Raw genomic sequence first — 114,150 nt, forward strand, 5'->3', positions numbered from 1 at the left:
TTATATTTTATATGCTTTGCAGTATACAGTGGTTCCTGGTTCGCTACAAAACCAGACAGTGTACTGTCAACAGCTGTGTTTAATGCTTTTCATATGTTTATTACCAAAACTTTACATCTCTAATTCATTCAAAGGCCAGAGATAAATGTCCATAAATCCATAAAAGTGTAACCAGTGAGGTCAGCTGAAACCTTTTGCAGAACGAGGAAGTCAATTATAGGTGACTATAATAGGATTATAGTGAATTATAGGTGACCGGTGAGATGGAGAGTCAAGTCCTTTGAGTATCAATCAAAGTAGCAAAAGTAACAAACATTTCTCAAAAACTTAAGACAGACTGCCCGTCCGCATGGTTCAGTTGTGCTAATCACACAACTCACATGCATTTAAAAGCAGCAGTTAATCAGTGTGCTTCACTTTCTTTTGCCTTCTGCAGTTTTGCATTATTGGCTTGTTGGCAGAGCTCTGTTTAGTCTCAGGTAACTTAGTGGAACAGGCAGAACCACTGATGACACTGAAGTCCTATCCTCTGTATTTTCCTTGAAATGCATAGGGTTTTGCTAAATGCAAATAGGGAGGGAGTACTTTACAGGTTCTTATCAATGCTTTTCGACTCATTGTGCAAGTTTTTCTGTGTATTATGATTCAGATTTAAGCTTGTACTGAGACACAAAGTCTTCATTTTGTGCTAATTCATTATCCAGAGGAAAATATTGCAGTTTTATTCCACTACATTTTTTATAACAGTTATTTACAATTTGTTTTGCAGAGATTTTTATACAAATCCAACACATACATTGTGATCAATATTCAACACGGTAAATATTATTATCATATTAGGTATTGCATTTGAGTATTAATATTATTGTTATATATCTTTAGAATAATATAAATTGATTATGATAGATGTTAAATAAGCTGTCATGATTAATTAAAAATGAATCTGTGAATGTACACTCCCTAAAAAGAATACACAATTGAAGGAAATAAATGTCAGTAGATATTGTGAATTTTCAGGATTTATCCATGCATTCATCTATTTCTGTTTATTTCCATATTCATCTCTCCCTCGTCACTTGTTGGATATCGAGGTCACCACTTATCTGCCCTTAAACCTCTAATTTAAGAAGAAGTGCTTTCAGACATCAGAAATATAATTTGAGATTTTTATTGTCCAAATTTAAAGAGTGTGGGAGGAAACCGGAGCACCCGGAGAAAACCCACGCCGACACAGGTGGTGACCATGGCTCTGATGTTGAGGCCAACGGTCACACTGAGCCCCTGTGCGGCCCTTAATGACAGGGGATGAGTTTTTTTGTTTTTTTGTTTTTTTTTCCCCTTTCTAGAAGTTCATATAACCAGTTCATAAAACTTCCTTGGCCTTGGAAATCTGCTTGGTGTCCTTCTCGTTGGGGCAGAAGTCCTCAGGGACAGTGAGTCCCTCCATTGTCCAAATTTAGAGTGTGGGAGGAAACCGGAGCACCCGGAGAAAACCCACGCCGACACAGGTGGTGACCATGGCTCTGATGTTGAGGCCAACGGTCACACTGAGCCACTGTGCGGCCCTTTATGACAGATTTTTTTTGTTTTGTTTTGTTTTCCTTGCCAAAAGTTCATGTAACCAGTTCATAAAACCTCCTTCGCCAGCCAGGTGTCAGTAGCTGCAAGTGCTGATGAGTTCTTGTTTTTAGATTAAAAGGAGGAGAAACACGGAGGCGATTATAGCTGCACCAATACCCAGGAGCTTGAGAGTGTCCTTCAAATTTGGGGATGACTTTGTCTTGTTTGTATGCTTCTTGATATGATCTTGCAAACACCCCACAATGGCAGCGTCCACAGCTGGATGCTGTAATATTATCAAGTCCTTCAGGGGCCTCCCGTCAAACTTCTTCTTGAGGTCTTTCACCACGGCCTTGGAGATTCGCTTGGTGTCCTTCAAGTTGGGGCAGACGGCTTCAGGGACAGTGAGTCCCTCCATTGTCTGGTTCACCAAAGATTTGACGTGGGCGATGCGCTCCTGGCTGGGGACCTTCAGGCTGTCCTTCATCACTTTCACCGTCAGCACGATGACAAATTGTCTGAGCTTGTAGTTGCTGTTGTTTGCAGCTGTACCTTCACAACCAGAGGTGGAAGGATCAGTAGACTCAGTGTTTTTCTGTGATGGTTCCATAATAGCTGTAGACTTGTTATCTGCAGAGATATTTCTTGTTCTTTGCTGTGGTTCTTTGTATTCCGTGAATGGTGGAAGATAGAATAGAATAGAACAGTCTCTGGTGCAGAATTTATTACCGAACTTTGAAAGGTGTTCCTTTGATGCATCATACTCTGGCGTCACGAGACGTTACACTAAAAGCTCCACATGTATGTGTGTATGTATGTACGTATGTGCGTCTGTGCGTCTGTGTGTGTGATTAGCATAACTCAATCGCGTAGACGCACGCGCATGCGCACACTTGACTCTTCAGGGTCGGGCTTCATCTAAACTCTCCAACCAAGAAAACCAGCTGTTTATCTAAACGTGATTTTCCATCAGGGAGTACTATAATAAGTATTTGGTGAAAGCGTTTATATGACCGACGCTATTTTAGCAGTAAATCCAATGTATCACACTCCCTTCGCAATTTAGTGATTAATGTTACACCGCAGCGTTTGCGCTGCAGTATGTATCAAGGAGAAAACAGGAGAAGTTACTTTCGCTAAAAAAGACAGTTGGACAGAGCCAACGATGAATCCTGGGCACCGGACACCTCCCCCATAAAAAGCAGAAAATCGTGCACATCTGAACATAAGCCTGCGAAAGATACACAAAACATGGATTATAGATTATGCTGTTGCCTCCACACTTTGCACAGCCTAACCTCGCCACTTCATAGAGAGGCATACTGGATTCACACTCTGAAAACAGTGGATCCCTTTTGGCATAAATTAATAATTGCATGTGTCATGTTTCCTCTGATCCGGCACATACTTTAATATTATTATCATATTAGGTATTAAAATTAATTAGTATTATTTACTATATTTATGATAATATAAATATATTCTGATAGGTGTGAAATAAACTGTCATGAATAACTAAAAATGAATATGTAAAAGAGCCTCAATTCTTTGTGGCATTGATTCCACTAGATTCTGCACCATGTTGACACAATTGCATCACATCATTTCTGCAGGTTTATCAGCTGCACACTCCTCCTGTCCTGCCACATCCCAAAGGTGTTCTACAGGATTCAGGTCTGGAGACTGCAGAGGCCACAGACGTTCAGCCTCTGGTCAGCAGCAACACTCAGATGGAAAGTGGAATTCAGACCATGATTGATTGGTGGTAAGGGGACCAAGGTGAAAAAACATCCCACACACCATTACGTCACAATCACCAGCCTGGATTGGTGGCACAAGGCAGATCGGGTCTATGGATTCATGTTGCTGATGCCAGATTCTAACCCTACCGTCTGCAGCCTCAACAGAAATCCAGATTCACTGCACCAGGCCACATTTTTCCAGTTTTCAACCAGCTAAGTTTGGTGAATCTGGGATTCCACTACAGCCTCAGTGGCCCTTAGCTGGTGCCCCGGGCTTTGGTCTGCTTTGTATGAATTTCGCTTTTTAGGTTTCATTTTTTGAGATGTCCTGCAAAACCCCAAAACAAAGGAAGGGATTGTGCGGGGGTGGAGTTTAGCTGTATCATTAAATGTTTTTAGCTGTGGACCATTTTCACTCAAACAAAACAGGCCATGAACCAGACTGCATGTTCAACAGACAAGGGTGGAATAGTGAAATACTTCACTTAATGAGCAGTCACTGGCATGCTGCAGTCATTTTGTGCTAGGTAGGAAAATATTATTGATTTAATCAACATAGGAGAAACCAGAGGACTTATCAACATTAAAAAAACAGCTGTTTTATATATTGGACTATCATAGGATGTGGGATTACATTGTTATTATTTATAAATACACACTTTACACATTATAAGGGCAACTGTAAAAAAAAAAAAAGAAAGTGTTTTATTTCCTAATGGCAGTTAACTTATTTACAATGTATGCAGATGTTTATAGCATTTATTAAAATGAAAATATAGTCCAAGTCCTGTGTGATATTTATGTAAATCACATTATTTATTATGTAGTGTTAGGTGTCTATGTACTGGGAAGAACAAAGTAGTCAAAGACCATTCAAAATGCTGTGTTCTTCAGAGTCCCTGGTTGGTCAAACAGTAATGATTCATTCAGATTCATAGTCATTCTATAACATATACTATAGCATAGTTTCTGTTATAAATAATGTACATAGGTTTACGACTGCAATGTTGTGCAGAGAGATGGGAAAGTCCAGGGTCAAGATCTGCATCAAACCCTCTTCATGCAGAAGCAGAAAACAGAAAACGTGTGTGGCAGCTGAGCAATGACGCCCTCACGTATATGCATGTGAGAACAACAGATTACATACATACAGACCTCTCTGACTTGTCATGAACCCAGAAGTCCAGATCACGAAAAGGTTTCTATGTTTTTATTGGATCAATAAAGCTTCTGCTGTCTGCTGATAAGAGTTTCAGCATCTAGACTTTGATCTCCTCCTCTTCCTCAGAAAAGGTGTGTTGTGTTTTGCAGCTGCTGGACAAAGCAGGAGAGGTGGTGCTGCTGCTCGTCCTCTGTCCCTTCGTGAAGGACCCTCCACCATAATGGCGAGAGAGCACGTCAGCTGCCCTCTGGAACCTTTCTGCCTCCATTACAGGCTCTGCTCTCTGTGAAGACCCAGTGGGTGTATCTGGTGTCCTCAGAGACCTCCTCTCCTCCTCTTGCCCTGTCCAGTTGGAGCTACAGGAGCGCCCTCTGCTGTTCATATTCCTGCTGAACGACCCGCTGCTCATGGAAGGATTGGGTGAAGTTACCCCAGGGCTCTGCACAGGCGTCTCTGTTAGAGAGCTGTCATCCTCATCTCCTCCTTCATCTTCCTCCCCTGCTGCCTGCCTGTGATTGGATATCTGATGGCAGCTGGGGTTGTCAATCAAGCTCAGTACCTCAGTCATAAGAGAAGGACCGAGGTCTACAGTGAACGAGGTGAGTGAATCTGAGCGTGTCAGCGCGATGCCACCGCTGTCTGGTAGAGACTCTTTCTGGACATCTCTGTCTTGAAACTGTCTGTCAAGGTGAGAGAGGCGGGGCAGAGTGACAAATCCAGAATGCAGACCTACAAACAGACAAGAGGTAGAAATCTGAACTAATGACACAACATGAAGAAAACACCTTAAAAGCATTCTTGCACTTGAACTTGACATACATGACAACATAAAACTCTACAAGAAATATGTCAAAGTGGTCATGGTGCAAGGAATGTTTACTGGGAATGTGTACTAGTTGGATTTTGTAGAGTTTCTTTTTGATACGTCAGCAATTAGCAAAACAATTTCATTTGAATGAATCAGAAACATTTCCCATATCCCTGTAAACTTCAGTCCATCCATTATTCAGTATTTATGGAGCAGCTCCAGAATAGAAAATATCATTAAACCTGTATTACATAGAATCTTTGAAAGTACATATGGTGGTTGACGTCACTTAATGCTCACCAAAATGCAAAGTCAGAAAGAAACTGATTGAGAGAAAACAATAAGGGACCTTTAAGACTGAAGTTTGAGCTGTGAAACAGGGCTCTTTTAATGTCAGCAATTCTACTGCTTCACCAGAGAGTGGCAGTATGTGACAACCCAGCAGTATTTTTAGGTGTTTTCCCAGAGTGTCATCCTAACCCACAGCAACTCCACAGCTCCACAACTTCCCTGCAGGGACAGGCTGAATTTTGTTTCCTGGACACTTAATGTTACAACTGTCAGACAGTAGGGAAAAAAAAGGGAGATGTGAGAGTGGTATGATGCCACTCAAAGAGTGAAGAAAGACAGAGAAAGAAATACAAATAAGAAGTGAGTGAACTGACTGGATCCTAGAAATTGCCACGATGAGAATCCAGTAATGAGTTGGTGATGTTCAGTTGATAAAGGACTGAATCACTGATAAAATTGTGGAGAAAAATACCTTTACAGAACACTGTGAGAAAAACTACTAAAACTATATACAAGAACATCTGTACAGAAGTAAAGGCATGTGAGGAGGACATGAAAAGGTGGGTGGGAATGAAAAAAAATGACACAGAGGGCAAACCCACTGATGTCAGAAAGCGCCTATCATCCCTCGGTTCACTGACTCTCTATGCCAGCTCCACATCACTCAGTTTGGGTAAATTCCTTATGACTTGGGTAAGAAATCTGGAGATGGAAAGGGGATTTCCAGTCCAGTCCCTGCACTGCTGCCTGATAGGCTCTGATTGGATGGCAGACATAATGAGTGGTGTGTTTATGCTGTGCATTCAGGCAGTCACACATGCACACAGAGATGACAGGAAATGCCCGCCATGTATCTTTCTTTCTCCCAAACCAGCTGTGTGTGTTTGTGTTTATAGGCCTAATTATGTACAGGTGTTGCCTAGGTGATTCCAGATGACTCAGAAGAAGCCCGCTTGTTTGCTGGTTGTCTTGGAGGAATGTGGGAACGATGTTGAAAGGAGGGCAACCTCACCCTCTCTATTTATGTGTTTGCTGACATTTATAGTTCTCTTTTCACCACATCAGCTCAGCAGCTCTTTGTGCTGTTTGGTCTGTTGGGGAGTGAATAGTAAGAATAAAGACTATGATGATGTATCCTTTTTTATGGTGACTAATACATTGCTGTGATACCAGTGGGCTGCGGCCCATAAGTTGGTCACTGGCCATTCTGTTTGGGTCACACATCCACTGTAAGCGGTGCTCCATGCAATATAAGAACCTCTCAGCTCTGTAGGACCTTTTTGTCTATAGTTTTGTGCATTGCCTCAGAGTTTAGTGTTACCTGAAGAGAAAGTGTTCTACCTGTACAGTATGCCTCTTCAAAGATCTTGATATTTCACATCAGACACATATTCCCTGTGTCTTTAATTTATTTAAATTTGAAAAAAATTGAGCTAATGAAGATGGCCTTGCTGCTAAGATGCTTTACAAAAACCCCGTCCCATGCTGGAGGTGATTATCTATATTATCTCACCATATGTGCAGAAGGAGTCATCCGTTGAGCTGACAGAGCTGGGGAACAGCACCCTCTGTAGGCACCCATTGGGAGAGTCCATGTTCAGCTGGGGTAGGGAGATGGCATTCTTGATGATGGGTGAGATGTCTGGTGGTGGGGATGACAGGTCCCGGGAGCCCCCTCGTGGCCGTGGCCCAGAGTTTTTCTGTACGTGCCGAAAGGTGCGTGTGAAGAAGCCGGTTGTCTTGGAACTGTTTGTTGAGTCCGGACTTCCTGGCTCCCTGATGCCCCCGTAGTTGCTAAGGAAGGAAGTGTCACCAAACACATCCCCGCCGCGACCAACATGCATAGTATGTCGGAAGTCGCCCAGCGGCGGGCTGATCATGTCTACGGAGAGGTCGCTCTTGAAACGGCGTTTCCCTTGAGAGCCAGACACAAGGCCCTTAATCCCTGGCAGTTTTCCCAGACTCATGGTGGCAGAAAAGATGTGTAATTTTCCTTTAATCCGAATGTGAGCGTCTGATTACATGTCAGTCAAAATTTGAATTCCAGTAAAGGGCCCACTGTAAAACCAGAGAGAAAAAAAAACAATTAAAATGCCGGGACAGTGAGGACAGAAAACACAAATATGTGGTTGATCAGTCGGCAGAGAATGTGTGCATAATCCATTCTCCACACAGCCAGAGCCGACTATTCATCCACTCTTAGCCAACGGTTTCCCTTTTGGATCTACGCTCCAAGATGCCAGTATGGATGTGGAGTTAGTCAAGTATCCGTCTACATCCCCTTTTCATTCTCCTCTTTCCCTCTCCCCTTCTTGTGCACAGCTACTTGTACATGTCTGTCCAAAACACTCATCTCACTTCTGACTTCTGTGTTGCAAGAGCCTTCAGTCATGACAAAACAAAGAAGATGAGTTACAAGGTCATACTTCGTTTCCTCTGGCTACCACAGATTATGTGGTCGGAGAGTTTGGGGCTGACTGGGCATCCGTTCAGATTCGGTTCAGCAAATGACAGTTTAGAAATACAACATCCAGCCACAGCTGCAAATACACTGAGATGTGATTTCAGCCAAACAACTCAGCTGGCTTGCGTGACAAAAGCAATGAAAAAGACTCATGTTTGTCCTGTGTTTACTTAATTCTATATCTTTTTAGGCTTGAGGAACTGTCTTGCTGTCAGTGGCATTTTGCTTGCAGCAGTAAAAGGGTCATCCCACCAGGAAGCCTTGTGAAACCACAGTACGTTTAATTTGCTTTTTACCCAAACCTAGTAAAAGCATCTTTTAAGTAGCAGATAGGAAGAATTTTAAAGACAAAGTGGTCAGTGTGTTACACCCAGCACACTTGTGGAAGTTTATAAATAACTCTCTTAAGGAACTATAATTGGATTGAGTCACTTTATAGCCCCATTCCCACCAGTCTGTCTTTTCTCCTCTCACTGTTATTTAGGTTTCAGGTTAGATTACAAGGATTAATACCTGAGTTCATGTTTGAGGTGTCACCCAGCCCTCTGTGGTTTTTAACCTTAATTTAGCATCCCACCTAAACGGTATGTACTGTTGTCACGCAGTGATGAATTACATGCATGACGAATCATCAGTTAGAAATTTTTCATCCTTTTTCGAATAACAACCTTTTGTATTCGAAGACCTTCAGTAATTTTACCGTGAGCCTGCGCTTTTAAAGAAAGTGCTTCATTCATTCCCATTCACAGCTGAATGTCAAAGAAGCAGTGTCTCCACTCTGTTGCTCACTGAAGGTGCGTCCTTTTCATGTGTGTTCAATGGATCTCAACTTCTGAGAGAATCTAGCGTGTCTCATCCGATAAGTTGTCTTCATCAAAGTTCATGCAGAGAGAGAGAAAGAGAGCTGGGGGGGAGTCCACCACCATGCACCGTCTCCCACTAAAGAGGTTTATCCATGTGTGCACCACGCTGTCCACAAGACACCACGTCTCTTGCCCCGCTTCTTTGTCCTGTGTTCCCTGGTTCCTCCGTACCCAAGACGACAGACCTTTGAGAGGCAATGATAACAATCAGAGCAAAGGAAAAGAGAGGGTAATGCTTTCTTGATAAGGCCAATAGAGTAAAGTGCCGTAATCCAGCAACTGTTTTGTCTGCATCGTCCTGGAAGAAAGATAAGGCTCCTTCAGGATTGTCCGTGCACTGGATTATCTGATAATCCCTTCTGTCTTCCCTCCCTCTCTGACTCCCTCACTTGCTCTCTGCCTTCTTCAATCCACTTAGTTCTCCAAAGGTTTCCAGGTAAGGGGGGGCTTCTCTGTTTTCTTTCAGTTCACCTAAGGCCAGCTAAGAGAGCAGACAGGGGGAAAACGAGAGAGATGTGTGTTAGTTACACACTGGACCAAAGACTAAAGCAGGAGCGTTCAGGCGCATGTAAATGTGTCAGGCGACTAAAACTTTCGGGTTGACTGATGCTGGGAATGTTTCTCTCTCTCTCTCTGTTGCCTGAGCAAGTTCTCTTTTGTGTACTTTCTAAGTCTGAGCTGTATGATTAATATTTATTACAGTACAGTACCTCTCCATTATCCTCACTTGAGTCAACAGCACCATTCTGCTGTTACACAGATGATAACTAAATTTATTTTTGCAGTGGATAAATTAGATTATTAATCAATTCATCCCGACAAAAAAATACATCTAAAACTATTTGATAACCGATTAATCATTTCCATTTCCACTTTTTTAAAATTGTGAGTGACATTTCATAGACTAAAGCGTTTACCCGATCATTAACCCAGTTTTTAATGTAATAGAATGGTTCCTATTATGAATTCATGCTATATTTTACTTTAGGAGCCAGACATACAATTTTATACATTAAATTTTTCAATGAATTGTATATAAAGAACATTTTAATGATGTGACACACTGGAGACCTACAACCTCCAAAGCCTCTGTGTATCTGCTTTTCCTGGATACACCTTCTTCCAGCCTGCTGAAGAAAAGCACTGGTAAGCTCTAAAACACGTGACCTCTCCAAACCACGCAGCCAGTGTTGGATTAATGTCGCAGGCTGCTGGAGATACTAGCTGAGGCTGCTGCCAGGCCAATCTGCACCTGTGATATAACATCTTGAGCAAGGTGATGGTGCCACTCTTACTGGGCACTGGCCCTGGCTCAGATTACGTTCCCTAAATCTTTATCTCATCCCAGTTTTTCGACAGTCCCGGTTTGGGGGTGGCCAACATTCACCCACTAACCTGAAGGAGGGAGAGAAAATATGAAGTGAAGGAAGAGAAAGATATCATGAAGGTATGGGTGTGACAGCTTGAGCAAACAACTTGAGATGGCCATTCATAGAGAAGAGGGGGAGGCGGGGGTGGTGAGCTGTTGCCTGACTGATCCCTGAACTGGTAACACTTAGCTTAAGAGAGCGATTAGGTTCTGTGGGGCACGAGACGCTGAGAGGCAGATAAACATCAACAGCAAGTTTATTGTCAGTTCCCAGATTAATGAACAACTTTAGATTGAATTTCCTTCCCTACATCTCTAACTACCACTTCTTTCCCCCTTTCATCTATCCTTCTTGGTGTTGTATTTCAGTATTCTGACGTCACAGCTTATCATGGTGTAATTGACATGTTTTCTCTGGCTTTTATAGCTGGCAGCACCCCCTACCCCCCAAACATAACTGTCTGTCTTTGCTTTGTGAGCAGTAAATGTAGCTCGGCTCAGATCTCTTAATGCACACTAAAGTTTAATACCAGCCCAGAAATTCACTTTGGAAACTTTATTCAGAAAATTGGCCTTGTTAGAAACAAACAGAAAGGCATTTAAATCTGCTAAACATGTTATTTATCTGTAAATTGTACCTGCAGACATCCATAAACAAGACTGTTTCGTGTGAGCTGCCCGGCTGATTGCAGAGACAGAGACAGACAGGTTGGAAAGTGTAATGGGAACAGCATGCGATGGGGAGAGCAGACCGGACGCCATCTATTATGGCCATCAAATAAAGGATCTGAGGACACTGATGAGAAACACATTTTTACCTCCTGTCTTTATGTCTCTCCCCCCCCCCCCCAGATTTCTATTTTAGGCTCTACCTTCAATCAATCTTGCCGTCTTTTATCTCTCTGTTCTTCCCTCTGTCACAAAAACACACACTGTCAAACATGCTCCCTTTCTCTGTCACTCTCCCTGCTGCAAGCAGATTTAGTATGTTGGTCAAACATCTGGTCCCACAGAGCCACAAATTGCCGAATCAGGCTCTGGTGACATTTCAGGGGCCGTTCAATCCCAGTGGCTCAGAAAGAGTTTCACGTCTAAGTCCATGTGCTCACACACACACACACACAAGGCTGTGTGTCGCAGTGGGTCAACTCTGAGGTTGCTTCCTCCACTGGTCTGGAGGGCCACGGTCCTTTTACAGCACGGAACCAGCAAACTGTGGTTGAGGTCGGAACACCCTGACCATTACGCATGGCTCCAAAATACAACATGCTCTCAGATTAAAAGGATCTACTTCTGCAACGTGGCAATACTCTCCAAGGCCTGCCGGGTCCTTATGTTGGGGAACGTTTCGTACGTGACTGTGATAGTTTATGAATGTGATGGTATCTGATTGGGAAGTCTGATACATTACACATATCTGTGAACACAGATATGTGTAATGTGACATATGTGTCACATCTGAGCACTGTCATGTTCCATGTTCTGTTCTGTCAAGTCCACAAAAGAAACTCACTGCATGTTAGACCTTTTCAGCTTATTCAATAACTTCTGTTACAATGCACAGACTTTAAAGCAACTATCTCACAGCAGGCTAAGCAACCGTTTAACCTCTGGCATCATTCATTAGCTTCATAAATGTTTGGGGGTTTTTTTGTTTCTTTTTTAACGTATTGGACCTATGTCAACAGAACGCAGGGGAAATGAGGCCAAGCAACAGTGAAGTGCAAATATGTCTCATTTCATTCAAAAGCTCTGCCTAACAAAGAGGATAAGGAAATGTTACCTTTCCAAACTTCCACTTAGCAAACACAAACAGGGAGGTGCAGTTAATGAAACATAAAAGTGGCAATTCAAAGGAACGCTGCCAAGTCTGTGTCAATAATCTACAGCAGGGTAGACTCCATGGACGTAGCCTCTGTAGCCTTTAACGACACAATGAAGTGCAATGATTTCCACCTCGAGTGCTCACTCTGTCACTTTAGATTGTTACGATTTTCCATTTTCTTTTATTCCATGTATCACAGTCAGATCTTCAGCTCTTTGAAAACATAATGGTTTCGAGCCTTTTGTCCATATTTGAAATCATCCAGGCTGGACAGAAGTCAAGTGTCCACTAAAGTGCAGCACTGCTGCAGGGAGTGTCTCAGCAGGCCAGATACTGGGATGGTTAAAGGCTAGTCCCCGTAACCATGACGCCACCTCCAGGACTGGCTGCCAACCCACTGACGTGATATCTGGCACAACTTTTGGACAGTTGCTCTGCGGCTTGACCAGAGGAGCACAGTGACCAATTGATTTTGACTGTTTCCACCAAACATGGTCTCACCACCTCAGTTAGATCCAAGCTACAGTTCATGGAACTCAGTGAAATGTAACACTGTGTGAAATCACTTGATATATAATACAGTCCATAGTTCAAGTTCTATTTAAACATAACAAAAAAAGACTAATGGGAAGTAATGTTGCAGAAGAGGATGTACAGAGGGTAACATGTAGCGTGCATGAGAAAGGACTTACATAGGGAATAACTGCCTCACTCTTGCAAACACAGATTTACAGGTGGATTATACTGGAGCATTTGTAAAGCGACGATGCAGCTTGTTTTCAACTTGCTGACAGTTTTTTTGATTTTTTTTTTATTGAATAATGATGCTGTCTTCTGACTGATGGCCCTGCAACGTGAGCACAGATTGTTTGGTGTCTTTAAAGCACTTTTTTTTGTCTCAAGTTTGCATGCATGCCCAGATGTATTGCTAATTTCCACTGAGTCGATTCACACCTACATCATATAACTTTATCTAAACCATTTAGATGTCCTTAGAGAAACAGTGACTCACTTTTAACTCTGCACAGTGATGTGGCAAACACTTTGTTAGACAAGTGCAGCAGGTACTGTGAAGGTGTATGTCGATTCATACGCAGCACAGAGACAGAGTTTGTCCGGGACATGTGGGTATAGGCATGCAAAAGTCGGTTATAGCCTACTGATCTTGCGAGAGACCCGATGGCTGATCCCACAGTTCGCTTCTTTTAGGCAATGAGATGCACCCGAACCTTATTTTATAGAAAGTTAATGAGACTGGCAGTAACTTACTGTACATAACTCTTGCTGTTGATTTTAACACCCCCGTTATCAATTTCCAGAATACAAACATACATCGAACACGGTGGTTTACAAACTCTTGCTTTTCTAAATGATCTTACCTTAAAATTAACTCAGTGCGCTGTCGTTTCGCAGAGAGACAACTTCACCAGCCCTCGTCTCTGTCATCCTCTCCGGTGAACACCGCATGTTTCCGCTTAGACATGTAGCGGCTCTGAGCTGCAGCTGACAAGTGGACTGGAAGGAGATGGAGAGGAGGAGGAAGAGGAGGAGGCGGAGGAGAGGGAGGTGGGTGGACTCCAGAAAAGTGAACGTCTAAATAATAATGGATGATGTTGAACATCAACTTGCTGTTAATCTATGATAAGTTTAAGCAAACGGTCTGCAAAGAAACAACCACCTGTCTCAGAAAGAGAATGAGTGGCTGCCTGACAAGTTGGTGGATCATCACATGACTCTCAACAAGTATGTAGCTGATCATATAAACTTTCAATATGAGCAAAAGTGAAAACGCATGCAAATGATACTCATCAAAACTGCACATGAAAAAGAAAAAGAAAAAAAAAACAACAGAACAATTGTAGCTCAGCCTTCAAACTCTAAGTGTGAGGTAGACTGAGCACATTCTCATGTGGGGCTGAAGGCTGCAATAATAAACTGCTGTGACTCTTCCCACACTGTCTTGTCACTGTGTGCTTGTGCTTCTGGCTAAATATGGGTATATGTGCATGTTTATGGTTTGGCTTTTTTTTCCCCTCCTTGTTTGGTTGTGAACTGGTCTTAAAATTTTCGGGTATTCAGCAGTGACTTGGATATTTAAACATGAGCTGAGATATGCAGTGAACAATTAAACACACACAAAACACACGTACACATACACATCTTTGCTTTACTACATTCCTGAGAACCTGTCATTGACATAATGCATTTCCTAGCCTCTTACACTGACCTTAACCATCATGACTACATGCCTGAACCCAGCCCAACCCTAACCTGAACCTAATTCTAAACTAAAACCAAATCTTAACCTTCAAACAGCCCTTTAAAGTGGTGAGGCTTGACCAAAATGTCCTCACTGTAAGGTCTATGCTTTATACACACACACACACACACACACACACACACACACACACACACACACACACACACACACACATCCCTGACCTTTACTCAGCTCTGTAAACATAATCTCTTAGGAGCTCCCATGGGTGTCATCTACCTTTCTTCTCTCTTTGACCCCTTTTCACCTCACTCTTAACAAAAATACACTCATCACCAGCTTTCAATTGAGCGTGCAACAATAGTGTGCGCCTGTGTGAGAGTGTGTGTGTATGCATGTGTGTGCAACAGGAAAAGACATTTGCCAGGAGTTTTGAGCAGTAAGTTATGTTTTAAACAATTGAAAAGCAATGACCTTGCACTTCTTTGTGGAAAGCTCACACCAGGCCATGAACCAGCCCACTGTCACAGAATTATAAATGACATTTGTTGTTTGGTTTGATTGATTGTACAGATATTTGAATGTTACAATTTAACATGTATGGTATCAATACAGGCAACCCATCAGACCTTCTTTGCGGCAAGAAGAAAGGTAAGATGCTTTTATGACTTTTCCAAAGTGTAATAAAATGTCAGTGCATATGAAATGATTCTTTTTTAATCTTAAACCTGACTGCAATTCATTTTCACCAAGGCCCTTGTGAAATGAAAAACTACAGCACTTCTCAGCACGTTCTCATGACTTCATCTGCCTGTGCTGCGAGATCCAGTGATCAAGGTACGTCTGCAGATTCACTTCTACCTGATGGAGGAACGATTACTGCTGGAACCAGCTGCTGCGTCCTGATAGTGGAAAAAACATAGCAAAGATATTCTTCAGGGTGAAAACAGTGGCCAGCGATCCTTCAGACTGAAGCCCAAAAGATCAAGCTGAAGGTCTGTGATGCAGCTTTGGCAAACAGAAAACTTTTGTTGCCCAAGCCAGAAGTGAATTTCCTGTGACAGATGGGAAATGAGTGAAAAAGAAAAGAAAGAGAGGCTGAAATGACTGAGGGATGAGATAAAAGAGAAGAGGGTGCAAGGTGGACACAGGAGAGGAGGCTGAAGAGAAAAGTATGTCAAGTCTGAGCAAGGGCGAAGGGGAGGCGAGGGGAGAGAAGGAGATGTGAAGAGAGGAGGAGGAGCGGACGCTGAAAACAGACATGAGAAATGGAGGAACCATTCGCTGGGAATCTGGGAGGACGAGCAGCTCCTGTTGACAACAGCTGCAAAGCATCAGAAGCTCGCTGACAAGCAGAGAATGTGAGGGCAAGGAAAACAAAACCAGAGGACAGTGATTAAAAAAGAGACAGAGAACGGTAACAGGAAATCAGACACCATAAACTATCGTATCATTATTGTGCATTTAATATACGGTAGGAATGCAGAGAAGTGATATAGATATAACAGAGAAACAACAATGAGATTTAACGTGGATAAGAGAAGGCATGCAGACCAAAACATTCAAGCCCCTGGGTATGAAAAGAGGAAAGAGGGGGAGGTAGAGAGGAAGGTGAACTAATCAAACAGGATGAGGAGTCTCTGAGACAGAAAAAGGTTTCTCAGAAATCAGAGGTCACAAATCAGCAGCCAAGAAGCTGAAACTCATTTAGTATTCAACAGCTTTCTATGACTGCTATCACTCAGACCATCCAGTATAAACGTATTTTAAAAACTCAGGTATGAATCTAACCTGAAGGTGATTTACCCAGAGCGTCACTCTTTATGGTGTGACGCTCACGGTTTGGATGTGTTCTCTTATTGTTCTGTGAGTCTTGACCCTTGTTCTAGGGCACAGATCCAGGTTAGACTCCTGTTCACATGAGACCCAGATGTGCATTTGGAGAACATTTTTCAGGAAGTGGGACGGATCAGTCGAAGTGTTGGGGTCCTGGGGGGGTGTGGGGGGGTGTGTGATGAGGTTGATATTTGCAGGGTCTAGTTAAGGGGCTGTGTCTTTGTCTGGACTGCACTCCTGTTTTTGTGGACTCTGAGCTGCCAGGATGCAGCACAGCACAGGAGTGTTGGCCCAGAGACAATGGAGCATTGTCATGTCAGTCCTCAGTGCTTTCTAGGCTGCAATAAAAACCAAAACACAAGCGTGAACACACAGACACACACACTGAAACATTTATTTCTGACAGTCACTGAACAGTGACTGTTCACCTTTGTGTTTAAAAGTCTGGTCTAAATCTAAGAGTCAGATGTTTTTCAGAAGGTAACTGATGGTCCAGAACGGAACATGGTTTGCCATCAGCTCTACATGTTGTTTACTTCTTCTTGAATATTTCTCTGGAAACTTAAGTCTTAAAGGAATACTTCACCAAACATCTACCTATTAATTATCAGTTACACCCGTATATATCCCATCAACATCCATAAGAATATATCAACGTATTCCTGAGGTGATTTCACTGAAACATCATGTTACTGCAACATAAAGACTGTTTGCTGAACAATCTACTCTACATTAAGGATGTCACTTCTGTGAATCCAAGGTTACATGTCTAACCGCTACATGTCTAAGCTGCATGGTGGGGAGACAGATGATGTCTGTGAGAGACAGTGAGCACAGAAACCAGTCATTGTACTTCCAGACATACTGTATACATGGTGAGAGCAGATGCTGATGCTTCCTGTAATCTTAATAAAAAACGACAACTCACATCTCCAAATTCCTGTAATACTTTTGTTAAAATGTGTGACTGTTGGATGACCTTGGAATTTATTCTGATTACAGACACACACATTGTTGTGCAAAGCTTGAAATAGAACATGAGTGTCTTACCACACTGATGCTCTCTTATTTTATTGTTATCATTCCCCAGAGGACTGGTTTTCCTGCTGGTGTTGGTTCGTTGATGCCAGTTAAAAAGGGAATTCCTAAAACCCAGGCAATGTGTAGCCAGCAGCAGGTGAGACATCAGACCAATTCAAACTGAAAATGTGGATGTGCTCACAAACACAGTACATGTGCTGAAATGCGAGCTTAAATGTACACACAGAAATACACAGGAATACACAGGAGTGTGGACTGTTCCTGTTCTCGGGCAACTTTTAGTATGTGGTTAGCAATAGATGCATTTTTAAAACTGTTTGTGTATCTGGAAATTGATGTGCAGTGGTTGGTAAAGCTGTCTATGTCTGCAGTTCAAGTGTGTGGTGGAGCTCAGATTTAGACAGCTCTGCTACACCCTGTAATTCAAACATCAACTCAAACCTCACTCTTCTGGAAAGAGAGTGACAGGAAGGGGGAGCAGGCTGGGGCGTCACTTTTCACTGGCACCACAAAGTCGTGTGTGTGCACATTTGTCTGTGTAGGTGTATCTAAATGCAAAAAAAAAACTGACTCTGACCAGTATAATAAGCCAATCAACAGGTCCTACTTAGGGTGTCAAAGTGTGAGGGAAAGGGCACCAATCACTGTGAAACCTTGTCTGGACTTGTGTCTGGACTGAAATGCTTTTTTTGTACTTCAACAATGTATGTTTATGGTTCATGCTTGGGAAATTTAAAACTGAAAAAGTGATTGTAAAATATTGAGTCCCGGCTCTAAAACAAAGACATCTCCCCACCGCACTTGGGAAGCCTGGACCGAGAGATGATATACAGTGTAGTGATTTTAAATCGACTTTTTGTCCCTTTGGCTCGGTGAGATCTGCATGGCTACATGACGTTTTTCAAACTCATTCAGTGAAAAATAAATACTCCCTAAAGTGGCCTCTGGTCTAAATTGTTTTTCCAAGCTTCTTGTTTTCTTCTTCAAGAACTTTTTTTCACTCTGACCCACTAGTGTTATTGATGTTGATTCCATGTTAAACAGGAAATTGCATGGTATTACTGTGGGATAGTTACAAGATCTCATTAAGCTACACTGGTGCTGCCATATGTGACACAGTTGCAGAGCTGGGAATGAGAGGACATACCGCATTAACTGCACAGACCACAAGTGGCTTTCTTGGTCGAGGTAAATGTATCGGCACTGCACAGAACGCCTTGGAAAGATTTCTTCTTTTTTTACAAATGGAATGGTTAACACACACTGTATATCTCATTAGTGCCTGTTATTGTTTCCTCACTTATAATCTCAATTTTGTTATAAAGAGTCGAGGGTATCTTGAGTACCACCAGCCTGATCAATGCTGAGAGATGCTGTCACAGTATCCCGCCTACAAAGGAAGCATAAATCACAAGTCAAGATTTAAATCTGTCTCAATTACTGATACCCCCCATCCCTCTCTTTCTCTGCCTCTGTTTTTCAGAAAAAAAGTCAGAAAAGACACATTCTTCACGGACACAAAGAGGCGATTCTTTGCAGCCGCCAGGCTTGAGTCATAGATGGAGCCATGGGGGGTCAGCTGCTGGGTGAAGAGCCAGGCCTGTTGTGTGCTGGGCAGGAGTGGAGCGCAACAGACAAAGAACTGAAACTCACAGACACTGGTGCTGTTTAAGCAGTGCATTGCTGAACAGTCATACATGAAGGTGCAGTCAAATTAATTCAGCCATCTCATTTCAGCTTGTGCTGAAGCTTTCACACATTTTCTCCAGCGCTCTGTGTTACTGTCACTTATAACCGAGTTCCTGTTACCTTAAAGCTGCAGGTTAAACAAAACAGCTGCAAAACTGCCCTCTGCTAAGTGTTGTTCAAGACAAATCTTTGAGCTACATCTCCATGGCCCATGGTAGTCAGGAGATTTGAGTATCTACCCCATACAGCAGTAGAAGTGCTCATCAACAGTGTTGTCTTGTTTTTTCAAAAAGATGCTGAAACCATCACGTGCTCATACAAATATCAACTTACAGAGCAAAAAAATTTAAAAATGAGAGCAAGATTTAAAAATGGTGCACGGTGCACAGGGAATTCTGCACGGTCTATTTCTGTCGGCCTGAGCTGTCACGATATCACACATTCCAGTATGAGCAAACTGTGGGGTCCAGTGCTGCCGTCAATGGCTCCTCTGTGTCGCTGTCACCTCAGAAACAAAAGGAATGCTCATCCACAGACATCCCCCCCGCCCCAAGACCAAGGCCTGGACAGACTGTCGGAGGAAGGATTGCTCTGTCTGAAGAAGAAGCAGAAAGTAAACAACAGACACTGAAGCACAGAGCAGAAGAAAAAAAAACTGAGGCAGAACAGAGTGAAGAAAAATGTGAGCAAGATGAAGACAAGAAGGCAAGACGTGGGCTGATGAGTTCATAACTAAACACAAAACACAAGATAAGATGAAAATACAAGGAGGGAATATAATTATTTATTTGACCTACTCTATTTCCTGTTTGTAAAGTTTCACTTTTAAAATAAATAACCAGATCTACAGATAAAAGTAATCATCTCCCCACACGCGGGTTCTTAACAAATCACACAAGCTGCTCAACTAATTTTGCAGGACTTTTGTGACATGTATACAACTACACATCCTTCGGTGAGCACGTAAAACAAAATGATGTCACTAATACTATCTGTGTACACCTTACCACATACTGGGTGTAGCCATGGCCTTCTACAAAGTCTGTATATTTGTCTGTACACTAGAAACTAGCAGGTTTACTCAGAGAACGTCCGCTCTAGAGTATTTGCTTAACTATGTTTCCTGTGGTGTAACGGCTAGATGAGTGTATAATATGGTATCTTCTCTATCTACAATAACCCACGCTGCCTCTCAGCAGCAACACAGAAACTCTGAGCAGGAGGCCTGTTCAGTTCAGAGGAGGCCCAGAGACAGAGAGCAGCCTGACACTTCCTGTCCACATGCCAAGAAAAATAAATTCTTCTGCCGCGCACCCTATATTTCCTGTCTGCCTTCCTGCTGCGCCACACTCCAAACTGGAGGATGAGAAGTTACTTATATATCTATCCACTTGGTTGATCACTTAAAATCTTTGATATATATATTTATGCTATATTTATTATATAGATGTTTTATAAGCATAGATTGGTTACAGTGTCTGCTATAATGTACGTAATGTACAATATGTGCTAATGAACTATAATGTACAGGCTGAGTCAGCTGTTCCACATATCTACCCTAAATACTCCATCAGTTAAATGCTCTAATGTGGGAAGTGCAAGAGACAGCACAATCATCGGACTACCAAAATAAAATTAGAAAAAAAAAGTGGCGATGAAACTCTGTATCATTGTGTTTACATAGACCTGATCAGTCAGGTTTCCCTTCGGTGACTAACCTGCTCAGTCTCACGGCTTTTTAATTTGAGCAGTAATTTTTCGCTTGGTCGCAGTGAAGCACCTGGAAAGTGAGTCACAGAGTAAATGAGTCATATTTTCTTACGGGGCCTTTCTGTGACGAACCTTCATTACAAAACTCACAATTTAACGACTCTCTGTCCTGTATGAGGTGAGGATACCTTTTTAATAGTTCAACAGACGTTCAGCAATGTTAACTGTATTATGGCTATAATGCTGAGACCACGGGCGACAGCTTGATGAGTGGACAATCACTGGCTCAAAGCGCCATCTAGTGCTTAGGGACTCTGCTACACCGACATTAAAATCGGTCACAGCTTTCTGTCGACCGTTTGTGGAGGAAATCCTCTTGTGTCTCTTGGTGATATGTGGGTATTTGATTGTGCTCCTTGGTTCTTGGCTTCCGATTGGCTGCACGGGAGCTGAGTGAGCCCAGGTGTGCGTAAAAGTAGGACCTGTGCGCTCCGCGGGATCTCAGTCAGGTGGCGCCCACGCACACTCTGACTTCACTCCACAGTTTCGCTCGTGACTCTTCTTTGGACTCGGGTGGGATGTGGAAGACGTGATTACACTGTCATTTTACTTTATCTCGTCCTCAAAGCAGATTCACGCAGGCTGAAGACATGAGTGGTAAGTCAACATTTTAAGATTTCAGTAGCCTAGTTAGGGCGCGGTCATTGTCATTGGGTAGGAACTGACAGACTCGCAGCTGTTATAATAATCAGTCACCGTGTTACAGCGCATTATATGGCAGTAGGTTTGTGCTGTGGACTACTGCTGGTGTTGTTATCAGAACTGGGTCCTGGTTCCGGTCTGTCAACAAATGAAGTCTACCAGCTCCGAAACTCGATTTAAAATTCACATTTCATACAGTAAATAGTAAGGCTATGTACAATCCTCAGACACTTGTAGTATTGTAATATGATGTCCACTGTAATGCATGTATTGTTATTAGTAATATTATCTCATATTTATCAAAGCCACACGCATAAACTTTCCAAACTCTAACATGAAATTTAAACATGGCCTTTTAGACAGAAAATCTGACACACATCACATACATCTGTGGGAAAAGACATGTGATTGTGTTGTATTTCCAGAACGTGTGAGGATGAGAATATTAACAAACGATGGATGTCATTTAATAAAACCTATCTATTGAAATGGACTTGGAAGCTTCTGATGAACAGGCTTTGTCATTTGTGTTCTTGTTGGAAAATATTGGAATATATTATCAGCAGATAGCAGTGTAGTTTTGTATCATTATTTGTTTTTTTTTTAATTTAATGATCTCCTCTAAATGGAAAGCAGGTTTTCATTTTGCAGTGCGCATTAACTTGCAGAAGTGGGGAAGTGTTTTCTAATACTTTGAGTGTAAGGTGGAAGAGTTAAGTGGCAGTCACATCAGAACAATGTTTCAATAGACTGTTTATGGGTGATGACCGAGATTCCAGAGCATCAGGACCTGCCTCGACCTGCCCTTTCAGCTCAGAGAGCTCTGAGCAGCTGCACAGAGCCGCCGCCAGCCGCTCTCAATAGTGGTGAATAATCTGCATGGGTAACAACAATGAGACACTTGAGGGTGAATTCTTACAGGGCCATTTTCATGATTGAGTAATTTGTTGCCTTTTTCTAGAATTTTGTTTTATCCAGAAAAATGTCATAAAGACAAATGCTGAACACTAGCTATAAGAGACCAGAGTGATGTCTTTATATATATACTTTACATACAGAAAACGAACATGATAAAATGAGACAAAACACATAGTGCTCTGAATTTCAGATGCAGTGAATTTTGCAAAACACTGGTGACCTGAATCCTTTGACCTGAGATTATAGCAAACTCACTACACTGTTAAACCAACGAAAGTGAGACATGGGATTCTGCCTGGAGTTCAGCAGTTGTTGTTATAATGTGCTTTATTCAGCAGTCAGGCATGCCTGATAAGGGAGTCATCAATTCTGTGTCTATTATTACAATTAAATGTACATGAAAATAACTTATTGTTAGCCTGAGTATGTATGTGGCTGGTTTTTAACCAGCTCCCATAGTGGCAGCTTTATTCACTTTCTCTCCGTGCCTCCTCCAGTGTGAAGTGAATGGGGCTGAGAAAGCCTTTGTCTGCGGTCCCTTGCTGTGTTTTTAGGAGTGCGATATGAGTCATGCCAATATTTTCATTCCTGTGCTCTGACACGCTGCCCCGCAAAGGGTCTTTCCCACTAGTTTACGACCCTCATAACAACTGACCCTTTGCCCTACAACAATTAAACAGTCTAAAACAATTTCTGCTGTTATATTAATAGAACAAAATATACATTCTTGTTCATTCGTGCAAATATCTAATGGCTTTTACCTACTTAAGGTGTCCTTGTATGTGAGATTTAGCACCATATCTGCTGTCTGTAAGGCAAATGGCTTCAAGGTAAATGTTCACCTGTCAGACTTAGATTTTGTATGGGGCAAACCATCCGCAGGAGGCTGTGGAAGATTTCCTGTAAGGAGGGCCATCTCTCTCCTTTGTCATGCAGCGAATCAGCTTAGTAATATGGCCATTCGGTTCAACAAAACAAGCAAACAAAGTTTCCTTAATGATGAAATAGGGGAGCCTCACGTGTGCCTCTGATGTCTCATCTTTTCATTAAAAAGTGGACAGACTGTGATGAGGTAACATGCTGAAATTACCAGCGTTTGATGGCTGACAATTTCAGAGAGACAGATAAGCATAGTCAGACAAAAACAAATTCCAATGGAAGTCTCCATGGGGGAGAAAATATTTAGTCTAGGTCTGGATATAAGATATTTCTGGAAATCTGGCCCATAGGGTTGAAAAGTGAAAGATGGTCCACAGTAACAAATGTGAGCCAAGTCATCTTAATTAATGTAAAGAAAAAAGCATCCACAACCATGTCCTTTCATCTTTTTTAATGTACGATTATTTTTTTTTCAGGACATTCCATCACTTTCCTATGATCTCCTGACTCTATTGTCTTGAACTGAAAAGTTTCCGGTCTCTTACAGGTGTCACAGTTTGGGCAGAGGATGGGGACATTTCCCCAGAGGAGACTCAGGCTTCTCCTGCCTGGACAGAGGAGCGTTGTGAGGAGCTGTGGGATCGCGTGGAAGGAGTGCGACACAAGCTCACGCGCATCCTGAACCCGGCTAAACTCACACCGTATCTGCGGCAGTGCAAAGTCATCGACGAACAGGATGAAGATGAGGTGCTCAACTCCACGCAATACCCCCTGCGCATCAGCAAGGCTGGTGAGAGAAAGGACTGAAAACATCAGCAACGTAACATAGTATCATCAGTCATTCGGCAAAGTTGAACACCTCGTGTAAAATCATCAGGCTGAATGAGGCAAAGAAAGGAACAAGTTTTGCCACTGTTCTAAAAACAATGTCATGTCGGTTACTGTAGTTTGTCTGACATGGTCAGTAGTTGCAGCAGCAGTGGCTGTGACACATGAACGCCATCAAGGTACCTAAGTTACTTCCCTGAACCATAACTCAGTTCATATCTGAACACACAGGTATAATGCACATAATGTCATTATCTGTGATGCTAGTTATAAATAAACATCCATAAAGCTGTTTAGAAATCATAGAAAAAGAACTTGCCTTTGAATGATCACATTTTTAGGTTTTCTTCAGTACCACAGTAATCCACTGACAGTTGTCTGTACGTCCATGTGCATGTATCAATCAGGAATAGCTAGTAGCTAATTTGGCGGACTCCTTTATGATGTAAGTGATAGGAAACACAGGAAGAAAGAGAGACTGACAACAGGTCCCGAGGGCCAGATTTACAGACGTTGTATATTCAGTCGGAAACTAAATATTTTTTCCCATGGAGAATTCTGTTGTAATTTGTTTTTGTCTGTATCTCTGCAACTATCAGCCCACTAAATGGGTCATTTCAGCAGTTCAGTTATTTCCATGATGGTCTTTGCTAAGATACTGTTATAGTTTCCCAGAAGAAAGAAAACTAATCGATAATCGTGCAAGATTAAGAACAGTATACGTGGTGTGGTACCTCCCAGAGAAGGCACATGATGTGTGAATGATTGTGCAGTAGGTTGTCAGAGAGGAACATGTGGTAAAGGTAAATGCTGCGGTAAGAGAAACAGGCAGGAACCAAGGAGGGAGTAAGATGAAAGACGTCGCTAAGTAAAGGGGAGTGTAAACGCAGACAGAGAAGGAAGAATGAGAAGTGAAAGAAGATAAAGATGAAGGGGAGATGTCGCAAGAAGAGACAGGATGAGAAATGAGCACCTGGTCCAACACCAAGTAAATATCGCTGTTGTTTCATGGCCAGTGAGTTAGCTCATGTTCATGTTTGAAATACCTACATCACTACAGGGGTAATTGGCACTCACATGAAAGAGGTAGCATTTTTGTGGTTAGTTTCAGCTGGGATAGTTTACAGTACCAAAACGTTGACATGAGCTTGCATCAGTCAATTGCTTTTCTCTATAACATAGTCACTTTTGAAGACAGTGTGTCTGGGATAGCAAGAGTACAGTTTTTTTTTTCTTTTCTGAGCACGTTTTTGTCTTCTGTTGGAACAGGACGTTTGCTGGACATTCTGCATGGTCAGGGCCAGCGAGGTCTTCAGGCCTTCATGGAATCGCTAGAGTTTTACCACCCGGAGCAGTACACACAGCTGACTGGACAGCAGCCCACACAGCGATGCTCCCTCATACTCGGTGAGTGGTGACCTGAGAGGATGGCAAAGGTGCAGACTCAAGTCACACAATACAGACATATCAAAATCAATTGTGGTTCAACAAAAAGAAAAGAGAATTGCACGACATGACAACACAATTTTGATTTAGTTTGAAAAAGACAGTCCCACTTCTGTTTGTTGGACACTTGCATGGAAAATTGTGTGAATGGTTCTTTGCTGGCACATAGTGAATACACTAAGTGTTACACAGCTAGCAAACAGAGCTGAGATACAGACACTTAACCAGTGCCTTAGAGCTGACTTTAAGAGCCAGAAAATCACTGTTCAGTGTGATATAGTCGCAAAGTGCATTCTATAAAACTGAGCACACAATTCTTTGACCGTAGGATATCTTAAACAAACACAATGTAACGAAAGGCTGTCTGAAATTTGGTCTCTGAGCTACTGTGGGAACTGGAGAGACACAAGTAAACTGACTGAAACTGTTTTCCTGCTGGTAGATTTTGACCCGTGCAGCATCTCTGCTTCCACAAAGGAGGCATAAAATATTATTATCAGTTTGCCCAAAGTGCATGAAGTGCATGCTAGTCAGTAGTCACTTAGGAGTCAGATATATAATCGTACTCATAATCACATATAATCATACACCAACTTTGTCTGCTCTCACATTAAAAGTGTCTCTTGCTTGTGAATTTACGATCTCCACATGGTAACCAGTAGCCCATGACCTTTTAACCTTGTACTGTCTTTCTCCCCAGATGAGGAAGGTCCAGAGGGTTTGACCCAGTTTCTGCTTCTGGAAGTGCGTAAACTGAGGGAGCAGCTTCGAAATAGCCGCCTGTGCGAGCGGCGCCTGTCTCAGCGCTGCCGGATGGCTGAGGAGGATCGCAGCCGTGCTGAGCGTAAAGCGCAGGAGTTACGTCACGACAGACTGCAGCTTGAGAGGTTTGTCTGACTCTTCTTGGTAGTTTTCTTTGTTCCTCTAAGTTCGAATTTTGCTATTTCCACTTGGAGAAGGATGTGAAAAGAAAACCTTGTCTCAGAGAGTGCATGAAAAATGACAATTAAGAGACTGTGTGAATTTACAGATTTACAATAATGTTCTTTCATTAGCTTCAGTACAGTTAATCCATCTATTATTTCTTCTGTCTTTTTAACCTATGTTTACTCTGTGTTACACCAAAATGAATCAATGAGAAATAGTAAGAATGTGTCCCCTGGATTATTGTTGATCTCTAGGCTGCGTCAGGACTGGGAGTCGGCCAGCCGAGAGCTGGGAAAGCTGAAGGACAGACACCTGGAGCAGGCTGTAAAGTACTCCAGGGCCTTGGAGGAGCAAAGCAAAGCCTCCGCCCGAGAGAGGGAACTACTGAGGCAGGTGGGTCGGTTTGGAGCAGCATGGGTAAAAACAGAAACTGAACAGAAGATTCCATTATGTTTTTTATCTTATGTTTAAACTTCATTAGCTCAGAAGAGTAACAGGGAGTGTATGTTTTTGTTTTTTTTATCTCATTTCAAACTCAATAAACTTTAGACAGATATTGATACCTAGGAACTGTCTAACACAACCACAGTCTTTTCGTGGGAATCTTCCCTGAAGCAGTTGGAGGCCCCTCAGTGTAAATAGGGAAGTGAGAAGATGAGTCCTTCCCTTTCTACCACCGCATTTCTCAGATGATGCGCAGAGACTAAAAGCAGCTGTATACTTGCTGCAGAAATGGCGAGTTTGCAAGTGTGAGTGATTAAATAGTGATCTCCTTATTATAAGTCCCCCAGCTTGTTTCTGCCTGTTGCACTAAACGTTATGGTGCTGTTTTAGCTGCTCTGTGGGGACCAGAACTTTCTGTTTCACACATGGGTGTATTTGTTGCAAAATAATTTCACATGGAGAGACGGTGGGAGCTATTTTTATAATATTTTTTATGTTTTGGTAGACTGAGGGTGAGAAGAAAAGAAATGTTTGGTTTCATGGCATGATAAGGTATGGTAAATAATGGTGCCAGAGGCAGGTGAAGTGAAACTGCTCCTGTTGGCACGCAGCTGCAACATCAAAACTCCACTAAGCTTTTCCAACCAAATGTGTAGATGGTATCAGCCTTTTTTTTTTCTTTTTTTTTTTAAGTTTATCGTCTGTCACAACATGTCGAACCACTTGGTTGCAAAGACCTGGAAATAATTCTGGTTAGCTTCATCCATAAAGATGCTATCCTCTTGTTTGCTTATCTGCTGTCTACCTGCTAATATTGTGATGCAATATGTTTTGATATAGTGTAAACTGAATATTTTGTTTTCCTTGGAATATAAATAAGCAAAGAAGATATGTGACTGGTGACTGACTGGTTATTGTTAGTCAAAGAGATTAATGTAATTAATTCTGTAAAAAACAGATTTAATTACATGGCCTATTAGCCATGCCACTTCATTTTGAACATGCTTTACAGCAGCACAGAAAATGCCTGGTGTAAAAAAGAAAAAAAAAGTAAAAGCCTACATTGTAAAATGTCAGGGTATGTCTTTATGGCTGCTTTTATCTGTGTCTGTACAGGTAGAGGAGCTAAAGTCCAGGTTGACAGAGGCAGAGCAACAAACAGTTGGTGCTGCAGAGAATACTACGCCAGCCAAAAGAAACAGTTTGCTCTCTAATGGAATAAATGGCTCTCCGCCTTCTTCACCAGAGACGCCACTGCAACATACTGAGGTTCAGAAAGCTGAGAGTACAGAAACTCAGATGAGGGACTCAGTTCCTGCCACTGGAGTCATAGTACGTTTTTAATTCTACAACATATATCATCTGAAAGCACCATTGTGACTCTCTTCTTCTGTTTGGATGAGCTACAGTGTTTTTACATTGTGATTTGTCCCTTAAGATTTTAATTTTTTTCTGGTGCGTTCTATGTTGTAAAAATGTTGTTTCTATTCTTAACCTCAGGCTCTAATGGATATCCTGCAACAGGACCGCAGAGAGGCCTCAGAGCAGAGGCAGGAGCTCTGCGATATCATCACCAAACTACAGGGAGAGCTGCAGAGCACTGAGGAGCACAGGGACAAGGTGAACAGTTATCACTCATCGTCTTAAACACTGTACTTTTTCTTTATCTTTAATCAGTCAATAAAATTTGCTGCGGGTTTTAATTTGTTCATTGTTCCACCTGTGAAGATGATTTTATTGTAATGGCAAACTATTTTTGTAGCTGGAGTTGCAGTGTGAGCAGCTACAGCTGAGGGTGAGGACTCTCCAGCTGGACTGGGAGACTGAGCAGAAGAGGAGTGTGTCCTATTTCAACCAGATCATGGAAATGGAAAAGGAGAGAGACCAGGTCAGTTGTTCTCACTTGCTGCAGATTTAATGTCCCCCATGTTAGCATCCTAGACTAGTCCAAGCTGTTTTTACACCATGCAAACTTCCTTTGTCTGTTTTTTAATCAGGCTCTGCGGAGTCGAGACAGCCTGCAGCTGGAGTACACCGACTGTCTGCTGGATAAGAACCGTCTGCGTAAACGCATTGCAGAGCTGCAGGCCAACCTGGAGCAGCTGCAGAGGGAGCTGGAGAGAGAGAGGGCGAGGAGCCAGGAGCAAATGGAGCAGAGCAGCCCCTGTCTGCACTGTGTGAGTGAACACTGGAGTACAGTGTTAGGAGTGCCGCATTGTCTTTCCACTGCAGCCACAAAACTTTTCGCACATACATTATTCCCTGTGTCTTTTCCCCAGTCCCACCTGTCTCTGTGCTGTGAGGAACAGTGCTACGGCCCCTGCTGTTCCCTCGGCCTGGACCTGAGCCCCCGGGCCAATAGCAGCCACCAGCTTCTAAGAAAGGTCAGGGCTTGCTTTCATCTTACCACAATTATTATAACAGTAGAATCACCAACACCCTAGTCATAATTTAAATCTGAATCCAGGGTGCTTAGTGTTAGAATGTGTTACTGCTGTCAATCATAGGAGTTATAGCTGCTGTTTATGAAGAGTAATACCTTCTTTGATTGCTGTAAGGTATCATTTCCATGGTACACAACCTTTGAGGAGGCCACAGATGTGTTTTCACATTGTTATTATGCTATATGATAAGATCCAAGTAGACTTGGATCTTATCATTGTTTTTATCATTTATGAGATGTTGTAATACATACCTATGCAGCTCTTAACGCGTCAGTACTTGCACAATACCTCTCACTAGCAATGAGGTCATACTATATTTACTTGTCTTTTTGGTGCCACAGATACCATCTAGAGGCCAAGCCAATGAAAACTCTGGGGGTAAGTCATGTTCACTGACAGCTGAAAGATGATTTATATATACATATATACACACACACACACACACACGGTCTGGTTGTATATGTAAAGACAGAGAGTGAGTTTTTTTTTCTTTCTGCTCCTTCACAGATTCCTGTTTTAATTCAGAGGAGAATCTCTTGTCCTCTGTGAGTAATACAGCTCTCTTTGTTAATGAACACAGGAATAAGAGAAAAATGAGATGGAATGAAAGAAAGAGAGTCAGAATCACTGTCTTTTTATTTTCCTCTCGACCCTCAGACAGAAGACAATGAAAAAGAAATAAATCGGCTCTCCACATTCCCCTTCCCTCCTTGTATGAACTCCATCAACCGACGATTCAACACAGAGTGAGGACCACGTAAACTCGCCATTACATATTTTCAGCCTGTTCTGACTAATTTCTTCATCTGTGTTTCATTCGATTAACATTCCTTTTTTTCTGCTCTGCAAAGGTTTGACCTGGACTCCTGGGGCAGCGATGAGAATGATAACATAACAGGTACATTTGATTCTGTCATGCTTTGCATAAACAACCATCACTTTCTTCTTTACAAACAAAATGAGGTCAAGGGCACGTCAGGCTAAGTAACTTTCATCAGTTATCAGTCTTGCAGAAATAAATGATAACTTGTCTAATTTTCTTTTTTCATTCATTGGCATTGAAGTACAATATAACAAACCTGAGGCGACGCTGACTCTCGGTCAGGTTTTGCTTTCTTTGAATGCAACATACTGTGAGCAGAAGTTGTGAGGCTCTGTGGTATTTTTAGGTGAGCAGAGGGAACCTTCTATGTGGGATTCCTGGAACTCCCTACACTCACATCTCTTCCCCCCTGACCTGGTCAACCTGTCTGCAGTCTCTTCACACGAACCCAATCCAAGTGTTCCCAGGTGCAACCTTAAAACATTTACTTGTATCTGTGTTCTGCTTAATAACTAATAAGGTCACCAGTAAAATGCTCACAGCAACATTAAACACCTTCATAAAAGGGAATGACATTGACACAAGATTAGTTTAACAAGGATGGACTAAAATGACTGTTACATGATTGCATAATTGCAATCTGGATTTATATTTTTCAGCCTCAAAATTCAACCAAATATTAATTTGCAGCACATATAGAATAATTGAGTTCGGTGACTTACATCTCATTAAATATAAATAATCTCATTTGTAAGATTTGTCTGATGTGTGGGTGACATTTCTGGCCATTTTTACCATCTTGCAGGATACCCCCCCGCTCCCCATCTTCAAGTCCACCCATCTCACCGAAGCACAGAAAAGCCAGTCTAGCTGATGATATCACGATAGTTGGAGGAAACCGAACGGGGATCTTTGTGAGCCATGTGAGAGCTGGTTCCCCAGCTGAACAGTGTGGACTGAAGGAGGGCAGTGAGCTGCTGGAGGTGTGTATCTGTATGGTGAATAAATCATGTGTGAGGATTGTATGTGTCAATTTATTTCATGCTACATAAAGGGCATGTGTACTTCAGCTCATGCTTATATTTTTGGGGCAAATGCACATTACAGTTCAGAGAAAAAGATGAACATACTATACATAAGAGCATAAAGCCGTAACATAATAATCAGTTTTCTCTTCATGTGCAGCTGGAGCGGGTTCTGTTTGGTGGGGGCAATATCCTGCTGGGTCAGTGCACTGCTGAGGTAGCCCACTTTTCTCTGCAGTGGTGGACAGAGCCTTTAACACTCAAACACCAGAGCAACCCAGAGGGTGAGTCTGCCATATTAAAGAATTGAAAAATTCATACAAAACACTAATACTGTATTTGTGAAAACCCTGGTCATGACGTACATAAAGTTATATTTCTTCAGGTCTCAAAAAGGTTAAACTAATTTGTCCCATCCTCTGCTTCCTGTCACCAGCATACTCAAAGCTATGCTCCGAGCTGTTGTCGCCTAATTTTATGGGGGCTGACTCTTTCTATGTGCGTGTCAACCTCAAGATGGAGCCTCATGGTGACCCTCCGTCTCTGGGTGTGTCCTGTGATGACATTATACATGTCACCGACACAAGGTACAATGGAAAATACCACTGGCGCTGTTCCCTTGTGGACCCATGCACAGCCAAGCCCCTGCAGGCAGGGACTATGCCCAACTATAACAGGTATGCCAATTAGACCTTGATTTGACTGCTGTGTTATTTTAGGCTGTATTCTAATTTTGGCCATTGAGGACTTTTCACTGTAGCTCTGAAAGACAAATATTAGCCTGGTTTGAATCATAGTGAGTAGTATGTACTTATGTTAAATGTAAGCCCTGAACACCATATTTTAATTATACAGTTAGCAGTGCAAATAATCTGGAATGCAACATTTTCCATCTCAGGGCACAACAGTTGTTACTTGTAAGGCTACGAAAAATGGCCCTGGAGCAAAAGGACTTGAAGAAGAAGGTGGTAAGTCTGCACATATTCACATCACACGAACGGCAAGTGTTTAACCAAACTGGTAACCACAGTTAATACAACTATTAGATGTTCATGTTTCTCCATTTTCTTACATGTAGTTCTCAAAGAAAGCACCTGGCCGTGTACGATTGGTCAAGGCAGTGGACCCCAGCTGCCGTGGGATTGGTTCTGCACAGCAGGTCCTTTACACACTCAGCAAACGTAAGATCCAGCTATAGTGCTCTCGGAATATGACACCAAATCTGTGTGAAAATCATACCTTTTTTGGGATGAGATTATCAGTTTTCCATGACAGTCAGTGCATGTGTGCACTTTGTATTAATGTGTGTGTACCTGTCCCCTCAGGCCACGAGGAGCACTTGATCCCTTACAGTTTAGTGCAGCCGGTGCAGGTTCAGACTAAGCGGCCGGTCATCTTCTCCCCCTCTCTTCTCTCCCGTGGTCTCATAGAGAGGCTGCTGCAACCAGCAGAGTCTGGTTTGAACTTCAACACCTGCCCACCAGGTCTGCACACTTAATCACACACACAAAGCCCCAGACATTCATTTGACCATCACATGATACACTGCTTTCTCCTTTTTGTCTGTTTCCTGTGGTTTTTAGAGCCAATCCAGGCTTCAGAGAGACAAGACAAGAGCGTGTTCTTGTTGGATTCCTGCAGTCCAGAGCAGGCTCTGGGCATACGGTTACAGTCAATACAGGATGTCATTAGCCAGGTAACAAAAAGACACATCACTGTTGTCTTTCTTTCCCGAAGGTTAAACTTGTTGAACAAACAATCATAGTAATGAATGAACATTGTCATAAATTATCCAAATTTCCTTCTTTACTCTGTCTTAGGACAAGCACTGTCTGCTGGAGTTGGGGCTGTCCAGTGTTGAGGGCTTATTGAGACAGGGTATTTACCCTATTGTCATCCATATCCGCCCTAAGAACAAAAAACACAAGAAGCTACGGTGAGTCCATATCCATTTGCTCAACAAGTACAGTAAATTCAGTGCTACATCAAGTATATATCAGATCATAGCTGCATAATGGTGTTTCATTCAGGTTTGTACAGGTTCACCATACACTTCACGGCATTCATGTTGTATGGTAAAGGAGAATTATATTTCACGTGCAGACAGTGTGGTATTTTATTACCTTACAAATAAAAAAAAAAAAAAACATATTTTGGAAGAACCCAACAGTTTTTCCCTCCAACACTTGAAACAGGAAGTTTTTTCCACGGTGTGGGGAGGACAGCGTAATGGAGGAAGTGTGCCAGGCCGAGGAGTTGCAGCTGGAGACACTGCCCCTTCTCTTCTACACCCTGGAGCCCAGCACATGGAGCTGCACTGATGAGCTGCTGGCAGCTATACGCAATGCCATCCACAGCCAGCAGAGGGCAGTGGCATGGGTCGAACTGGACAGGCTGCAGTAGAAGAGAGATAAAGAACGTGTACTGTATATTCAAAGTGAAAACTAGATTCTCTAGAGTCTATGAATAAAGAATCTGACAGTCAAGTCTCTATACAGGATTAACATTTAGTGTTAGATCATGCTACTGTTCTGAGTGAGTGGACCAACATCATCTTTGGATCTGCTTGCAATCTCAAAGGAGGCCACATTAGGCCTATTTGCATGCATGCAAACAGAAATTTCATAATTATCTTCTATATAGCTAAGCTGGACTGGCTACAATGGGAGAATAGTGAAACAAACAACAAAACAGGAGGGTCACAAGGAGGGTACGTCAGTACAGATCTACCTGTAATTAGCAGGGGTTTTTTTCATTAAAACAGCCTACTACGTGTATAGTTTTCTTATTTAAAGTGCACTTTCAAAATTGGGGTCAAGATCACCCAAGGCACTCACTTTTAAGGCATTTGGGTAACTGGTCAGAGGGTTTTTTGTGAGTGGAAAGTGAAGCTGTGAGGACACAAAGAGGGTTGAAAGTTATAGATGAAGAACATTGTACTATGTTGCAGGGAGAGATGGTGCAAATCTGCTCATCCACATTCTGTATTTGCAGTATTGACTGTGTCCTTTTTGGGCTGACATAATCTGTGGGATATAAACCAATGATATAGATCAAAACTTAAAAGTATCAAACTGATATAACTTTGGTTACATGAACACTTTCTGGATATTCTTTAGGTGGGCTATGTATGACTAAAGGTCAACTAGTGCTGCTCTTGTTACTCCCAAACCTTTTCTTTTATCAGTTAATAAATACTAAATACAAAAAGAATTGAGCTTTCTTCACTTGTGCGCTAAAAATACACAAAATACTCAATCTAACTGCTTTTTATTGAAATGTAACAGCATACATTTCGACAGTGCATTTGCTAGATTCAAAGAGGAATCTGTAATGCTAATCTGAAACACAAATATAGACAAAATAATGGAAAACACATTAATTTTCTGTTTCCATTATATTGTCAATAATTCCCACGATTAAAAAAAACAACTTTTAATTAAAAGTGACAAAAATGCAGTGTTTTACTGTGACAAATTTGCAGAACTACCTGAAGTGTTAACATTTCTCCTGTCAACGGGAAGATTCACCATCCTGTTTGAAATAAAATCTTGAAAAAACTTAATTCAAATGTTTGTAATTAAAATTGCAGAAACACTACAGTATTCCTCACAGATCAAAATTAGTTTTGCTTTACGGCCACTTACAGTCTTGCGCAGGTGATAATTGATTTTTGACCCATTTGTTTACTTATTCCTGCCTTGCGTGTATGGCGTCATGTTTCCTGTGACTGGACGCCCCCTGGTGGACGGTGTCGGGAAGCGCTCTGTTCCTCCTCCCCTCTCTGATCAACAACCAGCCCTGGTGATATCATATGCTGGCTAAACCTCCACACAAGCAAAATGGCCGATAGTAAACTAACTGATCATACAGCGTCTGACAGTCATCAAGGGGTTATGCATGTTTTGTTTACAGCTTGAGAACTACAGTCGCGCAAAAAGAATAGTCGCCTTTCCTCATTTTCTACGATTTACATTTCGCCTTTCGGTGATGTCATTTCTTACTCAGTTTAGCCTTGAAAGCCTCGAAGAACTCGCTCGCTAGGCTAGCTACCTTGCTAGCCTGCTAGCGGTAGGTCTGCAAGAATTTTTGCACAGAAGCACTTTATGTCCTATGTGATTCCCGAGGTAAGTATTGAACGTTAACATTATGCGCTTCGGCGGATTTCGTAATATATGTGCTGGTTTATAACGTTAATCATTTCCACCGTTATACAGCCAACAACACTTGGGTTTGTCAGCTTTAGAAGAGCTTCGCTTTTTTTGAGCGTGCAATCCTGAAGAAACGTCACTGAAGTTCGTCGTTTAGTTTGGCCCTGTCGACCGTTAGTACTGATGAACCAGCTTGCTAGTCTGTTCACTGACTTGTTCGTATTTTTGTGGCCACTGTAAAGTTATCTATCACAGCGCCGAGTTGTGTAAATGAAACGCAGTGTTTGAAAATAAGGGGCATATCTTTAGCTAACATGACGTGCCTGCTGTCCGCAGTCAGCTGCGTACAGGTTATTCGTCGCGCGGAGCGACAGAGGCACCTTGCTCTGGGACAGCCTACCCTCGCGAGCCCCCGGCTCTTCGGGTCACGGCGCAGCGCTCGGTCGCAGCTTCAAAGTCGCACTAGCATTAGCTAATTGCTCACCCGAATGAAGCTCCTGTGTTGGTCGCAAGTAGCTTCACAGCTATTCCTGACTGGCCTGTTATTTATATGAAAACCAGGTGTCGTTTGCTCCTAATTCGGCTGCAGACATCTGCGTTGTAAGGGTTCTCACACATTACGTAGACTGACTTCGGAAGGTAATGCCAGCTGGTATGTTACAACAGAGAGTTAAAGCTTTAAGTTGTCCAGTTAGCTTACATTAGCGTTGTGTGACAAGATGCTAATTATGTGCAGCTTAGCTAACAGAAACACTGGGCCCAGTCGTATTTACAACTCTCTGGCATTGGAGATCCTTTTATTTTCCCACATACAACGCTGTCCCTATTTGTCCGCATACTGTCGCATGTTTTGTTTTCCACAAAAACGGCCTCACGTGGCTTAAGTATGAGTTGTACATTTGCATATTGCAAATGCACAACTCATATGTTTACTTGTGGCAGGGTGGTGGGCAGGTGTGACGTCAGCGAGAGCGTGTCCTTGATAACACTGGACAGATCCTGTCATGTATTCACATTAAAGCTAGTATTCTCTGGATCATGTTGCCTTTACAGTCTCTCCTGTAGTGCAAGAGGACCTGACATTGCCAGAAATGTAGAGTTTTAAGTCACTTGTTTGTTTGGCTGCTGCCCATGTTGTTTGTTGGTTGGAATTGCAATCGTTTGCTGGTTAATGAATTATGCAGTGAGAAGCTAGGCTACCATGGGCAGTCGTCAAGCTGTCTGCCCCTGGTTAACGTTACAGCCCTAACAACATTGACTGTGTAGGAGTATACTTGGCAGTTGATCTGATGAAATACATAATATTAATTTTGAATCAAAGTGTACATGTGTTTGTGAAAAAGTTATGCTTTCAGCACGGCTTTTCAATGTGGCTTGTGGTGTAACATAAATAATTGAATGTGCACACTTATCTTGACAGACAGGAGAATCAGGAAAGGGAACAGTAGTTCATGGAAGACAAGAAAAAGAAGAAAGAAGATAAAAAGAAAAGGGAAACCTCTCAGAAGGTAACCAGGCTGTATATTTTGCAGATAATAGGTGTGATATTTCTGCTTCCATGTCATCATCACTTATTTGTTTTTTGCTGGAGCTCATGCTTCTCAATATTAATTTACTATTTTTAATATTTTTCTCAAGTAACTTTAAGATTTAATGCGGAAGGTTTTGGAGATTGTTAAAATTTACTGAAAAAGTACAATGCTATTATTTCTCAGTCTCAGTGGCGAGATTAAAGCCTAGCAAGATAACACTTGTAGGTCTACATGGATTCATGTAGGTAGTGATCTGAAAACAACATTTTTTTGTTGCTTCATCAGTTTGTCACCAGCAGATTGTCTTCTGCCCTCTGACTCAATTATTCTCTCTCTATTTCAGGTGCCAGAACAGAAAATCAAAGGTGTGTTTTTTTGTGTTTGTCATCACCACACTCTTCAGTAATATGAACTCTTATTGTTAAATAAGATTTAATTAGCAGTACCAAGTTCTTATAAAAGCTTTTATCTATTGTGATGACCAAAGGAATTATAGCATCAAGTTATGCTCACATTTCACTTTACAAATTTTCTCAAACTTTTCTTAAACTGTTAACTATAGAGCGGTTTAAGCTACCTTGTGTAATATACCCATATTTTCTTTCTCTTTATACTGTACTCACCTACCAGTGATTCACACCCTTTATTATTTGTGTATTTCAGTGCCAGAATCAGCCAAGCCCTCCTGCTCCCAGCCGCTTGCCACCCCAGGCTCAGTGTCCCCCAGCCCTGGCCCTGTTGCCCCCTCATCCCCCAGTTCTGGTGCAGCTGGGGTTTCTGCACAAGTTCCTCCTGGTGGCGGGAACAATGCAAAGCAGCGGACTGCTGTGGCCAACGGACAGCCCTCCTCCTCCCCCTCCGGAAGCCAGACCTCCCAGCAGCAGCGATACATGTCCAGAGAGGTTCCACCGAGATTTCGCTGCCAGCAGGACCATAAAGTGTTACTGAAGAGGGGCCAGCCTCCGCTGTCCTCCATGCTGCTGGGAGGAGGAGGAGGAGGAGGAGGGGAAGGGGGTACAGCAGGAGGCAGTGGCTGGGTAGTCACCCCACCTGTTTCCTCACAGGGAGCAGATAACCCCAATGCAAGCACAGCTGGAGGCGCAGGTGGGTCATTGTTGCAGAACAAAAAAGATTATCACATTTAATACGTAGTCCACAGAGTACCTGCCATGAGCAGTAGTCATTCTCTGACTTAAAGTAAAGTTTTGGTTTTTTTTTAGAAAAGCAACACACATTTTACCCAGCTGCCATGGAAAGGATTTTACAACAGCGCACAATCCATCAGTTGACATTATAATAAAAAAAGTCTCTAAAATTGCAGCTGTAAACATGTACATGACAGTAGTGATGCATTCAGTGACCACCAGCTGGCACGTTGTGCAAGTCATTTAGTAATGTCAATGCTTAAATTGTCAATTAAATCAACGGTTTCAATTTTGTCCATATAGATTCCAACCTGGGTTCATCTTCCCCTTCACCTCCCAACTCCTCTTCATCCTCATTATGTGTCGCTGCTCTGTCGTCTTCTTCTACTACTACTACTACTTCAACTTATGCAAATTCCACATGGGGGGCAGGCTCTGGCAGCCAGTCCTCTTCTCAGGGCTGCGGGAAGGCGATTGTGGACGGGACTGACCTGGAGGATTGGCCAAGCATCTTAGGCGGGGCCAAAGTGAGTTCTGATGGGGCTGGAGGAGGAGTGCAGAAGCAAGACTGCCCCAGTAACAACAACAGTAGTGCCTCATGGAGTGAGAGAAACATCCAGCAGAAGGGAGGAGCAGTAGGAGGAGGAGCAGGGAACTCGGACAATCCTTCCCCACCTTGTTCTTCTCCTCTTTCCTCCTCTTCCTCACTTAATGAATGTGTTCAGTCAAGTGGTGGTGTATGGGGCTCTTCCACCTCCTCTCAGGTGGAGGCAGGGCTAGGATCAGCAGCATTTTACAATTCCAAAGTCTCCCATCTTCTTCCTGGGCCTCAGGAGAGCTCTGTGGATGGCAGCAGCAGTGTCCCTGGTGCCAATTTCAACCCCAACGTGAACCCCTCTGCCTGGCCTGCCCTTGTGCAGGCATCAACTTCGGCTAGTGACAGCTTTCCACTACACTCGTCCATTACTTCAGCTTCCTCGTTTTCTGCCAGCACCACCCTCATCACCACTCACTCTCTTTCATCTGTGAATCAAACCGGTCTTCATCAGCAGCACACTGATACAGCTGTGGGGGACGGGAGTGGAGAACCACAGCAGCACTTAGGAAACCCAGGGCCGGACCTGGGTTCGGGTGGGGGAGCACGAGGAGCAGGACCAAATCAAGAAGTTGGTGATGAGAGGGACTGTGGGGTTGCTAGTGTTGAAGAAGAAGGGAGTGGTAATCTTTCTGGCTCTTCGTCTTCCTCCTTAGCTGCCTCTTCTTGGAGATCCATGCCTCCAGTTTCCTCTGACCTCAGTGCCGGTGCATCACAGGCAGATGGGTGGGGTGGAGGAGGGACTGGAGCTCAGGGGCAGGAAGGGAATGTCTGGGGCTTTGGTAACCAGGGTGAGAAAGCAGGGTGGGGCAGGGGAAATGATGGTGGCTCAAATACCCCAGTGGTATCTCAGGGAGCGTGGGAAGGAGGCAGTTCAGAAGCAGAATGGGGCGGCACAGCAGGAGGTGTAAGTTCAAGTAACTTAGCAATAGGAAGTGGAAGAGGGGGAGATGGGAGCAGCAACAGCAGCAGTAGTGGAGGCAGTGTAGGTATTGGTGGCAGCGTTTTGCAGGACTCTGCCTCACCAAAGTTTGAAACTATGGCAAAAGCTTGGGACAATCAGAAAGGGATTGAAAGTGGGGATGGGGCAGTTGGGGAGTGGGGTGGAGGAGGGGGGCAGGGTGGAGGCACAGGAGGTGGAGGACCTTCATCCTCTAGTGGAGGAGGTTCCATAGCTGGTAGTGGTGGAGGAGGGAGTGGTGGCAGTCATAAGCAGGACCGACCCTCATCTGTGCGTCACCGCCCCCAACAGACCTCCAACACTGAAGTGGCCTTACTTAGCATGCTCAATCGATCTGACCTGGACCCCAGGGTCCTGTCTAACATGGGCTGGGGGCAGACCCAGATTCGGCAGAATGTGGCATGGGACCTCGACACCACAGCAAACATAGGAAACAGAAATGAAAGAAGCACTTCATCTTCCTCTGCATTCTCATCAGCAACCATGAACACTACCACTAGTCGCAGTCCTGGGTACTTGTCTAACACCAGTTCAGTAACTAATGATCCATCTTCTGGTAGTCATGCGACCAGCCTAAACTCTGGCCCTGCTACAGTGAAGGATGGCTGGGATGGTGGTGCTACACAGTCCGCCTGTGGTCCTCACATGCCTGGTAGTACTATAAGGAAGCCAGGAATGACGGAGGAAGATACGGAGGGCAATCCAGGGAAGGCAGCTGGAGGCTGGGGTGATCTCCCACCTGAAAGCCAGAGCAAAGGATGGGGGAGTGAAGAACAACAATGGAGGGATCACAGAGAAGGAGGAGGGAACAGGAGAGACATTGGAGAACAGGGTAGTGGGTGGGCAGATGGCCCAGAGGGTAAAGGGACGAGGGGATGGAAGGGGACTGGAAAAGGGGAGGCAGGCAGTTGGGGAGGAGACTGGGGACAGAGAGACTCCACACCTGGAGGTGGGTGGGGAGATGGACGAAGCAGAGGTGGAAGCAACTCTGATGAGGGATCTTCCTGGGGTAATTTAGATGAAGGGGGATCTCAGCGATGGGGAGGGGGAGATGTGAGTGGAGGCAAATCCCACCAGGACTGGGGGAGTGCCAAGCCGCACACAGCAGCAGCACAGATACCAAACAGCCAAGTGGCACCAATGAAAGCCCCAAATCAACAGCAGCACCAATCACAGGTCCAGCAGCCACCAGGAGGTCCCATGCAAGGAGGGTGGAACAGCCGGTCCAACATTGGAGGTGGAGGTCCACCATCCAAGAATCAGAACCAAAGTTCGGGCTGGACCTCCGGCCCGATCCCCCAAATCTCTGGAGGTGGGGGGGACACCCTGGAGCCCAGTGGCTGGGAAGAACCCTCCCCTCAGTCCATCAGTCGCAAAATGGAAATTGATGATGGCACTTCAGCTTGGGGGGACCCAACTCGCTACAACAGCAAGAATGTGAACTTGTGGGACAAGAACAGCGCTACGCCCAGCCAAAGCCACAGTCAGCAGGCTCCACCACCATCCATGCAGCAACAACCACCGAGAAGGCAGCAGGGGATGCAGCACAACAGGGACACAAACCCTGGCAGTGCTGCAGTGGGTAAGCACAATTTGTACTGTTGCAAATAAGTATGTATTTGGCAATCTGCACCCAGATTAAACTGAGCATCAGCATTTGAACTGTTCTTGAAATACTACTTATTCTTTATTCTGCCATCACTTTATATGTAGTATTTAAGAGTTGTAGCAGTGACACAGTTTTTTCCATGGATTCCATAGATCAGAAACATCTGTAGCAGAGCACAAAATATTTGCAAATGTCAGCCTCATTGACCATACTGACTGTTGTTGTTGGTATTTTTCTTTGGCACATTTTAAATGGTAGTATTCGCTTTCATTAATTTCCAGGTCCGGGCATGTGGGGAGGAGGTGCACAGTCTGTGGATAATGGTACCGCTGCGTGGGGCCAGGCATCAGATGCAGCAACGGGCTGGGGCGATCCAGATGAACCTGGCAAAGCTTCTGGCTGGAACCCTTCACCCAACCCTGGTAAACCTGGTAAGAACAGCGCCAAATGTGTGTCATTCAGAATATGACAGTGTCTGATTTTTGAGCTGTTGTTTCTCACTCACTCACACAACATTCCAAGACATGAGGCTGAGACTCTAATCAAGCAACATTATACATCTCCCAGTTTGAATGGGATTCAACATTTTTCAAACCACAAGTTCCAAAACATAGTTCATCTAGAGAAATGGCTGCAGACATTATCATAACCATCTGCTTTGTTTTTGATGCAGGCACCAAGTCAATGGAAAGCTGGGGTGGGAAGGGAGAGGGCTCTGTTGCAGCCTCCCGTCACCCCAGCTGGGATGAGGAAGACGATGGTGGTGGTGGGGTCTGGAACAGCACTGGCTCCCAGGGGAGCAGCTCCTCCTTCAACTCTGGAGGCTGGGGTCAGACTCACGGAGGAAAGAGAGGCAACATCAAGGTGGGGAACAGGACACACAAACAGGTTTATCTGGCCTCTCTTGGTTCACTGCATTAAGACAAAGCAGTTCTCGATGTGTTTTTTAACTTTCCTCAATACTCGCTATCATTTTTAATTTTTAATTTTCTGTTTTGACTGATAATATTGTTTAAATTTCTTTCCCCAAGAGTGGAGGTGGGGACAGCTGGATGAACCCAGTGTCGCGGCAGTTTTCAAATATGGGTCTTCTGGTAAGACGTTAAGAATCAGCAGTCTCATGACCCATATTTATTACGTCACCATGATGGATGCATAATCAGTGAGTTACTGTCCTACAAATGAGTGAGAAGCCACTTAATGACTTTGTTGTTTCTCAGGGTGACGACCCAAGTGATGACAAAAAGATGGAAGGAGACAAGAGAGGAATAACTGACTATAACGGAGAGATGAGAAGGGGAGGAAGAGGTGGAGGAGGTTACCGCATGCCTAGTTCCAAAGACATGGGTCCTGTTGATATGGGGCCATATGGTGAAAAGGTTAGAGTCTGTTAATCACGCTAGTAATAGTATGAACGCACTTTACAGACCTTCCATTTTTGAAGTTAACTTTCATCTTATTATCGTTTTGATTTTTATATCAATAACATCTGCTACATTGGTGTGAAATTCTAAGTCAAGCATGACTTACACTGCTTTTGTTGTTTGGTTTTTCCATTGAACTTCAGATGGGTGGCCATGGAGTGTTTGTTGGCAGTGGCGGAGGGATGCCTCAGCCTCGAGGGATGCACCAACCTGGCATGCATCCGATGAACCCCTCCCAGGGGTTACGTGCTCAAGTGCCTCATCAGTTCCTGTCTGCTCAGGTCTGTTGTCTTCTGTTTCTGATGTTATTAGCCATGATGAATGTTGTATCTAGGAGAGATGGAGGGTCTCCTAGAGGGAGAGTCCTGCCAATGTCGACTGCCCATAAACAAAAATTTGGGTTGCTGATATGATTTTCAGTGCCTAATTGAATATTGTCCACAATAATTCTGATACTGCACATCACAAATAGTTGGCAGCAAAGTGGTATGCAACAAACCTACAGTGATGCTAGTCTGGTCAGTCGTCCCGCATATTATTTGTTGGGCTTGCTAAGCTGTTGAACAGAATTATTTATTGCTTTATCTCTTTGTGGTCTGGCAATAAATAACACAGCAGTGGCTTATGCGGCTTTTAAGCTAGAGAATAGCTTTTAAGAATCCATTAACACAATGTTTAGACATTACAGAATAATGTACTTTATCCTATTTATTTCCTGTTTTCTTTGCATTAACAGTTTGTTTAATTGTTTTATTTTCCCAGCATTCTTCAGTTCTCTGTATGAAACATCATGTAAAATTGACAGGAGATGACACCTTAGCTTTCTAATTCATCTGGCCTAAGACAGTAATGAGCCCCACACTTGTTGCATCTTGAAGTCTCTTGGCTTCCAGAGATGATATGTTGTTTGAGGCACCTGTTCAAAATTGGATCCTGTTCTGGCTGTATTCTGTGAATACGCACATTTCAGAGTTATCAGGAAACAAAGAGTCCTCCTCATGTCCCATCATTTGTAGTCACTTTATGAACAACATTGCAGTCCTCAGACCTTTATGAGGCTAAGGGATTACCCCATCAGCAAGGAAAACAAATATCACAACATGAACTATTACAACAAAAATAGAAACCTATATATCAAAGAGCAAAATGTTTCTTAACAAGTATAACAGCGTGTGGGATTATGGTTAGTTAATAGCTTTTGATCCTGTGCACCTGCCACCAAGACTTCATGGTGTCTAAAAACGTTGTGTGTTGTAATTGTTAACTATGAATTTAGTTGTTCATAAATTTTGAATCAGTGGAGCTCAACAGATGGAGTGTGCCTTTTTCTCATATTACTTTATTAAGTGTCTGTATCAACAGCCATATGTAAATAAAATCCTGTAATGTTCAGGTGCCGGGTCCTATGCTGAAGCAGATGCCGTCTCCTGGTGGCAGTGTGGGTGGAGTGGTTGGAGGAGTAGGAGGTGTTGGCAGCGTTGGAAGTGTCGGAGGTGTCGGTGGTGTTAGTGGTGTTGGTGGAGGAGTGTTTCCTCCTCAGATTTCCCCACAGCAGCTAGCAGTGCTATACCCCCACATGCAGCAGTTCCATCTGGTAGGTGCCTAAATCATCGATTGTTGAACAATGAATTGATACATCACATTGAAATAAATATTTCATTGTAGACTGCCTTTGTGTAACTCCTTTTTGGGAATATTTTAAATGTCATGGTGTATTGTAGTAATCCCACTGTTACCACTCTACTCACAGTGTCTGTATGTTCACCTCCTTCTCTGACCATTTCTGCCCACCGCCCTACAGGCTTGTCAGTTCCTGCTACAACAGCAGCAACAGCAACAGCAGCTCCTGCAGAACCAGAGGAAGTTCCCTCAGCCTCAGCCTCTTAGGCAGCAGCCAGACCCACAGCAGGTGACCATGATCATATTCTTCACTCTGTACCTTAGCATGCAGTGTCACCAGGGCCTCAACCATTTCAATAATTATATTTCTGTACTGCAACAACACCTTCTTGATCACACTACAGACAACGCTTAACTGGCCTGTCTGTCATACGATTACCAGTACCATCTAATACTCCACTAGCGTGACTGCAGTGTATCCCTAAATCATGTTGACTAGAACATGCAGCGTATTACTGTAAATATTGGTAAACACAGTGTTAATTTACCAGTATTTAGAGTAATATAGTCTATGACCATTCAATGTACTTTGCAGTCATTGTGATGAGTGCTTGGTTTTCATAAATCGTGTCCTCCTTAGCTGGCAAGGATTATGGCTATTCTGCAGCAGCAGAGGCAGCATCAGCAGGGTGGAGTTGGAGGAGCTGCAGTAGGAGGAGGGAGCTCCAAACTGTCTCCCTCTCACCTGGGAGGAGGCCTGTCCAAACAGCCCATGGTAGACCCCCTTCCACATCCTGGAATGGGGGGCCCCTTATCAGACCTTCATGCCAAAACACAAGGGATGTACTCTGGTGAGTCCAACAGGCAAAATGTTTGTGGGTTAGACTCATGCGGTCAGCTGTATATGTAGCTATAAAGACACTTGTACAAGGTTAGTTTACTCTAAGTAGTGTTTCTTGGGCTGTCAAAGTAGCTTTGTAGAATCCTATCTCAGTGTAAACAGCAAATCAACACTTGGGTTAGGATCAAGTCAGTAACAGCCAACCTGTTATAGCTGTCTAATGTGTGTCCTCTTAGGGCTTGCCCCTGGTGGTAACCTGTCAGGACTGGAGCTCGGTCCCATGATGGGAGGGATGAAGGACACAGGGGGGCAGCAGTCCCGCTTCAAATGGATGATGGAGGGACACTCCCCAGCTCCCTCACCCCCCGAGACAACCCTTCACAAGAACGGTAGGTTAACAGATGGTTCATAACAGGATATTTGCAAAGGCAAAATTCACAGTTTGGGAAAGCTCACCTCCCAGGCTGCTGTCAATCTGGTGTTAACTGTGCTGGTAATCACCTTCATTCACAATGTATCTGAATGAACCACTGTCAGTTGAAGTGATCTGAAACATATTCATGTCAATCTGCTTGATCTTATTTCTCTCTTGTGTGCCATTCCGAAGGCCCTTTACCCAGTGCTATAAAGGTGAGAGGAGGATCCCCTTACTCCCAGTATGAAATGCTGGGCGGTGATGGCTTAGGGTTACCCCCACAGGGCTCTGCAGACAACTGGCACCGAACTCCTGGTAGTAAAATGGGGAACAAACCTGCCACATCCAGCTGGCCTCCAGGTGAGAATGTCCTTCTCAGGATGAGTCAGGATCAGAGAATAAGTAGACAATATAAAATGTTCATTTCAACTCGGGCTCAAATGTGCAGGGTGCCCCATGTGTATTAGACAAGTGCCATTTTAGTGCCTAATCCACAAAACAGTAGAACAAACTAATTAGTTATTTGTAATATGATGGCCAATATGTACATGTTAGGTTAACAGATCAGATCAGAGGAGGCTTAATCAAATGGTCTCTCAATGAACAAATAAACAACAAATAAAAGCAGGCACAACCACAGGATTTTAGTTATGTCCTTATGGTGTTTGATTTGAAAAATAGTAATAGCATGATGGCAAATCATTTCAGTCAATAAGTTTTCTGTTGTCTGCTGACAGAGTTCCAGCCTGGTGTGCCCTGGAAGGGAATCCAGAGTAGTGGGGACCCCGAGTCTGACCCCTACATGACCCCTGGTAGTGTTCTTGGCTCCCCAGGACCCCCAAGCCTCAATGACTCTGACCACCAGTTACTGCGAGACAACATAGGTATTTGACTAAATGTGTGATGACCATAGGTATTGTTTTTTGCATTGGCACTTTAAAGTAACATAATATGTATATTGACACATAACATGATTTGAGACAAAGTTCCAACTTTGTGTCAAATAAAAGCAAAGAATGGATTACAGGGGCTTAGTATTGTAATCAGTCACTTTTGACCAGCAAGAGAACGAAGCTGAATGATCGAGTGAAAGCATTTTGAAAATATTACAGTCTAATCTATTATACAGCTTAAGGTGCAGTTGTTAACAGAGCGCATTATGTTGAGTTCCCATTCGAAGGCACAGCTCTTTCCTGTGAGGATTAGGGCTGAGCAATAAATCTGTTCACTACTAACTCTTACCACTGTAAAACAGTGGAAATTTTTTAAGTGGAATAATGATACACAGTTCTGTTGTCTGAATTATAACTACCAAAGTTTTCAGTCGGACGTTTCCCAGAAAGCTTTGAAAGCTTAACTGAAAATTACATTTCCAGTCTTATTACCACCATGTGTGATGACTCTATTAAAATTCCACTGGACATAAGCCTGAACTTGGTTAATAACGATTCCAAAGGTTTGCATATTGTTGCCCTTTTGCTGGGTCGAGAATAAATGTATTTTTCTCACTCATTTTTTGTTTGTTTATTTAATTTTTTTTTTTTTTTTTTTTTTTTAGTCATGTGACCTAAGTTTTGGAAATACTTGAAAACATGCTCTAGTGCCATTTATTTACACGTAGTCATAGGTCAAAGGTTTGAACCTGTTCCTCACAAACTGAGTTGGCAGTGCAACTGTACTTTGGTTGCCTTGCCTTGTTTATCACAGGATGTGTAAATAACCTTGTAATGTTTTGTAGGGCCAAACCCCTCCCTCAACACCTCGCTGCCTTCACCTGGTGCCTGGCCCTACAGTGCCTCAGACAGCCCCCTCAGCAATGCACACAGCACAGGTACATGTTTTGATTTGTTCTTTATTTTCTTTTGCATTTTGACGTTTGAATCTCCTTCATCTTATTAGCTGAGTTGTTATTAGCTTTTCATTTTCTTTGTTTCCATTACTATACAGTGCATTGTGTTTGCGTTGCATTTTATTGGTGTACAAGTTGTGCCTTTTCTGCAAAGATGCCTAAAGAGTTACCAGTACTGTGTTCTCTTCCCTCCCATTTCTGTGATCTGTTTGTCAAAACTCATTTTCCCCCTCTTTCTCCCTCCCTGTCCATTTCCTCTTCAGGAAAGTACTCAGAGTACAAGCCCAGCTGGCCCCCAGAGCCCATCGGACAAAACAAGTTGTGGAAGACCAATCGCAACAGCTCGCAGCTGCCACGCCCCCCTCCTGGCTTAACTAATCAAAAGCAGGCCTCACCCTCCCCATGGGGTAGCGGAGGCCCACGGTTGGCCCGGAGCTGGGGAGGGGGTGGGATTAATCAAGAGTCAAGATTTGGGCCAGGTACTGTTTATGGAGAGAAGATTTCATTATTTCATAACCATTTGTCAACTAAGGACTAAACCATAATACTGTATAGAGAAAGATCAGGCTGACAGTGACATAATGACACAGGTCTACAGTGTCATGAAACCTAGTATAAACATTGTCTTTGTGTAAATAAAGTAATCCTCACTGTAATCTCTGCATTTGTCATCAACTGTGACATCCCTGCTAATAGTTTCATCCCTTGTCTTGTTTTCTGTTTGTCTCGCTCTGCCTCTTTCTTCTTTACAGGCTCAGCTTGGAGCGATGGTGTGGCCTCCAGAGGCAGCTGCTGGTTGCTGTTGAGCAACCTGACCCCTCAGGTAAGGAGTGAGAAGAAGAGGGAGGGACATGTTTAGGGGAAGCCCTGAGAATAAACTGTTACCTACTGTAACAGTTTTCTGGGGTTTTGTAGCAACAGTGAATTTAAAATATCAACAGTGTCACCACAAGTAAACCTGCTGTCTGTAAACTGAAAATGGTACGAAAGGGTGAGGTAAAGATGTAACAGGAATGTGCTGTGCAATCAGCGTAGAATTAAAATGTTCTTAAATTCTGCTGTGATGAAAGGTTTTATCACGGCTGTGAAGTAAAACAGCGTCCCAGTCAGACTGGCCAGGGTTTGAATTCAAAAAGCATTACACCTCTGTGCTCATTCATCTGTATTCCCCTTCAGTCTGTCTTATGCAAATTAGACAGAATGATGCGTGACCCATCTGTAATTGGATTGTGAAGTTGGGTGAGCCATTTAATCAATTAGCGTCTGCACAAATGACACTGGCATGACACTGCTCTAGGAAGAGCATAGAAATTAAAATGCTTAATTATAAGATTAGACAATTTTTTTTGTTTTAGTCATAGATTTAGTTTTAATCCTTTTGGCCTTATGCATTTCTCTTATGCACAGGCCTGCACAGCTTGGGTATCTTACTGTAACTGTGACAGAATTACAGACTGATAACGCCACCGTGTACAGTCTCACCACATTATTTATTAATCCATGATTCTTCATACATATAACTTGTTGTATAACCTCCTACGTTCCCTGACCTTTCTCTGTCCCTATAATTGACGACTAAATATTGCGGACAATTGCTCTAGCATTATCACATCACATACACACACTAAATCTTTTACACTTAACCTTTATTCCTGTTTCCCTGTAGATCGATGGCTCCACACTGAGGACTATCTGCATGCAGCATGGCCCCCTGCTGACTTTCCACCTTGGCCTGACCCAGGGCAGCGCTCTGATTCGCTACAGCAGCCGGCAGGAAGCAGCCAAGGCCCAGGGTGCACTGCACATGTAGGTTAACCTCCAACCTCACTAATACGCATATACTTAACATTGAACATGCTCCTGTTGATCTAAAGAGCCTTGACGTTTTACTCTCTTTCAGGTGTGTTCTGGGCAACACCACAATCCTGGCGGAGTTTGTGAGTGAGGAAGAAGTCGCTCGCTATTTTGCACATTCCCAGGCCGGAGGGGCAGAGGGGTCCAGCTCAGGAGGGGCCGCGGCCGGTGGGACGCAGGGCTCATCTGGATCAGGCACTGCTGTGGCCAGCAGTGGAGGTAGCTCTCCAGGGAGTGAACGGGCAGCAGTGGGCACAACTTCAGGTGGAAATGGAAATAGTGGAGGAGGAGTGGAAAGTGGAGCGGCGGTTCTAGGTAGCGTGAGGTCCTCCAGCTCTGGCTGGCAAAGTCTCGATGGTACAGGCAGTTCTTCAGACACCTCTTCAGCCCAAGGACCAGGGCTGGGGATATTTTCCCAGTGGAGCACCAATGGGTCAGGGGAGGGAGGAGGTGTTGGTGGAGTAGAGGCTGGGAGGTCTGGGCTCTGGGGGGGCATGACTGCTGGATACCCCAGCAGCAGCCTGTGGGGGGCACCCCAAATGGAGGAAAGGCACCAAATGGACAGCCCTGCCGCATTGTTGCCCGGCGACCTGCTGGGAGGAGGAGCTGATTCCATCTGATGAGCCCCCTCCATTTGTATGTGTAGGTTTGGACACACTGATAAAACATAATACACTGGGATACATATGTACTTACTATAGCACACACACAAACACATTTACATGGTATGCATATTAATGTACTACACATATACCACATGTGCATACATATACATGGTATGCATATAAATGTGCACACACATAAAGCAGAAATGTGAGACATGCTTACACACATTCTCGTGGCCAGACTTAAGCTATTATATAAACAAATGCAGGGACTGTTAGATGTGTATACAGCCTTTTTCCACAGATGAAGATTTCAACTGCTTAGACTTGAAACCTGAAAAAGAATGAAAAGTCAGTTGGTCTGAAAGACTTGACTGGATTGCAATGTGCTTAGACATAGGGGACTTTTCAACGGATTTACATACACATGCACACACCAAATACAGACAAGCCTTCAGACAGATGGGCACTGTAAACAGCATTACCTTCATCGTATAAGAGAACTTAAAACTACTACATGATGTGAGGTTAAAGTGCAGTTTGTATTCACGTCCCCTTAAAGTTGGAGACAGAATCCAAACACATGCAAACAGCTCTGATAGACAACAGAACTGTATCTTACTGTGTATGTTAAGTTTGTTTTTTTCTGTTTGTTTGTATGTATGGTTTTAATTTTTGAACAGTGAAAATATTGAAAAATGTCATTGTTCTGTTTTCAAAATGCTGACCTCCTACTGTTGTATCTCACGCACTCTTTCTCTGTTATTCTCTCTTGAACATGTTTGTTACTGTTGCAGTGATAAATGTTAAATTGCTGGCAGTTTTGAGGCTATGTTGCATTTCTCCATGTGTCGATACTGCGCACAGTATCATACACATTATATGGACATGAGTGAGTGAGATTGAGACCAAGTAAGTGGATTAAACCACCACAGTTGTTGTGCGTGTGTGTGAATGTGAGGATAATGTGTGTGTGCATGTTACTGCCTGTCATAATGTGGGCAAGGCTGCTTACTATACAGAAGGTCTATACAAAAATGTTTTGAGTGCATTCAGTATACTGCTGACTGTGTGTTAAGAAATATTGGCACTAATGCTTTTTTCTCATTTGAAGTTGTTTGTTTTTTTAGCAGACTTGTCTTTTTTATTGTCCGACCTGCAATAATAAAAAAAAAAAAAAAAGAACATTTTAATGACACAAAGAGCTGAAGGCATATGCGTTGAGAAAATGGACATGCCAAATCTTATCAAACTGTGTGGAATGGGAGGGAGGGAGGGGTGGGACGGGTTGTTTACAGATGCAGAGTAAGAGTTACCGTACGTTTTTAATGTTCTGTTGTTGTGTATTCGTTTTAAATTAAGACAGGCTTTAACACTCCTGTTCAGTGTTTTCGTTTTGAGATTTTACAAAGGAAAAAATTTATTTAAACAAATGAGAACAAGATTAATAAAGATGAAAGTATTGGCTTCTAAATTTGTTCTTGTCATTTTTGTAATGCATTTTGTGAATCCAGCTTTCTGGAATTTGGTTAAAAGAACTTTTCAGGGTAAGTACCTGTTGAACCAGTCACAGTTTTAATCTGTCTCTTATCTGTTATCTGACAGTGTGAAAGCATCTGCTAAATGTGGACCCTAAGCAATGCATAGTATACTGACAATGAAAAGCTATGCTTTGTGCACGTTAGTGATGTGTATGACAAGTAAACTACATTGATGTGGAATGTCTGTTCCTAGATAGGGCCACAGCAAAACAAGCCAACGTGTCCATCTGTCACCCTCTCATTACTATCCACAAACCAATCCTATTTAACACGCACGTCATCCTGCAGTAAGCTATTGCTTACTGTATGAAATCGTTTACCTTCTCTGATGCAACTGTGAGTTTTCCTTGTGTTAAGTGGGTACCACTGCCCACATTATTACAGACCACTAATTTAGACCAGGGATTTAAAGGATTTCCAAACACTGTGTCTGGAAATCCTGTGTGAATGATTCTAGGTGATTGGACCATTCTTAAATACATGCTGATCATCAATGCACAGTCCCAGGACTAAAGGGGACTGTGTACAGCCAGTCCCCAGTGGTGGAATAGTTGCATGTTTGCCAGGACAGCATATAGGAGATGCCTGGCATGGACCAACTGAGGCAAAAACAAAAAAAAACCCCAACTCGCTACTATATTTTCTGTCATATGTACACAATATGTATATTTCTGTACTGCATAGTAAACACAAGAAATATAATCAGATTCATTTTGCAAACACAGCATTATGACTCAAAAGTGACAGTAAGGCACTTGATAATTAGGGATTGATCAAATTAATGGAGGAGGGAGCAGTTAGGTGTGACGTTTTTCTTTAATGACTGTGCCCTGTCACACAGAGAATGACATCATCGACGTTGTGAACGGGCGCGTTGTTAAGTAACGAGAGGGGGAGACAGACTCGAGTGGAGAACGGCCGCTCGTGCTGCTGGAGCTTCTCAGGGACTATCAACAGGGAGTGCAAGCGACGACAGAGCTAAGGGCTGGGGGTATGAAAGCCGTCAGAATCCGCTCCCATCCTTCTCAGCCCAGCCCGTTATCCGACTGACAACCATCGGATCAGAACCTCCACCGAAGCAGCTCTCGGACGAACCCAATATCAGGTGAGTGGTGGGTCGGGGAACCGGAGAAACCAAGGGGGAAAAGGGCCCTGATTCGGCCGAATTAGAGTCTTGTATTCACGGCTTACAGGAGAGGGGGAGGGGGCGAGTAGTAAGGATAGCTGTCTACACAGGCTAGTCTGGTACATACATGGGTGCGGTTGTAAGTATAACGCAAAATGTGGCGAAGTGCGATATAACCACACATTTCCAGCTTTCTTTAATGTCGAAAAATATTCATGGTGCAATACGTATCACGGCTCGGTTAACGTATTTCTGCTAGCTTACTCTTAGCAGCTAACGGTGAACTAACGTCAGTGCTTGCGGCTGGTATTTTTATTTTCATTTTTTTAACTGACATCACTGCCGTCTGTAAATTGTGTAAATGATCATTTCGAAACATCACATCTGTTAACAGATTTCACGAAATGTGATATTATAGCAAATATTGTGCTCTAGTAAAGCTGATCACAACTGACTCGCTTCTCGCCAAATTGCAGCCCGGAGAGGGAAAAATATACTCTGACATCTGCTATTACCGTTTAAAAACTCATCATTCAGCTATGATGTTGAAAGTTTCCTTTATGTTAGTTCGTGCATTTAGTGTCGAGTCTGTATCGTAGGAGTTGATTGTGGAGTGACAGCTGCCTGAGTGTGAGAGGCGTAGCAGAGCTCAGCTCTTCATGTGATTGTGAAATCTTTTGGCTTTTAGTCTTGGACACTTGTTTTTCTTTTTTAAGTGGACTTATTTCGTCTCTCCCATACGGGGACACTTTCGATAAAATAAGCTCTGAATAATTTCAAGAGATACAAAGTCATCTCACACTTTGGGACATCCTGTCTCCACAAACACCACTAAGCCTCCCCCGAACCAGCAGTTATGTGCTGTAGCGTCCGCTGTAACCAATCCACCGTCCTGTAGGCGATTACTACCATAATAGCACATGGTGTTTTTCCAAGTGGAGTGTGACAGGCTCATTCCATTTGCTCCTCTTCTCACGGGCTTTTTTTTTTTTTTGGGAAACATCGAATAATGTATTTGTCACGTTGCTGTTACGTTTTCACCATACCTGTCTTTACAATACCAAATTCACCATTGTTAGGCTTTTTAGAGTGAACACATGAGGTTATGTGCAAATGAAAACCAAATGGGCACGATCCTAAACATGCAGTCAAACCCTGTGTGGTTTACAAATGTGTATCACCATTTCTGTACTAAGTAATTAATCAATGGCATTTACTGTGTAGGCTTGTGATTAATGTTGCTCCCTAAATCAGGTCCCTGGCTACAGCACATGAGACACCCTGTTGGTGTAATGAAACCTAACCCTTTATTAACCCAAATCCATCTGCCTCCATCACTATGGCAGGCTGTCCTCTCATCAGCTAGAGTTGACAGGGAGGTCTAGGGCTTACGTCTGACAGTATGTTGGGTCGGTTGATGTCAGTTGAGTTGGAATCCTTTAACAAGGCTCAGCTGATCCAAGCTGATAGCATATCAGACATGGCTGTTTAAGTTGTTTTAGAACAGAGCCAGTGTCTGCAGTGTCTCCAGCTGAGAAAGGTGACGTCTGTGATCATTTACGTTTCAATTTCGGAGGTTTGGATGAAAGCAGACTGAATGCAGGGGACTAGTTCTGCAGAACTGATGACTTTTCTGCGTGCTCAAGTTGGCGTCTCTTCAAAACTGAGGTTGTCTGAGAATGCTTTGTTTTGCAGTTTCTCAGTTGTCATGAGACTAGTTCACTTTTTCTATAGAGGATGCAGATTGAGGCCACTCAAAGTGCAACACAGGAATCCATGAAGATGATATGGTCTTTTTCATGGATATTGCCCTGTTGAATTGTCAGTAGGACATGTGACATGACCTAATTTGATAGTTCAGAGCCTAATGAGATGTGTTATTTGAAGGTGCAACAGTGCCTCATTTGGAATGAGGCACTGCTGTTACTGTATGCTGCACATGTTGTTTACATGGTGTTGCCATATTGCTCTTTGATAAATGCTGCTCTGCACTGATGCGTTCTCTGTAGCACTTTGCTTTCTGAAGTTCATTGCACAGATTTGTCTGAGGGCCTTGACACAGATAAACTCGGCCAGTGCTCCGCGGCTGATCATGCCTTCCCTCCCTTGGCAGTGCCAGTACAGAACAGTAGAGAGCTTAGTCTTGCTTTTGCAGTGGCTGCACAATGTGGCGTGGTAGAGCGAGTACTAAATAAATGATGATCCTGCTCCAGCATCACGTGCAGTTCAGCTCAGAAGATGCACTTCATTTCCTCGTGTGTGCCAAGTCCTAGTACTGATGCAGCAGTTGATTCTGATCCACTCTCCTTCCAAATGGCAACTGACATATCTGTGTAGCCCTCATTTTGCTGTGTTTCTTTCTCCTCCTTTCCCTGCATGTGCTGATCTCAGAGCAGCTACCCTACAAATCTAATCGTGTTTCTGGAAGCCAGACAGCTGTTTGCTGATCAACCTGCTTAGGCTACATTCTCACACAAACACATGGTCAGTTCAGCATGCCTGGTATCGATGATCATCGTGTGAGCAGCTGACTGGCTTCCTCATTCTACCACTCACTATAATTCAGGAAATAGTGCTTTGTTATGTTAGGTTGAGTTTCGCTGTAGCTCACCCAAGAATGTTTCAGAATTAGCGATGAGAGAAAAGAGAATCACAGAGCATCACAGAGAAGCTAGCTTGGTGACATGTGTCATTTGCCTTCCTCTAACCATATCTGTGCTGTCTGTTGGTGATAGTGACAACTTGCAACCATGGAGCTGAGAGTGGGGAACAAGTACCGGCTCGGGCGAAAGATAGGGAGTGGTTCTTTTGGAGACATTTATCTTGGTAAGTGGAAATGGACTGTTTTTCTGTTTTTACATGCCTTACTTAACTTTCCATTTGTCTGCTGTGTTAAGGTTCTTTCCACATTAGTTGCTGTACAGTGTCTTTTCATACTGTACCATTTATTTCCCCCTTAATCTGGGCACTGAACCTGTTTTTCCTTCATATTCATCCATTACTGGTTTGGTTCTGGGGAAATTGCCATGGCTCTTACATCTGTGATGTACATTTAATTTTGTATGTCTCTTCAGGTGCCAACATTGCCACTGGTGAGGAGGTAGCCATCAAGCTTGAATGTGTCAAAACCAAACACCCGCAATTGCACATTGAAAGCAAATTCTACAAGATGATGCAAGGAGGAGGTAAGAAGTGAATCCAACTTTGACATATTTGGCAAGATTTTTCAACAGGTTCCTTATCAATGTTTTTATCACAGGTAATATTCTATATGCAGATACCTTACTAAGCCTGTAGGAAATATATACAATGAATATAAATTCTTTTAACAAAAAATGTCTGAAGGACTGTCAACCTCGAATTTTTGTAATTTAAATCCACCTTAAGTGTACACAGATATTCCCATGGAATTGTTATCTTGTGTAAAACTCACTAGGTTAAAAGTATATATATATATATATATATATATATATACATACACACAAGATTTGTATATCATGCAAAATTGTCTACATGGCAAATAATATAAATTGTAGGTGTGCTAATAGGTGTGTGTGTGTCTCTGTGTGTGTTCTAGTGGGTATTCCATCGATAAAGTGGTGTGGTGCAGAGGGAGATTACAATGTGATGGTTATGGAACTGCTCGGTCCTAGTCTGGAGGACCTTTTCAACTTTTGCTCCCGGAAGTTCAGCCTAAAGACTGTCCTGCTTTTGGCAGACCAGATGGTATGTATCCTGTCTGTGTGGAAGGTTAGAGCTATTAGATTTAAGACAGCTCACAGTCCCCTCAGTTAAGATCTCGCTGTGTGAAATGTTTCTGTTTATGAGCAAAATACAGAGATGTGATATTTATGATCGTGCTAGGTCATGTGCATGACCTAAATGACTTATTTGTTGGTGCATGCTCAGATATAAAACATCAGATATAAACACTGCACGTGGCTGCCCTAAGGCTTGTTTAAAGATTATAGATGCTTTGGTCTTTGCTACTCTTGTGCATCCACTATACTTTCTGGCCTCTGCTTAGACTGCGCTGGCCTAGATATTTCATTTCATGGATAGTTCTCTCAAGCACAACTCATCTCTCCTTTTGTTCTAACTGCAGCCAAGTTGATGTGTCAGTCCTCTACATGGGTGTTTGACTCTCCATTAATAGCCTGGGGTCATCACCTTGTTGTATCCTGTCATCATATATCCTGTTGTCCTCCCTTACCCTTCTTGCTTTAGTGTGTTCAAAGTATTGATGTATTGAAAGCAGCTACTACTGCTCAGTGAGCTCAGAAAACTATACAAAGAAAGTATTGACCTGTCAGCATGTAAAATGTGATAATGTGACCTTGTAGCCATGTATTTATGTCACCATGACACTCCCTAATGTATCCTCCCTGTTTGCCAACATAATGTATGTTTTGTGCTGCAGAGCTTAACAGTTTTGTCACCTGTGCTCTTCAGATTAGTCGCATTGAGTACATCCACTCCAAGAATTTCATCCATCGGGATGTGAAGCCTGACAACTTCCTAATGGGACTCGGCAAGAAGGGTAACCTGGTGTACATCATTGACTTTGGCCTGGCCAAAAAATACCGTGATGCCCGGACACACCAGCACATCCCTTACAGGGAGAACAAGAACCTGACTGGCACAGCACGCTACGCCTCCATCAACACACATCTTGGAATTGGTAAGGTACCCTTGGATCATGCAAACAAAGCTGATTTGCCTACTGTTTTTTTGATGAGGACTGGTGTGTGTGTGTGTGTGTCTGTGTGTGTGTGGGGCATCAAGATTTGGTGCTAGATTAGTTATTTGTTTTGCAGAACAGTGGCTTAGGTTCCTACATAAAACAGCACTGCTGTTGCTTCTTGACCTTGTGACTCACACACATGTTCTCAGGCAGTTCTGTGATTACCCTACATGTTGAAGCTTTCTAGAATGTCCTATTTTATTTCATGTTTGTTTAAACTGCTGGTATGTCTGCCATAGCAGAGACCTTCACGTGTCTAAAAGTGTGGATAATCCTGACTAAAGCAGACAGAATTACAGCAAGATACCAGTCCAGTTCAGTCCAGTCCAGGGCTTTTATTATGTAGTCAAACGTAAAGACATTTTTGACATCTACCTTTAAACACCTTGTTAAATGTGATTCATAACAGGTGGTTTGTGATGATTTCTCCCTCTACATGACCCTCATCCCTAACTCTGAGCTGTAGTGCACTGTACCATGTGCCAGATTTTACCTCATCAGTTGTCTTTGGAACCTTTATTATAAACAGTCATGTCTCTTTTCATCATGCTTCAGTGTCTGTGTAAGGACGTATTGATGGTCTCATGTGGTTTTTAAAACTGGAGTTCTTACTGGTGCTATAACAGTTTTTTTGTTTTTTTTCTCAAGCTAGGAAGCTACCACTCCTGTCTCTAATCTGTTTGTTTGTGTTTTGATGGGCCTCCTCTCTTTATCAGTTTATACATACCTTATCAGATTGTTCAGAGGTAACAAGGGAAGAGAACTCACAAGAGAGAAAAAGAAGGAAATGCCGCCTGAGATAGGAAACAGCTCTGTTGTGGCGTTGTGATTTCAGTGTAATGCATTAGAAGACATTCTGCAGAGCATTTTTATATGGCTGAAGTACATCCTGTCGAACTGCTCAGGACATGACCTCAGCCTGTGAAGGGATAGAACTATATCAGTAATGCCGGTTAGTAAGTGTTGTGTTGACGACACCTTGCTTACACTTTAAATAGTGTATATAAAAACAGCTGGATTTGTTTTACCTCAGTAAACAAAACAACACTCTCAAGTGTTGTCTGATCAACAGGCTACACAAGGTCCTCAGAAAGAAGCACCCCATGAACACCTCATTTATTTATGTTACATGGTCAGGGAAATCACCATCTGTCAAGCGAACTGGTAACCTACAACATCGCATGAAAACATAGTTGCTTAAAAGGTTTGCAAAATAGAACTGATAGGCCTCTTTTATCATAAAGGGTATCATTTTTTATTTTTTGACACCATGATCTATATTTTATATCTACTAGTGACTATTAACTGTGCTGATTAAAAACCACTGTAACCCGTGACTTCTAATGCCTGAACGACATGTGATTGAAGAAGTCAGCAGTGTTATGTTTTAACTGTAAATAGGGCCTTTGTAAATGGTCCTTTGTTATGGCACTAAGTGGACATCCCTCTGCTTTTTCACTCACTTTTATATGCACTCTCGTGCTTTCTGTCCATAGAGCAGTCCAGACGTGATGACCTGGAGTCTCTCGGCTATGTCCTCATGTACTTCAACCTGGGCTCCCTCCCCTGGCAGGGCCTCAAGGCGGCGACCAAGAGACAGAAGTATGAACGAATCAGTGAGAAGAAAATGTCAACACCCATCGAGGTTCTTTGCAAAGGTTACCCTTGTAAGTGATGCCCCTTTGTTGCCTCTGCATTTGGGCAGCAACATACCAGTAGTTGTGAAGTTATCTGCAGCTGCAGTGTTAGGTTTCTTCAATATGGAATTGAACCCATAGCAAAGCAAATGTTAACTAATCACACAGAGTCAAAGCTTGACACCCATTCAGTGATGTTGTGTGTCACTGAAGTTTCTCCTCATTGCTGTTTCTCTTATTTGTTCTCCTACAGCTGAGTTCTCTACATACCTGAATTTTTGCCGTTCGCTTCGTTTTGATGACAAACCAGACTACTCCTACCTACGACAGCTCTTCAGGAATCTTTTCCACCGACAGGGCTTCTCCTACGATTATGTCTTTGACTGGAACATGCTCAAATTTGTAAGTTTACAAGAAGCGTTTCTCACTGAAGTATTAATATTTGTCTTGGTGCCTAGCTGCCACTAACTTTTTCATCACTCTGCTTATAAATCTCAATTCTTCACCTTATAATATAAACTAGATTTTTTTTTTTTTTTTGTCAGTGGAAAAGTTTAATGCAGTCGTTCTCATCTGTCAGGGTGCCAGTCGGACAGCAGAGGATGGAGATCGGGAGAGGAGGACGGGAGATGAGAGGGATGACCGGATCGGAGGAGCCCCCAGGGGGTCTGCATCGCGAGGCCTGCCCCCAGGTCCCAACCCTGGAGCTCCCAACAGAGTCAGGAACGGGCCAGAGCAGGCCATCTCTAACCCTGCCTCACGGGTCCAGCAGTCTGGTGAGTTTTCTGCTAAATTTCTCAACAACTCCTACCTATCTTTTAATAACATTTTTCTGTTGTTAAAAGACAGACAGCAGGAATATATATTTTTTTAAGTATCTGCATCAGATGTGGTCAGTCTCAGTTTTATGCATCATTTCAGGGAACACGTCGCCACGTGCAATTTCCCGTGCAGAGAGGGAGAGGAAAGTGAGCATGCGGCTTCACCGTGGGGCTCCTGCCAACGTATCGTCCTCTGACCTCACAGCCCGTCACGACCAATCCAGAATTTCCACATCGCAGGTGAGGAAAAGGAACACCCTCACGGCTTTTTTTGTCAGCCAGGCGACACAAGCTGCCTAGACTGGAAGCTTAAGAAATGTAGTATTTGTTGAGTGGCTACTATGCACACAGTGCTGTACTTAGATATTTTCAGAGAAACACATTTTTGTTGTTTACTTTGTACTTCAGCACGTGGATTTTGAATCAACTCTACAACTTTTGAAGCGATGACAAAGTTAAACAAACCTGTGAGCCTGTAAGACCATGGCTCATTTCCAACTCAGTTCAGCACACTTCCAGTAATAGGTCTAGGAGATATGACAAGAAGAAAAAGCCTCAATAAAATGAATTCACAGTATTAGTAGTAGGATTTTAATAATCTGGAGTATGCATTGGACCTCGCGTCTGAGCCGTATTTCTCACTGCTTATCAGTGGATAACACTGCTCTGAAAGTCTGCAGTATTTATAGTCATGTAGTAAAGCTGTTAGAACAGTGTTGTCATTGGGTGACAGTCTGTATCATGACAGAATGCCCCAGCAAATGACTGTTTGTATGTATGAATTTGTGTGATGCTGCTTCTGACAGGTGAAGGGCCAGCTATATGTGTGTGAGCGTGAGGGAGGGGTTGACTAGCAATTCTTCCTCTAGAGTCTAATTCTGTTTCTTTTGCAGGTTAGCGTGCCATTTGAGCACATGGGGAAGTAGAAATCTTTGGCTCTGCATGCACATGAAACTGACAGGTGAGGTCTAGTTTCACTCCTTTACTCACATGCTGACTCCAGAAATACACCTCTCACCAACACATTGCCTTCTCTAATAACAATCCACTTGTTGTTGCAGGGCTGCAAGGTATGTTCATCGCTTCGGTTTATTTTCCTTTATGTTTTTTTTTTTTTACCTTGTCTTATTACAAGATGATTGCCAATGGACACATGGATCTTTGGAGAGGGACGGTAAATTCCAGGGCTCCAGGGAAGTACATGACAGCATCCAACATGCACTCTCTCGTTCATGAACCCTCTTTGCTGAACCCTGGATCACCACCACCACAATACAGAAAGCAAATGAATGACAGTGCTACACCATTGTTGCTCCATGGTTGCTCATACCTGCTCTCCTCTTCCTTGAAGCATTCCCTCAGTACCTTCTGTCTGACAAAATGTGAAAGAACTGTTGACATCGAAGAAGCAAAAAGGTATCGGGGAACACACGCATGTTTCTCATCAAAGGTCAACTTCGTGGTCAACTTTGTGATTGGTAGAGACTTAGTAAAGATTTAACTTTTTCAGTTTTAACACATCAAAATCAGCTTTTCAGTGAATGGCCGTGTCTTTTGTCTTTCACGAGGACATCTTAAATTGGAACTTATGAGTTTCCTTTCTCTGCATTTTTGAAGGAAGTAACAGCTAAAAGATGAAGAGGTAGGTGGGTGAGAGATAGGTGAGAGGGTAGTGGGTTAAAAAGAAAGGCAACTCTGAAAAGGATAAGTAAGTGATGTTTTAGCTGTTGTAGAGTAATGTTTCTGGTGAAGTAGCAATTGGTCCTTGCTTGCCCTTCATCCATCCATGTTGTGATGGTGCACTGTCCCTCAAAACTATGCCACCAAAACCTCTGCCATCCCTTATTTTGCCTGTTTGGAAATGTGTGTTTACTTTGGTTTTAATGTAAGTGGGTAAGGTGAAGAATGACCATAGATATTGCAAAGACACACTCCCAAGTCTTGAGGGAAGATCCTCAGGAAATTCTCATTGTATTTGATCAGAGACCATAGCTGCTCATTTTGGCTAACAAATAGTGGCTGCAATTTTTATGATAGTTCTTAATGTTACCTTTTTTATTCTTTTATTATTGGAGGTGATAGGGGAGTGGGCAGGCTCCGATAGGGATTAGAGTTGGGGGATGGGGCATCCAATGATGATTTTTTTTTTTTTTTTTTTTTTAATGTTTACTCCACTGTAAATATATTTTTTATTTTGATGTAAAGCCAAAATGTGGTTATTTGTTTTAAGATGTAAAGTAGAAAAATGCATACTAATGACAAAAATAGGGGTGGGGTTCAGAAGTTTAGGTATTTAAAGTACTACAGTGTGGGATGGGCTATTGTTACTTTGCCAGCTGGGTCATCTGACGTGTGTGTGCGTGTGAGTGTGAGAGACAGAGACAGGACGTGATACAATGAATCCCTGCGAAGAATACAAGATTCATTTTGTCTTTACTTGTACTCAGATGGTTTTTATCTTTGTTCTCTATTCTATTTATGTTAAACTGTTTTTTTGTCAGAAATAACTTTCTGTTGTTTATTCTTTCTTTTGTTTCATTTCATTGTCCTGCAACTTATCAGAATTACCTTGTTCAGGTCAGTTTTTTTTTTCTTTTTTTTTTTTGCCTATCTCTTTGTTCTTCTGTTATTCTTTGAAGGTTGTCTGTCCACCTCATAATACACAGGGCTTTCAATATTCCTTCTGCAAAAATTTTATGCTAATAGTTTGATGTCACCTTTGTATTTTAACCTCCAGCAACCTTAATGATGTCATTCAGAAGAAAACAAAGCTGATGCAATTGCAGGGATGTGTAAATAAAGTGTACTGTGTGTAATTACCTTTGTACAGGCCACCATGACCCAGTGGCATTGTAACTCTTGGGTTGGGGATGGTATAGAAAAGGCTGAGGCGATGGGGATTTCACTTTATGTATTGTGTACTGATAGCTTGTACAGTTCTTTAACACACTTTATTTACAACAGTATTTGTGTATATTTTATGAAGTAATAAAAATGAATAACGTTGCTCACAACCTTTTCTCATCTTTTGTTTATTGCTGCGTGTATACGTTTTTAAACTGGTGTGTTTGTTTTTATTTGGGGGGAACACAATAGCCGATGTAGTGCAGTGTAGCTTGCACAGTTACATCATGTTCAATGGCAAGGACCCTGGAAATTAAAACAGCCGTACTGCGCATGCGTCAAGAGTATTAGCTGGCAGCTGCTGCTGTTGGTACAGTGAACTGCTGGTGGTGATGTGGAAGAAGTAACGGCGTCTCGTTCGTCAGCATTGGATGGGAAATGGCAAGAAAATAGCTGTTATTTTCCATAAACGTTTTAACACTGTAACTGAGTGTATCGCATCTTAAAAGCGTGTTATATTTCTTTGTTTTGACTTTACGGGAAGAAACCACAGCAAGCTAGCGCCAGGCTAAGAGGGCTAGCTAACGTTAGCTAGCAGCGCTCGGCGTAGTTAACAGTCAGCTGCCGACACTTTACAGCTTTGTAAAAAGAGGCAAGTTTCCGGGGTTCAAACAACGATGCGGTAATCTGATAAGTGACTGGCTATCGTCCGGAGTTTAGTGCTTGATCAGATCACTTTTTGAACTCTAGAAAGGTTTGCAAGCGACTTGAGATGATAAGCTAAATTGATGCTTGGATTCAAACCAGCGCAGATCAAACAACTGCAGAGGAGGTAAGTAAAGCAGCAGGATGGAGTCATGAGCACTGAACAACAGCTACCAGTTTTCTTTTCAGTTTAGTATGTTTTTCCTAACTCTCAGAAGGTCTCAACGCACAGTCAAAATCAGCTGAGGTAAATATTGCCCCCCACTGAATTTCCATTACATATGATGTCACCCTTTCTCTGAAATGCAGCACTGCTTTGTGTATACACTGCTGTAAAGCTTGAAAGCTGGGAAAACCTGCTCTCTCGCTCTTCTGAGGGATTTATTACAGCCACACTTAGCGCAATTAAAACGAGTTGTGGTTACTGCTAAGTAGCTCTGATTGAACACAACCTCAATCGCCTGATGCTTTACAATGCGTTTCAGGCAGCTTTCCCAGCCTGAGGACTTATGATGGTCTGTCACAAAGACTGCTGATTCGATTGAGGTCAAAGTACAATGCATGTTTTGAAACCTACCCATGGGTGCAGTCAGCAGGATTGATGTGTTGCCTCTCTGTCTCTTGTCTGTGGCCCACTGGGAAGCACCGAGCTCTGTTGTTGTAGGTGCAGGCTGGTGCTTGTGATCATCATTGTGCCTGTATACAATAAACACAGCCCTCACCCTATATTCATTTCTCTTAGATTAGTAGCTCGGTTTTATTTATTCATTTATGTTGAATATAACGACCTGTTTTGGCCGATTTTCATGCATCCATTCATTGTTGGTAGATAAATAAGTGGAATACATTTCCAGATTACTGGTCTTATTCATCAGGTTAGGCGATATGGTGAAAGGTGCTATGATAAATGGTAAGACTGTCTCCCAATATCAGTATATAGTGCATTACATATGTTTGGACACAGAAATTCAGCTGTTGAGTAGTCTGCCCGATGTTCACATTAAAATGAATAGTTACTATGATAAGTCAAATGGGAACTGTCTGCTGTATCAGAAATCATTGTGTAGTACTAAGTGTTTCTTTGGTAGTAAACAAGAGAAAGGAAAAAAAATATATACATATATATATAACGACTAATAGATTGCTCAGCCCTTAATTGCACTAATTTCAGAACTGCAGCCTGGTGAAACAGTAAATTCATATTTTATCTGTCAGTAGTATTTCTTTTAAAAAAAAGACTGCCCAGGTATGCAGAAAATTGAATTTTTGGTCCCCTTCAAAATTGGTTTCCTTACAGGTTCTGTGTCTACATAGTTAAACATATTCTGTTGTGTGTGTATGACCCACTGATGTGTTCCTAGTTACTGCATTGCCACAAGCTGATTGAGGCTTTGGCAAGCAGCATGAGTCATCCATGATCACATCGAGTGCCAGCCTATATTTAGCTGGTACACAGGGGGTTTGAAAGTCATTGTGAAATTAGTTTTCACTGTGAATGATTAGATTATCGCCTTCCTGGAATCCACCCCAAGACACTGACGTAGATGGAGAGATGACAGTAGTCAGAGATCTGCAGTGGTTTCACAAAGGGGATTGGCGCATGGAGCGTATTTCTGGATGCTTGTGATTTTGTGAGCTCCAGTTATGTTAGACACCAACATATGTTAGACACCATTTGTCTTATTTTACACATCTTATAAATCATTATTGATATTTCAAGATGGGGGGGGGGGGTTACCAATGGATTTGATGTCTTCAGATTTCACTGACGTGGGACAAATACATTGTAAGCATTAGGGTTGACACAGTACAAACCTAATAACATAACGCAGTGGGTTTTGCACTGTGCAATGCTGCATAGTCCAAATTAGCTTGTTTTTTTTTTTTGAGACAAAGAATGTTGAGAAGCACAAATATGATACTTAAAGCCACTCAACATCTCACGTTTTCCATCCATAGCTCTGGGCATATAATGGCCACCTCTTCATAAAACAAAGATTTGTGGAGTAGAACAGGAACTTATTGCCACCATTTTAAATTTTACACAGTAAACATCTTAATGGGGTTATATTATAGTTTTACTCCATTTCAGTGTTATGCCAAGAATCTACTTTATTGCAGCATGTACGTGTGGCCACAGGTCTCACTGTGTTAAGCCTGCACTTTGGTGCTGATTTGTGGAAAGGTGTTTCACCTCTCTGAAGAATATGTTTGTGTTTAGCACCATTTCTAGCTACACTACACTTCTTCTGGCCCTCAGTAAAGCACAGAGAACAAGAAGGGGAGAAATTGGGTCAGCAGCCCTCAGCACATTGCTGTCACAGTGATTCGCTGTGTTTGAGTGATTCAGCCCCCCCCCCCGCCCATCCAATGTGCTGGTGTGTGTGGTTTTTTACTCTTTATCAGCCTCTCCTCACCCACCTACCTTATGCCTCCTCTTTTCAATCCCTCTGTTTTGATCTCACTTCATCTGTCTATCCATACAATCTCTTTTGCACTGTAGATCTGTGCACTGTCCTACTTTGCTCTGTATCTTTTTCTCATTCTACCATCAGCGGATGTTGGCTTGAGATTTAGGTCGTAGACTGTGCCGGCCTGTTGCAGTGCATTTACACATTGTCATTCAGGCTTAATAACCTGGGATGTGAGGTTTTGTAGCTGATTGTCGTTGAGCAATTGTTTAAATAAGCTTACTGCTTATTTGAAATTAAATTAGTTTGTATTACAGGAAGAGTATCTTTGTTGATGAAACCCCCTCTATACATTTTTTCTTCATACAGATGAGTCAACTCTGGCAGCGAGACATACCCCTGTCAGAGAGGTTGGGGAATGACTCTCCAGTTGGCCTTGGCCCAGGGTCCCCAGCCACTGTGGCCCCACAAGGATCCAACTCCTCTTTGGTGCCAGAAGCGCCAGTGGTCACACCAGAAGAGCCAATTTTCCTCATGACCTCCACTGCCCAAACTATATCGGGTTTTTTTGTTTGGACTGCTCTTCTGATCACATGTCACCAGGTAAGAAGATCCTGACATTCGATGGATGCAGGTGGTCCAGCGGTCAGATGGTTTAAACTAAACTTTGAACTTTAAGAAGTCAGGTTCACTCTCCTCATCTATAGTTATTTTGTCCAACAATACATATGTGCACAGCAAAGGGGTAAAGAGTTCTGGGACAATACCTAAATCTTCCTCATGATCTTTCAAGTCTACCCACTCTTCTCACTGTTCTTCTTTAACCTTCATGTGTTGAAGGTGGGTTCTAGGAGAACAAATGGCTCCTTTTCAGCAAAAGGAAAAAATAAAACATTAAACACATTCACATTCCCAGGATGGGTTTTCCATGAGCCCCTCTTAATCTAAGGCCCTTTATTTGCACATTCACACACCAGATGTGTGCATGCACCAGGTTGTGACCAGGTCTGTGACCCATGGGGAGAAAGCTTCTTGTGCAATTTTCTGCTTACTTTGTCCACACTGCTGGTTGCACTTCGGCTAAACACTGACATGAGTATATGTGTATGAAACATACCAAACTCTGTGTTTTTAAGGTAGGTTTACCACCAGAGTTAATGGTACAGTACAGTGGATAGGTCCTGTTTGCCTTGTTGTGCCAGTTTATCGGCACCTGTGCTACAGTGGAGTATTCGAGGCTTAGGCCAGTGATATCTGCTGATATCTGCTGCTGCTCTTCACATGCAGGGCTAAAGAAGAGCCTTCTGTCACTCTGGAAACAGGTGCCCCTGGCTCGAATACAACATCATCAAAGACCAGGGAGTGAGTGTGTATGTGTGTTTGCTTACAGAGGAGGGAGGAGGGTCACCTAGCAACAAGCCCTGTGAACAATGTGGACTGTCTCGCTTGGTGTGGTGTTGCCCACCGTTTGTTATTTTATCCAAGGTGTGTGTCTGTTTACAGACCAGGAAAGGTGATAGGTGGGGCATTGTGTAAGTGGAAAGGAGGTGGATGGTGCAGACAGAGGTGCCACTGACAAAGGCCCACGCTGTTCTTCCTGCCGTCTGCCGCTCTGAATAGGAGTGATACAAGCCCAGTATCAGTTACCGCAAACAACCCCAATGTCAGTGCACGCACACAACAAACACCTTGCAGATACACAGCACTCCAATATCCGACACAGGCAAATGTATACTGGCTGTATTCTGACCTGTACAAACAGACTAGAGCCTGATGAGAGCACATACAGGTTTCATGAGGTAACAGTCAGTCTCAGCTAACCCATTTATCCACCACATTCTGAGATGGTGATTTCACAGGGAGGAACCACATACATATTCCCCTTTCAAAAGTTAAAAATTCCATGTTTTAACAGTTTTGCATTCACACGACCCTATTCTTGGGGCATTTTGGATATTTTTTGCAATTGTAAATATATATCTTTTGTATCCTGCCAGTTCATCAACTCACAACTTTTTTTTTTTTTTTTAAATCCCTTTTAGCTTATGCAGTATTTCCAGTCTGAGCAGCTTTATTGCAAAGCCAGAGAATCAATGAGCCAATATGATGCCACCAAGAAAAGATGTTCCAGCTGCCCCCTTAGAAACTTATGTCAGGCTGAAGTTGTAGACAAGTTAAAAGTTAAAACCTGCAGTTTTTTTAAATGGGAGAGTTGTACAAAGGATGTTCTTAGATTTCTCACCATATCACCTGTTTGTTTTGATGGATACCATTTTTTCTCACCTCTTCTGTTTGTCTGTTCTTTTTAGATCTACATGCACCTACGTTACTACAGCTCTCCAAATGAACAGAGGCACATAGTTAGGATCCTCTTCATAGTCCCCATCTACGCCTTCGACTCTTGGCTCAGCCTTCTTTTCTTCACCAATGAGGAGTATTATGTGTACTTTGACACAGTCCGAGACTGCTACGAAGGTGAGTGGACAGAGGAACACATTGGCGTTCTGGTACACTAGTATTTTCTGCGGTAGCCTGGATTTTATGCTGCCACACTTGGCATGCACACTGCAGGCCAATACTCACCACGCTGTTGAGAGTGAGTGTTTTGTGCTCCAATGTGTGTCTTCAGATTCCCAGTAGAAATAAGGGTGCGAGAATTTATGTGTTGTGATACCCCAGTGGCAGATGGCCTTTGCAGTGTCTTCATTTACAAAGGTTGCCATCTTTGTTCTCATGTCTCCATGGCCTGTTTGGATTGCAGGGGGGGGGAGAAACCTGTTTCCTAGCAACTGTATGAAAATGAGCAAATCCTTTAGAAGACTTTTAAAAAGCGTTTCACTTGTGAGCAGATAAACCACAACCTTGTTCTTTATTCCAACAGCCTATAATGCAAATACCATCACAGGAATTTCTCTGAGTATTCCTGCAGAATGTGAGAATAAAAACAAGCAATTACATAACATGCTATGGGTTTGTTAGTGTGAAGTGGATTTAATTAATACACCATCACGTGTGCTTTATGAGGACAACTAACACACATTTTTATAAACAATAAATGGACTAATCAAATACAAGTTTGACAAATTTAATGATAATGGTGACATTAATGTCACTGTAGATTCACAATAGAGATATTTATGTGTTATTATATATAATTATGTTCTCAACATTCATATTCAAATTATTTTTCTCTTTTGTAATGCTGGTCCTTTTCAAGCTAAATGCAGTGATGGTGCATTTTAGAGTTTAAAAAAAGGCACTGTCTGTAATTATGTGACAGTAACATGCCCAGCACTGTGCCGACTGTGTTCTGGCAGGGATTATCAGTGTGCTACAGTCTCTACTTTCAACAGTAGAGACAGCTGATGGTGAGCTGGTGTCTGTGGGTTACCCTCAAATTAGCCTGAGAACATTTGGGGCAGCAGATGAAAAAACGTTCTGCTCAGAGACTCCAGTTGTTGGGATCAGTTTGCAGTCCCGTCTGATTTATCTAAATTACATGTTACTTCTCAGGCAGGATGGAGTTAAAAGTTGGGAGCAGGTATGTCAGTGTCATTGCACTGATGAGTTGACACCACCCATTAAATTTTTTTTATTGTAATTTAATTATAACTGTGATGATGATTAAAGTTTTTTTTAAAATGAGAATGAAGTTAATCCAAAGAATTTAAATGGCTGAGTGTGTTGAAAATGCAGAGTCAGGGATGTGTAGTCCATCTGAAGCCATGCATTAATAAAAAAAATCCAGTGAGATCTGCTCTCAGCACTAGAGAACTATAACTATACCTTATAATTATGCTTAGGCTTATACCTCACACACAACCATTACCCAGTCATCTCCAAGCCTGCTGATGGACATGACTCACCTTTCTGCCTGGAAATGGCAAGCTCAGCAGTTCAAACACAGAATCAGCTAAACACAGCTGTAATTATGACAGTCACAGTACTGTTAACACATGTTGTATAACTAAATCACTGCACTGTTAGAAATATGTTTTCAGGTGTTTATGGCTGTTCAATAGATTCTGGGAGTGATTTTACAGATATCAGTCGTCACCTTTCGGAAAAAAAATCACTAACATTTTTATCTATGTGTGACATTGCAGCCTTTGTCATCTACAACTTCCTGAGTCTGTGTTACGAGTATCTGGGAGGAGAGAGTGCCATCATGGCTGAGATCAGAGGGAAACCTATAGAGTAAGTCTGCTCTGATCTTCCCTTTCCCCCCCCCATTTCATTTTTTTTCTCTGTGGTATGAATAATTACTTTAGTAATTTAATGTTAAGATAGCCCTCTTACTTCTCCAAATATTTTGACCTGTATGAACCTCCTCCTCACTGTAGGTCAAGCTGTATGTATGGGACCTGTTGTCTGTGGGGAAAGACCTACTCCATTGGTTTCCTCAGGTTTTGCAAACAGGTACTGAACAAACCCTCATACTCATACACTGCACGCTGTGTAATATCACTCAAAGAAGGGTATAACTTTGCTTTAATGTTTCGCTTCACAGAAAACCTTTCCACCCCAGTGTTGCAGCATGTTTTATCGTGTTTGCCGTTAACCACAGACAGCTGTTGTGGTTTTTATTTATTTCCATATAGCATTACAGTCTTCTTGCAGGGAATCTGACTGTCATGATAAACTTTATACAACGTAAAGATGCAAAAGATTTAACATTAATACAATTGTTTCCTTATATGTGCGTGTCATTGACAGTTGTTGTTGTCAGAAGCTTTATAGTCAGTTTAGAGTACTGAATAAAGACTACAGTACCTATGACTGAAACAAAAATGTTTTTTTAACATCACTGCCTTGTATTTCTCCTGACGTAATCCTTCTCTTTTCTTCTCCCGCGTTTACTTCCCTGACTCACAGTCTTTCTCACTCTTGCTTCCTCAGGCAACTCTCCAGTTCTGTGTGGTGAAACCCCTGATGGCAATGATCACTGTCATTCTTCAGGCCTTTGGGAAATACAGAGATGGAGACTTCAAGTATGTTTCCATGCACATCATTCAGCTTCTTGTTATCTCTGCTGTGCAGTTCTTAGATCATTACACTAAAATCCCTCTCTCCTCCAGTGTGGCTAGTGGCTACCTGTACGTGACCATCATCTACAACATATCCGTCAGTCTGTCGCTCTACGCTCTCTTCCTCTTCTACTTTGCCACACGTGAACTGCTTGTCCCATACAGCCCTGTGCTCAAGTTCTTCATGGTCAAGTCAGTCATCTTTCTCTCCTTCTGGCAGGGTAAGAATACCATATATGAACACATTAACAAACACACACACAGCAGTATGCATACCCATTTATTCTGACATTTATTTTGTTCAGCAGCTTGTAGGCAGGCTTTTATAGAAGTGTATTTCCAAAGGATTGTCTAATGTAATTGTAAACTTGTATTTGTTCCAATCTTGTTATGCAAAATATTCAGTGGGTCCAAGTGGATTACAGAGTGTAATTAAAGACAGCCTTGCTTCCTTTATGAATTCATTTGTTTCCTCTGGGTGGTGCGATTTCTGTTTTGGTTTTAATGGGTTTTGTGATGAAGTGGTGTGAATTCTGTGATGCAGCATCTGCCAGAAATAAAATCCAAGGAAGACGTGGAAACAGGTCCCGTTAGTTTACATCGGCTTCCTTTTGTGGACCACGTCTTTTGATGTGCCAGCCTTTTCACATTTTTCTTGCTCTAAATCTGAATCCGAATCAGGTTTTCTCATGCACATATTCAGAATGCGCAGGAAAAATGTGGCTGAAAACTTACTTTGTAATTTTTCTCTGTGTACGATTTCTATTTTCTCTCTCTCGTTGTCTCTCTTTGTATGAATCAGGTATGCTGCTGGCCATCCTGGAGAAGTGTGGAGCCATCCCTCAGATCAGCTCTGCTGACTTCTCAGTGGGCGAGGGAACTGTTGCCGCTGGTTACCAGAACTTCATCATCTGCATTGAGATGTTCTTTGCTGCTGTTGCTTTGCGCCATGCCTTTACTTACAAAGTCTACATGGATAAAAGACTGGACTCATATGGTAAAAGAAGTGTGTGTGTGTGTGTGTGGTATTTAAGAGGCTGATGTAATTCATTTCCATATGAGAAAAAAGCTAAATGTGTTTATATTGACAACAGCAGTTTGTGTGTTTGATATTCTGTCTAATGTACATGTACAGTTCACACAGGGGTCTTAATACAGTCTGATTTCTACAGTCTTTCAGATCGGACCTCACTCTTTGTGTGTCACTCTTTTTATCCTGACTCTTGTCTATAACATTCTGAATCTTTCTCTTTTCTTCTGCTCTCTTTTTCTGTTCCTTCATTTTCATCTTGACTTGTTCTTTGTCTCTCTTTTCTCCTTTTTCTCTCTTCCTCACTGTGCTGCACTGAAAGGCTCATTTCCTATCTATGGACAGTACGGTAGGTCTAACATTAGCTGTTTCTCGTCTACCTGCCATGGTTCTGTATGTTACAGTGCTTTTTCTTTGCTTTTTATGTGTTTTCAATGTGTTTAAATGTCCTTTATTTTAACACGACTGGTGTTTTGTGTCCAGCATGAGTTCAGTTGATACATTCAGAATCATGGGTATTTTTCTGTCTTGTTATGTTTCCTTATGTTCATTTTGCAGTAGGTGAATTCAACCCTTGAACATTTTGCCTTTTTGTTTCTCCTGGGCTCATTTTGTTGAGGCTGCGGGGGGGTCCGTGGTCCTCCCCATCCTCACCCCACCCCCTCTATTAAAACATGGCCCTTCTTGCTAGAAGCAGAAAAACATTTGTTTGGACAGGAACTGTAGGTTCTAAGAACTGACGCAATGCTAATTATTAGTGGAAAGTGAAGTTAAATCATTATATGTCCAGCTTCAGAAATATTATTTTATTGTTTGACAAGTGGCTTTAAAATGTTTTAAAATACCTTACTATCCCCTGTTGCTCTGTTATATAACCCATAGGGAACAGATTTATTCCTTCCATCCTGCTGATTAAATTTAGCAAAACAATATTCTTTTGCCAGCACTTCAAATGTTTATTTTGGAAATTTCCTTGACAGCTGGATGGAAACAGAGTTTTTTTTGTCATTTCATCCCTCACCTTGCATTCTGGGCCGTGTCTCTTTATTAATATTTCACCTTCCCTCTCCACTCCCAGGTCGCTGTGCCCCAATGAAGAGCATCTCCAGCAGCCTGAAGGAGACTATGAATCCAGGGGACATGGTCCAGGATGCAATCCATAACTTCTCCCCAGCTTATCAGCAGTACACCCAACAGTCCACACTAGACCGAAGTGGAGGGCCACCCCTCTCTCGCAGCCACAGTAACCTCAGCACCCGCGGGGACAACGAAAAGACCCTGCTGCTCAGCTCCGATGACGAGTTCTAAGACTCAAACACACACTCAGAGGGTCACTTTACTCCCGTAGCCCATATTGAATTTTTAGCAGCTATATGAGACAAATCAGATCTTTTTGTTTCAACCTTAACATGGAAGATCCGATTCTGTTTTGGGTGTTTTCTTTTTCACATTCAGACAGCCATGAAACCCCAGATTCACATCAGACTTGAAATCGTGGTTAGCAGACTGCAGGAAGAGAAGGGGTGTTTTTACTGTGAAGAAGAGGAAAAAACGGGAGAAAGAGGGGGAAAGAGGGAGCATGAAAAAGACGATCATGTCACTACAAATAAAATCCAGGGAGAAGAGAGGTAGAGAACATTTGTGTTGACGTCATAGGGGCCATAACTGACATAAATATAATATCTACATTCATCTGTTGAAATTGGATCAGGACAAACCAAACACCACACCACAGCAAAACAAAAAAACACGTCAGACACATGGTGTTCGCGAGAGAAAATACGTGCCATCTTCATCTAAAACATGTGGCCTCCTTCATCTTTAGGTTTTATATTGATTCTTATTGCGGACACCTCCTCACCCCTCTGCCAACTCTGCCTCCTACTGAAACATTGCCAAATAAAGAGAGCAGTACCCTGCCCTTCAGCTACTGAGACACACTGTCTTAAGATTTAGAATTGATTTATAGTCAGGAAAACTAAAGAGCCTTTGAATTGCAGGGCTTCATTTTAATATAAGAATTTAATCACAGGTTGTTGTTGTTTTTTTTAATTTAAATGTTGTATGACCTTGAGGGTATAACTCGTTTAAAGACTAGTGTGTTGGAAAATTGTTATTCCAGAAATGTTATAAATATTCTGTATATGTTTTCACTTTGTTGTGGGTTCATATGAACAAGGGAATCAAAAGTGTAATAGTATGACTTTTGGCCCGACTCGGGCTCCTCGCACAATGTTACTGTTTGTGGAGCGCTGAGGGAACAGCTGTAGGAGAGATTTTCGTGTGGGCAGAGTGACTGATGAAAGGACAACACCCACACAGATTACAGATTACTGAGGAAGCAACACTTCCCTGCAGAGCCAGCCCAGCTGTGATGCGCTGTGGATTGTATTCCCATAATTAAGGGCATTACATGCAGCACAGATCAGGCCTGCCTCTGCTGGTACTGTTTATAATTGCATCGCTGCTATAGTAGTAGTAGATGAGTGAGGACAATGGTCACTACAGAGGGATAAGGACATGTAAAAACATGTCAGTGCAAACAAGGCTTTAAATCTGATTTTATTCTCGTCCTGGATAGGATTATATGGGCATTAAAAGTTGGTATACAAGATCACAGAATAGGTACAGTTAGAAAATGTGTATGTTAAAGGGACACACTATAGCGGAAAACACTGATGGACTGTGGAAGAATGGGGAGTAGAGAAAAGCCTCAACACAGTCAGACCCTTTGGGTCTGCCTGCATCCTCTTGTTCCTCCTGTTCCTATTATCTTTTTCCAAAAGATAACTGAAACTATTTGAGTTGATTGTTCACGCTGTTATCAACTGATATTTAATAAGCATTTTAGCAGCAGCCAGTATAGAAGTTGCTTGTGGTTGTGATCGTAAAATATTTGATGGTGGATCACAGCGGTGTAAAAAGTGAGTAGATCCTTTGGAGAGGTGACATGAGGCCCCACTGCTGCCTCTAAATGTGTGTTCAGCTTTTTTTTTTTTTTTTTTTTTAAATGTTGAGAGCAGAATCCAAACAGATCTCACTTACAGATTGATCCCAAGTCTTTTGACTGCAGGTAAACATACAGTACAGTACAGTCCTTGTGAGTGATGAATGTAGTCAGAATGAAAGTGTTTGTGATGTTGGTTTCCGGCTGTGACTGCTAACCCAAATCCCTTCCAACCACCTCACACACTCAATAATTAACGTAACACTTTTCTGTCCATCTTTCCGCTGAGCATGTAGTGCTTCAGTTAAAGGCAAAGGTTGAATTAATTTATTCTGTTGATGTAACATTAACTTAGTAATACTGAAAAAGTGAAATTCATTGCCTTATACTTTGCCTCTTGGTAACAGCATATCATACTCAAGCATCTTTATTTAAAGTGCTATCAAATGATAGGTTTGATACTATGTGATTGAAAAGCTGGATGTTTATCATGAAGCTGAATATATTAAACCAGGAAATAATATACCAGAAAGGAAAGAATGTTGTAAATAGAGTTAAACTAAACACTGAGAAACACTCATGAAGACAACCACAATGGCACTGCTTGGTATAGTGCTTTGTTTTAATATTTTTGTGGTTTAACATTTTAATTTTCATATATTCTTCTGTTGTATTTCTGTTGTATACTTTTTAATTTGTATATTGGTAATTTCTCATCTTTTGATGCTATATTGGTTTATGTTGGTATTGAAAAGGAAATAATAAAAAAGGAAATTGCATTTTTTTCCCATGTTGTCGTTCGCCAGCTTCCACTTCTTAGGCCTGTGGGAGCACCATCATCACACAACAATGTGTAATATTTTGTGGAACTGAAATTGTTCCAATATTGTGAAGTACACTTTAGAAGTAGGTCGGAATGACCAGAAAAATAGGAACTGCTGTTTCTTTCGCCTCAACATTGTTCCTGAAAAAGAGAGAATTCAGTACAGCTAATTTCTAGTTATTAGTAGTGTTTACAAATTAAAGTATTAAGCAGCGAATACAGTTTAGAACACCCACGTAAGAAAACGTGTAAAGCTATATTTATCTACAAAGTGGTAAATGCTTATTTATTTAAGCAAGTATGATTGACATTATACTTGGGGGCGGGGGTTCCCCAGCAGCTAGCCAGTCACAGTAACTTCCGCTGAGAGCTAAGCTAAGAGCATCATAACGGTGCAGCCTGCAGTTGTGTTAGTTGAGCTTAAGTTTAGATTCGTCGCTACCAAAAACATGCCTTGGTGTGATATTTGACTTTTCAACAAGCGTATAATAAAGCGATAGTTTCTTCTCTCAGTCCTTGTTCTAATTTAACGTTGGCTTTTGAGTGCGTCCAATACAGTTAGCTACAGTTTTTTTTCAAGCAAGGCCTGAAACGGCAACGAAAAGCGAAAGCCAGGTAACTTCTTCGAGATAACAAGGTCCACTGATCTGACAGTGACATTAAACAGGTGCTTTATCACCCGGAAGAGCGTTTGTCCTCAAAATGAGAGGCTCGTATGGAGACAGAGATAGAGACCGTGGCCGTGACAGAGGGTAAGCAGCGAAGTCAACGCAGTCAGTTAGCATGTGAGCTAATTGCTACCGCAAGGCGTTAGTTGTCAGTATATATAAGTGTTTTGATGTGTTTGTTGCTATTAACAGTGATACCATCAACACTATAACACACCTAAACTTAGCTATTCAATGTGCGTATCATTATATTGTAGCAGTCCTCGTTTCGGGTCCAGCAGAGGTGGTCCACCACCGGGAAAAAAGTTTGGGAACCCCGGGGACCGTTTACGAAAGAAGAGGTGGGACCTGGATGAGCTTCCCAAATTTGAGAAGAACTTCTATAATGAACATTCTGAAGTGCAGCGAATGAGCCAGGTATTCCTGCAGTATCACAGTCACACCTCCTGGTTCAGCTACATGAAACAAACCTTTGTTATGGTCAAGAAAAAAGAGGCTAGTGTAATTTTCAGATTTGTAATGCAGCTCTGATTGTTAGTCTGTGAAGCCTGGTTAGGTTTACACACTCAGTTGTTGTCTTGTGTTTTCAGTATGATGTTGACGAGTATCGCAGGAAGAAGGAAATCACTGTTCGAGGTTCAGGCTGCCCAAAGCCTGTCACCAGCTTCCATCAGGCACAGTTTCCCCGTAAGCACGTGCATATTGTGCATGAGAATCTGCACATGCAAAACTGTGCAACAGTGACATACACTGCCACAAGAACTACATTAAATCTGCTGGTTGCTTACAGAAATAAGCAGAGGGTGTTTCTTTCCTGCCTGTCCATATAGAATACGTAATGGATGTACTGATGCAGCAGAACTTCAAGGAGCCCACAGCCATTCAGGCACAAGGTTTCCCCCTTGCCCTCAGCGGGAGAGACATGGTGGGCATTGCTCAGACTGGCTCTGGGAAGACCTTATCGGTGAGATGCATTGCCTCCTCTGCTCCTGCACATGCAAAGATGAAAACATAACGTACTGACCTCTCTCCTTTTTCTTTCTTCAGTATCTCCTGCCTGCAATTGTGCACATCAACCATCAGCCCTACTTGGAACGTGGCGATGGACCCATTGTACGTAAAGAGAAACCACATTCACTGAGTATTCTGCTTTGGGATGTCAGAGCTAACAAGAATGATATTAAAAGTTCTCTTAACACAACAATTAAGTGTGTATACTATAAACAGTGTATTCTTATGGCATTACATTTGTGCCTTTTAGTGCTTGGTTCTGGCCCCCACGAGAGAACTGGCGCAGCAGGTCCAGCAGGTGGCATATGACTATGGAAAGTCATCCCGGATCAAAAGCACTTGTGTGTATGGAGGAGCTCCTAAGGGACCCCAAATCCGAGACCTGGAGAGAGGTGAGGAGTGTCTGCTGTTTGGATTAACGCTAATGCTGCTTTGAGTCACATAACTAATTATTCTGTTTATCTCTCCCAGGCGTTGAGATCTGCATTGCCACGCCAGGGCGTTTGATTGACTTCCTTGAAGCTGGAAAGACCAACCTGCGACGCTGTACATACCTCGTTCTAGATGAAGCTGACCGCATGCTGGACATGGGTTTTGAACCACAGATTCGCAAAATTGTGGACCAGATTAGGGTAAAGCCAATAATTTTTTAATAGAATATTAGTGTATGTATTTTAGCAGCAGAGAAATAACTGCATTAACAGCTTATGCATTATATTTTTGTGTGTTTTTATTAAATGAAGCAGTAATGTTAGTGTCTGTCACATGTTGTTTATTTGATGTGCTCTTTGCCCAGCCTGACAGACAAACCCTGATGTGGAGCGCCACCTGGCCTAAAGAGGTTCGCCAGCTGGCCGAAGACTTCCTGAAGGACTATGTCCAAATCAATGTCGGAGCGCTGGAACTCAGCGCCAACCACAACATCCTTCAGATAGTTGATGTCTGTATGGAGAGTGAGAAGGACCACAAGTAAGAGGTTTTTCACTTAGCAGATCTTTCTTTTCCTGGCTTGGTTAATTACAGTTTGGTTTGTGTTGTTTACAGCCCTCTTCCTGTGTAGTATTTCTTTCTTAACTCTTCATACTCTTTCCCTGTTTGTTGCATCTCTTTCCTGCCCTTCTTTATCCTCAAGTTAATGATTGTAGCACCTTTTTTTTGAAGTGATAAACGAGGCGAACGTCTATATGTATAACTTGAAATTAGTGTGTATCTGCTATTTACTTTTTGGTTTTATCTCCACAGGTTGATCCAGCTGATGGAGGAGATTATGGCTGAGAAAGAGAACAAGACCATCATCTTTGTGGAGACCAAGAAACGATGTGACGACCTCACACGCCGAATGAGACGCGACGGGTGAGTACACCCTGTGCAGTTGTTATCATGTATGATCGTGTTCACCGTGTCCTGTAGCTCACTTAGAGCTCTGTGTGAGAGGGCAGATGGAGAACATCCTTTCTAGGATAAAGAAAGCATTGTTAAATCTGTCAAAGGCACGGTGATATCGACTGGTTAAAACGATATGGTTATATCTCACAGGTTGCCATTTGTTTTTTTTTGTTTTTTTTTTGTTTTTTGTTTTTTTTTGTCTAGGTGGCCAGCAATGTGCATTCATGGCGACAAGAGCCAGCCAGAGAGAGACTGGGTGTTGTCAGGTACAACAAACACACCGACATTTTGACTGACATCACAACAGTGACTTTACTGTATTGTTCTCTTTTCTTTGATGTTGTCTCTTCGCTCTCGACCATTTTCTGTTCTTTGTCTCGTGTCGCAGAGTTCCGTAGCGGCAAAGCTCCCATCCTCATCGCTACCGACGTGGCCTCGCGCGGTTTGGGTATGTCCTGTGTGCTCAAGTACAGAGCAAACCATTTCCTCAGCATAACAGCACACTGATGTGGTACACAGACAAGACCGTGTAATATGTAGAATAATTTGAACAGAGATTAGTATATTAATCACTGCATGTTTATATACAGTAGAGTTAAGATCAAAAGTCAGCCACAGACACATACAGATTTGCTTTTCTTTCAAAGCATACATGATGCTTCTCAGATAAAGAATGTATCTAAGAGGCATATCATATTTTAAGCGGGATTTCCTGTGAAGATTTAAGCCACTTTGCTCTGTTAAGTAATCCTGAGTGAAACACACTGAAAATAGGAATGATGTTGAATGAAGTGTGAAGATGTAAGGGGTGAGGCTAGTGAAGTAGCCCCTTACAGGATGGCAATCAACCTTTAACCTAATTCTGTGTTCATTTGTTTTCTTTTCATTTTGTTTTTTGTTTTGTTTTTTTTTGTGTTTTTTTGTTTGTTTCCAAGTCTCTTCCGGCAACTAGAAGCACACAGGCCCACGGGAGCCTGCAGCCGGACCTAGGCATGACAAATCGAAAGCTGACTTGGGGAGAGAGACGGCCTGATTAATCATTCCCAGACACAGCCATCTCTGCTGAAAACCTAGAACAGTGCCCACAAACAAAACTCTTCCCCCCTTCCAGGACACTGGCTCCCTGGACGACAGAGGGGGGGAGGCAAGCGCGGGATGCTGCTGGGCTTCCAAATTTGATCCTAGGGTCGGGGGCGGCGGTCAGGTGAGAGGGCGAAGAGGGGGGTGTGGAGCAGGGTGGGCTCCCCTTGGCCATGCCATCATCACAGTGACGCACCACGCCTTTTCCTGATTAGATTAACTCAGATTCACCCAGTGACTTTTGACCAGTTTTCAGTATCTGTATTTATTCTGATGGGATATGGATTAAGAAAACTTTGCTGCACAGTCCTTGAGGAGATACATTTCCATTCCCAACACCAAACTTTGGACAACAATTTTTTTTTAAAACTAGATTAGTCCTGCAGATATTACTCTTAAATAAATGATACTTAACTTTTGTGAAGCTGAGATACGGTGGTGTGTTACCAGAAGACAGAGAAACAGACAACTGCCAGGAAGTGAGGGTGGAAAGCAGCCAAAGCCGGGCATGGACGGCTGTGCTGGAGGCTCCCCTCTGAACTGCCCCCTGATGCCAGCCCCTGACAACCCCCCCCCACCACTGGCTGTGCCGGCCGGCCTCTCCCTCTGCGGACGTCATGTCTGGTCCTGGCTGGCAGGAGTCCTGGCCTGGAGGAGCCACCTCTCTATAATCAGTTACCCTCTCTTTCACTCTTGTTCCTTTCTGTCCTTTCTTTCGCTCTCTGGGTTTCTCTGCCTCTCTCTCACATCATTTCTGCTTTTCCTTCTGTCATTTTCTGTCCTGGTCATCATTTCTCCCCCTCTTTTGCTCATTTCTTAAATGTTTCCTTCTTTCTCTCATCTCTTCTCTCTACCTCTTTCCACCACCCTTCCCCTTCAACCCCCTATTATCTTCTTCTTGTTTTCTTTTGACCATTTCTGACCCCTGTCCTTTTTGTCCTTTGCCCCCCCTTTCCCCAAATCCACCTTATGTCCTTCTTTTCTTTGTATACATTATACCAGATCACCAGTTATGTCTGTAAATAACCTTCCAACTCTTGATGACTTGCTAAACTCCCCCCCTCCACATAAGGATTAGCACAAACTTTCAGGACTCAAATTCCCTAGCAGAGCCCGCATTCAGATCCCTCTTACAGAAAACTTCCACACCTCTCCTCCTTAGCGTCTGTTTCTTGTTACTAAACTTGAAAAGCTGGGCTCTATGATACCACTGCCTTTGGAAGTGACCTGGGAGGCATTTGGAACAAGACAGCCCATAAGAAAGTCTGCCACTCCACCGCCCCTCATCTTGACTAGAAATGACTTGTTCCAGACACACACTGATGTAAGAAACGGCAGATTAAGGATTTAAGATCCTTGAAGTTTACATGAAATAATCCAGTAAAGGCCTCTTCACACATCACCTTGTACTACAAACAGCATATCCCAGCAGTACTGTCTCCAGGTCATTAAAAGGCTGGGGGACACGAAGAGGCACAAATAAGACTAGAGTAGGACCGCATCCCAGCACAGTCCGGCTGGAACTCAGACCCAGACAGTTTCCAGCTTTGGGAGTGTTGTGGAGGAGTGGCGAGGTGGGAGAAGGGACTGCTTTTGTCCTGTGCGCTCTCCTCCTACCCCTGCAGACCTCCCAGGACTGGTGATGAGTAGGGGGACAGAGGGGTAACTTTGTAAGTAAAGTCATCACTAAATCTCTGAGACAGGGTAAGTACTGTACCTCAACACCCCCCACCACCACCACCCCCCTTTCCCCCGTTTTCTCCCCCGCCAGCCTTCGTCATTATGCTTCCAAAACAAGACTTTGTTTTTCTGTAATCAGCAGTGTTTTCTGAGCCCTTTGTCAACTGTAATGAGAAACAGACCTCTAATTTGTTTTGAACAGATTCTTTTCCTAACCACAATTAACTTTCTCAGTTGATCCTCTTGGACCATTACTCAGCAGTCGCTTCAGACTGCTGAATCTGTCTTTTACATAAGAGTCACCTGTTGAGGTTTAAGTTCAGGGTCACTTGCTTCTCAAAAATCAGTTTCTCCCTTTCTTTAAATTTCACTTAATGCTGTCTAAGTTCTTCAGCAAACCTCTTTAACTTTTTCATCATTCAGTTGATTTGTAGCTTTGGCTGCACATAACCTATTTGCATGTGTGCAAGTACTTAATCGTTAAACCAGATTATTGAGCCCTGTTTTGTAATTGGCCTGGTAAGTAAATTCATTTTCTAATTGTAGATTTTACAAATAGTCAGCTAACTTGACAGGTAAGTGATGCTCTCAGAGGATGATGGGTGTCTTGCAGGTATTGTCTGTCTCAATGTTCCCACGTTTCAAAAGCACAAAACTTCAAATTCACAACCAGTGTTAGTTCTGTTCTGACTTCTGTTTTTATCTTTTCCGTCCCTGTAACTGATCCCATCACATCATCCCTTCCCAACCCTACTACTGCCGCCTCAAATGTCGATGAAAGATGTGGAGGATGTCAAGTTTGTCATCAATTATGACTATCCCAGCTCGTCGGAGGACTACATCCATCGCATCGGTCGTACGGCCCGCAGCACCAACAAAGGCACTGCCTACACCTTCTTCACTCCGGGGAACCTCCGACAGGCCCGCGAGCTGATCCGGGTGCTGGAGGAGGCCCGACAGGCCATCAATCCCAAACTGCTGCAGCTGGTTGACACTGGACGTGGAGGAGGCGGAGGAGGTGAGGGACACGTCCTGCTGGATTAGATAACTATGGACTTTACATGCAGCTTTGACTTTATAAATTTATCCCAGTGTCTCTAATATGACGTTATTGTGAAAGATGGGATAAAAAGGAGCTTTGTCCCATAAACACATAGTTGTTTGTCTGAATGGGCCATTTTGCAGATTGATGGAAACTCACTTACCTTTTCTGTTTGTCCACTCTCTCTCTCGCCATTTCTAGGTGGCCGTCCCCGTTTCCGAGGCAGCTCCAATTCCAATAATCCCAACCTGATGTACCAGGACGAGTGTGATCGGCGAATGCGCTCTGTGGGCGGGGGCGGCGGTTCCAAAGACAGCCGCGGCGGCAGCGGCAACTACAGTCGTGACAGTCGAGATAGCCGCGGTGGAAGCAGCCGGGACGGGGACCGCTCCTCCTCCTCTTCCTCCTCCTACAGAGATCGCAGTGGCAGGGACGGAGGACGCAGCTATAGTTCCAGCTCCAACTCGTATGACCAGTACCAGAATAACGGCGGCGGCCAGTACAGTAGCACCAGGGGCGCCTCTGGTTCAGGGGGCGGTGGAGTGGCCCCGCCGCCATCAGCGGTTCCACAGCCTCTGATGGCTCAGCAGTTCAACCCTCCGCAGCCCATGATGGGCCTGATGGGGCACTCACCATTCCAGTTTGCTCCTCCACCACCACCGCCTCCTCCCTCAGGCAGAAAGTAATGTAATCTGTGCACCACAGTCACACACAGCACAACACACAGCACACCCACTCACACAGGCAGTTTCAAAGCTAGTCAGATTTGTCTTGATTAGAAGGATGTAGTCCTTGGCACTGCAACACATCAGTGCACTGTGCTTTAAAGTTCCTTATTTCTTCAGCATCAATATGGTTTTAAAACATCTAGACTGGTTCCCAGATTGGTTATTAAGTGGTCAACCATTAAGTGGTTTTGACTTTTTCCTTTAAAGTCAAGTCATTCAGCATTAGTCATTTAGTTTGACAGAAGTTTGTCTTTGTCACTTTGTTATAATTGTCTTGAAAAAAAAAATCTCTTTTATACAAACATGGTGTTTTTGTATTGTGAGCCTCTTTATGTGAGCTGGCACAGAGGATTTATATAGTATCTGATTTTCCCTCTAGGTGTATCCAAGGTAGGTGCTGAAGTTCATTCTTGTATATAAACTTGTTTCTGTTTTAGGTTCAATATCTTTATTTTTGGATTTGAAGCTTTGTAAGTGACAAGATCAGTTTGAATTACTGAAGGATGGGGGATGGGGACCCTGATGTGTCTTGAGCAAAAGGGTGAAAAGATTTATATATTTTTTTCCATAATGGGATTTTTTTTTTTGAACACTTGCTTTGAATTTTCTCTTGATGATTTCATGACACAGATTATTAATTTAGGCCTTATAGAGGCAACTCTGCAGGGGCTTGTGCAGCCATGGCACCAGTCCAAGCAACACGCATGTAAAATAGCAAAAAGTTTGTGTACTAACAGATATCCTGAGTCCTGCCCCAGGTTACCTTATTCAGTCTATCACCAGGGTAATTAAGTCTTTGCTGCAGTGATAACTGGTATTTTCCTAGATAATAGTGAGTCCCTTTTTACAGTTTGTTTTTCACGTTTAATAAAGCTCCTCAACGTATCATTGTGTACTGTTTAAATCCTCAATGCTGAAATCGTGGAGGTGGACAGCAGCTTTGGGTACTGTACTGTGGACTGTTCATGTGGTGGGAGTAGAAGCTGTTCCCTGCAACACAAACGAACATGCCTTCAGGTCACCAAGAAAAAAACTTTATTACCCATTTGGAATATTTTACCAGTGTTATTCTCTTGCACATAGCACAAGTCAAATGTACACAACAGAACTGCCATCATTGGTATTTACAAAGCAGTCGTATTGGAGATTAGTGCAGTGGAATGTGATTGAGAGCCTGTGGGGGAGGAAGAGGTGTTCAGAGTAGCTGACATGCATCGCAGACCGTAGAAACAAGTTGGACATGTTTGAGACGGACGCCGGGCTCGAGAGCACCCGTGTGCCGCTCAGTTTGCATATGCTCAAGTTTTTGATAATCAATTTTACCCAATAACTGCTAAAATATTCACTTAAATCACAAGCTAAAGAAAAGATCTGTCAAAATTTAACTTTCATCCTACAGAAAATGCTTTGAATATATTAAGGATTTAAGGTTATAATGTAGCTGATGTGTATCTGAAACTGGAGACCTAATATGACTGACATGTAACAGATGAGGAAAAACAAATCCATCCAAATGCACTAAACTTTAAATAAAAGTTAGAACTGCAAAATAGGCACATATGGCAGATAATACACAACTCTGATGTTACAGTAAATTTTGTTCTTTACGTAAGATGAGTAAAAGACAGGGAAACTACTACGAGAAAAAATTCACTGTGCAAATCAGAAAGTGGACTCAGTCACTGCGAAAGAAACAAGTGATATTCACTCAACACACGATGAATAGACGCCACAAAAAAAGTTGATTACGTATAGCTCTGTTTTGCAAACTAAGATGAGCTGCGTTTATGTAATGTTTATGTTCTTTCCCTCCTGCTGTGCTGGAGTTTGTGAGCATTGTGTCTCATGTTGGCAGAGCATGCAGAGGTGAAGGTAAATGCAACTGATGATGGATTTAAATTGATTTGTGCCCTAGCTGAGGATTAACAAAAAAAAAAAAAAAAGAAAAGAAAAATCAGGCACACCAAATGAGCAAATACCCACACATTTGTTATTGTTTTCTTCCTTCGTAGCATTGCTTGTTAAAACAAAAAAAAAAAAAAAAAGATGACAAGACTGCAACAACTTTGGGGAAGCAGTTGCAGGTTTGTTTTAAAGCAGCCACATACAGCAGACTAGACGTGACTCATTTAGAGCAAAGCATACGCACGTTACACTGACTGAGCATGAGCCTAATCCCAGGAAAACAATCAATACCAATCAAAGAAAGTACAATGTGATTACAAAGGAAAACAGGCTTATGCAGACTGTTGATTCGGGGAGTTGGTTTAGAAGGAAGCGGAGTCTGAAAGTAGAGTCTGTCTGGTAGTGTTGGTTGTGTTTAAATGCTATAGGTTCCCCCACGTCTCCGGAGAAGGAAACTGTTCTAGACTGCCGCTCTCACTGTGCTCCTGCTCTCCCATGGTGAAGGTTAATCTGTACTGGAGCTGCACTTTCTCCTAAAGTGCACACACAGGATAGAAGAGGTGGACAGGTACATGGTTAAACTTCCAGAGACCACTGGCTGGATGTGCAACCCCTGTACTAAGTTCATTGTTGTAAGTTAGAAAAACGTATCAGTGAGATGCAACCGTGGTAACTACAGACTTATCACAGCCATTACATTGTGTGTGATTTCCACAGTTTACTTGACCAGAGGCAGAAAACAGAACATTTTGTTTTTTCTCCTTTCATTTTGTAATTTAGATTGTACGTCATTTAATTTCTTCTTCTCAGCTGTGGATTGAAAAACTGTCACAGACAGAAAAGAGTCTGCAGAGTGGCGTGTCTTTTAAGGGATCATTTCCTTTCAGGGATTCCATTTCTTGCTGTGGGTGTCAGCTGATTCAAAGTGCCGTGAAAGTAATTTAACATTTAAAACAGACATTCTGACTCTGGTTACAGTCATGGATAGTCCCGTTTGAGCAGTTTAAGCCTGGAGTGTGATTTTCACACATTGTAGATATTAATAGTAGCTTTATGGTTTATTTTAAAGGGGACCACCTGTGTCCATAGTTTAAAATCTTGACCTACCTTGTTTGGGTTTGCCAGCAGCAGGATCTGTGTGACAGCAGCAGGAGGAAGGATGGGGTTGAAAGCTGGGAGCTCTGTTCCTGATGGGGGCTGCAGCTTCACTGCCATAGACTACAGTTCAAATGAAAACAAACAATATTCTCTCTTTACTGAGATGGTAAATTAGTCTTGGTGGTTTAATAATAATGTGTTTACAATATGAACTGTGCCTATATTCAGAGATCAAAAGCAGTGGGTGACATAAGTGACCTAATATACTGTATCTAACAGGAGACAAAGGCCTTCAGCTTTCTCTCTGCTGACCTTTGGAGCTGTAGTCTCGAAGTTTATGTCGGTGACGGGGACAGGGGCCGAGGACAGCATGGAGATGATCACCACCAGCACATCAGGACGAGACGGAGGCGAGTCTCGAGCAAAGTGAAAGAGAACCCGCAGGCTGTGCCCGTCAAACACAGTCACAGGTAACATACTGCCTGTAAAAAGAAAGAGCAGAAAGATGGAGAGAGCGAGAGAGAGAAAGAAGAAGAGCGTTTGATAAATCTGTACAAATGCACTTCCAGGTGGGCCGAGGCACAACGCTACTGAGTAACCTCAGTTTACTTACTGGGCTTAATGGATTCTAGCGGTACAAAAACATCAGTCAGGGTGACTTCAGCAGCAGGAGCCTCTGTGTGGGTCGGGGACATATCCAGCAACGTAGCTCCAAGGCTGGTCTGAGAGTTGAGCAGAGGTGCAGGGTGTTCAGAAGCAAAGGCTGGGATGGGGTTTGGGCCAACGTTGGCCCCAGACTTGCTCTGTAGATCTCTCAGAGTTGGTTTGGACTGCTGCTTGTCCCTAAAAGCAGAAGAATTTATAACTCCTCTCTATGTGCTTGTGCTCACTCTATGTGTGATTAATAATGCTGATGGTGATACTGTATTTTTAGTAGCTGAGTTTAAAGGTATAGCAATTTCAAAAATCCCTTTTACCAATTTAAATTTTTTTTTTCCCATTGCTTCCCTTACTTCCCCCAAAGAATATCAAAGCAAATCTTAAGGCCGTTCCCCATAGTTTTTAAACAGTATTGTGACAGTCTTGGAATAGTGTTAATTAAATACCATTTGACCTGCAGGCCCTCTGGAGGCAGGGACTGCTGCAGCAGCGTCTTCCCCAGCAGGTCTAGCTCGTCCAGGGCCGAGTTCCCGGGGGTGGATCCCGATGAAAGGGGCTGAGAGTGGGAGGGTGGGTCTGGACTCAGGAGGAGACTGGGTGCTGCAGGGATGTCTGCGTCTATGCTGTCAGAGGACTGCAAGTAGAAAGTGAGTGTGTGATCTGGAGCAGTTTTAAGAGCACATGTGCTAATGAGGACGTGTGTGTTTTGCAAATGACATTAATGTCACGCATTCAAACTGTCACTGGACCATCACAGCTATATTTATTAATAGTTGCATTCTCCCTCCGCTCACCTGGAAGGAGTCCCAGGCTGTGGAGTCCTCAGGCTGTGAGGGAGGGTTGGAGGTGTGTGTTCCCTCACTTAAACCTGTTGGATGCACAAATTAGTTTTGCTTTTAATTTGATTAACAGGCTGCAAAAAAAGGGTGTGTGCCGTCTGTTACCGAGTGACATGAGCTCGTCGTCAAGGAGACTTATCCCCATCTCTTGTGAGGGGGCGTTGAGGCTGTCTGTCGGAGTGGGAAATTCTGGGAAGGATGGAGGTGACTGGGGTGATGTGTCCAATCCTGACAGATCGAGCAGTGCCGTCCCTCCTCCTCCTGTGAGAAATGGATTCAAGCGGGTTCATTTCAACGCTGAAGTGCTCAAAACAAAAACAAATTACTATCAAATCAGTACACCTTTTCTTGCATTAAATCGTTTTGTAGACTGCTAATTGTTAAAACCAATTCCTGTGGCACTCTCTCATGTTTTTTTCTTTGTGCGCTCCAATGCTTCACCCACCTGTTTGTTTCTGTGTGTTTAATGTGTTGTTGCCGTTTACGATCTCCCCCTTCACCTGCTGTTTGTAGAGGTTGATGACGTGAGTCAGGCTGTCGTTGGCCTGCAGGATCTCCGCTGTGGAAAGACACAAGAAAATGCTCAGTATTGTTTTCATAGTGCTGATATCCGTCAAAAAAAACGTCTGTTAAAGAAACGTAAGCTGGTGGATCAGAATACAAAAATATATCTAAACATAAAGTTTAGATGACTACCTGTATTTTTCAATATTTTACAGTGGACTGATATTTAATGACGGATGAATGAAAGGAAGCCTCACCCAGAGCCTCGTCGTTGTCCTCTGTATCACTTGCCAGTCTGAACAGTGTAGGTCTCATTTTCTCACAGCGCTGGTACAGGTCCTGACCACACAGCACATACGCCAAATTAAATGCTTAAAGTTCAGGTTTCTGATTTACAGCTCAGGCTCGCCTTCTTATTTAAAAAAAAAAAAAAAAAAAAAAAAAAACGTCTGTGTTTCAGATCACCTGTATGAGTTCAGCGTTGCTCTGGTTGCTAGAAGTGCTGTCATAGTCCTGCAGAAGCTGAGTCAGCAGAGTGACGCTCTCCTTCACCTCCTGAATGGCGTTCACACGCTTTGACACTTTCTCTGCTCGCCTCTGATCCTAAGACAGGCAAGAGACAAGTTCACAAATGGCATACGTAGCAGGGTGTGACACGTCAACAACACGTGCACTTGTATGACAAGATCATAAACGAACCAAGCAGCAGAAACGCACAGCAGAAGCACAAAAACACAGCCAAACGCATGAATGCAGAAGTACAGCAAGGTCAGACAGAGGCCATTAGAAAAGTCCAGGGATACGAGCAAAGACCAGCTCCTATTACCCCTTAAATCAGGACAAATTTACTCTGAACTCCTGCTGAATCACTCTGCCAGTGACACACAAAACCCCTCAGGGCAGCCAACCCATTTCCTCATTCAGTTAATGTTCCTGCCATGAGTGCGGCGCTCTGATATTTTACTCCTTTTCTTAAAATCACACACACAAGAAGCAGCACGGGGAAGTGGTGGTGTAGTTAAAATATAACTGAAAAGTGCAATTTATAAAAGGAAGAGGAAAGAGGTTTACCTCTTGGACCATTTCCTTGATGAGTTTGTTGGCGGCTTTCAAGTCCTCAGGGTGCGAGCTATTCAACAGGCGAGACAGCATCTGACAAAGCAGACAGCCATAGTTCACATGGTGAAATGTGAGAGAACAGTCTTTATAAATCCCGCAGGGGAGACGAGGAGGCACAACCAGGACCACTATAACTATCACTGTTATACGAAAATATTTTTTTAAGCTTACTTTTGACTTCTCCTCATCCTCAAAAATGGCATTCTTGGGTCTGGGTGGAGGAAGGTTCAGTAATTTGTCAGGTGGTAGCTCTGGATCTTGTTTAATGATACCTGATTTACAAACACAATATGAACAAGACATAGTTAAATGTGATCAATGATTGTGATTATCACAGCTTTAGAAGTTACAGTAGTCATTCATTTAAAATCAGACAGCCTCTCACCTTGTTTTTTCAGCATCTGATAGGCATCTGAGATCTTGGCCTCATCAGGTAACCCCAGCGTCCAGCTATAGATCAGCTCCAAAACCTTCTTTTTAACTGGCTCTGGTGACCGTGAGCCCAGGTACTGAGTGGGAGATTGAGGACAACAATGGTGATTTACACACACACATACACAGAGGCATGTAAAAAAACAAACAATATAGACGCACACAGAGAGTCATTTGGAAACTCTTACCTTTGGAGAGACTACTTTGATGAGTTCATTAAGAAAACGGAATTTGCCCACTTCACTGTGAAATCTTTTCCCACAGTTTTTCATACACGTCTCCAGAACCTTGTGATGAAAACACAATGCAGAAACGTAGACAAACAATCAAGGTAAGTTTACATTTAGCAGTAAACATAGTGTCCTACATAGTACTGATTGAAGGTTGGATGAATATAATTTTTTGGGACCCCATAGAAAGTTCTTGGATAAGATCTGCCAACTGTTTTAATCTTATTGCACTAAAATATCTTTGAATCTAACTATTTTTCAGGTACAGTCTGTAGAATCTTAGCAGCATACAAAGATCTGAACTCACCAGCAGGGCTTGCATGGCTTCCCACTCCTGTGGTGACTGGATCTTGTGGGCTAGGAGCCTGGTGGCCAACTGAGGTCTGTAACACAAGTTACAAACAATTCTGAATGTCTAGACCACTGCATACAGCAGTGGATGGAAAGTATGCTGCAATAGTTCTGAGCAAGATATCCATATTAATAATTTGCTTTTTTAAAATCACTGTAATCATACTGTGATTAATTTCCCTTTCCCTGGTCTTCAGTTGTAACATGTAAGCAGTCAATTGAATACACGTGTTAATCTACACTCACAGTTCAGTTTTGTTAGAAATTTGAATATTTTCATTAGTTACAAATTCAGAAGGGAAAACAGCCAATATCAGACTTAAATTTGAATCAGCAACAATCAGGCCATAATTAAGCAACAAGGCAGAAACTATGTCCCGGCCCTGGGGCCTCATCTTACCCTTCCAAATCATTGTTGAGCTGGTCACAGAAGGCATGGATACTGCTCCAGTCTGTGTCTCTGTTGAGTGGGTTTGTGGCTCTGTCTGAAATGTTAGTGAATGGGATGTCACACAACTAAAACAAAACGAATACAGTCTATTTATAGGCAAGATATTAGAAACACAACAAAAGCACAAACTACAGCCTCCAAAATGACCACGTATGCAGCAGTTTCAAGAAAAACATTACTATCTTCATTGAGGTATGATTTATTCTACAAGTGTTGTGCTATTATTTCTAATTCTCAGTTTTTCTGTATATGACCAGTTTAGGTAGGAATAACTACAATATAATACACTAGCAACTGAGTACATTTTGCAATTCTCTCTTTTAGATTAAAAATGAATGATAGCTTCAATGTTCATATCCAAAGTATTTATTTATTATAGATAGCAATGCTGAGTCAAAAATGTCTCGATTTTTAACTCACAAAACTTGAACTAACCACACAAGAAAGTCAACGGAGGCCTACAGGCTTCCCGAGAGACTGCATGATTTAAAATTCATTAATTCTGTGCCACATAACCCCAGCATGATCACCGTGCACAGGAACACACAGGACAGGTGCTAACAGTGTAACGTTAGCTAGCTTGTATCGGTAGTCGCACTGTGTCACAGTCTTCGTCTCGAACTTTCTTACGAGGCCATAGCTTTGCATAATTATCATCTACCCGCTGCGACTAAATAACGGGATCCCCATGATCTTGTCGCCCACTGCCTGCTTGAGCTATCGAGCCGTAAAACTACAGCTGCGCCTGGCTGTGCTGTGTCTTGACAGCTGCCAAGCACAGCAGCTCCGGAGCTAGGTTAGCATCCTGGATGTGACGGCAGGGTCCAAGTCCCCTCTACTGGGACACGCGCTGCTGTGGTGAGCTGTCATTTCATTAAAAACAACTCACGAATAATAATTTATGAGTGTCTGAGTCTCCAGGCAAAACTGGCTCGGTAAAATAAGTTTAAAATACTCACTAATACGAGACTCCAAACTCTCCGCATCGGGCGGCGCAGCCATCACTGCGAGATTTATGTGGTGCGTCGGTCTCGCGAGGGACTCAGGGGCACGTAGAGGCAGAGGAGACGCAGAAGTCGAGTGGATAGAAAGGACATTCAAAAATCAAAAGAAAATGGGTTTAAAATATATCTCTATAATTCCGCAATTCTGCCTTATTTGCATACCTCAAGTATTATTGAAATATATACGTTAATTAAAGTTAACTCTTCCTGGGGTGATGAATGATCACGACAACAACGATTACATCCTCTAAATGAACGTCTTTACCACAGTCGCCATAATATTCGTTCTTATTATTTTGTGAGTTTCATATGTCAAATCAACATCAACAACATCAGTGAAAACATCATCAAATACTACATTTTAGCCACAAATGAGATTATAAAATGTAAGTTTTTACGGAAATGAGCATTCTAGCTCATAAATTTCTATTATCAGAGAGCTGCGTGAAGCGAGAAAAACAGAACCGTACCGGAAGTAAAATTCTTTCCAGATTAAAGTAGGTAATTTGGTCGATGTAGCCACCGACATAAATTAATAAATTATTGGCAAAGTACATTTACTTTAGTTTTAGCCGCAAACATGTCCATTTTTTTCTCGACTCGAAATGGTGATGCTATATTTTGCGAATTAGTGGTTTATTCTACTTGCTTCACCGGAAGTGCTTTTTTTAAAGCTTTAATGATGACTAACAATTTTTTCCTGAAATAACTAATGTATATGTTGTCCAACCAGTACAAAATAGCGTTGTAGCCCACAAAAAAACAAAATATGCTCACAAAACAAAATAATAAATAAATAAAATGAATACATAAATGCATTTCTTTTTACATCAAGAAGTGATCTGTTCCTTGGCCAAAAAGGGGGACTGGGAATAAGGTTGTTATTAAGCTGTAATGCGTTTACGTTTTGATCATATGTTTATCTGTTATGCAGTGAAGACAAAAAAGTCAGTCAAATCTGCTTGTAACCAGAAACCTCCCTTTCCTAATTATAGAGAAGCAGCAGCTCTGTGTCTCCCTCCAGCGGCAGCTATTGTGCATCTCAGCGAGTGTGGACCACAACAAGGAGCACTGCTGCACGTAACGGGATTTGATTGAAATGTGCAGCCCCTCTAACAAGTAAATCTGAAGTCCTGGAAGCGCTGCAGATGTTTGGACGACACTTCAGCACATTCAGAAGCTCGCTGTGGGGCGGAAAGTGACCTTGAGTCGCCGTGACTGAGGGGAACCGCTTGAGACTTCAGTTGTGACTGGAAACATTGAAGTAATGTAAAGTCGCATAATGTGCGGATACCTTTGATTTTATCTGACAGAGAAACATTAACAGTGGAAACAGAGCAACTTCCTTCCGGCTGCTTCACCAACTCGATGCACAGGTTTTAGCCGCAGGTTTTCTGCAACCAAAACAGTAGTTGCAAGGGAAGTTGACGCTCGTTTTCCTGTTTTTCTTTTCTTTTCTTTGTCCGTTTGATCTCCTCTAAGTTAGAAAGTGTTATGTCCACCCAGCGCTCATGTCTGATCTCACACAAGATATGGTATCACCGAGGGCTTTGCGAGAGTGGTGCCGCGTCTCATGCGCTAATTACCCCAATGTGGAAATAAAGAACATGTCAACCTCGTTCAGAGATGGACTGGCATTTTGTGCCATCATCCACAAACACCGACCTGACTTGATGTAAGTAGGCCAGTAGCCTCACAGAGCTGCCACATTATTTTCTTATTAGCCTAATCTGCAGGTATGTTGCATGGTTTGTTGTAAACTATCTATCTATCTATCTATCTATCTATCTATTTATTTATTTATTTATTTATTTATTTAGGTGGGGGGGGATCCTGTCCTGAGATTCAGTTGTCTTCTTGACTGTGACTGCTCCAGTCTGACTAACGTGCTGTCTAATCTGGAGCAGAGCAGGACCTGTACAGTCTGTCCCCTAATCTGTACTCCTTAATCTCTCTCTCTCTCTGTCTCTCTCTGTCCCTCCTCAGCCTTTTCTTGTCTCATTAAATGGGATTAGTTGGTTTGTTTTTACCTTTTACAAACAACAGTTGAACTGGCATCATCTCATCTGATCTTGAACTGCATTGTGCTTCCTGTCTGTGGAGTCTCTGGTTAACCATCATTCATCAAGAAGCAACTGTTCGTCCTGTTTGTCTGTCTGTTAGCGATTTTGTCTTTTCATCACTTTTTAATCGGTCTCTCCATTTTCCTCACCTGGCTCCAGAGATTTTAGCTCCCTCTCCAAAGAGAATGTTTATCAAAATAACAAACTGGTGAGTGGTTTCCACCTTTGTCATGCAATGCATGCATGTCTCTTTCAACTCTGTGTTTGATATTTATCTATGGTTACTAACAGAAAAGACTACAAAGTATTTTTAGAGACCTTGATTCTCTGCTTTTGTTTCCTGAACTGTAGGCGTTTGAGGTTGCAGAAGCAAAGCTGGGCATCCCTGCGTTGCTGGACCCAAAGGAAATGGTTCTCACCAAGGTGCCTGATTGTTTGAGTGTCATCACCTACCTCTCCCAGTACTATCACTTCTTCAGCAGGAGGTCTTATGGTGTGTGTGGTGTTTTATATCCCTTTATAAGATGCTTGTTTTTATAATCACTTGCAGCCAAGTCGCCAATCAGAGGTTTATGGTCTGCCTCAAAGCCACTTTATCAAGGCACATGATTGATGCATTTAAGATCACAGACAGATTCCCACAAGATTATATCTGTGATGTTCTGAGCTCTTTACATACACGCTGCTCCTCCAGTCTCTCCAGCTGCATGTCTTTTCTTGACTTTGCAACAGGTCCGGCCAGTTTGAGGTCACCGCACGTCACTGTCTTAAACAATCTCACAAAGAGTAAAACACCCGATGCTCTGAAACCGCTGAAGGTAATCGCTCTTCCTTTTAATGCACATATACTCCCAGTGTAAACACGCAGGCCTGTTTTTGTATTGCTCATTGTCATCTCAGCTGCTGGCTTAACAGTCTAAGCTTCCAGTTTCTCTTCTCTTTTCAGAGCTCGACTCATCTGGAAACTGGTAAAAATCATTTGTCCAACACAAGACCACGAACAGTGTGTTCTTTGTGTTTCAAGCCTGTCCACCTTATACAGAGACATGTAATTGACGGAAAGATCTACCATCGCAGCTGTTTCAGGTAACAGCACAGCTCACAAGGTAACAGCGGCTTATTTTTCTGCTTCTGCTAGTGTTTGGATCCAGATACTTCCAGACAGTCTAGACCTGTTCCAGACGGACTGCAGTGCACACATGAGAATGCGTCTCTAATGCATTTCAAGTGACCACTTGTGACCATGTTTGGTTATTCCTGAGGGAATCTTTCTGTGCTCAGCTACACAGTGAGAGAAAATAATGTTTTTTGTTTGGTATTATTTTCTTTAGGTTATTTGTTTAAATTTTTTTGTGAGTTATTTAGACATCAGTGCAGGTCCCTTATGCGATTACCTCTGGTATGGTCATGGTCATTTTTTCTGTGTTAAAGATAGTTTCACAGCAACACATTTGTTTCTGTTTTTCAGGTGCAAAGTATGCCACAGCACACTTTTACCAGAGTCTTACACACAAGGAAGCGATGCTGGTTCCTTGATCTGCAGTCACCATGTAGCAGACGGTAAAAGTACTCGTGTTGACCTCAGTCACCAAATTGGATCAACTGAGAATCATCACAAATGTCAGTTTCAGGCAGGTTATTTTTCTTTTGGCGGACTTAGTATCACCAGTGTCCCTCATTACACTAAGAAAACAGAGTCACAGGACAGACTGGTTTGTAAAACACCAGACATGGACGGGAAAGAAAGGCAGGAGAGTAGCAGAGAGGTGAAAGGCAGAGAAAACAGAGACTCGACTGTCGGACCAAAGAGCACGGTAAAGAATCCAGCACCCCTACCCAGTGCTACAGACAGGACAGCCGAACAGCCCCCTGAGCTCCCGTCGCCGTGTCTACAAGTGACAGAGGGAAGTAGTCAGCCCGTTCCAGCACCCAGGCGAATGTTAGATTCGTCTGCCGTCCCTGTTCCTGCTCCCAGGACCAAAACTTCCCAGACAACAAACAGCTCCACTGCTGCAGGTGAACAGGCACTATGGTATTTAACTGTTTTTGTTTTCAGTACTGTCTATATGTATGTGGTAAGCTCATGTTCATCTCTTTCACGAAAGAGTGAAAAAAGTTAGTGAAGCCATTTTTGTTTTTCTCTCTTTCTCTGTGCAGGCAGTAAATCTCCACTCAGTTCATCTCACATGTAAGTGCACAGAGAGAGTCTGTTTGATGCTTCCCACCCAGCTCTCTTCTGTTTTTCACTTATATCATTGTTTTCACTTATATCACTATATCAGCAATATTGAATATAAGACATCTCTTTTTATACTTATTTAACCTTTTAATATATATGCAAATTGAGAAAAAAATTTAAAATTAATCTAAATACAACAAACAGCATATTACACATCAAATTAAAGGAGCTTTAGAAAATAGTGTGACATACCACATTAATGATAATAGGAGATGGTGAATGATTGCCTCTGAAGCCCTTCCTCACTTTTGGAGTCACCTTTAAAACCACCACTTGTCTTTCCCCTTTCAGCACCAGCCCAACCACTGGTAGCCCTAGAGTGAAAACCAACCATCCGTGGATGGGCATCATCCATCCCGGACCGTGGACACAGCTGCCTCCCGCTCCAGCACCATTACCCACTCCTCGATCCAAATCTGTCTCTAACCTGCAGGGTCCCTGGTACAGACCCAAAGTGCCCCCTCCCAATCCATTTGGAGAGGACGTGGATGAGGGCACTCAGGAGGAGGCTGTAAAACCTGAGTCTTCAGACCCATCTCAGTCCTTAGTGGACTCTGGTCATCCAGAGAATGGTGGCAGTCTGACACAAACAGGCATCTCCATTTGTTCAGGTGATGCTGAAAATACTGTCATTAAGTCTGATGACAATAACCTAAACCTACTGGATAAACCCATTCAGCCAGAGACTTCAGATTTCAAAGAGGCTGGTGGAGCTGCAACACCTGACCCAGCAGAGGAAGTGGAGGCTTTCAGTGAACTAGCTGGAAACGCAAGTCAAAACAAAAATGGAGAAGCAGCAGCAGGGTCACATGTTGGTTCAGGTGACGCACAGAGTCACTGCTTCCCCAGGAGTCTCTCTGTCCCAGTCTTCACACCTCTCCACTCTCACACAGAGGCAAATGAATCTGTCACATCAAGCCAAAGTAAGGTATGACCAGAGTTCAAGGCTAGTGAGTAATAACCAGATCTAATATGAGCATGTTCTTGTGGTCTGTGAACTGCAGTCACAGACATCACAAGCTTAAAAACATCTACAATTTTCAGTTTTCTTTCTGTTTTTTTTTAGCCGGCCTGCAAAGAGAATCCTTTTGATCGAAAACCTCCAATGCCCAAATCAAAGACCTTCCAGGTCACCCCATCTACACGGGCCCCTGCCCCTGGACATGGATTCCCACTCATCAAGAGAAAGGTACAGCAGCTGGCTTAATGCCTCAAAAGGCAGCTAACAATAATTATAACTCAATAAATGTTTATACTAATGATTGTTTTTATTGTTCTGAATACATATCGACTCATTGCTGCCCAAAAAGAAAAAATCTGAATGACTTTTAGGTTTACCTCCATCACCTTCACCTTTAAGATAAGAATTAGATGCATTATTCAGTTAATAAGTTTTGTCCACACTGATTATTACAGTTAAAATAATCACACGTGGTGTAAATTCACACATGGTGTTGCAGAAGTTGTGCACAGTGATTTCAGAATGATAAATTCCTGAGTTTTAATCTTGTATGTTGCTGACAGGTGCAGACAGACCAGCAATTTTCTGTAGAAGACCTGCAGACAGAGATGGGAGAACTGGATAAACATCTGGAGGCACTGGAACAAAGAGGACTGGAGCTGGAAAGGAATCTGAGAGACTGTAAGAATGGTAAGCCAGATTATTTACTGGCACAGAATCATACTTATTGTGATGCAGTGTGCATAAATACTAAAATTGTATTAGGGATGTTTATGTCTCTGCTTTCATGGTCCATCTTTTTTATTTCAGCTCAAGAGGAGGAACGAATGCTAATGGACTGGTTCTCTCTTATCCATGAGAGACATGTTCTGTTGCGCAGAGATACAGAGCTGGTTTATTTGTAAGTTAACCAGACGGGGGTTTATTCCTGAAAGAGTTTACCTGAGCATTACAAAGGGAAGTTTAATGATTTTTATGTTTTGTGCCTTTTCCCCAGGATGAAGCAGCAGAAGTTAGAGGAGAGGCAGGCCGATGTGGAATATGAGCTCCGATGTCTCCTTAATAAACCTGGTCCGTATAATATTATTTAAATATTTATCTAAATAACCAGAGTTATCACTGCAGGAGAACTCTGTAAAGATTGATCTATCCATGAACAAGGGACATATATAATTTTATCATTAATAGCTCCAACATTTCAAGTTTGATCCCTAAGCATTGCATTTTACTGATTTTACTAATGTTAAAGGGCTTTACACACATGATAAATATAACATGGTGATGGAAACTAACAAGGTGTAGCAGACAAAAAAAGCGAAGCAAAGAATTGTTCAGCTTCTTTTTGTATAAGGAGAAATCTGAAACCTGACTGCGTATGGTCTCGTGAATGTGATGCAGTGCAAAGGAGTGCTCTGTTTTCGTTAAATGTTACACTCTGTTGTCTGTACGTTCAGAGAGCGACTGGAGTCAGGAGGATCAAGGTCGAGAGCAGCAGCTGATGCAAGAGCTTGTCATCATCATCGAACAGAGGAACCAGATCATCAGCAGCTTGGATGAAGACAGACAGAGGTGCAAAAGAAAAAATAAGCAAAACATGGTACCTTCACATTCATAGGTTTTTATATTGTAATGCTGAAATTAAACTTTGTTTTTCTAATCAGGGAAAGAGAGGAAGATGGACTTTGGGAAGCTTCAATAAAGGACAAAGGTGAGAATATGTCCCCCTTTTTCATGTTGTGATTCTGAATCCTGTTCATGTCTTAATGTCTCTCCTCTCTTCTTATGAAGAAGGCAGAGCAAATTGTGCCTTGGATTCTCTGAAACACATTAATGCTCTACACTCATTCTGGCCTACTAAAACGTTTCAAAATCATGATCCATGTTCTGCTGCACTTAATTCTGCTGTTTCTCCTCAGAGTTCCAGAAAGAGGGACTAAAAGAGCTAAAGAAGTCAAAAGGAAAGTTCAAGCCCGCTAAATTTTTTAAGATGCTGAGCCATAAAGCAGAGAGAACCAAAGACTCTAAAAAGAGTTGACGTGCTGTTGTGACTGCAGAACTTTTGTACAGATAAAAAGCTCTTACAGACAACAAATTCATTTATACCTTTAGTTGATAAAAGTGTTTTGTCTTTTACCACAGTGTAAACAGGATGAAATATAATTTCCTCTGTGCAAATGACAGTGTTATCTGTACATTTTCTATTCCATGATTCTTGTTCATCTACTATATATGCAACCAGTATTTATGTTCCTTTATATTATTTCATACTTAGATTAGCTGAAGTATGCAATAAATATTTATTTGGGGAAGTTTCATGTCTTGTTTATGGAGAACAATTGTATGTTTTATGATTAATCAACTTTTATTTCATCAGTTTTTTTGAGATGCTATTTATGTACTATGCTGAAAGTAGTGAAAAGGGTGTATTTAAATTTGTTTATTTATTTATTTAAATTGTTTTTTTATTTGTTTATTTTATTGTTTATTTTAAATCGAACCGCAAAATTAGCGGAACGAAACACACAGGTTCCTCTAAACCACCCGGAATATTTCCTAGCCCACTGAGCAACCGGAAGTTGAAAGGTTCTAACGTTCATGTGCGCAGATGTTGACAACAAAAAGTGTCTTAGGAAAAAAATAATAACAAGGAGTCACAGGGGAGATATACGAACCTCAAAATAAAACATGTCCGACAACGAAGACAAGTAAGTAACGACACAGAGTTTTAACAAATTATACTGAGCGGCGTTTTTACACAATACAACGTGGGCTAACTGGCTAACTGACGTTTAGCCAGTTAGCTTGCAGAACCTCCCTGTATAAAGTTTTCCTGTGGTCTTTGTCATGACTATTTTTGTCTCGTTTGTAGCTTCGATGATGGAGATTTTGATGATGCTGAGGAGGATGAGGGATTAGATGATCTTGAAAACGTGGAGGATGTAAGTTCGCCGTTTAATTGTTTAACAGCCAATTAGCTTTTGCGTAACGAGCCACTAGAATCACGTTTGTTGCTGGCGTTGTCCGCCGCTGTTTTGAGATTATGTGTCAATATAATATGTGGTCAATATTCAGTGAGTCCAAAGCGGTTTTATTTTTTGTGTTTGTGAGCAGGATGACCAAGAGAATGTGCAGATCCTACCGGCAGGAGAGGGCCAGCAGGCAAACCAGAAGAGGATCACAACACCATACATGACCAAATACGAGAGAGCCAGAGTACTGGGGACACGGGCTCTGCAGATAGCGTGAGTGTTGTCATATGTGTGAACCTCCTCTCTGTGTCACGGTTGTCATGAGGCCACAGTGTCCTGAGTTCAGATCTGGTCTCTGCACACTGTTTTACACTCTTACCCTCTGTGTTCACTGTGTTATGGCCATATCTCATAGAAGAGGGAGGGCTGTGTGTGAGCGCAGACAAGTACCAGCACCTGAGGGAAATTAATTGTTAATGCCCTCTAACCGTTTGGCCATCAGTTCTCTTATAATCACCATTTCTCAAAAATGTCTCCTGTGTTTACTTCTTGTAAAACCACAAATAATCACCCCTAAAGTTATGACACGGTATATTGAGCTGTTGGGTCAAATTAATTGGTTTAAAACTATGGCAAAGCTTGACATAGGTAGCAACCAGGAATCAGCCAGGTTCCTGTCTGTTAGATGAACAGTTCTATCTTGACAGCGATTTTTGTCTTTTGCAAAAGCTACATGGTTTGTTTGAGTGGACTTATTGGTACCATTAATGTAATTAGGATGAATACCCAGCCACAGCTGTATTGCAATTAGTTTGGATGTTTGGAAGCAACTTTATTAGTTAGACTCTGCCATTGGCATACTGACTATTTTACCATACCTGTGTATCTGCTGGCTTCAAACAGGATGTGTGCTCCAGTCATGGTGGAGCTGGAGGGAGAAACAGACCCCTTACAAATAGCCATGAAAGAGCTTAAGTAAGTGACAATTTTTATTGTTTTGAAATGTCTGTTATCGTTCATAAATTTAGGTTATAGCTCCTTCTTTAGTTTCTTTTTCTCATTATTGAAAAAGCAGGACTCTGAGTTTCTCTCTGCTTCCCCAGTGTCTTACCTTCACTTTTGTTTGTCTCCTCCAACAGGAGCAGAAAGATCCCCATCATCATCCGCAGGTACCTTCCTGATGGTAGTTATGAGGACTGGGGTTGTGATGAGCTCATCATAAGTGATTAAACAACTTATCCAGTATGCACTGACAAAACAGTACATGCGGTTTTACACCCTCGGACCAGGTCAGTCGGCTGCACAAACCCAGAGGATTCTGTAGACTGATGTCGTCCTGTTGCTGTTCATACGTCCATTTGATCCCCAAAATTATCACATGACTCTCTACATGAAATGTATCAATTAGCTCAAAGAACTGTGGAAATCAGGTCGGTGTGTTATTTGAAGGTTGATACTCCTATAGTCTGACTGGTGCTACTTTTAACGCAACTTAAGCAAAATTCTGAGTTTGTACCTACTTTACTTCCCGTTTTAAGAGCTGCATTAAAAAGAACGACCACAAGGGGGAGATATAACTTAAACATTTACATTGTTTTACTAAATGATCTGACGTAGTTATTCCATTTGTTATTTTGAAGGAGTGAGGTGATCTGTGTAAAATATCGTTTTTATAGTTTAGAATAAACCCTTTTGTATAAATAACCACGTCTCATTCATATCACATACACTGACTCTCACACACTGTGTAATGAGTTAGAAGTTCTGCTCTGGGTTAATATTTTGTTGCAGGGATTTTACAGTATAATCATGTTAAAGGCCAGATACACCTGAACAAATGGGAAGACCAGTTAAGCTGAAGTAAGTGCAAGAGTGTTGTTTATTTGGCTTGAACCTACATCATATTACACTGCTAAATCATATTTCAGGCTTAGGAGTAATTAAGCAATTCATCCAAATGTCCACCGCTAAGTGAGCTTTCCAGCATTTTGCAAAGTGTTTGTTATTTCTTTACTGTTTGATCACTAGTGCGAATGCCAGATCAATTCTGCATCGGATGGAGAAGTGCTGTCGCTCTCATGATGCTCCCACCCCCAAACACAGATACACGAAGGAACCAAACAGTCGGTGTATTGTTTAGGGGAAATGGGTTGTTGCCCAGGCAGAGTGAGGGACAGTGCATGGTTGAAGTAAAAGGGGGCTGAAGGTTTGCGAGACAGAGAGGATTAACAGCTTTGTTGTAGAAGAGAATGTATGATGATACTCCAGCCTCTGGTGGCTTATTTGTTCAGTGTGTGTGTGTGTGTGTGTGTGTGTGTGTGTGTGTGTGTGTGTGTGTGTGTGTGTGTATGTGTACAATGTGCATGGCATGTAAATAAAGATGTTGTAAATGATGCACCTGGAGAACAAAACAGCCAATACACAAAGCGATCAAGGCACTTTCTGAGAGGCTGGAATCAGTGTTTTCTCATCTGTCTCGCAAAGATTAAAAATATCATTAGCAAGAATCCAGTTTCTACTGGTATCTGTAACTGTGTGTAGCTACAGTCATGTTATTGATTTCTGAAAAACTGCTTTGGTCTGTGAGACTTTTGATTGGAGGAGACAGCGCCTCAGGGTGACGCTGCACTCCTTTCATGGAGCGGAGAGGGCTGCCCATGTGACACTCACCAGCACCCGCCACAGTGAGGCCACCATCAGGTCGCCCTCAACCCGGCTAAGAGTATGACTAATATCTTCTGACTTATTCTTTTGCTCATTATTCTCCATTTTCCACTTCATTTGTTTGTCTTTTTATCTTATCTGTCTTTATTTAGTCCTCAGTGGCATCGTTGTGCCCCGCACATTATTGCTTTCTCTGTTTATTCACCTTCTCCTGTTCAGTTTTGAAACAGTGGTTATCATACAACTATTACTGGTTTGTTATCTGTCTTTTTTCCCAACAGTTATGTTCTTTCAGCTGTTGTGCCCTGATGATTCCCTGTGACTTTTTATTGCACTAATGTTTTTGGGGTTTAAATCAGACTCATGTATGATGGATTGTGAAAAGATGGAGTCTTACTTTTAATTCTTCGGATCTTGTATGTTGTGTTTTTTGGAGCCTCTTTGTAACGTGTTTCTCTATGATTCAGTCTTTGTGGATGTGTAATCTGATTTTGGTCCATTATTGCTCTGCACTGTAAGCTGACCCTGCAGCTTCTGCTCATCCTGGCTCTACTGCTCCTGGCTGACACCTGCTTTGACAGTTTACTTATTTATGATTAACTTTTTTTGTTTTTACTTTTGGAATGTTTAATCCAATGTTTTTAATCCAACCTGAATTTTTTCTTTTTCAGTGGGTGGGGTGAGTGTGGGCAATGAGAGGAGGAGGGTGGGTAGCGGGGGTTGCAGGGTCTGTGCAGAGAGTGTATGAGAGTCCCTTTGTATCCCAGTGAAGCTACAGGCCAGGCGGTTATGGGTAAGGCTCCCTCATTGCCCTGTTTCCCCCCCCCCCCCCCCCCCCCCCCCCCCCGGCTCCCCTTCAATGGCCCTCTTTGTCTCCAAAGTATCACACAGCCGATTAAAAAGAGGGAATTAGGGGTCAGGCTTAACCTGCAACACAGAGAAACACGCACACATACGTGCACACTATAACAAGACCTGAAACATGCCTATAGGCATGCAAACCCCCCTTCTGAGGCTGGATGGGTTCAAGTTCAGTCGGAGGAAACGTTGAGCTGCAGTGATCAGTCACAGAATGTGAATATGGATCTGATGACGCTTCTGCTACTATTGTGTCTCATTCACTGCCTGCACATACGAGGCACCGTCACTCATGTTCAGCTGACCACTGCTAATGGTCAGCTGTGGACTGCTGTAGCTGTGAGCTGAGTCGCAGCCAGCTAAAGTGAATTATCCGTTAGCTGAACAGATTATGCTGAGAATGTGAGCAGTGCTTGAGCTGTTAGATGCCATGAAGGCATGTGCTTTTGTTGTTTTGTGTTACTAATAATGAGAAGATGAGAATTTGTCGCTTTCATAACAATGGGAATGTTTCTAAAATGGGAGGCAATTGGATGTTTGACATTCATCTAATTGTTTCTAATTATACTGTAGTTTTTATTCAGACTGGGATGTTTTATTGATTATTTCCATTATTTGTCCCGTTGTGAAAATGTTTCGAGACACAGACTTGTTTTAAGGCAGAAATAATAGCTTTATTTCAAGTGAGAATAAAAGATCATTAGTCATCATCACATGTTTAGGCTTTCGCTCCTGCTGTTATGTAGAAGTTGCGCTGCTGTGCTGTGCTGGCAACAGTTATGCAAGAATGGAAAGATTAAATACTAAAATGGCAGTAACAGTCAAAAGTTTTCTTCCAAACTGAGAGAAGCGATTAACTGCGCACACAAACGTATAACATATATAAATAGGAAATGTAAAATTCATAGCGACATTACAGATAGCAATGAAGATGTAAGATTAACTCTGCCTCTTGTGCTGGAGGTAAATAGTTAAGTAAAAATGGGCTTTAAGCACCATTAAAAGAAGCAGTGCTGCATGCATATGGTTCAGATCTGTGTCCAGAAGTGATAAAGAATATTTCAGTGATAAACATAAAAACAATAAGCAAATTAAAAAAAAATTTTCACTCTCCCATGAGATACTTAAAGTACAGTTCTGTGTAGGAGCTGAAGGATAGAAATTCCATGTGGAAACACATTAGACCAAAGAGAGCTGAGAAAAAGACACACAAAAAAAAGAACAGGTTAACTAATAGTTAAAAATTGGAAAGACACAAACAGGAGTTAAGAAAATACAGCTTGTTGTCTCTATGTGTTAGTAACAGGTATTATTAAGGACAAGGCACGTTTTATATTTAATATTAGGGCGTGTTAAAACGCTTTAACTCCTGGAAGCTTTATTCGCTCAATCTCTGGCAACTGTTTCTCAGTATTGGCATCAACCACATCGAAACCGTCTTAAAATTGTTTTTTTTTTTTTTTAAAGACACACAACTACAATCAAAAAATGTGACATTTCACATTGAATACTGTCCTATATACACACTTTGAATGACACACAAGGGAAAAGAAAAGGCAGTGGTGCAGACTTTCAGTGGAGATAATAATGGCAAAAAGCATTCGACAGCATTATTACAGTCAATTGTTAAAACGCCGCAAAAGCCTCTCATGTATTCTATGACTCTTTGCAATCACGGTCAGTGAAAACAAATTATCCAAGTATAAATAGAATTGTCTGTTGTCATGAATGTTCCACGTGAAAACGGCAGATACTCACTAAAATCCTCACGCTCATCAGTGCCTTTGTGGAAAAAAAAACTGCATCAGGAACTTTTGACACCAATACATTTTCATAAAATTTACAATGTCACGTTGGACAAATGCTGACAGCTGAGAGAGAACTAGTTAGCTACACTATGTAAGGTAGTTTTGAGTGTCACGTTGGGAGAAACATCTAAAAAATCTGTTTCTTCTCTCTATATAAAGTTTTGGTCTCAAAACTTTGGTCGTTTTGCAAATATTCCATATCTGTATGCATTAATATATGTACATTTGTAATTTCAAGTACATTTTTTAAAAACTATACTGATAACAGTTAATCTTTTTTTATTTTTGACTAAATATACATTTCACTTAAGAAAACTCAACATGGTTTTATGGCATTTTCCTTCCATGCATGTTCATTGTGTGTACAAAAGGCATTTGAAGTGAACACAGCACAACAATTTGAATTAAATAGGGACGAATGTGCCTCAGAAACCAACAGAATGTTATCAGTATTTGTTGCATTGATTTCCAAAAGCAATACAAAACTAACATCTGTTTGATTAAAGGTCAATCTTGCCTGAGAAATAAATGGGCCACAGCCAAATGATTTGGCACTCCCCTCCTCTGGTACAAATAAAACATTTTACAATAGGATGAATCTGACTCCCTCTCAGTCACATCCTTCTTAACACAGGTCGAGGTTCTGATCTTGAAGTTATATATTCCACATTTGGATGTAGTAAATTCTCACTGTGTGTCCTGGTCCCTGTTGCTGCAGACCCCTCCGTTGGTCTGTTGGGGTGTAGAGACTACAGTGTCCCTCCTCTGATACACAGGGAGTCACCAAACCAATGGGGACACGATCCTTTACCACCTATGAACACTGCTAATTGTGTCGTTTGAAGTGCCAGAGGCTTTGCTGCTGTGAATCTGACCTGGAACTCTGTGGTGGTGAGCGAGTGTTTTTTCTTTGCACCATCAAAGTAACACACTCTCTGACTACTACACTGTGCGCCCCAAATAATCGACCACGTTTCGAGAGCGCCACGCTCCGAGCCCATCCTTGGGCTGTGACAGCATTTCTGCATCTGGGAAAGGGCAGAGCGGGGGTTCTCCCCTTCTGCCTCCCCAGCCTCCTCCCCCGGTGCCTGCCCACTCCCCCCAGCCCAGACCACTGTGACCTCCAATACCACCAGCACTCCTGCTGTTGTTGCTGCTGCTGTTGCTCCTTGGGTCTGACATGGGGGCTGAACCTGCACCAGTGCCCTCTGGTCTCGTTGTCTGTCATGGCCGCGACAGTGTTGTGTAGACAGGCTGTTCCCAGTGCGTGGGGCTATGCGACTGCGGTACGCTGGCTGGGTCAGTGATGGGTGTGTACAGGGGCCTCTGGGAGGGCCCCATGTAGGAGAAGGCTGAGTACAAGCCTGAGGCCTGGCTGGAGTGGGCGTAGTACGACCCTGAGGCCTGGTGATCAGCATATTCAGCAAACTGAGCCCTGGAGGCCAGTGAAGGGAAGGCAGAACTGTAGTGAGGAAGGGTGAGGGGCGTGTACGTGACATGGGAACCTGCTGAGACTGCCTCTGCAAAGTGACCCCCAGCACCTCCGGCCTCACTCTTGATCTGGGCCTTGGATGGGTCAGAGCCTATAGGGGAGCCATGATGTTGCTGCGGCTGCTGCTTGGAGAGCCAGGCTGCTGAGTGTCCACTGGCTGCTGCCAGAGCTGAGGAGATGCCATAGGTGTATGGTGAGGTCGGAGAAGCTGTTGCAGTTGCTCCTCCCCCAGCACTCTGCCCAACCCCTGGGTGCCCATTTGGGGGAAGGTACTGGTCAAACTCATTGACATCAAAAGGCTCCATGTTGGCCATCACCTCGTGGCTTATCTCACCGATGTCCACATTACCAAAGTCGATGTGAGGTTTCCCAGATCCCGGAGCACCTGAGCTTCCTTCTGCTCCCATTGTCCCACGGGAGCCCCCGTTCCCAGCACCCTCTCTCTTTCCATCCCCTGCCTTCCCGGGCTGAGGCTCTGTCTTGGGAGTGGTGGGAGGTGTGGGAGGACTGTGGCTCTGACCTGTAGAGACACAAGAAATCATGTAGTTACAGAATCAAACCGTTATCTGTCTGTGTGCCGAACTACCCAAGGTGCACCCAGACTAATATAACAGTGTGACAGGGTTGGTATCAGTGGGGTAGTGGAAGGGAGCCCGCAGCCCACCTGCAGCATGAGGGTGTTGCCCATCTGCCAGAGGGGACCCGGCTCCCCCACTGTGGGCCACTTCCAGGTGGAGGCCCTTGTAGTGGGATTGGCTGTGGCTGGCCTCACCCTCCGAATGGCCGTCGGCCTCACTTCCTGACCCGGAACCAAGCTTTCCATTCTTGCGACGTCGTGGCTGGTATTTGTAGTCGGGATAGTCCTTCTTGTGCTGCTTCCTCAGCCTCTCTGCTTCCTCGATGAAGGGTCGCTTGTCACTCTCATTGAGAAGTCTTGGACAAAAAGAAAATATGAAGGTAGTTGCATTTGTTTACGTGTAAAGAACAAAAGAAAAAGCTCAAAACATCTGAGAGCATTTAGAGCATGTGTAATCACTAACACAAATACTAAAAAAATACACATTGAGATGAATTCTTTAAGGCTCAGTATTCCGGTGGAAGTCGGTGACCTGGATTAATGCACATCAAAGAATATAACACACAGTATGTGGCTTTAAATTATCTTTCACCGATAACAGTGATATGATTTCAATGTATATTGAAACATTGTGCAGAATGTAAAAAAATGTTTTTTGTTGTTCTGGTTATCTTATTCATTCACTGCGTCTGCACAGCTGTATCTAATGTCATGCCTGCCAGAGGCTTTTGACTGCTGGACTGTAATTAAATAATGTAGGCCATAGCCCCTTATTACTACTGCTGGCAGGAGTGGCATGAGAAACCCCTGACCTTCCTCAGCCTCCCTGCTCATCATGTTTTTGAGCCAATTAACCAACCATGCCTGAGCCCAAGGTCAAGTCTTCATCTAATTAATGTTGGATCCACAAGGTTAATGAATTTAACCTTTGTGACCTTTCTTGTCAGCAGATAGTGAGTATTCTGTATAGGAAAACCGCAAAGGAGAGGGGATTCTGTGAAATAGAGCCTGGATGGTCGGACAGAGCTTTAAACTTGAAGAACTAGCCCCACACTTTTAAATATATGAAGTTTTAATAACATGAAAGATTCTCCAGTATCAAAATGTACTCATGTGTTCAGTATGAGCGGAACAGCTCTGAAAACACCCTCTTATTTGCTCTGGCTACATGGCCAAGAAGTAAACAGTGTATGAAGTTAGCCCAGATTCAGAGGCATGTGACCATGGCACACTCACAGCAGATACACAGATTCTTGGCTGATGAGCTGTGACCAAAAGTGAGGAAATCAGGCAGTGTGGCCTACCCCGTCTTCTAAAAGTTGCATACAACTAATTTACAACAAATGCATTTTGCAGTAAAAATAATGCCACAGAAAAACTTATATAAGGCGATGTTGTGTTGCTACATTTTCTAACAAGGTCACAGTTGTGTCTTTTTTCATTAGAGAATTACAGCCATAATTATATTAGGCAGAGCAAGAAAGATTTAAGACAAAAATAAAGTACAGAGATGAATACTGCATGTGAGCAAACACCTGACGTTGTGCCATTCTGTGAAATCAATCTAAGCACTAAACATCCTGCACCGCTAGTAATGGCATCATCAGAACAGTTTTTTTTAGTAATACTGTAGCCTATGTTTGTATGCTGCTTTGTTAAAATAAAGTTAAAGTGCAGTAGATGTTGCTTTTTTTTTTTTAACTGAATGTCCTAACTGGTTTGTGCTCCTTCTGTCTCCACATTTCACAGGTACTACACTGTGAGTGTGAGCATCATCGGAACAGTACAGACACTGGACAGTAGGTGGACTATCAGCGCTCAACTATCCACATAAAGTGGCCTCCTCACCTCCACAGCTTCCCCAGGGTCTTGCTGAGCTCCGCGTTGTGCAGGTGCGGGTGTTGGTCTGCCAGTTTCCTCCGCGCCGCCTGCGCCCACACCATGAAAGCGTTCATGGGCCTCTTCACGTGCGGCTTGTTCTTGCCTCCGGTGTTCACGCGCACGGGCATGGGCACGAGGGTCCAGTCGTAGCAGTTGAGCACCTGGCTGACCGCCTCACGGATTCCCGCGGGGAAGCGGTCGTCCTCTTCGACGGACGAGCAGCCCGCCGACGCATCGTCCAGACCCGCCAGCTGCGGCTGCTGCTGTTGCTGCCCGTGGAGAGGCGAGTCCCCCCCGCCGGTCGCACCAGAGGAATGACCCGGAGACAGGGATCGGCTGTCGTCCGACATCCCTGGACTGAGCTCAACCTCCGATAAGCTCTGCTCCTCTCTGGACATCTTCCTACACACGCGCGCGAACCTCCAGGTGCGCAGAGGATGCAAGGCCTGTTCCTAAATTCTCAGCTCTACCTGTCGGGTCCCTGTTCCTGTTTATCCCTACAGTGGCGCACGGAGTGTCTGCGGACCGCTGTCTGATCTGTCCCTCTGGTTTCCTCTAAGTTATAATATAAACTGCCAGTCTGTCTCTACTCTCAGCCTCCGTTGCAAAACTCTGTGAGGGTTCCACATTAAAGTTCTTTCCATCCGTGTTGTTGGTATCATAGGCGGCTCAGTGCGCACCTTGGACCCCAGTTTACCTGCTAATGCACAAATGTCTGCGCCAAACTCACCCGCTCTCACTTCCCTCCTGACTTCCCCTTCTCTCTCTCTCTCTCTCCTCCGTGTGTCCCGCGATTGAAATCCAACAGCAAAGACCTGGAACAGCAGAACGATGAGGAATTCAGTCAAAAAGAAAGAAGAAAAAAAACCCAGAGGTAGTGACAGTCCCTGTTTCTCTGGGCGACTAAAACTTCACCAGCACCTGTAGATAGACTGTATTTCCATGGAGGAGGCGCTGTCGTCTGCTAATCTGTTTTTTTTTGGGCTCGAATTGGGCTCGATTTTGCACCATTTCTTTCTCTCCGTCGCAGTTATAAAACCTAAAAGCCTGGTGCTGAAAGGATTGGAAGATTGCCCCACCCCAGCTTTTTTTTTTTTTTTTACCCAATAAAATAGTTCTTTTGTAGGAGTTCTTACAGCTATGTCCCCATAAAGTCTTCACCTTTCACTTCACCACTAGCAGCATTCACACGGATATGAGGAGACTCTCAGCTGAATGTCATGAGTGTTGGAGACATTTACAATACAAGATTAGAAAGACAAGTTAAAATCCGTACGAGAAACCAGGTGAGGCACAGTCGTCCCACAGAGGCCCCTGCTATTTATCCAATATTCATTTATAGACAGATTTGCCATAATGACACAGAATCTTGTCAAAATTCAAACAAGCTACTGTTCAAGGTTTTGCAGTTATTCCAAGCTCCCCGGGGAGAAGGTGTTGTAATGATACGAGGCCGCAGCAGCACAGACCTTGGATTTATACCCTGCAGCTCTTGGATAAACATGGCCTGGCGCTGGAAATATAAACCGTCGTGTACGTGCGTGTCAGGACGCGTGTGTGAATTAGACAGTGTGTGTTTGTCAAACAGGGGCAGGTCTATCGGAGGGAGCAAAAAAAATGTCTCCTTGTTTTGTCGATTAAATCAACACCCTGCCTCGGACTTTACTTCCCGAATCAGCGAACTTCCTGTGAACCAGCAACACTGGTTTGTTTTCTTACTTCGGTGTCGTATTGCAGGAAAATTAGGAATCTTGCCCAAGTCTGGTGACATTATGAGATAGGACGTCAGTTTAAGGAGTTTTCGTGTGTTAAGTGGCGGAATAGACTCGAATAAGACACAAAAATGCCCACCATTTCTTTCGTTTCTTTTTTTTTTTTTTTAACCTTTAGGACATTCATTTATGTTTGCATCTCAGATGATATACAGGAACGTTCATTTCTTTCTTCTTCGTCTCTTAAACTTGGCAGTTGGCTGGTCGCACAGTTAATTGACAGACAACGCTGCAGTGTGGCTCTTCAGAAAAGTTCTACGTGTTCCCAAAACCAGCTTTTAATTAACATCAGAGTAATGTCAGGAGCTGGATCCATTTCACACACTCTGTGTGTGTGTGTGTGTGTGTGTGTGTGTGTGTGTGTGTGTGTGTCTGTGTCTGTGTCTGTATCTCTGTGTGTGTGTATATAAAGCTTCACCATCTGTCCGAGGCGTATTAATGATGAATGATATCCGCCTGCCACCTGGTCCGCGAGGCCACTTAACAAACTGCCGTCACGTCGCAAACGCCGCGCGCGAGGCACCGAAATGCCTCCTTGCGCACGTGTTTTCCGTGCTTGGATGACACGCTGCTTCCCTACAGTGTCGCTCCTATGAAAGAGAGCAAAGAGCAGCGGTCGCGCATCACTTGACCGAGTGGTGATGATTTCCATTCGTCACTGAACATATAAATGATAAAGTGTGTTATTTCCTTTAACTCACGGCGGCGCCTAAAAGTAGGAACAAACAAGCCGATGAAGGTCTCAGAGGATACTCGTCTGTCCGCTTAACACGCCCTTCAGTCTGCGATAGCAAGTGTCATATGAATCATTGTCTGAGCACATAAACACTGTTTTCCACACACCATTAAAATCACGCTTGTTTTTAATTTACATTTCTGAGCACATTTACTGTGTGTAATGAATTTGGGCTATGTGAACTCATTATCGCCGCTTGACTTGCCAATAAGTTGGCCTTAATTTGCTTGTTTTTTTTTTCAGTTAGTTTTACAATAGCTCATATTTGTCTGTGATGCCTGTTTAGAGTTGTCTCATATTCTCTTGCAATTTCTAAAAACGTCTTCCTTCGATATTTTATCGATTCGCTTTTCTTAGTATGACAAGAACCTAACCTCGGTTAGTCGAACAGAAAATAAAAATCTTGAATTTTAAATTAGGAAAAAAAAAACTTGTACAAACAAATGATCATCAAGGGAAAATCAAATTAAAAGGAAACCATATCAGAAATCAACATGAAACAGGACGACTTGTTGCACTGGCAACAACAACAGCAGCAGCGCTGTCACTATTACAACAGAGATTATGTTTGTGACCAGCATCCTTATCAAAAACTGCTGTTCGTAAGCTTTACACCATATTTAAACAGTTAAAACATTTTATAACATTTCTAGCCTCAGGTGGTTCTACACACATAAAAAATGTCCTCGAATTTTATACTGAAGTTTCAGAATGGCCAAATCTGTCACATTCGGATCCGTGTACAAGCACAGCCCATAGATCACAAAAACTAAAAGCGCTGTTAATAACTATCAGGGCGACGTTAACGATTAATAGAGGTAACATTATATCTCTCATTCTGAGTCAGGGATCTTCTCTGTGATTCCGAGGAGGAGAAATAATCAAATCGCAGAGTCAGAGCCACCACCACCAGCAGCAGCTGCTGCAGAGAGGAAAGAGTTGGAAATGCTAAGCGCCTTACTTCAGTAATGAGAAAAGGAGGTCGCCGGTTTAGCACGAGAATCCGTGAGTTCCCGAGTTTCCAAAGTGACGCTCGCTCCCCAGCCCCCTCGCTCGCGCTGCCCGAGTATGAATGCCTGCTCTGTGTGTCGGTACCGGGGCTTAAAGAGCTCCTTGTATGAGGCTGAGAGGGAAAAAAAAAGAAAAAAAAAAGAAAAAGAGATGCTCGGGAGGACAAGTCTTAAAGGAGCAGCGCACAAGTCTATGGGTGTAGACTCGGAGAATTCTGATTGGTTGAGGAATGGTTTACTCTCTCTGTCTATCTCGAAAAAAAACAAACATTTGAGGTTTTGTTTTTCTCAAAATGTGTCTGAGGACGTGAGATGCGAGCGTGTGTAAATTGGTCAATTGTGCGCATGAAATTAGCCTACTCTGCTTATTTTACAGAGTGATGTAGTTTATAGATACCCACCTGTAGTACAGGCCTGAGACATTGTACAGAGATTTTCTTTGGATGTTAACTTGATAACAAGTTAATGCCATTTGCATTTTTGTCTATTAAATTAAAATGATCTTTTTTTTTTAAATTTACAGGCTACCTGTAGCATCTAAATTAGATTTATTAGGTATATTAAAATTAAACCTGTTCCCGAACCCAAACATAGTGTTAGTGTAACTGGTTTGCATTCCCAGGTCAACTCCAACATTAAATCAAATGTCGGGAGTTTATTAAATCGTGTTTAAGGAACAAAACTATCAATTTGACTGATTTTATTTCAGCTGAGAAAAACTGTTCTCGCGTTGAGGAAACAGACGCGGTTTAAATTCTGTCTCTGACAGATCTACGAATTAAGAAAATCAGATCAGAGGCCTCACAAGCAGGCAGAAGTTATGGCAGTTATGGCTGTTGCTCAAGATGCGACTGCTGGAGAAAACGTCGCACCTTTGCGCAGCTCACTGCCCCTATTCACAACCAATTAAAGATAAACTGGCAGATCAGAGGCCAGTTTTAGACGGAAACATGTATAAAGGCCAAGGTTTTGGAATTTGCACCAGGGATGGAGCGAGAGAATCGCGCAAATAGAGTTTATCCACTTGGTCTCAGGGCGAAATGTAGAAACTGAGATGGAAATCACACCATAAAGGTTTATGCTAAATCATAACATTATGAAGCGGATATAAGATTTAAATGCACACATTTCTTTTAAGTAAAGAGTGATTTATATATTTATTTTATTTACTTTATTGGCTTATCCATTTCTATTCAGCAGCACATCACAGGCATATAGAACATAATCAGTTAAAGGCCCCTGAAAGACTGTGTGGCATCGTCCGTGTGTGAGTGTTGTAATTGCATCACCACCTCTAACTGAGAGCCACAGCTCGCGTTCAAAACCAAACAGTACTGCAAGTAAACGCAGACAGGAGAGACGAGAGGGGACATCATGGGCCGCACGGAGACAAACACAAGCGCTGTTCTTCACAACAATGACCCCTTGTATCCCCGCCATGCGACACACTGGCCCCCAATCCAAAAATCACCACTTTTTTTTCATTATCCATGAATGTTGACTGTGATAAGGGAATCCTAACCATGAGTGCATCTCTCTGTCTGATTCTCTGCCTCTTTCATTCCTCCTCTCCCCTCCTTTCTTTGCGCCCTTTGTTTTATCTCAGGTGAATTGTAATCATGTGATCAAAACGAGCACCCCCTTCCCCCTTAAATGAAAAA

At 42.7% G+C, this 114,150-nt stretch overlaps 10 protein-coding genes across 22 annotated transcripts; 7 read left to right on the top strand and 3 right to left on the bottom strand.

Moving 5' to 3' along the window:
- Window positions 1–3,577: 3,577 nt before the first annotated feature.
- Window positions 3,578–13,586, bottom strand: cdc42ep1b (CDC42 effector protein (Rho GTPase binding) 1b). 4 transcript variants are annotated; one of them, XM_041061888.1, is made up of 4 exons: window positions 13,464–13,586; window positions 8,817–9,371; window positions 7,077–7,621; window positions 3,578–5,193 (listed from the first exon to the last, which is right to left on the bottom strand). In XM_041061888.1, the coding sequence occupies exons 3-4, from the start codon at window positions 7,528–7,530 to the stop codon at window positions 4,562–4,564; spliced, it is 1,086 nt and encodes a 361-aa protein (XP_040917822.1). In that variant the 5' UTR covers window positions 7,531–7,621; window positions 8,817–9,371; window positions 13,464–13,586; the 3' UTR covers window positions 3,578–4,561. The 4 variants fall into 4 exon arrangements, with proteins under 4 accessions (XP_040917822.1, XP_040917819.1, XP_040917821.1 ...); XM_041061885.1 differs by having other exon boundaries at window positions 8,728–9,371; XM_041061887.1 differs by having other exon boundaries at window positions 8,696–9,371.
- Window positions 13,587–20,968: 7,382 nt separating this feature from the next.
- zmp:0000000896 (caspase recruitment domain-containing protein 11) lies at window positions 20,969–33,789 on the top strand. The gene is made up of 24 exons (XM_041061821.1): window positions 20,969–21,235; window positions 23,625–23,867; window positions 25,175–25,312; window positions 26,052–26,238; window positions 26,533–26,671; window positions 27,839–28,054; window positions 28,223–28,342; window positions 28,485–28,610; window positions 28,720–28,899; window positions 29,002–29,106; window positions 29,508–29,544; window positions 29,674–29,711; window positions 29,824–29,912; window positions 30,018–30,064; window positions 30,336–30,456; window positions 30,795–30,972; window positions 31,175–31,298; window positions 31,451–31,691; window positions 31,913–31,982; window positions 32,093–32,195; window positions 32,340–32,498; window positions 32,598–32,710; window positions 32,835–32,950; window positions 33,210–33,789. The coding sequence occupies exons 1-24, from the start codon at window positions 21,229–21,231 to the stop codon at window positions 33,415–33,417; spliced, it is 3,105 nt and encodes a 1,034-aa protein (XP_040917755.1). The 5' UTR covers window positions 20,969–21,228; the 3' UTR covers window positions 33,418–33,789.
- Window positions 33,790–34,865: 1,076 nt separating this feature from the next.
- On the top strand, window positions 34,866–51,089 carry LOC121198015 (trinucleotide repeat-containing gene 6B protein-like). Of its 3 annotated transcripts, none has more exons than XM_041061818.1 (21): window positions 34,866–35,141; window positions 36,586–36,673; window positions 37,041–37,062; window positions 37,361–37,801; window positions 38,146–40,980; window positions 41,289–41,438; window positions 41,678–41,871; window positions 42,039–42,101; window positions 42,228–42,386; window positions 42,575–42,712; window positions 43,825–44,025; window positions 44,233–44,340; window positions 44,692–44,902; window positions 45,129–45,281; window positions 45,500–45,667; window positions 46,045–46,191; window positions 47,046–47,138; window positions 47,420–47,635; window positions 47,909–47,979; window positions 48,823–48,962; window positions 49,057–51,089. In XM_041061818.1, the coding sequence occupies exons 2-21, from the start codon at window positions 36,617–36,619 to the stop codon at window positions 49,628–49,630; spliced, it is 6,141 nt and encodes a 2,046-aa protein (XP_040917752.1). In that variant the 5' UTR covers window positions 34,866–35,141; window positions 36,586–36,616; the 3' UTR covers window positions 49,631–51,089. The 3 variants fall into 3 exon arrangements, with proteins under 3 accessions (XP_040917752.1, XP_040917753.1, XP_040917754.1); XM_041061819.1 differs by having other exon boundaries at window positions 41,681–41,871; XM_041061820.1 differs by lacking the exon at window positions 36,586–36,673.
- A 952-nt stretch (window positions 51,090–52,041) lies between these two features.
- On the top strand, window positions 52,042–62,493 carry LOC121198482 (casein kinase I). Its single transcript, XM_041062665.1, has 11 exons — window positions 52,042–52,261; window positions 55,018–55,108; window positions 55,357–55,467; window positions 55,860–56,008; window positions 56,735–56,963; window positions 58,523–58,693; window positions 58,917–59,065; window positions 59,244–59,439; window positions 59,585–59,724; window positions 60,378–60,445; window positions 60,546–62,493. The coding sequence occupies exons 2-10, from the start codon at window positions 55,033–55,035 to the stop codon at window positions 60,408–60,410; spliced, it is 1,254 nt and encodes a 417-aa protein (XP_040918599.1). The 5' UTR covers window positions 52,042–52,261; window positions 55,018–55,032; the 3' UTR covers window positions 60,411–60,445; window positions 60,546–62,493.
- Window positions 62,494–62,695: 202 nt separating this feature from the next.
- Window positions 62,696–73,272, top strand: LOC121198773 (transmembrane protein 184B). Of its 2 annotated transcripts, XM_041063089.1 has the most exons (9): window positions 62,696–63,160; window positions 65,814–66,047; window positions 67,754–67,919; window positions 69,551–69,641; window positions 69,788–69,863; window positions 70,344–70,435; window positions 70,523–70,692; window positions 71,274–71,468; window positions 72,580–73,272. In XM_041063089.1, the coding sequence occupies exons 2-9, from the start codon at window positions 65,814–65,816 to the stop codon at window positions 72,807–72,809; spliced, it is 1,254 nt and encodes a 417-aa protein (XP_040919023.1). In that variant the 5' UTR covers window positions 62,696–63,160; the 3' UTR covers window positions 72,810–73,272. The 2 variants fall into 2 exon arrangements, with proteins under 2 accessions (XP_040919023.1, XP_040919024.1); XM_041063090.1 differs by lacking the exons at window positions 62,696–63,160; window positions 65,814–66,047 and adding an exon at window positions 66,989–67,107.
- A 2,374-nt stretch (window positions 73,273–75,646) lies between these two features.
- LOC121198088 (probable ATP-dependent RNA helicase DDX17) lies at window positions 75,647–84,834 on the top strand. The gene is made up of 13 exons (XM_041061947.1): window positions 75,647–76,023; window positions 76,200–76,356; window positions 76,530–76,626; window positions 76,770–76,903; window positions 76,987–77,052; window positions 77,201–77,342; window positions 77,422–77,582; window positions 77,747–77,919; window positions 78,193–78,303; window positions 78,541–78,602; window positions 78,725–78,784; window positions 81,878–82,114; window positions 82,340–84,834. The coding sequence occupies exons 1-13, from the start codon at window positions 75,974–75,976 to the stop codon at window positions 82,822–82,824; spliced, it is 1,935 nt and encodes a 644-aa protein (XP_040917881.1). The 5' UTR covers window positions 75,647–75,973; the 3' UTR covers window positions 82,825–84,834.
- On the bottom strand, window positions 83,879–91,761 carry LOC121198084 (ADP-ribosylation factor-binding protein GGA1-like). Its single transcript, XM_041061942.1, has 17 exons — window positions 91,415–91,761; window positions 90,405–90,489; window positions 89,961–90,036; window positions 89,612–89,710; window positions 89,377–89,500; window positions 89,163–89,263; window positions 88,944–89,024; window positions 88,338–88,475; window positions 88,130–88,211; window positions 87,814–87,927; window positions 87,474–87,629; window positions 87,324–87,397; window positions 86,976–87,163; window positions 86,483–86,712; window positions 86,182–86,351; window positions 85,879–85,989; window positions 83,879–85,304 (listed from the first exon to the last, which is right to left on the bottom strand). Exons 1-17 carry the CDS (start codon window positions 91,455–91,457, stop codon window positions 85,194–85,196), a joined length of 1,983 nt encoding a protein of 660 aa, XP_040917876.1. The 5' UTR covers window positions 91,458–91,761; the 3' UTR covers window positions 83,879–85,193.
- LOC121198082 (MICAL-like protein 1) lies at window positions 86,324–99,138 on the top strand. 5 transcript variants are annotated; one of them, XM_041061937.1, is made up of 19 exons: window positions 86,324–86,339; window positions 89,390–89,497; window positions 89,688–89,754; window positions 89,916–90,034; window positions 92,455–93,134; window positions 93,682–93,730; window positions 93,874–94,015; window positions 94,255–94,340; window positions 94,469–94,608; window positions 94,991–95,538; window positions 95,680–95,710; window positions 96,053–96,689; window positions 96,828–96,950; window positions 97,286–97,412; window positions 97,533–97,623; window positions 97,720–97,793; window positions 98,177–98,291; window positions 98,384–98,430; window positions 98,639–99,138. In XM_041061937.1, exons 5-19 carry the CDS (start codon window positions 92,971–92,973, stop codon window positions 98,755–98,757), a joined length of 2,493 nt encoding a protein of 830 aa, XP_040917871.1. In that variant the 5' UTR covers window positions 86,324–86,339; window positions 89,390–89,497; window positions 89,688–89,754; window positions 89,916–90,034; window positions 92,455–92,970; the 3' UTR covers window positions 98,758–99,138. The 5 variants fall into 5 exon arrangements, with proteins under 5 accessions (XP_040917871.1, XP_040917873.1, XP_040917874.1 ...); XM_041061939.1 differs by lacking the exon at window positions 86,324–86,339 and having other exon boundaries at window positions 89,375–89,497; window positions 92,455–92,723; window positions 92,946–93,134; XM_041061940.1 differs by lacking the exon at window positions 86,324–86,339 and having other exon boundaries at window positions 89,375–89,497; window positions 97,286–97,403.
- A 134-nt stretch (window positions 99,139–99,272) lies between these two features.
- Window positions 99,273–101,993, top strand: polr2f (RNA polymerase II, I and III subunit F). Its single transcript, XM_041061946.1, has 5 exons — window positions 99,273–99,427; window positions 99,592–99,661; window positions 99,834–99,964; window positions 100,595–100,666; window positions 100,831–101,993. Exons 1-5 carry the CDS (start codon window positions 99,408–99,410, stop codon window positions 100,919–100,921), a joined length of 384 nt encoding a protein of 127 aa, XP_040917880.1. The 5' UTR covers window positions 99,273–99,407; the 3' UTR covers window positions 100,922–101,993.
- Window positions 101,994–103,862: 1,869 nt separating this feature from the next.
- Window positions 103,863–112,571, bottom strand: sox10 (SRY-box transcription factor 10). Of its 3 annotated transcripts, none has more exons than XM_041061945.1 (4): window positions 112,441–112,571; window positions 108,939–109,786; window positions 107,286–107,446; window positions 103,863–107,033 (listed from the first exon to the last, which is right to left on the bottom strand). In XM_041061945.1, the coding sequence occupies exons 2-4, from the start codon at window positions 109,367–109,369 to the stop codon at window positions 106,246–106,248; spliced, it is 1,380 nt and encodes a 459-aa protein (XP_040917879.1). In that variant the 5' UTR covers window positions 109,370–109,786; window positions 112,441–112,571; the 3' UTR covers window positions 103,863–106,245. The 3 variants fall into 3 exon arrangements, with proteins under 3 accessions (XP_040917879.1, XP_040917877.1, XP_040917878.1); XM_041061943.1 differs by having other exon boundaries at window positions 107,178–107,446; XM_041061944.1 differs by lacking the exon at window positions 112,441–112,571 and having other exon boundaries at window positions 107,178–107,446; window positions 108,939–109,977.
- Window positions 112,572–114,150: the final 1,579 nt, after the last annotated feature.

Source organism: Toxotes jaculatrix, chromosome 18, assembly GCF_017976425.1.
Source record: "Toxotes jaculatrix isolate fToxJac2 chromosome 18, fToxJac2.pri, whole genome shotgun sequence".
Classification (NCBI taxonomy): Eukaryota; Metazoa; Chordata; class Actinopteri; family Toxotidae; genus Toxotes; species Toxotes jaculatrix.

Excerpts from the sequence above, each read along its gene's own strand:
- cdc42ep1b (XM_041061886.1), bottom strand. The coding sequence starts at position 7,530 with ATGAGTCTGGGAAAACTGCCAGGGATTAAGGGCCTTGTGTCTGGCTCT. Across the intron at positions 5,194-7,076 it reads TGACTCCTTCTGCACATATG|GTCTGCATTCTGGATTTGTC; the intron begins GTGAGATAATAT and ends GTCTGTTTGTAG.
- zmp:0000000896 (XM_041061821.1), top strand. Across the intron at positions 26,672-27,838 it reads AGAGGGAACTACTGAGGCAG|GTAGAGGAGCTAAAGTCCAG; the intron begins GTGGGTCGGTTT and ends GTGTCTGTACAG. Across the intron at positions 28,055-28,222 it reads TTCCTGCCACTGGAGTCATA|GCTCTAATGGATATCCTGCA; the intron begins GTACGTTTTTAA and ends TCTTAACCTCAG.
- LOC121198015 (XM_041061818.1), top strand. The coding sequence starts at position 36,617 with ATGGAAGACAAGAAAAAGAAGAAAGAAGATAAAAAGAAAAGGGAAACC. Across the intron at positions 41,439-41,677 it reads ACCCAACCCTGGTAAACCTG|CAGGCACCAAGTCAATGGAA; the intron begins GTAAGAACAGCG and ends TTGTTTTTGATG. Across the intron at positions 42,102-42,227 it reads TTTCAAATATGGGTCTTCTG|GGTGACGACCCAAGTGATGA; the intron begins GTAAGACGTTAA and ends GTTGTTTCTCAG.
- LOC121198482 (XM_041062665.1), top strand. The coding sequence starts at position 55,033 with ATGGAGCTGAGAGTGGGGAACAAGTACCGGCTCGGGCGAAAGATAGGG. Across the intron at positions 56,009-56,734 it reads TGCTTTTGGCAGACCAGATG|ATTAGTCGCATTGAGTACAT; the intron begins GTATGTATCCTG and ends TGTGCTCTTCAG. Across the intron at positions 58,694-58,916 it reads TCTTTGCAAAGGTTACCCTT|CTGAGTTCTCTACATACCTG; the intron begins GTAAGTGATGCC and ends GTTCTCCTACAG.
- LOC121198773 (XM_041063089.1), top strand. The coding sequence starts at position 65,814 with ATGAGTCAACTCTGGCAGCGAGACATACCCCTGTCAGAGAGGTTGGGG. Across the intron at positions 69,642-69,787 it reads ATCAGAGGGAAACCTATAGA|GTCAAGCTGTATGTATGGGA; the intron begins GTAAGTCTGCTC and ends TCCTCACTGTAG. Across the intron at positions 70,436-70,522 it reads TACAGAGATGGAGACTTCAA|TGTGGCTAGTGGCTACCTGT; the intron begins GTATGTTTCCAT and ends TCTCTCCTCCAG.
- LOC121198088 (XM_041061947.1), top strand. The coding sequence starts at position 75,974 with ATGAGAGGCTCGTATGGAGACAGAGATAGAGACCGTGGCCGTGACAGA. Across the intron at positions 78,304-78,540 it reads CGCCGAATGAGACGCGACGG|GTGGCCAGCAATGTGCATTC; the intron begins GTGAGTACACCC and ends TTTTTTGTCTAG. Across the intron at positions 78,603-78,724 it reads GAGAGACTGGGTGTTGTCAG|AGTTCCGTAGCGGCAAAGCT; the intron begins GTACAACAAACA and ends CTCGTGTCGCAG.
- LOC121198084 (XM_041061942.1), bottom strand. The coding sequence starts at position 91,457 with ATGGCTGCGCCGCCCGATGCGGAGAGTTTGGAGTCTCGTATTA. Across the intron at positions 88,212-88,337 it reads GCAACGCTGAACTCATACAG|GACCTGTACCAGCGCTGTGA; the intron begins GTGATCTGAAAC and ends CTGTGTGGTCAG. Across the intron at positions 87,928-88,129 it reads GGACAACGACGAGGCTCTGG|CGGAGATCCTGCAGGCCAAC; the intron begins GTGAGGCTTCCT and ends GTCTTTCCACAG.
- LOC121198082 (XM_041061937.1), top strand. The coding sequence starts at position 92,971 with ATGTCTGATCTCACACAAGATATGGTATCACCGAGGGCTTTGCGAGAG. Across the intron at positions 94,016-94,254 it reads CTTCAGCAGGAGGTCTTATG|GTCCGGCCAGTTTGAGGTCA; the intron begins GTGTGTGTGGTG and ends ACTTTGCAACAG. Across the intron at positions 97,794-98,176 it reads ATGTCTCCTTAATAAACCTG|AGAGCGACTGGAGTCAGGAG; the intron begins GTCCGTATAATA and ends CTGTACGTTCAG.
- polr2f (XM_041061946.1), top strand. The coding sequence starts at position 99,408 with ATGTCCGACAACGAAGACAA. Across the intron at positions 99,428-99,591 it reads ATGTCCGACAACGAAGACAA|CTTCGATGATGGAGATTTTG; the intron begins GTAAGTAACGAC and ends TCTCGTTTGTAG. Across the intron at positions 99,965-100,594 it reads ACACGGGCTCTGCAGATAGC|GATGTGTGCTCCAGTCATGG; the intron begins GTGAGTGTTGTC and ends GGCTTCAAACAG.
- sox10 (XM_041061943.1), bottom strand. The coding sequence starts at position 109,369 with ATGTCCAGAGAGGAGCAGAGCTTATCGGAGGTTGAGCTCAGTCCAGGG. Across the intron at positions 107,447-108,938 it reads ACCCTGGGGAAGCTGTGGAG|ACTTCTCAATGAGAGTGACA; the intron begins GTGAGGAGGCCA and ends TTTTTGTCCAAG. Across the intron at positions 107,034-107,177 it reads GCAACACCCTCATGCTGCAG|GTCAGAGCCACAGTCCTCCC; the intron begins GTGGGCTGCGGG and ends GTGTCTCTACAG.